This window comes from Archocentrus centrarchus, chromosome 9 (assembly GCF_007364275.1).
Source record: "Archocentrus centrarchus isolate MPI-CPG fArcCen1 chromosome 9, fArcCen1, whole genome shotgun sequence".
In the NCBI taxonomy this organism is placed as follows: domain Eukaryota; kingdom Metazoa; phylum Chordata; class Actinopteri; order Cichliformes; family Cichlidae; genus Archocentrus; species Archocentrus centrarchus.
In genome coordinates this window covers 23,562,817-23,681,420 of record NC_044354.1, presented here as the reverse complement: position 1 = coordinate 23,681,420, position 118,604 = coordinate 23,562,817, and the positions used below count along the sequence as shown (strand labels likewise).

Genomic DNA, 118,604 nt, shown 5'->3' with positions numbered 1-118,604 from the left:
CACTGTAGGCTAAGATTAAGGAAGGACTTTATTGTGGTTCCATTTTTGCTAACCCAATAAAAACATTAAATGCATTAGAACAATCTCTGCTTATTTGGCTGCACGAATAAACTAAAATGCTTAAGAAAAAAAAACTGTTTTGTTCCTGACACAATGCATTAAACTTTTTATCTTGCATTCCTCAGCACTGTAATTACCTTTTCTTTTCCATTTTTTTTTTGTTTTCTGCTCCCTCTATGCTATCCTACTGGTAGCCTGACATTTGATTGCTGTGAGTTGCTTTTATAACTGCTGACAGTTTGACAGGCTCTGTGCTTTGCCAACTGGTCTACACCTTCACAAGTAAAATAGCAATAATAAAAAAGACAATAGTAAGATATAAATAGACTTGCAGGCCTGGTTGGTTCTGCATATCGCAATGCTTTGACTTAATGGCCCTGCACTTAGAGATAAATTATGGCAAAAGCTTTGTGTAATGACTCCTTGGCAGCTTTTAGCAAACAAGGGCCTGTGCCCAAAGCATAAGAATGGGCTGTCAGGAAAGGCACTGAATCCCAGTATGCATATCAAAGCTGCTTTGCATGTCTTCTTTAGCAATAACATTCAAAGGTGCAGTTGATTGCACGTATATGCAGTCATTTAACCAGATGAGTACAACGGCGCTCAGTAAGAAGGGGATTTCTCAAACAACTTTAAGCAGTAAGGTTCACTAATGAATATTCAAGTGGGCACTTGAAAGGGATTTTAGAGGACGGGGCTGTAAAAGCAGCTCCAGTTGTTAATGACACTGGTTGCTGAATATGTATTTCCATCATTTGCGAATGTTTGTAATTATACAGCTACATGTATATATTGAAACATTTTCATGCTTTCAAAGGTCTATAGTGTCTCACTGAATATGTGAGAACACACAGAGTCAGTCTGGCATTTAATTGTTCTTGTAGATTATTACTAATAGGCATAACCTATTATAAGGTAAAGGCTCTCGGCTTATCATATCTGGCACTGTGCTTCATTTGTGTTCCTTCATGATTGTAAGTGAAATATCTTTCGATGCCTTAAGGGTAATAATAGTGATTTATATATATGCTCAACCTCAGCAAGGCTTGTACCATTTGTTTTCTTTTGTTTCCTGCATCTCTGTCAAATCAAAGAATTGGGTGATTAGAATTTTGGTTGGACAACGGCAATAGCTCAAGGAATTCCCAAAAGTCTGTGTTTTGTACAGTGAAGCTGGAACCCTTTTCTTTTTGCTAAATTGTAGCTACAGCAACACTTTCATGGATCATCATGCATAACAAAAATAAAAGACTGTTGCAACTATCTTTACTTCGATTGAAATACATGTGCAAATAATTATACTGCCTCAGCTGGTATAAACAGGGTCTGTATGCATCAATTCCAGTGAGTGAAAAAAAAACCGCAAATAGCATAACTTTGGCATAGTTCAAAGTCACCTGAGCCAGCTCTAACTACAAGCTTATTAAAAGGTTTTAGGCCTAAATAAGCTGGTAACACAGGAGGGAAGCCTGACAGTAAAAACTCTGTGTCCCATTCTGATTTTGAGAAGTCAAGGAACAACAAGTAAAACTGCACTCTGAAAATCAAGTGGTCTATTTAAAAACATGGTGCCAGCTCTGGTGCGCCCAGATGCATAACGCGTACCTCCACTGCTGAGGAAGAACAGTGACTGTAAGGTTGTTAGTGTTTGTTGCACCGTCAAGCAGCAAACCAAATGGGGAATGCCTGAGGTGAAGGGTCACATCAAGCTTAAAAAGGAGTCCTGTTGAGCTTGGTCAGCTTGTTGGACTCTGGAAGCAGCCGACAGGTACGTACTGACAGGCAGAGCAGAGTGCAGCTTTGGCAGTGCTGCTAACCTTAACTGGGGACATGGTGATGTAAGGAATATTTTGAGGATCTCCTAAATCCAGCTGATATACCAGACAGAGAAAACACAACTGAGTCTGGGGACAGCTCACACATCACTGGGTCATGATCACAGAGGTAGTTTTAAAAAATTTAAATAAATGTATTTTGTGGACTTGGGGAAGAAATTTGATAACATTCCTCAGGGGAATTTTTGAGGGCTACTTTGGGAGTATGAGGTACTAGACCTATCATTACAAGCTAATTGATCCCTGTACAAATGCAGTTAGAGCTTGTTTTGCATGACAGGTAATATGCCAGTCTCATTCCCTGTGTTTGTTGGACTACTCCAGGTCTGTCCTCTGTTCATAAGGTTTTTGTGGACAGTAATTGCAGGCATAGGCCAGGGGGTCAAAGGTATCCACTTCAGTGCTCTCAGGATCTGCTTTTCTGTATTTGTTAAGAATGGTGTGGTCCTGTTGGTTTCGTCAAGCAACATTCACCAGCTGCCATGGAACCAGCTTGCAGCTGAGTGTGAGAGTTTGTACCTCCAAGTCGGAGGCCATGGTCCTCAACCAGAACAGTGGACCTTCCAAAGAGAGCGGATAACCCACTAGGTTGGGATTAAGCTGCTGCCTAAAGGAGTTCATGTATCTGAGGGGTTTGTTGTTGTATGGGTGGGAGAAAGAGTGGAGCAGGAGAATCACAGATGGATAGATGAAGTATAAGCAGGGATGCCAACACTGTACTGCTCTGTTGTGCAACAGGAGAGGCCTTGCTGAGGCAAACTTGTCCATTTACTGGTTGATCTGTTTTCCTAACCTCACCTCTGGCCACAAGCTATGGGTATTGACTGAAAGAATAAGAACACTGATACAAGCAGCAGCAAAAAAAACTTCCTCTTAAGGGTGTCTGGACTCACCATTAGAGATAGGGTGAGTTCAGTTCAACTTCAATATTGTTCAGGAGTAAATTAGCTAATGTTAGCATGATACTCTTTTAAACTAACAGTGAAAAATATACCTGCTAAATATTTTTAAGACAACATGAAAACAGCATGTTAGCGGTTACTTTGTGTTAGCATTTGTTAGCATGATAGTTACATCTATTGTGTCTTAAATGTGTAAATATACTGTAAGTACCATTGTTAAAATATGAGACAATTATTCATACAAAAATTTTGCATGTAAATGCCTGTTATTTCTCATATGCCTTGGATATTTTTTCTGATTGGCCTGTCATTGATTTGACCTGATGGAAGCCAGCAGCAGGACCTTACCCCTGCATTCAGACTGCATTAATGTCAACAAATGTGGATTCATGCACCATGTCACTTTCTTTTTCCTTTCTTTTTTTTTTTTTGAGAGTACAGTACAAATACAGGGCTCAATACAAGCTGAGGATGACTGATTAGGCACCCTTGCCATAGATTATTGAGAGACTCTCGGCTGTCACACAAAAATGATCCACTCCAGGTTTCTGGACTCTTTAAGGAGTGACAATATTCACACCACCCACAGTAACATTGCTGCGTGCTGTTGGGTGGCTGATTTGAGCCAGCTGTAGGGCTAGCGCCAGCGGTGGTGCAGCAATGACCAGGATATGCGGTAAAAGCAGATAAATCTTTGCTCTTGCTCGTTGCTCAGTTCAAGTTCAATTTTACAACTTTCCCACAAGGTGAGTAACGCAGGCCAGTAAATGTGTCTGTGCTCATTGAAATGACACTTGACAGTTGGTTCCTCCTGTTGTTTATGGTGTGAAAACACCAAAGCATTATTGCAGCCTCTTGTTCATAGCCTACTGTGCTACATTCGCAGAAACTGCAAGAACTGCATGTATCGAGTGCTGTTTACTCAAGATTTATTTCAACTAAGCACACACGTATCTCCTGGAGGAGGAAATCCTAGCTTGTGACGACTGAGTGTGGGTAGTACTCAGCCTTATCTGCACTCTGTTTGAGTTGTGGCTGACTTTTGGGTCCTGGGAGTCTTAAAGACTCAAACTTCTCCAACGCCCAACATTTTCACTTCTGTGACTCAGCTCAGGCTGCTGCTGCCCTGCTTGACATTCTGATGTGGAACAAACAGCCAGCGGCCCACTGGCTCACCCTCATCAGCAAAAGCTGTTTGTAGCTATCTCCTTTCTTCCCTCCCTCTTACATCCTCCCATTCTTTCTTGTTATTACTTTGATTGGTTTAGTGTGCACTGCCCCGCAGCTCTACAAAGCTGTCAAGGGAAGGCTGTTCAGCTTAGAGCAGATATGATTTAGTGCACAGCAAATACTCTGATATATTCAGTGCCCCATATGTAAACTGTAATATCATCAATGAATTACCTTGCTTTTAGGTCACGTCAGAGATAGCGTGAATTCTTTAACCAAAACCAGTAAATGATATGATATTTCAATATAGCTCACCACGTAACAAATAGAGTGGTCATATCCTGTTTTTTCTCATAGTGGCAAAAAGTCCAAGCTATGATCAAATGGCTAAAGCAGATAAATCCTTCCACTGTCCAGTCAATGAATGCATCCACACATAACTATGGGTACATTTGAAAACAGGCTTTCCCCTCACCTCAGAATCCTTCCTATGTGAACCGTGTTTCTCTATAACATCATCTAACTTATTTCTTCACTTCCATCATATTTCTAACAGCCACTAGAGAGCCTTGTTTATTAAAAACCTGCTGCGTGGTGAATGGGTTGTGGCCTCGACTCGTCAAGAACAAATAACTGAGGTGAGTTTCACAAATAAATTAATTTATGCTCTCTTTGAAAGGTTTGACCTCAAAGTAATAATTGCAGATGTGTACGTGCAAGTGGTCAAAAGGCGGACTTCCAGGGGGTGATCCAAATATACACTATATGGGCAAAAGTACACATTACACCTACAGGAGCTGCTCGGCCGTGGAAACTTATGCCATGAAGCTCCCGGTGCAGTTTTTGTGCTGATGTTAATGCCAAAGGAGGTTTGGAACTCTGCAGTTATCGAGTCAGCAGAGCACTGGTGACTTTTAAGCACTATGCGCCTCAGCACTTGGTGACCCCGCTCTGTAACTTGATGTGGTCTGACACTTTGTGGCTGAATTGCTGTGGCTCCTAAATACTTCCACTTTGCAATAATGCCACTTGCAGGAGACCATGGAAAGGAAGGAATTTCACAAACTGACTTGTTGCAATGATGGCATCCTATTACAGTATCACACTCACATTCAGTGAGATCTGATGGATGCATGAATTAAACAAGAAATGTAAATGAATTGCTGGAGTAAAGGGAATGCTTATGGATCAGCCTTTTTCCTGTGGATGGTGTGGAAGTGGAAGTCTTCTACTCTTCAGGAAAAGCTGCAATCCAAGCAGCTTTTAACATTCAGACTGATTTGATTCCTTTTGGTTGGCTCTTGCTCAGGTGTGTCAAACTCCGTTCAGGGTTGACATGTGTCAGCATTTCATTGAGGTGTGTTTACAGTGCATATTTTTTCTTCACTTGCAAAGACAGTAACTATTTATAACTGCTGGGGACTGTTGTGTAACTATGACAACCAACTGCTGTAAGCTGGCATCCGAGTTTCAGTTTGCTTATTTTTGATTTCCTTAAGTGTAAAATGTAATTTGCCAATTCATAGTTAAAATTCATGCATCATTTTACAGAAAGCTATAATGTATTTTATTGGACACCCGACTTCATAACAAGCAAAAAACAATGGCTGAACTGAACTGGATGACGAACAACTTGTCAAAAATTAGACATACTTTTTTTCTGTACAGTAACTTATGACTGACCTAAATAGTCGGGCTTTTAGTGATTTCTTTTGATTTTTGGTGACTCATACAGTAAGGCACAGACATACAGACAAAGGCAGAGGGCCTTGTTTTCATGCTAGTAGAAGCCAAGTGGCCACCACCTGAAATTTGAAGATGAAAGAAGCTGTGACAGCTACGTCCTCTGTGTGCTGCAGGTGATAACACAAATGTGACACCCACAACCATCTCTCTAAGAAAATAGTTTCGTGGCCTAGTTTTACTAGGAATCACTGCAAGGGAGAGAAAGACATCAGGTCATGCTGTGTGTAATATTGAAGTTTCATGACAGGTGATTAAATGTCACACCTTCATCTTGGTTGTCTTCACAACAAGGGATACAAAATCACGATTAATCACAGGGAACCGGTGAAAAATAAATGAGGGTTTGTTAGTTAATCATTAGTTAATGAGTGTTTCAAAATACAAGTTAGGTCAAAAATTGCTTTGGAATGAATCAGAACTCCTTGATAATTGATGACTTGTTAATAAGTGCCTTTACAATGATCAGTTTGTGAATCTATGAAGCCTCTGAATCAACCACTTCCTTCGTGTAATGTTTTTTGACCATCCCAGTTAATGGTCTATATAACAAGGTGGTGAGTAAGTACAACCTTATTACTTGATCATCATCATCATCACCATCATCATCTTATGATTACTGTGAAGTAGAGTACCTAAGCATTACTTCATCATTACCTGTCCATAACCAGAAGATTGTTTGTCATTTACCTCTCATTTGTTCCCTGGTAACTAATCATAATTTTGTGACCCTTTTGTGATGTGTTACCTATCAGAATTCTGTCTTATGAGAGTTTTTTTCACTGCGCTCATGCATTCAGCAAAGAAACAGAGGTCTGATTGATGCAGCAATTAGTGATATGGTATAATGTGGTTCTTACAAAACAACTGCTCATAATAGCAGAGAAAACATGGAACAAATAAATGGTGACATTAACGTCATAACAGGCTGCTCTGCGATAACAATCCAATCCCCGAACCGATCTCTAATCAGTTAGATTCCTGTTGTTCCTAAAATAGCCAGAATAAAGTGAATCCACATGGACACTGAGCCAGCTGGAAAGACTTTAGAGCAAGTTGGCTGCAGCCCGATTTCTCTGCACTGGCTGCCCTGACAGTAATTACAGCTCCGAGTGAGTGTATGTGTGCTAGCGCTTGTTTGTACAGTAAAGTGTGAAGAGTGGGCCTGGCATCCCAGATAAAACCTGAGGCGAGGCCCCTTGGCGAGAGTTGTGGGTGGAGGATCGTGCCACTGCAGAGACAACCTTTTGGATAAAAGCCACTTCCCTGCGAGAAGTCCAGGTGAGCACACAATTATACTCTGATAAAAAGGAACTCAGAATGCAAATGCATTTCTCGCATTCCAACTACAGAGCTACAGAACTTTCCTTTCCTCACTTTAATGTAGACTGAGTGCATGAATTTTTTTTTTTTTTTTTTTGACATTTTAAAACTTGTTCACGGCTGTTGTAAATGCTTAATCACAGCCAGGAAGCAGAAATAGCATCCAGAACACAACACATAAAATGTCCTCGACAGAGGCTAAACTAGAGAATATGTCATAAGTGACGTCAGAGAACTCTGTGCCAACAAGTGTTATCACTATACTTGCCTGCTAGCTTTAGGCACACCAGAATTTGATATGATGAGTGAGTATGTTTAAGCCTACCTTTTAATCATTATTTTTCCCACAGTTATAAAGACTGGCATTCTGGGCTTAATGATTCTCCAATCATGTTTCTATATGTAAGCTACAATAAGTGCCTGTCAAATTGGTTACTTCAGGGGTGGCACTGTATTGTCTGATTGCACGAATTTATGCAAATCAAGTTCAGCTGAAGTTCAGCCAACCTCTTGGCTCGACAGTGATATTCCCATAAAATCCACAGCCAGTGAATGCAGAGGGGAGACAGAACTGACAGCCCACCATGCACTCAACTTGTTAACAGCTGGATAGAGTGAATGTCCACACACTTTTTTTCTGTGTGTTTTGGTGAAATGGAGCTTTGTTGGTGGTTGTTAGTTAAATCATTTGTCATCTAAATCCTGACACTTTTATTCTATTTATTATTAATCCCCCATTCTGTATTATTACAAAAAAATTAAAAAATACTTTTCTGCTACACCAGCTGAGAAAATCTGCGTGGGAAAGTCGTGCGAGTAAGACATCTCCCCTAAAGCATAAAGTGATTTACTGCTGACCTCTCCACTGCCATTGCTCAGTGGTTGGAAGTAGTACATGGAAGCAGTACAGTGATACAACAGATGGGAAACTGTCAACCTAGACTCAAGCAGCAGCTGTCACTAAATGCACAGTATGATTAAAACAATATCAGGAAAAGTATTTAATCCAAGTAAGAATACCTGTTGCATGCATTACAGAATTTAGGAAACACTCCAGTGGGATCAACTGTTAGAGCATGGCTGTATTCTTCTACTGCTACCACTCTTTCTGCACAACTTGTTTTCAGTCATGGTCAGATATAAGAAGCGATGTGCATGCAGCTTCTCCTTCCTGGGTCTTGACTCTCTTTCCACTCCCCTGTAACACTTGATCCTCCTTAAGCATAGTAAGGCGGTTACAAATGAAACACTCAAAGGCCACCGAGACATTTCTTCACGCTGGATCTCTGGAACGGGACTACGCTTTTAATCCATTCTCAGCTCTGTGGCTCCTCCAAGTCATCTGTGACCATGTTTAAGCGCATTTGACAACTAATGTACTGTGCGGTCTTAATGAATTTAGTTGCTTAGAGTGCATTTAAGCTTTCCCTTTCCCTTTAGGGAATACTCACATGTTAATTGTATAGATCCTTAAATGATCTACAGCATAAACTGTATGCACAAAGATGAAACTGGTGGTGGATTGGTGAATGAAAAATTAACATTTTGTTAAAATATCATTATTTAGTTATCTTCTGTGCATATAGGTACAGTATCACAGCATTACATGAAATGAGAATAGTGAGGATAATCAATGCAGAAAATGTACCGTGAAGTCTGTATTAGACCAAATAAGTTGTGGGTATTAATGGCTGATGTCATCTAGTCACATCCACTCTCTGTTTTCAGGAATTTTACTTTTCATTCGCAAGTTTTGGAAACTTAAATGTGAAAATCCATCAGCAGTTATCCGGATGTGAGTTTGTTAACTAAATATAAATGCCCTGATTTACTAAAGCATACAGAGATGCAGAGCATTGATATTTTTGTTTCACAAATTGAAACTTAATCCATGACTCTGTTGGGTGAACACCATCTGATATTTTCTGTCTGAAGCACTGAAATGCATCATCCAGCAGTGATTACAGAACTGAATTGGTGACAGAGAAGCTATTCTTCCAGACACTTGTGCCACCTCGCCTGGCCACCTCAATCATGTTTTCTTATTAGGCTTCGGGACTCCAGCGGAATATTCATGTGCAAGTTGAATATAATTGTGCCTGGGAAATGAACAGGACAATTGAGGTAAAGATTTGCATATCTTGCCGCTCAGATGTTAACCCTTATTAAGTCAGGAAATAATGTGAATTTTTTGCAACAAAAGCCGCATGGACCCAGAAGGGAGTTATCCGTTTAATGCATGATCCTGCTTTGCATTTTATGACATGTACGCTCTATCAGCTGTTACTGCAAATGGAGTATCATAACCACTAACCATATGGTTATTTTATTATTTTCCTGGACCCATCTTTTAATGACTGCTTTCAGTGATTGTGATTACAGCTGCTCTCCTAGTTGAGTAGCACTGATTATAAGTTGCTTTGCATAAGAGCCTTGCAAAATGACTAAGACGTAAGCGTGAATTAGTGTCAATGCTGAGGATGCAGACAAGAGGCCTAAAGATACTGAGAAAGCTTCTCTCCTGAAATGGAACAGACGTGCTTGTTTCCAATACATTCCAATACACGTGTATTTGGCTGCTTAAGTTCTGTGTTTCTCTACAATGTGGGAAATGGGAAATTTTGTTTTCTGAAACGCAGAAATTTGTTGTGCTCTGGTGCTTTCTGAATTTTGCAGGACTACGTGTCAGTTTTTCATGCAAAGTAACGGATGCCTCGTTTTAGACCCAAACTCTTCTGCTGAGGGCTGTGTATACAGAAATAAATTCATCATGATGTGAAGTATGTGAAGTGGACCAAGTTTACTGCTCGCTCACAGCATCAACCCACAACAAGTGTCTGAATCCCACACTTCTTGTCAACTAAGTGTCAACAATAAAAAAATTTTGCCTTTTGTAAGCTTTACATGCAGAGCTGACCAACTCTTCCCTCTGAGTAAAGGAATAAGGATAGCAGTGCTGGTTGTTAAATCTGCAGTGCAGAACATCTGTCTCCCTTTTACTGAATGAGACACTGTCAGCGCCTGCTGATGATGTTGCAAAATCAGTCCTAGCTTACTTTAGTTTTTATTGCATGAAAGGGCAAGAATCTAACTGTAAAGTGCTACAGTAACTGTGTCCAGGACAGGAATTATTATCCACTGCTGCTAACATGACATCAACTCTTTTAACCACCTGCAAAGATACCATGTAAACACAAAGCTAATTGCATATAACCTCAGACCCAGAGAGACACTAATACAGAGTCTATTCAGACCCCAGCTAAGCAGCCAAAGCTCAGTTTTCAACAGATGACTAAAACAGTGGAGAGCAGTCAGCCATGCATCATTGTAGCCTCCATTTCCACCCATGCCTGTTTCCACAGTAGAATCGCTGTTGCCAAAAACATTTTTTTTTTTACGTGAGGTGTTCTTTGAGCGAGTGTTTTCAGCTGCAGGTTTGAACATAATCACTAAAAGAAAGATCTTGTAGGTGTCCTCACTAGGACAGGGATTTTTGCCAGTTTGGGGGTGTGTATCCTAAGGTTTATATTGCTAACTGGTAATTATGTGACTGTGTATCTCTAGTCATGTTGTCTAGAAATACAAAAAAAATTATATAACAAAAGTGTAACGATTCATTTTCTACACAGAGTAATTATGTAATGAAATGCTTTACTTTTTTGAGTAACAACACACATCTCATAGAGTTGCACCAACCTCATTTGAAATTTGTGCCATGAGGCTACAATTTAAAAAACATTTTCCTGAACATTTAGACTCTCATGGCCGCTCCACTCGACCATGCTCGGAACAAACTTGCATCTTCTCCCCAAAGAGGGCATAGGACTGACAAATGACACCCTAAAGGGTGTAATTTGATCGAAATATTTATGTTCACATTTTTATTCTGTGGGATTTGATAATAAAGGGCTTTATTTATTTTGTATGTTTCAGCATAGGTTTCTGTTTTCTGCTCACACTGGAATTTGGACTGATTTGACATCGATTGAGTCGCATTGTTTTACCAGAACTCTGTCCTGTCAAAAACGAATGATTCAGCAGCTTGTAGAACCAACTTTAACAGCAGTAAATTGATGTAACTCTTTTCTGTGTGACTTTATCAGGCCATTGAAACACCTCGATTCTTTTTTTCAGCCATTCTGTTGTAGATCTGTTGCTGTGTTTGGAATCATTGTCCTTTTTCATGACTCAGTTTGGGCCAGGCTTTAGCTGTCAGACAGATGGCCTCGTATTTCACTCTAGAATACTTTGGTATTTGGTACAGAGAAGTTCATGGTCGACTCAGTGATAGCAAGGCAAACCTAAGCTGTGCTGCTCTGGTAATTGTTTTGCCGTTCATTCAGTGACAGCAACATTCATTATGAAATTTTGCAGTGATCTCTGTGATCTTGAAGTAAAGCTGTGGATGACCCGGCTTATGGGGAAAAGATGCACATTTTGAACTGTGGAAACTACTGTGTAGGTAGATGGAAAAGCTAGCTCATCCTTACTTTACATCCAGCCATACAAAGACACAATCGTATTTTGAAAATGCAGGAAATGTGCTAATATCTGGAAAACTATACATTGTTTTGTGGGGGTTTTTTTCCAAATAGGTAAGAGTTCAGATTCTTTAATAGAAGTCTTTTTTTGGCTTGTTTCTTTTACAAACTTCTTCTCTAACTGCTTCTAAGATGATGACTATTGGAGGAATTTGAGGAATATCATTGCACAGACAACAATTTACAGTAGAGGCTGTAGCTAGAAATAAAAATATTCTGAAATGTCTGCTTTACTAATATAACCACTACATTTAAAACATATATATATATTTATTTTTAAGTTCTTGTTACTCGGGGCTAAAGCAGCCAACTAAAACAATTCCCCATCACTGAATTGCATCTGCTCATTTTAAATCAAATTCACCCAACAAAACATTGTTTGAAATCACAAAGCCTCAGTTTTGGCATCTCCAACTACCAGACAGGATTGTTTTTCCCTGGCATGTAATTAAGGGCCTTTAATTGTTTGTGTTTACCAAGCCCCCCGCTAGTATAATAGACCCTGCCACCCGGGTTTTAATTAACTGTTGTTTTTTATTTGAGGACATGGGGCATATTATTGGACAAATAATAATTAATGATTAGTCTCCATAAATTAAGCTCATTATGACTTATGGCAACAAAATGGTTTAATTCAATGTTAAGGAGTAAGCTGTGTTATGGTATATATGGTGTGTTTATATCTTCAATACATTTCAAGACATTCGTGTACACAGAGTACTTCAAACTGTTTGGCTGTGTTGACCAATGAAAATATGTTATAGAACTAAGTGGGGTCAGAGTCTAGCTCTATTCATAGATTCAAAGGTTGGGTTTTGTGCTTCCTGCAAACATAAATGTTGACTAGAGTCAAACGTTACATTAAATCTGGCTTCACTTTACAGAGATCATCAAACCCATGAAGGCTAAAGCTGAGAAATCTCTGGTGTCCTGGTGGGAAACAGCATGATCTTGCTGGGCTTTAGAATTCCACCAACAGATGTGGAAACAAAATGAACAAGCATCTGTCGGAACAGTAAGGCTCTGGAGAGAACTTCACCCTTAAAGTGTTCAGTCTACGTCACGATCCACTATTTCCAAAGAGTACAGTATAGCTCATATTATAGTTACTGCTAAATAGTGGTGTGGGTGTATCTTTCCCAGATAATGCACTAACTGAAGGAAATACATTTTAAAATGATGTGTGATGTAAAAAATAACACAAATGCTATTATAAATGTTGCAATCATAAAAATATATATATATACTCCAGCTTCCATAAGCTGTCCACAGGAAAGTGTAAGGTATAAAGGTTATAATATGGAGTAGAAAGGGCACCTGCACAAACCTGTTTTTAGGTGGTGGGTCATCTGCATTGGTGGTTAGTTAAGATTGTAACAGCTGTTTGTTTATTTGTTTGTTTGTTTGTTTGTTTGGCCAAGCAGTGCTTGTGCCAAGACTTAAAAAGTGTGTATTATTAGGGCCCGAGCACGAACTGTGCGAAGGCCCTATTGTAATTGCTTCGTTTATTATTTTTATTATTATTCAGGCAAATGAATTGGCTTTTTGGGGGCTTTATCATATTCAAAAACTCATGAAACTTTGCACATGCGTCACACCTGGTGAAAATTTAAGTATTTTAATGGTCTCGGGCAAGGGCGCGCCCAAATGGCTCGCTAGCGCCCCCTAAACTGGAGCCCCACCGCTGTGTTTCACGTACATGAATGAAACTAAACTGGAGCCCCACCGCTGTGTTTCACGTACATGAATGAAACTTCATACACATGTATATCATGTCCAGGCGCACAAAAAATCCTCTTGGAGCCATGCCCTAAACCCAACAGGAAGTCCGCCATTTCGAATTAATTATGCAAATTTGGCGATTTGCAGCCCTCACACTTTTTCTAATAACTCAGAGGTTTTAGACGTTATCAACTTCATATTTGGTTTGTCTAACCTACACCCCCAGGGGAATCTAAATCTCGAAAATGGTGAGTTTTTGCCAAGGGGGAGGGGTCCTTATGCCCCTTTGACCTTTGATCATTCGCCATGAAAATTTGATTGCCTCTCATTCATACCTACATGATCCAATGTGCATCAAACTTCTCCAGTAGGATGAGGGTGCCCCCCTGAACACATACATATGACAATATTTAATATCAGTCGCAGCGCCACCTACTGGGAACAGGAAATGTCATATTTTACACTTGGAGGTCCAGCTCCAAGGTGGTTTAGCAGAACCATCTCAAATTTCACCTGGAAAGCCTTAAGAAGTTGGACTTACTGTGTTTTCAAAACTGTGAGTTTTTGACAAAAGGGCGTGACCCTTATGGGACGGCAAAGTTCGATGATTCGCCATGAACACAAAAATGGCTGTAACTCAAAGCCAACTTGCCCAATCTGGCTCAAACTTCAGTGGTGTGATAAGCATGCTGCCCTGAACACACTCATATGCATAAAGTCCATAAACGTTAGAGCGCCGCCTAGTGGCAGCTCGGAATATCTTAAAATAGCAAGTTTTTTGAGTAGCCCCGGAGCTACGTTTTCTCTACATGTATGAAAATGTACATGCTCGTGTAACATACTAAGACGTACAAAAAAGTCTCTTGGACCCATACCCCAAACCCTACAGGAAGTCGGCCTTCTTCAATTGAAGGTGTCAATTTTTGCGATTTCCACGCCTGCTATTTGAACGAACTTGTCCTAGGGCATTTCACCCAGTGACACCAAATTGGCTCCAGATCATCTACACAAGTAGCCCATCAAAAGTTATTCAGGGTTTTGTAGAATATTGAACGGTGTTGCCATGGCAACCCTCTGAATTTGGACTTTTTTCAATTTCAAATTCACAGAGATTCTAAACATCAGCCCCTGGGCTGTGCTTTCTCTATGTACCTGAAAATGTGCCTGCTGATGTAAAATGCTAACATCTACAAAAAAGTCTCTTGGACCGATAGCCGAAACACAACAGGAAGTCAGCCACGTTCACTTTAAAGTGTCATTTTTGCAGCATTTTTCGCCTTTTCCAGGCCTTTTTGCCTCAACTCCTCCTAGGGCATTTGACCCAGTGAGACCAAAATGGCTCCAGATCATCCACACAAGTAGCCCATCAAAAGATATTCATGGTTTTGTAGAATATTGAACGGTGTTGCCGTAGCAACCCTCTGAATTTGGACTTTTTTTCCATTTCAGGCCCAGATAGGTTCTAAACATCAGCCCCAGGGCAGTGCTTGGTCTGTGTACCTGAAATCGTGCATGCTGAAGTAACATCCTAAGACGTACAAAAAAGTCTCTTGGACCGATAGCCGAAATCCAACAGGAAGCCTGACATGTTCTAATTCAGGTGTCATTTTTGCAGCATTTCTCACATTTTTCAGGCCTGCTATTTGAATCATCTTCTACTACAGCTTTTCATCCAGTCACACCAAAATGGCTCCAGATCATCTACACAAGTAGCCCATCAAAAGATATTCATGGTTTTGTAGAATATTGAACGCTGTTGCCGTAGCAACCCTCTAAATGTGGGATTTTACTCATATACCACAGTGCACCAAATTGTTACATCTCTGACATACATTGTCCGATGTGCCTCAAACTTCACAGGCTTAATGGGAGGGTAAGGGAGACTGGACACACCCCTCTATCAGCTTTGTTTCACACTCATAACGCCACCTAGTGGCAACAGGAAATCAGTAGGACACTGATACTCATCATCCTATGGTCATTACAGTTTCATTGATGGCTGCAGGCATTACATAGAGCATTGTGACATATTAATTAGTGGGCACTCACCGACGCCACCTAGTGGGAGCGGGAGACGATCGACGCGAAGTACGGCTAGCCTGCTGAGCCGTCAGCAGCCGGGTGAGCCAGCTACTCTCTCGTCTGCGAGAACCTCCGAGCGCGGTTCGGCTGGAGCGTGCCACGGGTCGACGCGCGGCTTGGCTGGAGCGCGCCAGGGGTCGACGCGCGCCGGGTGCGAGGGCCCGCTCATCGCCGCTTGCGGCTTTAATATTTCATTGTAATTCTTTTTTTCTTTCATTGTAATTCTAAGGACTAAATGAAAATTATTTATTAACCTTTGAATATTTATTCCCTTTCAGGGTGGAAACGTTTGTTTTCTTAGAAATGAGCAGTGTTAAAAAAAATTATAATATTATCACTTAATTCAGGATTTTGGGACCAGCCTGCGTTTGTGTTGTGATAGTCTGTCAAGCTGAAATGCATTTATACTCAGCAACTTCTTTTCTTTTTATTGATTTAACATTTATTAACATGTGTTGTTCACATAATTGAGTTGTCCACCACACTCTGTCGTAGGTGGATTTCCTTTCTCCATGATGGCTTTTTCATGTGTTTCAAGATTTGTAATATTTCAATGTCCATAACTGTAGAACCTGAAGGCGGAGAAACATTTTCATGCACAAATGAAAAACAAACTGCAGGGATTTTATGCTGCTTTCAAATCTTACAAACAACAAAGTGTGAAAACTGAGGGTGTCAAACGCAGAGGTGTTGTTGTTTGTTTTTTTTTTCATTAAATTGTGTGATAATTGTGTGTTTTCTGTTTGCTCCGAATCAGTAGAAGAAGGATCAGTCAGTTAGTAGTGAAAGGTCAAGGTTTGTAGCACCTCCTTTCAAAGTGTTAATTAAAATTTTTTGATTATTAATAAATCTTAGTTCTGCTACTCTGCTAAGTTTTATTCTAAGCTGCATCCTTTGTAACAGTTTTAACAGCGTAAGGAGCCCTGTTTATCCTAGGAATAAATGCACAAGAAATGACGCATTTTACATTCACAAATTTAGCTGCATAGGCTCGGACACGCCGAGGCTTTTCTAAAAATACAGTCATATGAGAACATAAGGGAAATTGTTGGCTCTCTCTCGTTGTTGTAATTTAAATAAAAAACAAGCATAAGTCACCCTCCCGAGAGTGACAGGTGGAAGCTGTCGTTTTGGTGGAGTGAAGTGGTGCGCTGTTGTCCTGCCAAGATCTTTAAGGCCCCAGGGTAAAGGTTGCAGAGTCTAGTGAGCAATTTTGAAAAATTTTCAAATAATTTGAAATAAATCCTTCCAATATAAAGGAAATCATATGCAGGATTGCCAGTGAGCACGGCTCTACAATCACAGAGAGACTGCCCAAATTTGACCTGCATGGGAAGTTTGTCAGGAAAAAAATCTTTCCTGTTCTAAAATAATAATAAAAGAAAACCAGGAATGAGAAAGCGTGTACAAGCAGAGAGCGTGCACTTTATGCATGGAGAATTAGGCAGGCAGATAACCCATCCAGTCACTGCAATTGGTCCAGATGCATGAAAAAACTAGACAGGTCTGTGGCTGCACAAATAACGGATTTTTTCCTTTTTTATTATGAGATCACTTGACTAACTGATTGCTGTTAGAAAGAAACGTGCATGCGTGCCTTTGCTTGCTAACCATAGCAATGCATATTATATCTCCTGTATGTACTTGACAGTAAAAGCCACCTGTGTTTTGCCATTTGATGTCTTTTAACCTAAAACTACTCTAACAGAGCTGCTGCAGCTTGAAAAATACATTTGATGAGCAATAAAATGCTGCTGCTGAAAGACCATAAAAACTGTCAGGAATAGTTGAAGTGCTTTGTGATTTTTATCTGTAAGCTGTGCAGAGTGTGGCGATAGTCTGCAGATCCAAATGCAGTACGCAGGAGGTGGAGCTTAACAAACTATAAGCATTTAAGGAGTGTTGAGAGGAAAACAAAAGCCAAAAAACAAGAGTTATGAGGAATGATTACTGTACTGGGAAACTTACACTTGTAGGATGACTCGACAAAGGACAAGGGGAGACTGAGACAATGAATACAAGAAGTATTGAGGCAAGTGGAAACAGCTGGGCAACACAGCTGAAACTAACCACCGAAGAGAGTCAAAAGAAGTAGAACTAAACACAAAGTGCAAGTGACAAAAGACTACCAAAGTAAAACAACAAGTAACTAAACAGATGACAGACTCACACAAACAAACTTGAATAAGGAGGGAGACTAAGAAAAACAACAGACCATACAAAAAAAAACCCTCAGGCAGAGTACACATGAACATAACCAGAAACTGAAACAAGGAACTAAAACTTAAGATGCTTAATAATGTGGCGAAACAAAAACATTAGTGATCCAACTGAGAACCAACAGAACATTAAATAATGAGGAGAAATTCAAAACAGAAAACTTTGGGTCCAAAACCAGGATCATCAAATATATAAATAAATTTTACTTACTATGTACTTAGTTGAAGTTTCTGGAAAAAAAAACTGTATAACTAATAAGAATTTGTACATTGCACATATTTTTTTTTATTAATTTTTGGGTTAATTTCATGAAGGGGGAAGAATGGAGATGTGTCTCAAGTCTGTAAAGTTCAGCTGATTTTGAGGCTTAATAGAAGGATGGACTGTTTTCTTTACAGTCCATCCTTATATTATTCAAATGCAACTTTCTTGCAAAACACACTTGAACCTGACTCCAAGCATCTCTTCATGATGTAACTGAAACATGTCCAAACATTTGAGCTCGGCTGTTTCATCGAGAGGTAACGATCCTTTAGCCGAGGAGTTCAGTGTTTTGTTGCTACCCTGCAGTCAAGTGTCTCAGTGAAGAGTTGAAACTTTATGTGAGTCATACCCTGTTTACTATGGGTGTAACTAAATAAACATTACAAACTGTGACAAAGTTAAACATGGGATTCACATTCTTCTGTTACTCTTGATGTAAATCTCTTCCAGTGGGAGCAAACAATGTAAAAAAAAAAGAATTATGATGTAACATGAAGTACCCTCGATGCTTTTTTTTTCAGTGTCTGCTGTGTCTGGCTGACTTCCAAACTAATCAAGAACTCATTCTTTTCTTAATTTTCTTCCAATTTTTTTTGTTGTTTTTGCTGCAGAAACATGCAGTATTTTACATAGTAGTGTTTTTGTTTGTTCTATTTGCTCTCAGTGATAATTTGGAATTTGGAAACTGTGCATAGCTGGTTTATGGCACAAACAACTTCGTACTGTGGACGGGTCAACTAGCAAAAAAAAGAAAGAAAAAAAAAAAAAGAGAAGTCCAGCTGTTGTACAGTCACACAGCTGGATGTGAAGCATCAGCTGCTGAAGTAACTGAAACAATCACAGTTACCAAAACTAGGATTTGTTAGTTCAGGGCCTGAAGTGTCTTCTTGGAAAACACACTGAGTTTACAGAAGCTAGACAGATGTTGCAAAGTCATCTTCAAACCCAGCAAAGGCTTTCAGTATCCCTTGTGGTGCGGGACCCTGAGGCATTTCTTGCTCTGTTTTAGCTTAGCTGGTCACTTAGAACAACTTTATATTGATTTGAAGTGACCCATCCCTCTAACAGGACAGGCAGACATGCCAGCCACGCAGCAGAATCCACCCCCCCGAACCCCCCACCCCCGGCATGGAGTGGCATCATTTGGCTGGCATGACATGACATCATTTGTTACTGCTTGGTCCTTGCTGTTGATTGACTGCAGCAGTGTAAAGTAGTAAGCAAAAGATATTGTCTTTTCTTTAAAGTAAACAAGCATCAAATATACTTTTTTAATTTAAATGATCAAAACAAATGTTAAGGACTATAATTAAATGTGTGCATTTGGCTGATTAGTTGCTTAATCTTAACATTTTCCAAAACTTACCACGAGTCTAAAATGTGATTACATGTCTTTGAAGGACTTTTTGTTTATTACCTTTTTTCAAGAAATTATAGAGTGCCATGCAAAGGTTTGAGCGCTCATGGTCAAAATTTTCTTCACAGGGAGCAGCAGAGAGTAGAGCCGCTACTCCTCTAAATCGAAAGGAGCCAGTTGAGGTGGTTTGGGGATCTGACTAGGATGCCTCCTGGGCACCTCTTGGGTGAGGTGTTCCCTGGCATGTCCTACAGGGAGGCCTCAGGGCAGACCCAGGACACACTGGAGAGGTTATATCATTCGGCTGACCTGGGAACACCTCAGTGTTACCTTGGATGAGCTGGAGGAGTTGGCTGGGGTGTTTTATTTGTTTGTTTGTTTGTTTGTTTGCTTGCTTGCTTAGGCTGCTGCCCCTGCAACCCAGCCCTGGATAAGCAAGTCAGCAGTCTGATCCCTTGCTGCTTGATCTACCACTGCATGGATAGGGGTGTGTAGGATTGGTGTGACAGAGGAGGATGCTAGGGATGGAGGCAGATGATACACTGTGGATCATCTGCTAAAGTGAGAAGCCAAAAGAAGAAGAAGATCGAAATGGGATTAAACAGATGAATATGGCTTGGAGGCTTGTAGGTTTAATTGCTTTAAGTAGTCAGTGAGACTACAAAACCTCTATATAAATTTACATCAATCATTAGGAAAGACCAGGTGATGAAAATTTGAAAGATTTGTAAATACTCTGACTCCTTAAATGTTGGCCCAATATTCAGCAGCCACAGGCAGCTACCTACACTGTAAAAAGTGTATGTGCAGAAAGTTGAAGTTAAAATTTGAATGAAAACAATCTGCATTTCTGCTTTAGGCATGGCAAAAATGAAAAAAAAAAAAGCAGAAATGTAGATTGTTTTCACTGAACAGTTTAAGTGAATTCAACTTTCTGCACATACACTTTTTACAGTGTATAGCACCATCATTTTAATTATGCCAAAGCAGGAGGAGCATAGTAAGAAAAAGGCAAGGTGTCTTCACTCAGTCATTTTATTAGTTTGTTATGTGAGAAATTACAAAGTAAGGTCTCGAAGACCAAGTAAACTTTTGAATAGGACTGCTCATACAATTGCTAGAAAGGCTGATCAAACACTGTCTTACCTTCAAGAATTTAGCAAACTCTGAAACGGTGGTCTTGTGTCTTACAGTTCAGCCACAGACAAATTCATCAGAACAAAATGATGACATTCTTGCAAATGATCATCCAAAGAAACTGAATGCACTTTGGGAACATGTACTGGGGACTGAAGGAGTTGACCTCCACCAGAGGTGTGTACTTCAAATGAGTCAGGCTTTCTGTGTGTTAGCTGGTTTGACAAAACCTAAATCCTCAGCTGGAGATAACGGATATCACAAAGGTGGTTATCATCTTTCTCTGTTAGGCTCTGTATGAGCTCACATAAAAATGGGCATTTTGCAGGTCATGTGACTCTTTTTCAGCACGAAATGATCCTTATGAGTGATGCCTGCTCCAGTCAGAGATGCTAAAAGATAATACTAAAATGGTGATTAAAAGAAATAATCTCTAAAGAGTATAAAAATAATAATGCAAGAGATTAATGTTGCAGAAAATTGTTAAGTTGGTGATTTAGCGCACAGAGCTGTAAAATAAACATTTTAATTCCAGTTGATTATTTTATCGCTGAGTGCGTTCTCGGTGCTGCTGTTTATTTCTAAGGTGACGGCTGCACATTAAAACACTGAAACTTTAAAATGGATCCATTTAAACATTAAAGCCTACTTTCCCACAGCCTAATAAAGGAAAATGTGAAAAATTGCTTTAGTTTGTTGGCAGATCAAAGTGAAATTAATTTGATTGATTGAACTTGGTGTGTTCTGTCTTCTAATAGCTGCAATTCCAGCAGTGTAAAAGAGACTTACAGTAGCAGCAGATTAGAGTCAAGTATGACAAGATTTATACATTTTCTGCAATTTTCACCAGATTAATAAATGCACATTCTTGTGACTGTGCGGCACTTCATTCAGTGGTTTTAGTCAGGTACAGTTTAACAGTTTGCACATATTCCCCCAGCTGAGAATGTATGATGCAATTAAAATATGCTGTAAATAAAAGAATCAATGAAAATGTGGCACTTCCAGCTGATTTAAACAGAAACACTGACCAGAACCTGAAGATTATATTTGTGCATGAGCTGGTATTCACACGTGCAAGCAATCAAAGCCAAACTACCCTTGTGTGGATATGGTCACATCCACAGATACACCACTACTCTTATTTCTCTTGCTCTTCAAAAACTGAAGCCGATCTGGAACTTTTGTCCTCTGCGCTATGCATTCGAGAGCAAGAAAGCGCCCCCAGATGTGCAACTAGAACTGGATGAGATCCACTGTGACGCTGCTCTCAAATTTTCAGTCCATTAATACTCGACAAACTCTACAGCTCTCTGAAGAAACACGCCTTCGAAGCCTTCACAGGGAGAGGAGGCTTGTTGTATTTGGCTCCATTGAGCAAAAACATTTTCCGTGATGAACCACCACAAGTCTTGATGACAGCTTACAGACACTGAAATACATCTTTGCATGTTTCAATAACACACATCATGCCAAACGTTGATCAACCTGCAAAGAGAGATGACCATTTTGATTGCTCTCATTAGGATAAATGACAGTTTCATAACACAGTGACATTCATCTACAGGAGTAAAAATCAGTCTCACACAGTCACAGAAAAGGGTTTGGGTTAAGTTCATTCACAGACAGCCATGTATATGTGTTCATATTTGGTGTCTGTGAATGAACATTTCTTCATTCACTGATTGTAAACATGTGCTTAATGGCAAAATTACATTTTGATAATTGCAAATCTGCTTTTTCTAAAAGAAAGGTCTTGCTTTCTGAAATCAGCACTGTGTCACACCATTAGTCATAGCTACCAAATGCATGCAGTTTAGCATATTGCAGCACTGTGTGTGTGTCATGTTTCAAATAACTTATCCAGGGTGTAACCCTTGGACTACTGTATCAAAGCCAATATGACCCTCGGGGGTGGGGGGTGTCAGAGGAAAACAGGAAAAAAGCCTACCCTTGATTCCTTTAAAGCGCTGGTTCTAGCTGTGGGGTGGACCCCACTGGTCAGGCCTGGAGCAGCTGCAGCTGAGGCACAGATGATCAGAGGAAGCATGAAGTGAAGCCAAGTAGAATAAATAGAACTTCTCTGTGGAAGATAAACAATGGTTTGCTGATGCTATAGCTGACCTTTATTTAACAGAAGCTAAACTTAGATCTGTTTTTTTTTTTTTTATTATTATTCTCAATGAAAGAAAAAAATGGTGGGTGGGGGGCATGAACTTTGTTTGGCTACTGAAGTGGGACATGCCAGAAAAAAGTTTGAGAACTATTGTTTTAGAGATTATATCAAAGCTCCGATTATTTATATTCTTTTAATTACTTAACATTTAAGTATAACCGGTCATTTATAATTAATGTTTTTTTCAGTAATTAATTTCAGTAAATTTCAGTATGGGTTCAGGTAGCCTCTGCAGCAGGAAGGGGAGGTGAAATATTCAAAATTAATTCATGTTTATTTTAAAACTTTAAAGAGTAGAAACTTACGATAACAAGACGACCAAATTATTCAAGGAATACATCAGTAAGTTTCATAGTTTCATCCTGTATCTTGTTTCAGTATATGCATAATATCGCAGATGTTTTCTGTGTTTTTTTGTTTTTTTATAGTCTGTCTGAGTACATGGCTCTCCCCGGGCAAATCTCTGTTCCCTTGCCGCATATTTAGCATATTTCCTTTGTGCAGTATATTTTAGCAAGTATGTTATTTACATATTAAAAAGAAACTAAATGAAGGGGAGAAGGCCAGATTTTCATGCATGCCCTGTCATATTTTAGAAGCTAATGACAATTACACTCAATTTCTAAGAAGATAGACAAATGATTATGTGACATCAAATGATAAATGATGCATAGTGGTATCTATGGCATCTTGTGTTTAATTCCTCCCACATAACAAGCTTCGCATTAGCTGATTTTAGAGCACTGATGTCTATCAAATATGCATCATGCACAAGTCGGTTGACCCAGTCAAGCAGTACTGCTGTCCTCTGGAGGATGAGTAATACAAGCTGAGCGATCAGCAGCGAACAACTAAATCTGCTCAATCTCCCTCGCCGCCTGCATGCAGACAGGGTTACAAATGGAAGCGACTCCAACCTAAATAAATCCTGATTGCAAAATGCAGAATGGGGCACGGCTTGGCCAGATTTTATTTTTTTACTTTTTAACCTGGACAAAAATAGGAGTTGTCACCTGTGCTGACCGACCCTGCGTAGGCCTCACTTCTGACTTTATTCTTCACAATGGACAAGACCAATCCCACCCCACACTTAACAGGTTTGGGGAAAATGAAAGAAAGTGGAATATCTGCAAGTCATCAGCCCAGATGGGGTACATGATTCATTAGTAAAGAGTGTTTGTTTTATGTATTGCATTTAATAGAATGGAATAATGTGTCCTCTTGGGTTTAGAGTGGCAGAGCTGACTCTGTTGTTCAGCGTTTATACAATTAGGTCCATCAGTTTTTGGACAATGGCAGTTTTTCTAATTCTACCCCACCGTGGTGAATTTTAAATCCAACAAATTAGATGTGATTAAACTGTAGACTTTCTCCCAGTTTCTTCTCTCCACTGTCCTGTCACAATAAATGCTAAAAAGCCAAAAAAAAAAGAGAAGAAAATCTACAAACAAACCATTATTACTTATTAGCCACTCTAATGGCTCTACAAATGTTATTTAAGTCTACCAGTGCTACGGCAGTCTGTTTCACACTATAGTAAAAACCCAACACTTCACATGCTTTTCCACTTTTCCGTGTCTTCTGTAATTAGAGTGTTTGTATGCACTCCAAAAATGGCTTGTTTTATAACTTGTTCACCTTGAAAGCTTTACGTCTTCTCAGCAACAAAGTCAAACACAGGCCACTCAGACATCATATACTTCAGTGAAAAAAAAAAAAAAAAAAAACATTTTTTTCTTCAGAGCACAACTTAAGCTATGATTCAGAGAACAGCTTTGTCCCTTTAACAACACAAAGCTACGTATTTAAGGGGATTTATGTAAGAGGTCATAATTTTTTATGAATTATGATGAGTTTAAAGTGCACTTAGAATTTATGTATGTCTGCATTACTGTAAAGGATTAAGCAAAGGAAAAGACACAGTGGCAAAGGCACAGTGAAAGAAAAACTATGCAGCCTGTGTTACAGATAATGGCTTATTGCTCTATTAATTTTGAGAAACACTGAACCACCTTGCATGTTATTTGAGGCACTCAAATAATCGGTTAGTTTCTGTCATGACTGTGGGTCAATAAGAATCTGCTATTTTACAAAAGAAAAAATATTAAACACAACACTCTGCTCAAGGACCTAAAATCATGTTGATTATCCTGAGTGGATCTTGCTGACAAACAAATAAGCATAGAAGAGCCAACTGTGTGAGATGCCACATGATGGCTGAAGCTGAAGCTTGTGTTAGTGAGCACTGAAATCTCTAGATGGAAGCAGCAACCGATGCTGTTCTTTGAAGCTTGTGTCGTGAAGGTCATTTGGGCTGCATCAGTTGCATTCAGCCTCTGCAAAGCACTGCTGCCCACATAAAGGTCATAAATGCTATACAAATATCACAGAGCCAGTGTGTCATCTGTGGTATCTCAGCATGGAATAGGAGCACACAGAGGGGGAAAAAAAATCAATAAAGCAAAATGTGTGCATTAAATGACACATCTGATCAGGGAGAGATGACTTTAAAAGCATCAATCCGCACCTTTCTCTCCATGTCCTTAAAAAAAAGAGAATAACTAATGCATCTTTCACAAAAGAAAGCAAAATAATAGAAAGGTCTCTCACCCTTCCAGCTACCCAACTGCTGTTTTAGAGGACATATATAAGTTATGTCATCATTAACTGTGCGTGATGTGCTTTGGTGCCACTTCAGTTGGTCATGCACCTCTGAACTTTTGCAACCTGCTGTATGCAGCACAGCTTGTGCACATACAAAAAGAAAACATGGACTTGAGAATCCGTAAGCAGGTGCATTGCTACAACCCATCAATGTGAGTACACAAAGCAATGGTGGGAAAAATTAGACTTTCTATCTAGAAAACTGTGGATGCAGATCGTCCTCTACAATATCTCTACTATTGCTACTGTATGACAGTAGGTTTTTTTGTTTGTTTGTTTAGTTTAGTTTAGTTTTTTGTTAGTAGTGACACCTAAGCACAAATGATTCATTCATGCTACCCAGAGGACAGATCACATTACTTTTCCTGCAAGTCCAACCAAAAGTCACTCTCAGTATGCCATACAGACATTCATGGTCCCTCAGTGAGGATGTTGATCTCTTGACTTTGCGGGTACTGGCTCTGTGAGCTGTACTTTGATTTATGAAAACTCCAAGCAGCTCATCTGTGCATTGTGCTTTGTAAATAGCAAATGTTAGATGAAAAATATAGAGAAAATTGTATTATTTTAATTATTATTTTTATTTAACTTTTATTTTATTTTACCTTTGATGTTAAAAATCTCTTTTACAAGGGAGCCCTGGCCAAGTTACCTGCTAAACAGAAGCTCTCGGTGTAGTTCTCAGTGTGGCATGTTGATGTTGACAGACTGCTTGTCCACAGGGAGTATCTGGCTGCTGTCAGAACATGGGGTGACCTAGACTCAGTACATGAATCTTGTACAGACAGAGGATTGAAGCTGCTGCTGCTGCTCTGCTAACATGGTCATTTTATTACACAAACTGTCTCTGTATAAGTATACAGAAAAGTTTGTATATACAACCTCACAGAGGGTGTGTGATTGTACATACAGTATATGTAATTGCCCTGTGACAGACTGGCAATGTGTCCAATGTGACTTGACTTATGACAGCTGGGATAGGCTCCAACCCCTCTGTGACCCTGAAGTGGACAAGTGGTTAAGATGATGGATGGATGGATGGATGGATGGATGGATGGACAATCTTATAACTGCAGCACATGACACCATTAAATGTATTTCAATAAGGAGAGGAACTGAATATAATTTATTGATATACAGAAGTCACTTAAGTTATTTGGCGATTACACTCCAATGGTTCGTCATGGCAGATGATAGGAATTAGGGCAGGACCCCCCCAGAGTCTAGACACTGACGGTGAAGATAGATGGAGGCTTGGATGGAGCACTGAGGGACTTGGGTACAGTGAAGATGGGGTGGAGATGCGGAGGAAGTGGATTGCACACGAGTCTGCAAGAGAGAATGACAGGTAAGTGGTGAGATTTAAAGTACACAGAGTGGACGCTGACTGGCTTGAAGAAGGCGGGCAGAAAGATGACTGGGCTAGAGCAGTGATGTCAGCTTTGAGTTTGACAGCGTGTGAAAATGGAAGTCACGTGAAGAATAAACTTACAGCCGAACACCCAGGAAAACAGATGAGACTACAGATCTTCCTTAATGAACTTGCCTATAAGCTTTATGTGTTTCACCAATAGAACCTTTTCTCTGGAAAAGAGCTGGACTCAGGGCTGCACAGCAGTGCAGTGGTTAGCACTGTCGCCTCACAGCAAGAAGATCCTGGATTCAAATCCACCAGCTAGTTGGGGTATTTCGGTTTGGAGTTTGAATGTTCTCCCTGTGTCTGCGTGGGCTCTCTACAAATTGTTGTCTGTCTCTATCCATTAGTCCTGAGATAGACAGGTGACCTGTTCAGGGTGTACCCTGGGATAGGCTCCAGCCCCTCTGCGACCCCAAATTAGACAAGCAATTAAAAAAATAGATGGATGAATGAATCTGGACTTATATCACAAATTTACAGTATCCTTCATAAATAAACACACGATACTGGAATCATGATCATGGATCTGGATGAGTTCAATCAGAAAACAAAACAGACCAATTACTCAGTCTTGTATATTCCTTCCCAGCAGGACATTTGATAGACTTGATGCAGAAAAAAGTCCTTGAGTCCTTCACCTGGCCCTGTTCCTGCTACTCGTCACTGACAGCAAATCTGAGTGACTGTGGGGCAGTGCACTGTGGGAGCTGACAGGAGAAAACAAAGCTAAGATTTGAGAGCAGTCAAGTAAGGTGTCAGAATGAGAAATTCTTGCATGGGCTCAACCCCACAGATCAACAACAATGTGCAGTGACAAGAGGCAGGTGGAGATTGACTGCTGCTGTAACTGGTTTAGACAGCACAGGAACACCTGACTGTGCTTGAGTCTACACTCACAGACCAACTGCTGTCAGTCTTCACTTTGCACCTTGCTGCACTACCATAGACTTAACAAACTGACATAGGCAAGCTGTGCAATTTAGTTCCCACCTCACCCACACTTCACTCAAGTCTCAGGCTGCCTACACACATAGTCACACAGAGCAACTTTTGTGCACTTAGTAACAGAATGCAGATTAAACTTGTAATGTCAAATTTATGGAACTACTGAGACATCCAATTCTCAGTGAATATCTCAGGTCACACACCTGAACTTGCATTAACCTATATAATGATTAACATTATATGGATTGTTTTTTAAATCATAAGTATACATCACACACACACACACACACACACACACACACACACACACACACACACACACACACACACACACACACATATATATATATATATATATATATATATATATATATATATATAGTAAAAGTCAATTTATGCATAATCATCTCTCCCATCATGACAGAATTGAACTAAATATCAAAGCAACTGATTTGATTGAACACATAATAACCAACTCACAGTGGCTTTAATGCAACTAATGTTTTGTGCATTGTTAGGTTGCATAAAAGCCTGCTACTTAACGTCCCTCAGTACGACAATGGTATTGCATTTTAAATCAGAGTCTGGCAGACAATTACTGACAAAGAATTAATACACAACGGTGGCCTTTACAGGTTGAGGCATTTACTGTCATTTCATAGGCTGCTGGTTGCAAAAGGCAGCCCATTATCCTCAGTCTCACCAAACTGCTGTTTTCTTTCACTGTTCTCAAAAGGCAGCGAGAAAGCAATTAAGGCAGCTGAGCAGATGACAAGAAGCTGACCTGCCCCGGTCACTGCGTGAGATGTACACGAACAAAATGACAGATAACTGATGAATATGTTTAAGTGAAAGTGTAAGTGAAAATCTTACTATTTATTTTAGGTCCATCCATCCATTAAATAATTGATTGCTGACATTTCTTTGCATCCTAAAATATTTTTATTAGGCAGGATATTTCATGAGATTGCAAGCCTAATAATATCTTCACAGAAACATATGGGAGATTTTATTTTAAAGCAGTATTCTGTTATTATTCTGTTATTCTTTCTTTTTAATTATTATTATTTTAAGCCACACGGTTCCATCAATTGGGAGTTTTAATTCTGGAAAATCAAGCAGTGGGAGCTTATTATAGATCGCTCTGAAAAATGCAGCTCACAATCTGCTTTTAACACCACATTTCTTGACTGTAGCCTATTTATAAAAGAAAATCCACTTAAACAAAACCCAAAATTGAAATGGGAAGATGCAAAAATACCAGACCTCCATTTGTAGGAGCTTATATATTAATTACAGTGTTTGCAAAGTCTTTCAGATCCCACAAAACAAGGGATGATTTTAGGAAGTGCTACTATTGTGATATACTTAACATATTAAGGGAATGTGGAGCATTAGACCATATGGGTGCCTTTCCACACACATTTACACGCTTACCAATTGGCTTCATAGATGCAGTGCAGAACAATCAACAGACTCATCCAATACAAGCTGTGTAGGAGGGCTTCTTGGCAGTCAGCACTGTGAACATGTGTGCAAATACAAGGCATTGAGTCAATGCTCTCATACTCCACTGCTCGAGTATAAAAAAAAGAAAGAAAAACCAGCTATGCAGAAGAAGGCATCTATCTACTTTTGTTCACTTTGAAGTGTAGAGGGCGACTGCCCTCATGCACAGGTCCTTTGATGCTTGCAGCCTTAAAAAGCGTGCATTTACCTTCCAGCTCAATGACAAAACCTAATTACAGATTGCTGCCTCCACAAAATAAAATGAGGGTAGAAAACTTTTTCAACTGTCTCGGTGACACTTCATAGATAGCTTGTCTGCATGTGCATTTGCCACGGGCCCATCCCCGCAGGAAGTTCCACAGAGAAAGAACAGACTCTTGTGCTGTGATTGGCCATGGGTGGTGGCCGTGGGAGGAAGTTGATATTTCAGGACACACCACATAAATCGGATTAACACATAATTGACATGTTTACTGGTGTATTTATAGCTTCCTTTTTAATTAGAAAGTGGGGAACAAGGCTACATTCATGGTCCTATTATATTTGAGGATCTAACTGCCGGGTACACATAATATTTGCCTAAAATTAAATCATTTGTGCCCACAGGAAGGAACAATAAAATCAACTCTTCAGTCTGAAACTAAAAAAAAGTTAGCTCTATTAGTTCTGTGCCAACTACCCTGTCCTACTATTTGTTACACACACTATCTTCCATGCAAATTAAAGCACTACACATCCTAGTCAATGATTTCATGCTATCTAACTCATTGTGATCATGCTGGAAGGTAAGCGCAGCCGTAAACTATGTACAATACAATGTACCTTGCAAAAACAGAAATATAATTGAGTTTGCATATTTAATAAGTTTAGAGGAAATGCATGGTGTTTTTTTTATTAAGAAATATTAAATGTAAACCTTCAAGTACATCCAGTGTTTCTTTGCAGTTCTTTTAAAAGAAAACACCACATGGCTCCTTTAATTTTGTATGAGGCGCCGGTGGTTCCAACCTTAATGGGTTGTGACTGTGAAGCGAGATTCACCAGGACAGCTGTGTTACCACTCAGAAGTTCTTTTTAATCATTTTTAGGGGCTTTACAAGGGAAATGGTGGCATTTCACAAAATGAAGCAAAAACAGGAGAAGAAGAAGAAGAAATTATATTACAGTTTTTTTACTTATTTCTTACCTCATCTCAGGACTCTTTCTCATGACAGGTTGGAAACCACAGTTGTACACTTTTTACTGTTAGCGCACTGTAAATGTTAATGCACATATGTTTTTATATGTTTCTGCTGAAGGTCAGACTCATAATTTGCAAAATATTCTCTCTCTTATGGCATAATATCTCAAGTTTAGTATTTTTTTGACTGCACCAACATGTGACATGTCATCGGCTATAACCCATATTGAATGATACATATTGTGTACAAGTAAACTTGACTGAATCTTTGTTGTGAATTGACAGAAACACAAGTAAACTATTATTTACACACAATAAATCTGGACTCATCGTGTATTTTAAATAGATTGTGATTAAACTTTTCTGTGCGATTACTGTATATTACCATTAATATTACTGTACTACAAAATGGATAGTAGCCTGTTGAATGGAAATGTGGGCAATTATTATTATTAAGTTCCTGGCCACCATAATCTAATTGGTGTATGCAGTATCAAACAAAGACTATCTCCTAATCAATAATTATTATTAATTGGAAGTATAAGGGGTACGTGGCAGGATAGCAAAATCACAGTACTTTCAGTTCCTTTCCCTGTGCTTAATCAAAGCTTCCTCACTTAATTGCTGGGACAGATTAAAAATAGCAAAGCGTGAGCAAATATTCCCCCATCAACCCCCGCAGCTTGTCAGAGCTGGCAACTGAGCCTTTGGGCAGCATATGTGAAAGACTCTCTGCTACTATCCTTCTCCCTTTGATGAATATACATCAAATGAAAATAGTTCATCGTGTTCACTGACAGTGATAACACACATCAGGCGCCAGGGTAGGAGGCCAGCCACGGTGACCGAGAGGGCAGGCGGGCCTCGCAGGCACAGAGGTGCTCACTCCACGAGAGTAACGCCCGCTGACACGGCTGCCGGGAGTCTGAACGTCTTAGGGACCATGCAGAAGCACCTCCAGAGCTGCCTTCTATTTCATGTGCTAAAAGAAAATGTCAGCATGTGCGATGAGGCTATGCTGCTTCTCTTTACTTCAGGGAATTTGAAACTTTTCAGACTCCCAAATAGATAGACATTAGTCCACAAAGGGCCAGTTAACTAGATTTTGCCCCTGTGATCATCATATGGGTTTGTGTTATTGTTAGGGCTGAATGGCATAACATCTTTCAACTGATTTGGAGAGCCACTCATGGTGCGATTGAAAAACTATAATTAGGAATGTCCTTATGCTTGATTTGGGAACCATCCCACCAAATCATTTCACAGACGGTGAAATGCAAGAAATGGCCAAGAGTACTGCCAACCCAAACAAGCAGCTTATTTTTGGATTTATATAATAACAGTAAAAAATTATTAAAAGAGGGGCATTTAATGGGTTTGCAGAAAGATTTTAGACAGGAATTAGTCATAAACATGTAGAAACAACACCTTTCTGTTACAGTTGTATGCAGTTAGTCTTCAGAAACCTTTGCTGTATTAGATAATGACAGAAAGTGTCAGAGTTAGTACAGTTTAGCTCTTGCTAACACAGTGTTCAACCAAAGAAAGTAACTCTTTTCAGCGGAAAGCTCTGATAAACCCCCTCCAAGAATCACCACCTTATCATGGTGAAGGGTTTGCAAGCCCAAGTGATCACAGGAGTGATCACAGGCTGATCCTAGGTGAAAAGCCAAACTAAATTAAATTCAGAAGACACCTATGAGGTACACCACTATGGACTCGCTAGGGTAAGGGGTTGGTCAATGAGAGCTTGGAGAGGTCATACGTATGTGGTGGTGGCAGTCAGCCTTTAAAGACCAATCCCTGATTGTTGGAACAGGTTTTTCTGGAGAGGGACTGGACTCTATTACATTCTGCAGGTGCACTCAGCAGTGAGCAAGAGTGGGTATACTTGTACTTTGGGTGTACTTTGAGCCCCCTCAATCCTTTCCGGTTCCATGCCCATACATCGGGGTTTCCATCGGTGGATGAGAGTCGTTGCTTCCCTGTGCCTTCAGGTAAGGGAACAGGTCCTGAGAGCCTTTTTTTCAATTTTTTGACTTTCTTGGAGTCCCTGGGTGGGGTCCTGGAAGATGCCACACCTGGGAATGCCATTGTCCTGCTGGGGGAGCTTAACGCTCATGTGAGCAATGACAGTGAAACCTGCACAGGTGTGAATGGTAGGAACAGCCAACCCGAGTGGTGTTCTGTTGTTTGACTTCTGTGCAAATCTGCAGTTGTATGTTTTGGAGACTTGGGTGAAGCACAGAGCTGAACTATTAACTGATGACAATCGGGTGATCGGAGCTGGATCTAGTGGTGGGGGAGGATGCTGGACAGGCCTGGCATGCACGAACATGTAGTGAGGTACATTGGGAGCATCTGTCAGAGGCCCCAGCGTGGACGATCTTCAACTTTTCCAGCACAACTTGAACAGCATTCAGCAGAGAGAGGGGACATTGTTCCACAGCTCCACTGCTGAGGCAGTTGCATGGAGCTGCAGCTGTGAGGTGCACCTCTGTGCAGCCCCCAGTCCTGCAGAACTTGGTTGGCTTATGGGACTCTGGAAGCAACTGCCAGCAATCAGAGCGCAACTCTAGCGCAACCTGAAACTCGGATGCGGTTGGGGTTTCGTCGCTTATCACATGAGGTTTCAAAACACCAAGATGATAACGGCAAAAAACACTCACCTCAAGCCTTCAAAAAGATTTTTTTTTTTTTTGTCATTCTTTTATAATGTCTGCAGTAATAGTTTTGCTTTCATCTAGTGTCACCAAAATGTAGAGGCGCTCCACTGTGCTGACATATTAATGGGATCACTGCCTCAAATTACTCTAATGGAAAAATTTCCCTCAAATTGTGTATAGGCCATTACTGTAAACTCAAAATTTATTTAAAAAAATGGTCAGAAAAATATTATTATATGTTCATTGTATTATCAGGGTGTTATTTAATTTTTTTTTAAATAAAAGCAATACCCAAACTTGTTCAGAAGCACATTTTTACATAGTAACCATGATTTAGATGAAAGGTCGTTAGTTATATGTGAGTGAAGGAATATGTATACATTATGTTCTCCAGTGTTGTATTTTATAGACTGTGCCTCTCGGGGCCGGCTACACATGGAGACCAGTGCTGTTACTCCAGGTCGGAGTTTCAATAAAAACAAGCTTGTTTGTTGTGAGCCGTGATAATATGATTGGAAAGCAGTGTTGCCGGTCTTCTAATAATGTTTCTTGTGAGTTACTGATGCCATGTTTCCAGTTTTTGAGTTACGCGTTACACTGATTTGAAGTGGTGATTTACACATGAGATAGTGGCATTCCTCTTCAAACAGAACCCAGATATGTCTGTGAGACATACCTTCTGACCATAAGACAAGACACAGCCTACTTTACTCTTCCTCATCACTGTTTTTCCTTTGTAAGTAAGCAGACAGCTGTCACCCAGACTCTGAATAAAAGAATTTGCTCCAAGCAGACATGACACAAAGGCATTTCTGGGGGAGATTTGTTGGGGTGGGGGGGTGGCGGGGCACCATCCTTATGAATCCTAGCAGTAGCCCAACAGCCTTGGTGATACTGCTTTAAGAAAGGTCACAAATGTTTCAAAGGCTTCTAGCGGGCTTTAAGGTTGGTCTTTATTTCTATTTATGACATATTGGGTGCATCAAGCATTTGAGGATGCTCCATGGGGCTAGAAAGCAAGAAGACCCATGGTGATTGTCTCCTAAATCACTACAGTCTCAGTCCAAAGAACCAAAACGTCACTGACTTTGCATGAATGGCTTTTATACTAATCTAGGCCACAGTGACATTTTAAGTGTTTCTTTATTTACAAAGTGATGAAATATTCTCCCGCTTTCCCCAAATTGTTTCTCAAGGTAATAACAAAGTGGTCACTCAAAGCGCTCACACACAGTTGTAGACAGATTGATTTTACACAATAAAAAATAGCATTTCAATACAAAATGATACAGCAGTACATCTTTTTGGGAGGAAATGTATTCTCAAAAAATCGAGGTAGAAATAAAGCACACACTGCTCGACTGATGATATTTGACAAGGGTTCATACAAGTCACTGAAGAGTTCAAAAGGAAATGTTCTGCAGTCAGGAGGGAAGTGGCCACATCCTGATTCAAAAGACAGACAAAAACACCGTCAACAACCAGTGAAGAAAGGAGTCTTAAGAACATGTAAATTCTTAAAGTGGAAAGGTTTAGATTGCTCTATTTACCAAGTATGTCTGGAGACAAATGTGGAATAAACCAATCAAGGCAAAATGACAAGAGTGAAAAGGTCCACAGTACCATGGTTTCTGTGCGATGCAGTGTGTGGGTAACCCATGAAACACTGCTGCCAAATTCAGTTTCGATTTATGTATACAGTGGCATGTAAGAAAAATATGTTTCATGCAGACACTAAACAAACTAACTTCAGTTTCTTTTATAACAGCAAACACTGAGATTTCATTAAAAGAAAAGTTCTCACTATGTGGTGTTTAATCATCATTTTCCACTCCACTTTGTTCTCCTTAGAATCACCAGATGTTTAACAACTGGGACACATCTAAGGTGCTCCAAATAAATTCACTTAGAGGACCAACTTGAAAGCTCTGACTTGAGATAAAGCGATATAAGTTTAAGTCCTGTAATACACCTCAAAATGTTTACCTCCTGTTTGAAAAATATTCATCTGGGATTTGCGTTGATGCGTGGTGAGAGGAAGATGCTCGGAAACACCATTGTGCCACAAAACAAATGTTATTTGTTATCAAACATCAATTTTGTTAATATACAGAAATCTGCTTGCCTTCTGGTCTCTTTGAAAGCCCTAGGATGATTGATTGTGTTTATATGCCATTTCCTTTGTTACGGCATTATCCCATCATAAATCTGGAGCAGGATGGAATTGTGGCATATGCACAAAAGCAGTGTCGACTTGAATAGTCCATCAAGTACGCTCTATGATTTTCTTTCCAAAAATAGAATGACTGACTCACACGCTGAAGTGATCGTGCTGTCTGCAGAGAGCCACTAACACTGACTTCTATCCTGTTAGGCCATGTCTGTCTACAGGCCTGCTGTTTACATGTCGCCCTTTAAGCACCAAGTGGCTTAAGCATTCGGCCCTACACCTTGAGAGCTTCGTGTACACCCACTGCAGAAAGCCGACGGTTGATGTTGCGATAACGGCAGCGGAGAAGGTCACGATAAGTGGAGCGTAGGTCTCGATTGAAGAAGGCGTAGATGAAGGGATTCATTAGGGAGTTGGCGTAACCTAACCACAGGAGCGTGCGCTCCAGCCAGATGGGCACACAGCTACATTCCACTCCACAGATAAAGGGCCTGGCGGTGGACAGGATAAAGAATGGCAGCCAGCACACAGCAAAGACCCCCACGATCACCCCCAGTGTTGTGGCTGCTTTCTGTTCCCGCTTGAAGATGGAGATGTTTCTGCGCTCACGGGTCAGCAGGCGGGACAATGCGGCGCACTCCTCTGCCACACCGGGCGGCTTCAGGCCCTGCATTCGCAGCGCCTCATTGGCCACTGTTTCGAGACGCTCACGTCGTGAAAGGTCAGTGAAGCGGTGCTTAGCACCACTCTTGCGAGCTGCCCTGAAGATCTTGTAGTACATGACCAGCATGACCAGCATAGGGATATAAAAGGCCACAGCTGTGGAATAGATGGTGTAGCCAAAGTCTTGGCTAATGAGGCACACACCGGCTGTGTGGACGTTTTTGGCCCAGCCACAGAAAGGCGGCAGCGTAATGGATGCTGACACCAGCCAGACTCCCAGGATCATCTTGGCCATCAGCTGACCGTTCTGCCGCGCTGGGTAGGTGAGAGGCCGTGTGATCCCCAGATACCTGCAAGAAAAGGGAGACAAATGAAGCATCAGTGCTGAGTTGCAGGGAGCTTTTGATAAAGTAAAAGCAGGTGAAATTACCTTGACATCTTCTCTTAAACACCTCATCTAATATATCCTCTCTATCATCTTATAAAACAAAGTGTTATTAATAATTTATCATTTACAACCCATCCAGACCCTTTCCGACTTGTAGTATAGTAGCATCAAAGAAACGCCATTCATTTCAAAGAGACGTTTCAATGAGAGGTCTTAAGCTCTGCCATTGCCTGGAGGGCTATTTGCTGCTTTTCTTTGGCTCTTTGAGCTTAGGAAGTAGAGAAGGAGCCATCAATCAAACAGGCAGCTCAGTGGTTTCAAATAGCAGCTGGAGGTGTCAGAAAAAAATAAAGACAGAATGAGGTGCGAAAGGCTTGAATTTGTACAAAACTGGGAAAATAGCCACTATTCACACAAAATGATAAATCTGTGTGTACAACTCAGCATGTTTTGGCCGTACGCCCGCAGCACTCATCAGCACCAGATGCGTCATTGATGAAAGCTCTATATTCAACTCTCAAGGCTATTTATCTGGTTTCTGCTTTGCTGTTAATTCTAACATTAAAAAAAAAGAACTTTAAGGAGCACTCTGACTCGCTGTCAAATTACATTCAGTCCTGTTGGGCTCAGGTCATTGTTTAATTGGCAGGTTTTTAAATGTTAGGTCAGGTGTACTTTTAAAATATTACATCATCTTTAAACATTTACTCCAATCTTTTTACAGTTTTATGTTAGCCGCAACTCTTAAGAGCTCTGTGCAATCTGCACCTCTTTTCTGTTACATTCAGATTAAGCATGGAAGTTAGTAAATGTGTGTCAAATAATATCATAACATTCTTCACAAATCATTTTAAGTGCCATTTAAAAAGATGCTGGTTGAAGGCACATTAACAAAAACATTTTTTTCCATTGCACACTGTAGCCTATTAACTACTGCCAACACTAATAATGCAAGTGGTATTGATCTAGATCAGAATAACTTGGAAAGGACAGTAGGGCTAAAACTGCACTGCAGCTAGACACTCTTGATTATACCCCCTCCCTCACCACCAACACACACAGACATCTAACACAGATCAGATTTTATTTTATTTTAATCAGCTTTAAAAAGTGCCGCACGCCTCGTATCAGAACTGCCACGCTCATTTATCTGAGACAGGTGTCATTATGCTGTCGCCCATGGCAGGTCTTGTGGGCTGGTGGTGGCAGAAAATACTGTGGTACAAAAGAAAGAAGAAATACAGGTCCAACTCACAGCTGAGAGCTGCATTGGTGTAGGTTACGTTTGCCATTGCACCACACACCATTACAGAGTCACTCTTGAAGATCCTTTAGCTCAGGTTATCTGTGCTCGGTGGATATTATATAATGACTACTTTGTGTTCATTCTTCTAATCCCTCCGCTAATCTGAGTAGTTTACATCCCTCACTTAAAATGTACTTAAGCTTCACAGGGGAGACTAAACACACCCAGACACCAATGTCAAATAAATACGAGACAGATCCGAGATGGGTATGCACCATGCTTCTAAGGAATTCATAATAGATGCGAAGTAATGCAACACTCCTCTCTGAATCCATTATTCAGTAATGAAGATGGTGTTTGTGGTGGATATTTGGGGGGATATTTGTTTGTCAGTGGGGGGTGGAGGGCAGTTCTGCGCAACTATGACTCATTTCAACCCCTTAGAAGGCAGAGCTGTTTTCAGACACATTCTCATTGCACACAAAATCCTCTCACCCTCCTCATGGAGACAAATGATTGCCAGTTTGGCTACGAGAGCTCACATTTTAACACTTCATTACAGCGCTTCATGCATATATTGCAGCAGGATGAGCTGATGCAAACATCTGTGGGTTTGATCGTTCTCATTTTTGCATTTATAAAGTTGAACTTGACTAACCCTGGAGATGCCGGGTAACGAGAGACAACAAAAAAAAAATTACGTATACATGCAAGTGCATTACACTTTGCCACTTATCAGCATAACAGTGACGCAGTATCCCTTAAAAGTCGATATGGCAAAAACATGCATTCACCTCAGAAATATAAGTCCACTATTCTTTCTCCCTCTCTCCACTAACTCCTGTGTGTTTGTTTGTTTGTTTGTTTGTTTGTTTGTTTGTTTGTTTGTTTGTTTGTTTGTTTGTTTGTTTGTTTGTTTGTTTGTTTGTTTGTTTGTTTGTTTGTTTGTTTGTTACACTGACTTATGAATCATTCAAGCATAAAAAAAAAACATCTATCTCAAAGAATGAGCCAGTGTTGTGTCTACAAGACCAGAACCAGTTCTAAATTGTATCTTTATGTACTTTGTTACTAGCAGCCTGTTGCTAAAAAGTTACCATTTCTTTAATTGAATCTAAAGGAAAATGACAGAGATAACACAGGCTGACAGGCATAAAATAATATTATTGCACCAACAAAGTGATCCCCAAAGAGCTATTACATAGCTGAAACTTGGCATATTTCAGCATGGTGTGCATTTTAAAAAATAGTGAGAAAACTAGACAAGTAGAGGGCAAAAGAAGAAGTGGCAAAAACTATCTACAGCAGATGATCAGTATCTGAAAGACACGTCCTTAAGAAATAGGGAAAAAAAACACCAAAGACTGGACACAGGACCTGTGAGATGCATTTGGCCTTTCAGCTGATCCATCTATTGCTCGCTGAAGCTTCATCAGAAATGGTCTCAGTGGAAGAGTGGATATCAAGAAGCCATTCTTAAGGAAGGGAAACAGGGAGAAAAGGCTGAGGTATGCCACACAGCACAAGAACAGCTTCATTTTTTTCAGCATGACAGTGATTCCAAACACACTGCCAATGCAGTAAAAGCATACTTAGGAAAAAACACACAATGTAACACTATCAGTCCTGGACTGACCTCCCCAGAACCCAGACCTCAACGTTATTGAAGCAGTGTGGGATCATCTTGACAGAAAATGGAACAAAAGGCAGCTAACATCCAAAGAGGAGCTTTAAATGTCCTCGCATCATGATGGAAGTGCATAATCAGGCTAAAAAAAACAGTGGCAGTGGATTATAATCACCTCTCATAACACAGTATGACCTAAAGAGAAGCAGTCAAGTTTAAAGGTTTTTTTTTTTCATATCTCTGGAGAATTTGGGGCCTATCCACAGACACAGCAGCCCTCAGGGATTACCCATCCATAGACAAACAGTGTGCCCAAGCTAATGGAGAATTCCATTACTTCCACTAGGCTACCAGACAGAGCACAGTAAAGTGTGCTATTTTCTGCTCTGAAACACTGTAACTGGCCCTTGTGTGCAACAGTCGTCAGTCATCTCCCGAAGCATCTCACAGGCCTTTTACTTCTGAGAGGGGAAACATGGTGAAATATTTATCCAAGCAGTTGGTTAGGAGACAGGGTGGTAAATTTGGAACTGCGCATCTGTCAGAATACCTTTTTTCCCACAGAAACTTTCCACTGAAGTCCCTTCACTAAGCGCGGGGGGTGGGGGGGTGGGGGGGGGGTGGGGTGTCTAAAATGAGTCTAAAATTGTGTTGCCCATTTTAGGCAGATCTCTGTATTGTATTTAATCTGTGTGATGTAAGTGGACAGAGAGGCGCAGACGTCACCTGAAATCAAACCATTTCTGAGAATTGCAGCTTCACTGCTTTGTGAGTATTGGCCGTTTTCATGCTCGGTTTGATTTATCCAAAGTGATTGAGAGTGCTGAAAATGGGGAAAAACCTCAGAAAACACAGTTCATTGTTCACTCTAGTGTCAGCTGTGTGCAAAATATATTTTTCATATTTTTTAACTACACCATGTTGTAATAAAAGGTTTTATGAGTCGGAGTAACTCTAAACATGTGTAAGGTTGCTCCTCGGGGGTAAAGAAAAAAAACAAAAGAAGAAAACAAAAGTACAGTTTTGCTTCAACACATGCATTTATTTATTCTGAGCTTTCCTCGACCGAAACGCAACAGATCTGTTCAGTGAGCATTCTGGAACATTTCTCCGACATCTGACAACGAGTCAAGTCCTCAAGGAGTGCTTCAGCTCTATTTGAGGAACCACTATAAGACAGAAATTGAGCTGCTTTTCTTTTGACAGAGCACAACACAACTGAATTTTCAGCAAGGAAGCAAAGGAGCAACCTCAACTTTTTTCATGTTTTACGCACAATTCAGCATTTAGTTCTAACACATTTGTACCTGTTTAGTTCAGGTTCTGTTCTCTTGCCTGGTTTCTGCTCATGCTGAGGTGAGAATGGGTGAGTAAAATAACAATAGAGCTGTTTCTTTAATCACATTTAGACACTTACATAAGCCAAACTGAGTCATCCCTGGACAGACATACTTCTTCCCTCAGATTTGTATATTACCTCCAGCCAGTCTGTGAATAACTATTATTTTATTTCAGCCAACATGTCGAGGAGGATGCTTGGGAATCGATACTCAAGAAATGAAATTCTTACAAAAAAAAAAATTTGATAGGCCAAATTCATGCAAACGTTGTGATTACTGAGGACAAACCTAACACCTCACAATTTCCTTTTCTTAATCTAATGAGACAAAAATGTGTTGAGGTGGGAGCTGCCGTTTTGCATTTTTGCATTTCACACACGTATGGGATGGCAATGCTGGACAAAAGCTTTAGTCCAACCTGAAACATTTGAACAACTTTTGCATGTAAATTCTTCCTCGGTAACCACAATATTTAGACGATCGCCTAAAATTTGACCTGGTGCCTTAATATCCTAATTTATTTGTCAAGCTAACAACATACTATTTCACATATCTTCAAGGTGCTGTAATCCTTCCTCAGAGATTCTGGTTCATATTGACCTGATAGCATCACACAGTTGCTGCAGATTTGTCTGCTACACATCTGTGATGTAAGTCTCCCATTCCACCACATCCCAAAGGTGCTCTATTGGATTGAGATCTGGTGACTGCAAAGGCCATTTGACTACAGTGAACTCATCGTCATGTTCAAGAAACCAGTTTAAGATGATTTGAGTTTTGTGACATGGTGCATTATCCTGCTGGAAGCAGGCATCAGAAGATGCACTGTGGTCATAAAGGGATGGACATGGTCAGCAACAACACTCAGGTAGGTTGTAAGATTTAAACCATGCTCAACTGGTTCTAAGGCGCACAAGAACTGTTGACACAAAGTGGGATGGATCCATGTTTTCATGTTGCTTATGCCAAATTCTGATGTGAATGTCACAGCAGAAATTAAGACTCATCAGACCAGGCAACATTGTTCCAATCTTCTATTGTCCAGTTTTGATGAGCTTGTGTGAATTGAAGCCTCCATTTCCTGTTCTTAGCTGACAGGAGTTGCACCCGGTGTGGTCTCCTGCTGCTGTAGCCCATCTGCTTCAAGATTCAACATGTTGTGCATTCAGAGATGCTCTTCTGCATACCTTAGTTGTAACAAGGTGTTAGTTGAGCTGCTGTTGCCTTCTTCCATCCATCCATCCATTCTCTTCCGCTTATCCGGGGCCGGGTCACTGGGGCAGGAGCCTAAGCAGAGAAGCCCAGGCTTCCCTCTCCCCAGCCACCTCCTCCAGCTCATCCGGAGGGACCCCAAGGCGTTCCCAGGCCAGCCGAGAGATATAATCTCTCCAGCGTGTCCTGGGTCTACCTTGGGGCCTCCTTCTGGTGGGACATGCCTGGAACACCTCACCCAAGAGGCAGCCAGGAGGCATCCTAATCAAATGCCCAAGCCACCTCAACTGGCTCCTTTCGATGTGGAGGAGCAGCGGCTCTACTCTGAGCCCCTCCCAGATGGCTGCGCTCCTCACCTTATCTCTAAGGGAGAAGCCAGCTACCCTTCGTTGCCTTCTTATTAGCTTGAAATAGTCGGGTCATTCTCTGACCTCTGACATCAACAAGATGTTTTCTCTCAGAGAACATGCTGATGACTGGATATTTTCTCTTTTTCAGACCATTCGCTGTAAATCCTAGAGATAAATGTTTGGGGAAAATCCCAGCAGATCAGCAGTTTCCGAAATACTCAGAGCAGCCCATCTGGCACCAACAACCATGCCACGTTCAAGGTCACTTAAATCACTTTTCTTCCCCATTCTGATGCTCAGTTTGAACTTCAGCAGGTCATCTTGACCATGTCTACATCCCTAAATGCACAGTATAAGATGACAGCCTCACTGACCCATGTTGTAATATGGCAACAGTTGCAACAAAAATGTGTATACAGTACCATAAAAACTTTTAAATTTATCTATTGCACAAAGCTACATCTTATAGTAAAAAAAAGCCATGTTTTTTCAAACATGGCCCTTGTTGCTGCAAAATATTATTTGGGAACCAGCTTCCCCAGAACATGGAGATTTATTACTACCATAATGTTCTGTAAGAACCTAACTGTCCATGTGTCACCACAGGGAAATCTGGGCACACTGAATACAGCTTAAGGATAGATCTGAGACAACAATGATTTATGATCCTCATCAAGATTCAATACTTCAAGCCTACTTTTGAGGCCAAAAATAAATCTGGTTTTCAGTGCTTGCAGATAACATCCCTGACCCTTTAAAAGCTGTTGTGATTTGTTCTGTTCTGTTAATTATGTTGCAATGAAAACCGTTTTCTATTGGTTACCTATTTACAGTCATGCTGTATACTTAAAAGACACACCTAGCTTCACAAAGCACTTCCCCTCATGTGACTTTAAATCCTGAAACCTTTATGTCTGTTTTACTTCCTCCTAATTGTTGTAAACTCTCTGAGTGGATATTTTATGGCCTTTACTACACAACTCACCACCTGTCACTAGTGGAGGTTTAAGGGCTTTCACAGCAATAGAGATGATGGGCAGCTATTAGTGCCAGAGTGATAAATGAAATCCACTTCCAACAGTCATTGTGTCCATCCCAGTCAGAGCTGGGTGTCCTTGGACGACAAAGGAAAAACAGCGGAGAACAGGACACAACAGAGCTGAGTAGAGTAGATAATAAGGTGAGAGAATAGGGGAGAATTAAAAAGCTGGGCAGAAACTCTAGAACACAAAAGAATTTAGTTAAACCAGGACGGTGACCACACATCCCAACGAAAGTTTTTACAGATGTTCCAGCTGGCCTCATTCAAAGTCAGTTGGAGAATCTTTCCTTCATAATGAGGGCGTGAGACACAATGGCCACACAAAATGACAGTACGCACAGCTGGATAATGTGCAAGGCATCGCACAGTCCCTCAATCCTATATCAGTTTTGCTCTACATGCAGCAACATGTGACAACAAAACATACGTCACTGAAGAACAGAAGTTAAAAGTGTCTCTTCACGTCTTCGAAGGTCTACATAGCAAAATGTTAGAATTTTCTAGGCTAGAAAGAAAGAAAGAAACCTATTAAACCTTTTTCAACAACTTGACCAAAACCCACCACTGATACTATCCTACAAATAAAAATTCTTAACTAGCTCCACTTCTTAGCTTGTACTTTTAGTTTAGTTGTGTTTTTCTTGAGCTGCTATTTTCAAGGTTAAGAATCCCATTCATGTCTTTTCTGATGACTCTCTCACTGCTGCTGCTGCTGCTGCTGTCATGTCATGTTATTTGATTTAAACCACTGCTGCCACCATTTTCTGTTGCTGCTGATGTTGTTGCTGCCTGCTATTTCTGGTTGGCACTGCATCACAGGCGCTAACGCACCACTTACATCTTGCCTTTATCTATACTGTACATTACTCTCCTGTCATAGTGCAGTTTTTGCAGTTTATTTGAAGCACAAGCAATTCCCATCACACACATTATTTAACACTGTTCTCTTTCTGGCCTACTCCTCTGACTCTTTGTCCCATCACGCCCCAACAACAACTCCGACCTCCTGCTGGTGTTTTGATCTCTTCTTCCTGACAATGGAACTTCTTCCTGCTCTTCTGCTCCTCGAGCTACTTCCAGAGCACTGAGGTCACATCTATCTGTGCTTAATGGCTTGTTGGTCAATCTATCACACACTAGGCATTTTATGTATGGCTCTGTGCATTCTGTTGTTGTGTTATTGGTTAAGGAAGCTGATCTGAGATAGATACAAATAGCTATCTTTTTTTTTTATAATACTCAGCACATCATGATAAGAAGTTTTTGTATGCGCATATGCACCATGTGGACAAAAGTGGGCAACACCATTAAATCTTTGAATTCAGGTGTTTTCAGACCCATTGCCACAGGTGTATAAAATCAAGTACCTAGCCATTCATTCTGCTTTTTCAAAGAATCACTTGTGAAAGAAAGAGCTCACTGAATTGAAGCGTGGTACTGTAATAGGATGCTGCTGTTGCCACAAGACAGTTTGTGAAACTCCTAGATATTCCATAATGAACAGTGCGCAGTACTGTCGCACAGTGGAGGAGTTTAGGAACAGCAACTCGGCCATGAAGTTGCAGAACATATTAAGCTACAGTGCGGGGTCCCTAAGTGCTGCGGCGCATAGCGAGTAAAAGTTTACAATGTTCTGTTGACTCAAAAAGTGCAGACTTGCAAACCTCCTCTGGCATTAATATCAGCACAAAAACTGTGCAGCAGGAGCTTCCTGGCATGGTTTCCACAGCCGAGCAGCTCCTGTAGGTGTAAAATGTAGGTGGCCATGTACTTTTGCCCATGTAATGTATCTATGGTAGTTTCTGGAGCTTGAAACTATGACCTGGATACCTAAGAACCTACTGAGAACCTACACAGACATATCTATGGTACTGTGTTTGTTTAAAATCTTCAGTTAAGGTTAGACAGATTTTGGACAGCTTATGGGCTTTTTTCAATTAGTTAGCTAGCAGCATTTACAGGTTACTACTATTTTGTTAAAGACTATACCATGGCAATTGCATTATTACTGTTTAAAAGTAAATCTGTGATTACTTTGTCATTTGCGGGGTGTTACAACTTAACAGTAACAATGTTATGATATGATGTCTTACCGTTGTGCTAGCTCTTCAGGTGGTGCTGTTAAGTCAGCTATGTTGTAGTCTCCTTTCATAAATATGTGAATCAGATTATACATCTTTCTTCTTTTTATAGTTAAAATTTATGTAACAGAAACAAACTGGTCTCAGTTTGTTTCAGCTCCACAGCCTCACCTATAAATAACTATTATGTAAGTGAAAATAATGAGGTTAAGACTGAATTTACATATGCACAGAGAGTTCTGACTTTGACCAGCACTGTTAGGGAGCTCCTCAGTCAACAAAAACTTTTTGTCAATTACCTTGTGTACCTTTTTGTGGGGTTTTTTAGTAAGAAATGAGACTGTTCTCTGTTCTCTGTCACATTAGTAAATCACTCCATCCTGTCACTCCATCTACTTTTCCCTTCCTGAATGGATTTATGCCTGCTTGTTATGCATTTAGCCATTTTCTGCTCCCTGTCAATTATTTAATGGAGTTCCTTTATGGTGGCAGCCGTGCTGACCTGATTTGTAATGCAGCTACAAAGCCTCTAGAGGCCTTTCGCTGTCCAAAGGAAATTATATTTGTACATGTGCATACTTGTCATTGTGCTGCGCTTACTGCCCCCCCCCCCCCCCCCCCCCCCCCCCCAAATGAACACTTTCAACCATAAGTAGCATCTCAGTAATAGCCTCAAATCTGAGCTCCCAAAATGTTAGCTTAAAGATTAAAGAGTGTACTCATTCTCGCTTCATTATTATACAATGAGTAAAGTCTTGTAGTAGGAAGGCGAATAAGTATGTGCCGGCAAGTCTGTCTTCGTTTCTGTTTTTTCCCTGTCATGATGATGAGAGAGAGCCAGGGTGAAGAGCCCCTCCATCTTTGTCACCTTCCCTTTGGTTCTGTCACTCTCCCTCTCAAAGGACACCTTGAAAACTAAATAAGCTTAGAGGAAATTTCAGATGTGGGGGAGGTATCCAAGTCTCCGCTTATTCCCGTTTTTCTTCTGACCTTTGAGAAAAAATGTTGAACAGTTTTAGTTACCAAGGATACCACAGGCAGCTCCTCTTTTGAACTGATTCGCTTTTTTATTTTTTTGTTTTTACTTTTTTTTTTGGCATCTAGCCAGCAGTTGGTATAGCTGAAGTAGCTGCGCGCCCCATTATATGCCATCATTTCATGCCTCTGCAAATGGAAAAGGACAGTGAGGAGGAGCTGTAGCAAACTTGTTCCAGAGTCACAACACATCGGTAACATAAAGGCAACTGATGAGTGCTGTTCTTTTTTCTTTTTTTTTTACAACCTCTTATCCCATTGCTGACCTTTTATTGTGGGGAGATGAAAATATCAGAGATATTAAAAAGCTCGGCTAAGAGCAAGAGGATATATTTAAAGGCTGTAACCCATGTGAGGGCAAAACGAGACGTCATACAGTCATGGTAAAAATAAAGTACAACCTCTTTCAATTTTGTGGTTTTACGCATCATAATAAAAAAATAACCTGGTCCTTAGGAAAATACAGTCTCAGATGAACAACAAGACATGACATGTTACACTGAGTCATTTATTTAACAAACAACAAGTACACCCTTACTGCTTCCATATTAAGAGGGGGAAGTAGCAGCCGGCACCATTAATCAAATGATCATCAGCAAATGTGAGCACCTGAATAAAAGCAGAAGTTTTGGCAGTTTGCTGGTCTGGAGCATTCAGGTGTGTGTTAACACAATGCCAAGGAGGAAAAACATCAGCAGGAATCTTAGAGACGCAATCATTGCTGCACATCAATCTGGGAAAGTTTAATGGGGCAATACCAAACAATCTGAAGTCCATGATTCTACAGTGAGAAAGATTATTCACAAGTGGAAAACATTCAAGACAGTTTCCAATCTTCCCAGGAGTGGGCGTCCCAGCAAATTCACCCCAATGTTAGACAGTACAATGCTCAGAGAAGCTGCAAAAAACATGAGAGCTACATCTTGGATGTTTTAAGGTCATGACAGCACAATTAGAAAGAGACTGAACAAGCATTGCTTGTTTGGAATTGTTCCCAGGAGAAATATTCTTCTCTCTAAATAGAACATGGCAGCACAGCTTAAATTTGCAAAGTTGCCTCTGCACAAACTACAAGACTTCTGGAGCAGTGTCACTCTGACAGACGAGACCAAAGTGGAGATGTTTGACAATAATGCACAGAACCACATTTGGCAAAAACCAAACACAGCAAATAAGCACAAACACCTCATACCACTCTCAAGCACGGTGGTGGAGGGGTGGTGATTTGGGCTTGTTTTGCAGCCACAGGTCCTGGGCACTGAGTGGACCATGAACTCCTCCTCTCCACCAAAGTATTTTAGAGTCTAATGTGAGGCTGTCTGTCTCAGCTAAAGCTGGATTATGCAACCGGACAATGATCCCAAGCACAGCAGCAAATCTACAACAGAATGGCTGAAAAAGAAAAGAATCAAGGTGTTGCAATGACACAGTCAAAGTCCAGACCTCAATCCGATTGAAATACTGTGGCCAGATCTGTGCATAAAAGAATGCTGTCAGACCTCAGTGAACTGAAGCAGTGCTGTAAAGAAAAGGAAACAGTGATGATGAAATAAAGAAATCTGTTACTTCAAGTTATTGCTGCTGAAGGTGGTTCTACGAGTTACTGAATTATGGGGTGTGCTTAGTTTTCGCACACTGCTTCTTCCTTTTAAATAAATGATGATATGCTGTTCATCTGAGGTTGTATTTAGATAATGTTCAAACCTGGTAACGACCAAATGATTTTTATTATTTCCTGATATGTAAAACTTTCAATTTTTTTTACCATGACCGTAAATCCCCAAATCAGGCTTTTAATGTAAGAAATGCCATGAGTAATTATAACTGATGGAAAAATATATTCAATTCACTAATGCAAATGGATACATTGCCATATGGACTTTAGCTTACATGGGATAAAGTCAGCTATATAAGGCGTTCTATATGTATTTTCTGTAGTCCTATCTTCTTATGGTTCTTTTTAATTGTCTCACGTACAGATATTAAAATAGCCTTGCTGTTAAAGGCACTTACTGTGAGAGTTTCCCTTTAGTTTTACTTATATAGAACAATAATATCATCTATGTGCATCCAAACAAGTAGCATAATTGGCAGCGAAGCGATGTCCAGGTGTTCTCTTTTACTACAATATTATGTGCAAACATTGCTCATTTATTCATGTCATCATTTTCTCACCCTAATGAGGACAGCACAGGGGATCTAAGGAGGACTGTAATCTTTTAAATGAGTCATTGGATCTACAGTATATCTTCTATCTTGTCGGATTTGTCACTTTAATGGAAAATGTGGCTTGAAGTTGAAATCAATTAAGCTGCATTCTATAAGGAAACATTTTGATCCAATAAATGAGAAAAGTGCATTCAGCCAGAGGTAATAACCTAAGAAAAGATAGGATATGACTTCAGCAAGATTGACATTAATCATTTTCAGGAGAGGAAAGCAATTAATTAAATTTGATTTTGCAAAGGGTGACATACATCAGAACATCAAACATGGAGGTCAAATCCAGTGAACTAACCAGATGAAGAAATGACTAATGACAAGAATATTCATTATAGCAAGAATTTTGCTAATCTCATCTATGGGAAGCGACGGAAAAAATATTATACATTATATGTAATTCAGCTGCTTTTGATGGCACATATCTGGGGAATTTGGGGTAAAAATTGTTTTTTTAAATAATAATAATAAAATCAATGAATTCATTACACATTTGCCCAGAAATAATTTGACAAAGTCATATATTTATGTAAAAAAAATTGGATACTTTCTGGGAACAAACTGGTACATTGTGGCAAATGTTACTAAAATACTATCTGACATTATAAAGGCACAAATTTACCCCCCCCCCCCCCCCCCCCCCCCCCCCAAAAAAAAAAAAAAAAACTGTAGGGTGTTTTGCCAAGGACTCACTTTGCAGGATTGGATCAACTGTTATCACACCAGAGTGTGCAACCAGCTTCAAACTCACAGCTATGTGGCCCCAGTAAATTTACATTTGTTCTTGGAAAATAACCCCCCTTTCAAGGACTCACTTATTTTTTTTTCCCTTTACCTGCAGTTATGGAACCGGCAGCTGTCTCAACTTTTTGCTGGAAACCCATTTCAATCAGTTCTGCATGTCCAGTTTAATCTCAGTGCAGCTTAATTTGAAAGATAGACCAAATAGCTTTGCAGGTAAGCAAACACAGCTGTGACAACAAGGTAATAACAGTGATAATAGCGATATGGCAAAACAGAGGTTACCATTGTGTTGCAAAAGCGCTGCGCATAATTATAGGTTAAAAAGAAAAACTGTCACTGTAAGAAAAAGTGCTGTGCAGTGAGGGGTGTGTGTAGAGAAGGAAGCTGGCTTATTCAGCTACAGTATGTTCAGCGTAGACTGACTGCATATCACCAGCCTAGTTTTCATTTACATCAAGAAATTATTCATTTAAGAGTTTATTCAATCAGATCTGGGAGATTAAGTAACAGTAAAATCCTTCCTGCATTATGCTGAGCAGTAAGCTTCATCACTTGAGCTAAAGGAAGGAACTTGTGGTTCTTTCTGCAAAGTGTCTCAAACTTCCACAAAGCATATGCTGTTTTGAACTTTGGCATAGAGCAGCAATAAATATAGCACACAATCGCTTGTCTTACTTCTCTTTTGTGCTCTCACAGCACAGACACACCCACTCAGTCCATGAACACTGGAACCACTGTTCTGAGCACCTACAAGCTCATGAGTCATTACAATCACGGATACATTTCTTATTCATTGATGATTATTCATTTTTTTTAAGTTTTCTTCATAAAATGTTGTATTTTACCTCTTCAAAGTAAACCATGTTACCACGAGACACAAGCATAATGTTTCCATCCATCCATCCATTCACTTCTCCTGTTCTCCTGTTCAGGGTCGCAGGGGGGCTGAAGCCTATCCCAGCTGACATAGGGCAAGAGGCAGGGTACACCCTGTACAGGTCGCCAGCCTGTCGCAGGGCCAACACAGAGAGACAGACAACCATTCATACTCACATTCACACCTATTGGCCAGTGGCCAAGAGTGGCCAATTAACCTAACCCTAGTAAGTCCATGTCTTTGGACTGTGGGAGGAAACTGGAGTACCCGGAGAAAACCCACGCAGACACGGGGAGAACATGCAAACTCCACACAGAGACAGAGGGAGGGGCCTGGGCCAAGGTGGAATCCAACCCAGGCCTTCCAGATGGTATTCTAACTGTGAGGCAGCAGTGCTAACCACCACACCACCGTGCTGCCCGTTTGTCATTATGTTCAAAAGTGACTGCCACAGGTCTGTTTTTTTGTTTTCCAGCTGACAGCGCCTAACTGCCATGAATACCATTATAGTCAACATTATCTATTTTTTTTAATTATTTTTGTCTGCATATTCTCTTAAATTTTTTTTCCTTTAACAGTCCTCACCTCTTCAGTAAAAGACCCTGAAACAAATCCACAAGACCAGCATCACATGATGGAGTTTGGCTTGTTGTTCTGTTTGATGTTCTCTTGCTGGACTGATACTCTGCCTCTCACCCAGTGACAGCTGGAACAGGCCATGGGCAGGAGGACAGAGGAGCAGAGAAGGCACAAATTAGAAAAATAAAGCTTAACGAGTACAGAAAATGACTCCTCTATTATTCACTATTCCTCCTGTGTCACAGTCCCTCACTGCTCAGGATGTAATCATGCACTACCACTGATTAGCAGCTTATTCTCTGGAAACACATGACCTGCTCCGGCGTGGGTTATGTTCGAGATAAGAGATCAGCACGTACAAAATAACTGCCTACTGAGCAATCAATTGCCATCGCCAATCCCGGAAGATCTCTCAGAACTCACTGTACCAGCAGAGTTTGTAGTTTTTAGGGAGTCACAGGTTTTTGTTTTTCACTGATTAGCATCAATCAGGAATATAGCGTCTTAGAGGCAACTTTTTTCTCGCTTTTGTCCCCTGTTGTTTGCAAACTATATTAAAACAATATGGAATAATTTTCTGTAACTTTTAACATAGTGATATAATCACAAAACAGTATGAAAGGTCAGCAGTACTTGCTGACCTTTCATACAATTTGCATGGAGGCTAAGCACATTACCAGAGCTGAATTTTTAATTTTTTTTTTTACTTGCTCTCAGACCACGGCAGCTGAAAGAATAAGGTTGAAACTGTCTTAAGCACAACAAACAACATGACCTGTTAATTTAAAGTGGTTGATGCCGTTGCAATTAGTTTATTCGTGTTTATACTTTACAGGCAGCATCAACAGCAATTTCATGTAGCACATTTCCAGTCTCGCTAACCAGAGTGCTCGCAGTGCATACACATCCATACAATGCTTTTCAACACTATACATAATGTAGAGAGCTATGGCTACAGATGTGCTGTGCACCATGTAATGCATTCAATCTCTTGATATTTTTCTAATATAATAGTTTTTTTTAATCTTAGTAAAATATATTGCTCTGCTGTCAGTGCTTGCCTGTGACATCAATTTGTCACATACTGTAAACATAACCTCTTTCAGGTGAACACATTCACAGTGTGCTAGATTGGGAGACCCTGGGTTGACTTATTGAGCTGGTAACTAACATCATGTAACTGATTACCCTGATTTATGATCCTGAGATAAGACTCTGTCCACACATAACCAGGTACTATGGAATGTATTTCGGCCTTTCATCTTTTAAATTTATATTAAGTCATGGGGGCTTCTGAAAAACTTCTTCCAGGGTGAAGATTTTCAGAAGCATTGTTTCTGCATTTTCACATGAACGAGGAAAATGAAAATTTTCTCTGCAACATCAAAGGTGTAGGCCTTTATCTGTGCACCTGCCTGATCTTCTGATTGGCCAACATTTCTATATGGTTAAGGTCTCCACCTGTTGCTTTCGCATGATCTTGACAGCGCAGGATGTTATTTTTTTTTTTTTTTTTACGTTTTCATGTGTTCAAGATTTAAAAAACACGTGTGGATGTACGTGAACCAAACTAAAAATCTAAACTGAGTATATTGAACTTGATTTATAGTGCAGGGCCATGACCAGCTAATAACACCTGACCCAAATAACAGGGACAACAAATCTGCTATAAAGTCACATTGAACTACAGCCAATAAGCACATCCATCATACAACATTCTTGACAAGTATATTATACTGACACCACTGCTACTGTTTGGGAACAAGACACAGTGACAAGTAAGAAGAAGTGACCCTTTTTTTATATATATATGAAAAACGTCACTAAGCTGTTGATTCAACAGTCGGTGCTCAGTATCGTATCAATGTGTGTTTTTCTGAAGATTTGAAACAAAAAATCTAAAGAATATTGATTCAAGAATTTGTATCTGTGTTTTTCAGGCAAACTGACCAACATGTCTGTGTCACTGCATCTTGATATGCCTTCTGACTGTCAGCATATTGGCGCTTTCTATTCTGTTTGCCATGCTGATCTGTTGATGCTGAGAGTTTCATTTTTCTGAGCAGTCCTGAATAATCAAAATCAGCTAATAGCGCTTTGCATTGGTAATGTTTTTGTTAGCTGCTGTTTTTAAACTTTTGATGTTGCTTGTTACAAGAATTTTCCCTTCTCCATACCAGACATTTCAAAGAGTGAAGTTCTGCACACAGTGCATTGACCCAGTTAGCTGTCAGTTCTGAAGTTCGGTGTCTTGCTGAAGGGCAGTTTGGCAGTGATGGGTGTGCCATAACTCAGTTTGCTATTTCACAGCTGGAATACAAACTCTGTCGAGTGCCAGGAGTTAAATCACTAACTTCTCAGCATTTACCTGACCCAAATAGCACGGAAAACAAATCTGCTGTAAAGTCACATTGAACTATAGCCAATGAGCACATCCATCATAGAGCAATCTTGGATAATTAACTGACAAGTATATTATACTGATGCACAGCAACAAACATACGCTATATTGCCAAAAGTAATCACTCACCCATCCAAATCATTGAATTCAGATTTTCCAATCACTTCCATAGCTACAGGTATTTAAACCCAGCACCTATTGTAGGCATGCAGACTGCTTCTACAAACATTTGTCAAAGAATGGGTCGCTCTCAGGGGCTCAGTGAATTCCAGTGTGGTAATAGGATGCCACCTGTGCAACAAGTCCAGTCATGAAATTTCCTCATGGTCAGCTGTTAGTGGTATTACAACAACATGGAAGCTATTGGTAATGACAGCAACTCAGTCATGAAGTGGAAGGTCATGTAAAACCACAGAGTGGGGTCAGTGGTGGATAGTGTGCAGAGGTCACCAACTTTCTGCACAGTCAATCACTACAGCTCTCCAAACTTCATGAGGCCTTCAGATTAGCTTAAGAACAGTGCGTAGAGAGCTTCATGGAATGGGTTTCCATGGCCGAGCAGCTGCATCCAAGCCTTAGATCACCAAGCGCAATGCAAAGCGTCAGATGCAGTGGTGTAAAGCACGCTGCCACTGGACTCTAGAGCAGTGGAAACATGTTCTCTGAAGTGAAAAATCATGCTTCTCCATCTGGCAATCTGATGGATGAGTCTGGGTTTGGCGGTTGCCAGAGGAACTGTACTTTTCTGACTGCATTGTGCCAAGTTTAAAATTTGGTGGAGGGGGGACGATGATGTGGGGTGTTTTTCAGGGGTTGGGCTTGGTCCCTTAGTTCCAATGAAAGGAACTCTTCATGCTTCAGCATACCAAGATATTTTGGATAATTTCATGCTCCCAACTTTGTGGGAACAGTTTGGGAATGGCCCCTTCCTGTTCCAACATGACTGCACACCAGTTCACAAATCAGGTCCATAAAGACATGAATGAGTGAGTTTAGTGTGGAAGAACTTGACTGGCCTGCACAGAGTCCTGACCTCAACCTGACAAAACACCTTTGAGATGAATTAGAGCAGAGACTATGAGCCAGGCCTTCTGTCCAACATCAGTGTCTGATCTCACAAATGCACTTCTGGAACAATGGTCAAAGATTCCCATAAACACACTCCTAAACCTTGTGGAAAGACTTCCCAGAAGAGCTGAAGCTGTTATGGCTGCAATAGGTGGGCCGATGTCATATTAATTAATTAAAGTCAGAATGTCTGAAGCTGCCTCTCGCCCTATGTCAGCTGGGATAGGCTCCAGCCTCCCCACGACCCTGAACAGGATAAGTGGAAGAGAGTGGATGGATGGATGGATGGATGGAAGCTGTTGCCTGTGGGAGCATTACAATATATGTGCCAATGTAGACAGTAAATTTAGACATGCAACATACTATATACACAATAATGCACAAGATTGCTCACTGAATTATAAGAGATAACTTCTCAGTAACTCTTTATAGGAACATTAATACCGCCACATTTAATGGACCATATAAATATTCACTTCATGTGCACAAATGAACTGAATGTCAGTTTGAGTTGCATAGTTATTCTGCAACGGCAACAATATGCTAAATGTCCTGAATATATTATCTGCAATCCACAGCCTGTGTGTGTGTGTGTGTGTGTGTGTGTGTGTGTGTGTGTGTGTGTGTGTGTGTGTGTGTGTGTGTGTGTGTGTGTGTGTGTGTGTGTGTGTGTGTGTGTGTGTGTGCAGTGTCTCAGCTACATCAACAGGAAACCCATTATCTCACTGCTTAGTAAATTCTTGTTGGTGCGTTGTTCAGTCTTGATGAGTAATGGACCCCACCTTTGTTATACCAAACACAAAGCATGATTTATAACACACTAAAGTCACTCAGCACTTTGCCCTTTTCAGCATCCTGTCCCCAGAGTTTGCTGGGTAAATAAGGTGACATGTCAAGAATAGCAAAATAAACTCACATCTCTGTCTGCGGTCCAGTTAGTGATCCATTATCCTCTTTTGCGCCACATTTTAATCAGAAGGGACCTGTGAGCTATTCAAAATATCAGTAGAATATCAGCCCAAAACAGTATACTTCATAATTTCTTTGGTTAGTGAAAGCCCTTTGGTTGCATTTTTTTTTCTTTCGGTTTTGTCTTTGACAGCACAGTGGTGTGGTGGTTAGCACAGTTGTCTCGCCACAAGAAGGTCCTGGGTTCAAATCCACCATCTGGCTGCAGCTTTTCTGTGTGGAGTTTGCATGTTCTCCCTGTGTCTGTGTGGGTAGACTGTCTCTCTGTGTTAGCCCTGCAACAGACTGGTGACCTGTCCAGGATGTACAACACCTCTCATCCTATGGCAGCCCCCCACAACCGTGAATTGGATAAGTGGAATAAGATGGACGAATATTTTAACTGCATTTAAAAAAAATTTAAAAATTTAAAAAAACTCAAGCTTTGGACAAGTTATGCCCTTGTGGAAAGAAACCCCATAATTTTGAGATCCAGAGCATGTATTTAGGTTGATTCAAAACTTTTATTAAGTAGTTTGTTCCAGTTTCTCTCTGATTTGAAGCATTTCTTTAGTCTCCAGATTGACTTCAAACAAGCTATTTAGGGCAGTTTGATATCTTTTTCGGAACATGTCATTCATTTTTAAATGTGGAAAAGTCTGACTCTTGTTTCTGGGACTATTCTAACTGAAGCTGCCTAAAAGTAGATATAAGAAGCACCTGCCTAAAGACACATGCAATTTCGGACGAATCCCAGCTTGCATTATGAAATTACATGAGTTCAGGTGTACCATCTCATGTTTGGTTTGGCTATGATTTCAACATTGCTTTTTTGTTTAGGGTGTATGCCACAATATCTGTCAATTTTTTTTATACAAACATTTTCCACATGGATGAATTTGACAACATGAAAAACATTTCTGTGCTTTGCTTCGCCGCTGGTGTGGGTATCTCAAAGATTCCAGGACTTTCCCTGCTCCATCAAAGCAGCTGTGTAGCCAGCATAAATCAAAATCTGAACATGACTGTCTTCAAGGAATGTTTATCATTTCTATTTAAGCATAGGTTTAGTTTAATCTTACATCTATTGCTTAATTTTCTTGAGCACTTTGCAAATTAGGAGGAACATTCCAAGCTGATTTCAACTTCCATTTGAACAAATTCAGAGTATCTGACAGAGTTGATCACATCATTGTTAGTGCAACTCCTTAGAGACATAATTACACTCAGCCCACACATTTTGTTCACACCAAAGAGAAGAGTGAGTACAGACTGCAAGATAGGGGTAAGAAGACTCTGTATCTATGTGGGCATTCCTCAATTAAAGTGGTTGTTTTGCAGCCAGCATACATGGTTGTCTGGAATAACTTGCATTGCCCCTAACCCAATCCCTCTTACCCACTCAGTTATACCCACCAGTTGTGGAACACCTGTTTGTATTTTTATTATTATTATTATTGTTTTATTTTATATTTATAGGAACAAAACTGTAACATGAACCATGCCACAAAGTTACATAAAAGTTAGTAGAACCCCCCCCCCCCCCAAATTATACAATAAATACATATTTTAAAAACACAGGAGTTTAAAAAAAAAGCCTATACACAAAACAGTACACAGCACAAACTGCAGTACAATAAAGCACCAAAAATGAGAAACAGCAGATCATTTATCTGTGATCCAAGTTCTTTTGCATGCTCAAATTTTTAAGGTATTGTGAAAAAGTTCTTCGGGACCTAAAGCTGCTAATGTGATATAAACTATTATATAGGGCACACCAGTGTTGTTTCCACCATTTCATATTTGATCAGTCATCTTTCCCACAGAGTGAAAAATCAGAAAACAGATAAAACGTCCAGGGTACCAATGCTTGTTTCTGTTCCTCTGCATCGAGAGCATTGGTGGAGTTTTGCTGTTGAAACAATGAGATATCCCATGATACTGATACTCAATTTTTATTATAGAAAAAAATTGTGCTGAACATAAACAAGTTTTTGGCTTTAGATTGTAACAAAGCTTTAATATACTTTGGCTACTTTCTGCACTTATGAAGTTATGAGGGCTGAAAAATGCTGCGGAACAAAAATACCACAAATTCAGAATTTAAAAATTCTATGTACTCCAAGGGCCAGTGACCAGGAAAACACTCATAAAATGAAAGTAAACTTTTGCATAAATGTATTTAATACACTAAACTTAGCCAATTAATAAAGCATTAAATATACCAAATTTATTGTGCAAAAATCAAAGAATCTAAAAAAAAAACTGTAACATATAACATGGAGTAAAAATATAAGCTGCTCAGATCTCCCACTTCACCAGAAATAATCTGCTTTCAGTATCACTTTCCTGTTGTTTTGCTCTCTGTCAGTGAGCTTGTTTTCTTGCAGGTGCATCTGATTGGCAGGCTAATGCACAGTGTGCACGCCACTGTGCGGTTCTGTGAAGGGCCAGATTTTGGCCGCAGGCCTTGAGGTTGGCACGTGGCGTAACGTCAATCAGCACTCATGTTTCACATCTTTTAGTAGGTGTGCCTTTTGGCATGTGTCTTGTAGTGTTTCCCACTATATAAAGTAAAACTTGTACTACCTAATAGTAAAGTTAGACACTATGAACAGTGCATTATTTTTCTGAGTCTCCCTTTTAATATTTTATTGTTACTGTAACACGATTTTGTGATTGAATTTATTTTTATATCAAAACTGAAATCTGTTCAATAATGTAACTTCCTACTGCGGTGAATGTGACATACTATGACTGACACATGTTTGACCTTTTCTAATGAACCAGCAGGAAGGATAATGATAATGGTTCCCTACACCACAGATAGACTCCTCCTCTGAAAAATTCAAGTCTTTAAACAGACAACACAACACTGCTATGATTGTTATCATTTTGCTCTCTTCCCTTTGAATTTTTTTGCTCTCTGTTATCACAAATCGCGCGTCACGCCACTGGATGCATCACAGAGGTCAAGTCATCTGTCCGTGTGGTGCTGCAGGTGGACATTTCCCAGCTGCTCTAAGCAAGGGATGTCTCTCCTGGGTGCACACGCCTCCTTCACAAAAATATAATCAATTGTGGAAAACTAGTTGATATGATTTCCCCCATCACACCCCTTGCAGGAGCTTACAGGTGTGATCACACCTGCATTGCACTTAGTCTGAACCTTGATGGAAAAGTTTACTTTCCTGCATTCAGGTGATATTTTTTCTTGACCTACATCCCCTCCTTCTCACACAAGTTCACTGACAGTTAAGCCATTTGATTTGCAAATTTAACAAGCACCATTCCTCCTTTAGGATCATCTTTTCTTGGACTTCTGGGGAACTACAGAAAAAGGACTTTCCTCGCTTCCCACTGTTGTGAATAAATCATTCATCTTGGACTTTTGAATTATTGAACATACAACATATTACTCTCAGTGAAGGTAAAAACTGAATGTAGCCTAAAGTGATACTAACTTTTAGTTAGGCATTAAGGCTGCTGCTGAAAGTGCATGCTGGAACATTGTATGAAGGAGCAGACCTACATTAGTTCAGGCAGAAGACCTAGGGTATATAACTTCACTTTTCTTCACAACACATCAAGAGACTGAACTCTTCTGATGTGACTGGGTCACGCTTTGGTGTGTTGGCTTCGATCTGCAGTATTGAATCTCCATTTAAAGCGGCTGGGGGTGATGAACAGGCTTTTACAGCCAAACTCTTAGCTTCCATTTGCACAAACAGTACAAACTAAAAGCCACTGAAGGGTTTCATTATATTTTATGTTAGCCAAAATTAGGTAGGTTTGGGGGTAGAACCATATGTATATGAACAAAGCATTATAAGATAAGCTGCTTAATTTGATTATTTTCAAGCATACTGCAGAGGGTAAAGAGGCAGCAGGTTGTTTATTTAGAATATATATTAGAATAAAAATTAACATCTTTTTATAATGTAAGTGAAATGTTCCTAGAAAGTTCAATAATTTATTAATTCCATTATATTCATTTAGTGCAGTGTATGAAATAGTAAGATATTGATTTATTGCCTCATATTGATACATCAATATATTTCATTGCTTACTCCTGCAATACAATTATTGATACACCGAAACCAGATATCAGTATTTTGCTGACTCTATTTTTTTGTACTCATCGGTATACCTATTCGGTACACCTTGGTAGTACCAGGCTGCACTCACTTTTGCCTTCAGAACTGCCTTAATTCTTCATGGCATTGATTCAAAAAGGTGGTGGAAACATTCCTCAGAGATTTTGGTTCATATTGACATAATAGCATCACATAGTTGCTGCAGATTTGTTGTCTGCACATCCATGATGTGAATCTCCGGTTCCTCCATTTCCTGTTCTTCGCTGACAGGAGTGGCACACGGTGTGTTCTTCTGCTGCTGTAACCCATCTGCTTCAGGATTCAATATGTTGTGCATTCAGAGACACTCTGCATAACTTGGTTTGTAACAAGCGGTTATTTGGGCCTTCCTTTCAACTTGAAACAGTCTGGTCATTCTCCTCTGATCGTTTTCATCAACAAGGCATTTTCTCTCACTGGATATTTTCTCTTTTTCAGACCATTCGCTGTAATGGTCTGGTACTGCAGGAGATGGTACTGCAGGAAAATTCCAGTAGATCAGCAATTTCCGAAATACTCAGAACAGCCCATCTGGCACCAACAACCATGCCGCATTCAAAGACACTTAACTCACTTTTCTTTCCCATTCTGATGCTTAGTTTGAACTTCATCAAGTCATCTTTTCCATGTCTACATTCCTAAATGCATCGAGTTGCATGACTGGCTGATTAAATATTTGTGTTAATGAGCAGCTGAACAGCTGTACCTAATGAAATGTAAATAAGTATAATGTAAACAGAAGTTATCACATACAGTATCACATGCGGTGAAGCAGAGATTTAAAGTGGGGAAATGATGGAGAAAAAGAGGAAGCAAATAAGAGTTAATTGAATTGACGCAGCATGAAAATGGATATATTATTTCCAGCTCCATATTTTTGTTCCTGGACTGTGCTAGAGTAACTTTGCTACAGATCAAAATAACCTTTGTCTTAAACTAGGCATCTCCCTTTAAAACCACCTTTCTGATTGCCGGATGGATGCGCCCAACAGAGAAAAAGTTTGAACAGTGCATGGGTGCTTAGGATGACCTTATGAGGGATAGCTCTCTCATTGACATTAAAAAAATCCAGAGTAGAAAAAAATCTGTCAGAAATTGAGCAAAGTCAGAAGATTTTACCTGTCAGGGATTAGATGCACATACAGTGACTTCAGTATATGAAAGTTTGGCCATGTTTGTGAGTTACTCCCCCCGCTAGCTGAGTATAACTGAGATACATACAAGATTTTAAAAATGAAGAGAAATGTTTCCGTTTGATTTTCGATCATATCTGTTTATTTCTGGTTAAATTAGTTTATTACATGAAGTGTCATGATCCAATGAGCTGGACAGGTTAGTGTTTTCTTTTGTTTTGGGTTTTTGTTTTTGTTTCTTTTCCTTCAGCAGTAGTTTGATTTTTCTATTTAACATATTTAAGATTAGATGAAAAAGCACCCACACTAAAAGCCCGTACATGGTCATTTTATTATCTCCATTGTCATCGTTGTGCTGAAACTGCTCGAAGTGAAAGTGAGAAAGTTTTCTCTCACAATGTTTGCTGAAACAGGAAATGCAGCTTTTCTTGCTAGACCATGGTCCCTGCACAGATAAACTGCTCAGGTATTACATCTGTCAAGCCATTTTTTAGAAGCCACAACCTGACCATGAAATGACTGCAAGTACAAATGATGTAGCAGTAAGAGACTAAGACCGCAGAATTAGACCAAGGCTTAATTTGCTGGCTGGTAATTTAGTTAACTGCATATTTCATTATGAATTGCCTTGCCAACTAAAAACACAATTGCATGGGTCTTTGATCAGGTTCAGAATTATTAAAGGGGCACACGTTTGTTTTCACGTGTGACATTAAGTTTGCTACAAGGACTTGGATTCTTCTTCAGCACAAAAAGAAGCTCTTTAAAGGTAAATGCGTGGGTACTCATCAGGCTGTGAGGCTCCAACAAAAGACACTATTAAATTATAAAATGGGACTTGTAGGATTCAGTGTTTTGAACTTAAGATAGCCAGGATAGCTCGTGCTCTGCTGTATCGATTTTAATCATTCTTGTTGTAATTATATTTCTTGTCCTTCAAGATTCATTTATGATACTTCATCACGTGGACTTTGCTTATAACTAAACCCATAAAAGAACTATGTATGAAAAAGATGAAGTCTTCATTATGTAAGTTTATTTGGGGGGGGGGGGCTTTAAACTCATTCTTGAATGGTAAGACCTTACAGAGATACTGTAGTCCACCAGGATGACAGCAATCACACTGAGAGACCACCACCGAATGCTGTCAAATCCAAGATCATAAATGAATCAGCCGCTTGCACTAGAGACCATCCTTCTATGTTGGCATATACATTGCACGCTCTCCCCTTTAAATCTAAATGAGCTCTGAGAGAAAATCAATAGTCCTCTCTATTGTGGAACACCTAGGCTTCAGGGAGCATATAATCGCTACAAACACATCTGGTCAATTTGTAGTACTTTCTGCTTTTGAGCTTCTTTTTTTCTTTTTTCTTTTTTTTTAGAACGCATGTCCTCGGGAATCTGAGATGACTGTTAGAGACCCTTAATTACAGCTAATCATGTGTCTAATTGGTAATTCTCATCCTAGCGAGCGATCTCTACAATTCCTGTTGTGAATCATATGCCAAACACACTGCATTGTTTAATTAAAATGAGTCTGTTTTCATGGAGATCAGCACAAACTGTTTGGAGAACTGCCTGTAGAGCTTGTGTGGGGATGAAAATAATCATAAAGTGAAAGCAGCCTCTAGAATACCGTGGATTGGTTTTGATTTCATGGCTACGGAGTCAATCAGCTACTCTGCTTTTGCAAGCATGCTCACTCAAAAGTGGCTCCATCTGTCCTTTTTGACTGTATGCTATGAACATGCCACATTTATAATCACAGAAAGTGGTTGAGATTCAGCAAAGCTGGTTTGCCACACTCCCTCTGATCCTTTTCAGACTGGTTCTGAACAATTTAGCTTATGTGGTGTATAAGTTTGGGGTCACCCAGAACATTTCACAAGCATACTTTTAGTCATTAAATGATTTTCAAGATACAGTTATGATTTTTAAAAGCATTTATTTTTGTCCTTCAAATTTAGCTCTTTTTTTCTTCAAAGCATTCCTATTCCACTTGCAGCAATCACAGTCGTGCAGAATTGTGGCATTCTGTCAATTTACTGACATATTAACTCCATGCTTTCCGTAAAAGCTCCCACTTAGTGAATTGGTTTGATGAGCAATTCATCTGTACCATGTAGTTAAGCTGATCACAGGACAGCTCAATAGGGTTAGGGTGACTGCTTCTACTAAAGAGTTCTTCATATTTAGAGCTGTGCTTTGGACGAGTGTCCTATTGTCCTATTGGCAGACATGGGCTCCTATTGGGCAGTGTTCATATGGAAGGGCAAAGTGTTGGAGCAAACGCACCCCAAAGTTATTCCATTTTCTCTTGACTTGACAAATGACATCAAGCATTTTTCATCTGCTGTCCATCTCACAGATGCTCTTCTTCCTGGTCCAAAACCCTGAAACCTCCATTCATTGGCTGCCCCATACCGGTGTTCTTTTGTCTGCTTTAAATTTTTCCCTCCAGTCTCAGATGTGTTTTTGTTTTTCACTGCAACTCTGCAATGAAGCCTAGCACCCCAGAGTGGCCTCTTCACTATTGATACGCTGAGACTGGTGTTTTGGAGGTATCATTTAATGAAGTTCCCAACTGAGAAACTGTAAAGGGGTGTTCTGGTTTGTTTGTTTGTTTGTTTGTTTGCAAAATAAGGACATTTTTAAGTGGCTTCAAAGTTTCGAGCAGTAGTATATATTACTGGTTCTTCACGGTTCCATATGGGGCCTGTTCAAGCCCTGAATGGGGTTTGAGTGGCCAAACACAGCCCTGAGCCTCTGTCCAACTCATCAACCAACACAAAACACATTCATATTTCTGTCAGCTTTATTGCAGCTGACTGATGCAATCACAGTATCACAGCGTGATATCTGTGATCCAGTTCCTCCCATAAATATCATTAGCTCCTCAAGCATACTTAAGCCCCACGTGCTTTGCTCATTCACGAGCAGGAAACATGCATAATAGTACCTGATTGGCAAGCCAGGGGAAATAATCTGTTAATCAATACTACAATGAGCCTTTTCCTTCATTATGGTTACTGAGACAGATGAGTTACAACAATCACCTGATGTTTATTACATTGTGGATTGTACTGAAAGCAGTGGAAATGTCTCGTTTCTCTAGGCTATCAGGGTCACTCCAATATCTGAGATCCACCATTGGATTTTGATGTGTGGGGATGAGAGCTCAGGTCCTACATTCCCTATTTTGAAAGTGGAATGTAAAGCAAGGAACTGGATTTCGTGAATACGAACTATATATGCAAAATATCAGTATGAAAGATCATAATTATGTATTTTGTGTGACAAAAAAAAGGAAAAAATCAGTTCAGATTTCTTATGTGAAATTTATACTCGCGGTATCGCGACGTGTGCTTACATTCTGACAGCTGCTTTGTTCTTGCTGGACTAATATTGAGAAGGTGCAACCTACATGAACTTGGCAAGACGTGTAGGATATGGGTAAGTCATTTATAAAGGAAATAGCTACTGTAAGGTCAATGGCGCTGATCCTGGAAGCATGCAGGAAATACTCCCCATGGTCCGGTCAAGAAAATTAATATGACCTGCTACATGTTATTCACCGTCTATGAATTGATTTTCTGGTCCAGTGGCTTCAACCGCACAAATTTCTCACAGAAATTCTCCGTTATTTCATTCGCTTAACTTGCGGTTCATTACTTCATTTGCAACTCGATCTGTTCCTGACCTCAATTAACGCTTGGCGCGCTGCGTGCGTAATTTTGGTACCCCCTTGCAAAACCGACAGGCATCAAAGCTGTAACAAAGCAGCGCCAATATGATGCTTTGGAAACTTTTGGAAACTTACCTATCCACGCTGATCACACACAGGGTCATGATGGAGGCAGTGCAGCACATTACATCCATGCCGATGAAGATGTTGCAGAACACCTCCCCAAAAAGCCACTTTCCCCCGGTGAGATCTGTCACGATTACAAACGGCATAACGACTATGGCCACTGACAGGTCAGCCACTGCTAAGGATACCAGGAGATAGTTTGAAGGCTGTCTTAGTTTCTTCACCACGCACACCGCGATCACCACCAGCGTGTTTCCCATCACTGTGACCGCCGTGATGATCGCCAACATCACCCCGATAACGATCTTCTCTGGGCGAGTGAAATCCAGCAGCTGCTCCCCGCACGACTCGTTCCACATGGTTGTGGGGCTGATGGTGACGAGGAGAAGCTGCAGAGAGCCATTGATAACTTCGGAATTGTCCTCCTTCTTGTTAAAAGTGGGCTCAAATCCCGAGATATTGAACATCACGACAATGTTATCCGGATAGGGGTGCAAGGGTAGCCTCGCCAGAGCACTCCAGTTACGCGCATATTTGGATATGTGTAACCTGCTGTCGGCTCCTATCCAGCTGTTTTAGATCGAGTGTGTTGCAGCTGCACCACATCAGAGCTCCCAGCAACTCAACAGGGTTCTTAACTGGCTTCTGTTTATCAATGATTCGTCTGAAGAAGTGTTACACAGACACGTGGTGCATCCCTGTAGGGAAATATAACTTCTTCTCTAAAAATTATAAATGAGAGGGGGGTACAAAAGTTGCAGAATCTAAATATAGCTACTCAAGAAATGCTTGCTGCTCAGTGCATCACCTCGACAAATATGGACTTGTCTGTTTGGGGAGTTGCGCTGCGCAAACCGCACCTATCAATGTGACGCATGTATAAGACGCAGAGACAGCCAAAGAACTGGACGTATGCAGATATAAACATACAGCAGTGGTTTCACAATGGATTGAGAGAGGTGAACGCGTGCAAATCCAATATTAGGAAGGTGCATATTTGTGCATGTGGGCGCAGGGCTCCCCCTCAAAAGATAAGATGAGCAAATTTTATTAACAGAATATGTTTGAGTTCATATTTGGAAAACAATATAATCTTACTTCCTCCCCAGCAGAATTGCATTCAGAAGGAGCTGACGTGAAGCCCAGCTGCAGATACTTATTTTAAACTTCCTAAACACTGTCCAACCTTTTATGGGGAAAAGAAAAACAACATGTAGTAAAGTTTGCATTAAAAGCTCCCACATGCCTCCTAAATCTGAAGAAGAAGCAGGAAATGAACTCGAGGGCATTTTGCCAATACCTCCAACAAGCCAAAAAAAAAAAAAAGTAATAGTAGAACACATTAGACACTCAAAAGGAAAACCACTTAACAAAGGGTACATTTTTCCCATGTGGACAGCGTGCTTTTGTGCTGATGCTTTTCTTGGAGCCATGACAACCAAGAAAAGCATCAGCACAGCTAAAGACAAATCAAAATAGAAAATCCAGCAATGCTGATGATGCTGGCAGACACTGGGGGTACATGGGAAAGCTTCCCAAGACTTTTTGCTGCTTGCATCATCGTCCAGGCAGCAGAAGCAGCTGTGGTGTGTTTGTCCCCTCTGGCTCTGCAGGGGCCTGTGCTGTCATAGCCACCCCCTCCCCGCAACCACTTTCATGCCTGATGCAGACCACCACAGCCTTGGCTTTTTACTCACCATTACCTGACTGACAGGTCAGTAATGATTGTCGCACCAGATTATTGCCAGTGACAACTGGCAGCTTCTGCTAGACCTCTTGCTGTCAGGGAAATTTGGCCCATTTGTGTTTTAGACATTAGTGCAGATGTCGGGGTTTCCAGCTTTCAGGCGCTTATGCAAGGCAACCTGTCAACATGTCACTGTCTCTCTCAGCCCCTCTGAAGGTCTTGCACTGGGAGGGGTTAAAAAGATACGGATCACACCTGATTCTGAAGTGTGTGTGTGTGTGTGTGTGTGTGTGTGTGTGTGTGTGTGTGTGTGTGTGTGTGTGTGTGTGTGCGTGTGTGTGTGTGTGTGTGTGTGTGTGTGTGTGTGTGTGTTTGTGTAATGTTGCACAGTAAAGGATCTGTGCATTCATCGATGTGGGTGGATAAGTCTGTGTTGCTTCCAGGAATCAAGTGTATTTTGAGGCTGTTTTAAAACTGGGACGTCGCTCATTTATTTTGTCAAGAGTAAACCCAGTGCAACAGATTACAAACACTAAAACAGCTCAAACTGCAAAAAAAGAAGTGAAGGTATAATTTGCAGCAGTTCTGGAAAATGACTTCAAAATGCAAAACTTGTTTTGATCTGCTGTCCAGACAAAATCCCCCTGTGGCCTGTTTGGATGTCAGATTACTGAGACTCTGTCCAATAAATAAGCCCCCTGTGAGCTCATGTGACTTTTGCTGGATTCCTTCTAGCCAAGCTGTAAGAGCCTTAATGAAACGAAACATTAAGAAAGCAGGTCTTTTCACAGCATTGACCCAGGCAGCCATTAGGTTTTACACTTTAACCTGTAATTTCACCAGCTTGTCAGTTATTTTCTAATATTAAAACTGTGCCACCAAATGCAACCCCACTGGTCTCATCCAAGCATGCTGCATTACACATGGCAGGTAATGCTATAGACTGTGTCAGCTTGGCATCCATCTGCGCCTCTGACATGGACTAGCATAATGTTATCAGCCAGTCAGTCATATGTCTGTTCCTCAGATGCAGATTATGGCTGAAGGCAGACAGGTGGAGACTGTCCCTCTTCATTGGCAGGACATTGTTTATCTTGGTTTTCCTGGCAGCAAATTGAGGATTTGCAACCATAACCTTAATAAACTGAGACAATTGGGCAGAAACTGGGCAACAAGCGGGTCATTTCATCATGACAAGAAAATGTAAATGAGGAGCAGAGCAGGAAAACACGTTTATTTTAAATACTAGGCCAAAGAAATTACAATAAACAACAGAGTGTCTTTATTGTTGAGCATGCTCCCCACATAGAAGAATGCTGCACAAGATGCATGAGTGTCATTAACACAGTAGCTTCATACATACACAATTCAGAATAATTTAAGCACTAAAGACCAAAAACTGATCGGTGACAAGGATCACACAAAATCAAGATCTCCATCACTGCAGCCCTAAGTGTTGCATGTCAGCGTTTTCATGGTTAGAAAAACTCTAAAGTCAGAGTATGTGTTGTGATATGGATCTAATCTAGGTCACATCTTGAAAGCAAGAATAAGCATTTGAAAACATATTGCAGTCAAACAAAGAAAAAGGTCATGGCAGCATCCAAAAAAGCCCATTAGCAAAAACACTGCTTGATGCATATTCATCTGAACAAACAAAAGTCAGTGCTGCTTTTTTTTGTTGTTTTTTTTTCTCCCTTTTCAAACAAAGATTTTACTATGAAGCTGCTATTAGCAGCTTACTCTGCAAGTCATTGTTAAAAATAACTGAAGGAGCGTTACAAAAAGGTTCATGACCTGATGTTCATTCTTAGTCTGTTACTCCTCGTTCTAGCATAACTGTGCAGCCAACGCCGTTACGAGTCTCTGGGATGGAGTTGTCTGCTGGCAAATTAGCATGTAACTCCCTGCCAGGCTCTGTTTTGACATGAAAAGTCCACAGTATGTCATGCAATCGCAACATATTCTTCTCCCTCGTGGACTTAGTGGCTCTAACCACTTCCATGCCTATTTTTAAACTGCTCCTCCAACTGGGGTCATGGAGGTGACCTTGTGTGAGAGAGAGGGTACAACCTGGACAGGTCGCCAGTTCGTAGCAGGGCTAACACAGAGGCACGGGACACCATTCACTCTAACATCCACACCTACAGCCAGCATAATCACCAGTTAAATTTACATGTATGTCTTTGGACTGTGGGAGGAAGCTTGGGCCCAACATGATCAACCAGAGTAAAACCTTCCAGCTGTGGATCAACAGTGTAGTCTTTTTGAAAGTATACCACTCTGCCCTCCACGGTTATTTCACACAGCGGTTGTGTAGAAATTATTTGGGCCGCTTACTGTATTACAAAATAAAGACAAGAAAGAAGAAAAAAGGGGTCGGTGGTCGACTCCTGGGATGTGGCAAAAGCTTCCCAAGGTTTAATCCATACTATTCATTTTCTGGGCACAGCACAAGCCACCGCATGCTTCTGCTAATGACTTCTTAAACAGTTAAAGTGAAAGTGGCTTGCTTAGTAAAGCCAGAAAAAAGAAAAAGAAAAAGAATAAGTAGAGTAAATAATAATGACTCCTTAGTCTCAATACAAAACCAAAAATATCTGAGACTCCTCTTGGTTGGAGAGTTTCCTCTCAAAAGGTCAGCAATTATGGATTAGCCCACATTAGCCCAAAGTGCTCTAATTAGAAGATAACAAAGCCCTCTTACTGTTATAAGCGCCACTCTTTCACCCTGACATTTTGCTGAGCCTCTTATTCAGAGCCATGCAGAGAAAAGCGAGTAAATATCCAGCACGTGCTGTGAATGTTTTATTTATTTATTTGCTTTGCAGTATTTGCAACATCACATCTACTCTGAGCATTCCTACTGGCAGATTTGACACAGTCAGCTGTCAGTTTGGCCTTCAGGAGGAGGCGCTGGGAGCTGGTTTGTACATTCATGGGGGAAGGTCAGTGTCTTCTCGGTTGTAGTTACCTATATTTGTCGATAGATGGCATCACATCCCTTAAAATTTAACAGACTTCAGGTTTTGCAGGGTTTTTTGTTTCTTTGCTGTTTATGAGATTATGTACTTCTACATTATAGTTACTTTCTGTAACTTTAATTTATTCCTGAATGGGGGTGTGGACACAAAGTCATCACCTCACAAGCTTTGGGAGCATTTTTGTGATAATTTCAAATTAATTTAAGACTAATTGCCAATATGTCTGACCAGTGACCTGAAAAGCAAGCCTCTGTGGGCTTTTATATGTTTAAGACTGCTTGACTGCCTTGGTTTTCCACTTTTTTTAAATGTGCCTTTTTATAATTTGCCTTTTAAAATCTAATATTATATGTCTATGGTTGTGAAGCTTATCAATAACTGTAAAGTTTATGAATAATTTGGGGTCTGTTTCTAAAAGGCAGTTATGTTAAATCACAAGCAAAGTATTTTTGTTATGGATATTTTTCTTTATATTTAGGTCTGAGTGCCAACCTTCAATTAATAAGGGGTTGCACATAAATATCAAGCTGTTTGTAGTGACCGTAGAAATGTGTTTTATCCCACATTCTGTAACTCTGAGGTAAACTTGTATTACTGCCTGACACTAAATGTTTACTATGTTGCGCACCGTGGCCAAAAGAATATCAAGATCTCTGGAGATGGACTTGTAGTGTGGATAGGTAAGTTTCCAAAACCTCTTCTCCTCTTTTTGTTCTCCACAGACACACAATGCAAAGACTGAGTCAACTTCTCTCCTTTTTATCTGGTCTCAGATGTGCTTTTTATATTGCCCGCACCTGTTATTTGCCATGGGTGAGTTTAAACTAGCATCACATGCTTGAAACAAAGTTATTTACCCACAATTTTAAAAAGGTGCCAACAATTCTGTCTGGCCCATTTTTGGAGTTTAGCATGAAACTATATAAATTTTGTCTTTTTTTTTTTTTTCTCTTTTTTTTGTGTTGTTCCAATACACACAAAGGAAATGAACATGCGCATAACAAAACACGTGTGATTGTAATAATTTTCTGGGAGAAATATTTTATTTTCTGGAAAAATTTCAGGGGTGCCAACATTTTTGGCCATGACTGTAAGAGCTTATGTTATGAATAGGGTGAACAGTTATTATAGTAAGCTAAACCTAAACTAAAACCAGAACTATGTGAAAAAAAATTTTTAGTTAACTAAAATAAAATAACTAGACTTCTGAAAAAATAGAACTAAAATTATCTCATGAACTTGGAAAACTAACATTTCTAAACTAACTCAAAACTAACATTTCCAAATAATAAAAACTCTGGGATATTTTAATGTCTGATCAAAAAGCAAAACAAAACAAGAAAACAAAACAAAAGTAGACATAGATTTGGCACAAATATACAATATTATTCCCAGGAAACTTCCCAAACTCCTTCTCTCACTAAATAGAATATGTCTGAAAAACAGCTGAGGAAAAACTAAGAGAACTGCCTTTTATTGGTCTCACACACTGCTCATTTTCCAGTTTTCACTGTACTTGCATTTCCTTTTCTTTGGTGTAGTTGACATAATATTTGGTCAAATATGCCCCCCCCTTTGTGGTGACAGACCTTTTTCCTGTTGTGAAATGGTGCAGTAGAGGGTGGCATTTTAAACGGCACTTTACGCTTGATGAGAGCCTTCCCTACTTTCACAGCTAATGAGTCTCTGCCCTGCAGTGTTGACTTTTGAATACTACAGCCAGCTAAAATGTGGTACAGGGGGACGATGCATGAATAAAGTATGACACCTTAGTCACAGTAGCTACCAAAAGTAGATCCGTTAGGGAATAGTGTAATATTTTCACTAGTTTAATTTTTCCATCACATCAGATTGAATGCATTGTTTCTCTAATCCAGTATTTCTCAAACTGTGGGGCGCGCCCTTCTGGTGGGGTGCAGGGTAATGACACGTGGGGCGCGAACGAGCTGGGAGAAAAGTCATGCGGAGCAAATGTTGAACATCGGAACAAAGAAACGTTAGCAGGAAAGTTAGCACAGCGACTAGCGAAACTCTCCACTGTGACCGTCACTGTCTGTTGTGTACACAGAGCCGTCGTGCCGCCGCTTCGCTACCGAGGGGAACATCTCGACCGGGTTTCGTGTGGGGCGTGAAAAGATTTCAAACGGCGAAGTGGGGAATGACGGAAAAAGTCTTAGAACCACTAGTCTAACCTGACCTCAGATGAGGTGTGCAGATGGTAACCACTAGAAGGCGCAAAACAATTTCAGTAGGCATGCTGTCGAGCGTTAATAGAAAGATTGACAGGTCCAATAAACCAATCCCCTGCTCCGGCTTGCACTGACTATCCAATCCGGATACCGGAGGCCAGACACCACCGAGCACTCCGCTAACTCGGTCCCGCGGACTAATTAGATTAGTAATCAGTCGGGACAATAGGAGCCTTGTCTTCGAACTGTAAGTTCACCTGCTGTAAATTTAAGAGCTAACATTGTAATTTCGTTTATTCCAAAATGGAAATACAGCGGGTATTTATGTGGGAGCAATTTTATCCTGTTTCATTTGTATTTGTTAATGGCTGTGTATTTTTAAAACATGTGCTTCAGATAGCTAGCTAGCACTTGCTAATTTGGGTTATGCTATGGTATCATAGGAGCGGGTTGGAAAAATATTTTTCCTAATTTATGAAATAGAGTAACATTAAAAAATAATTATACATTCGAAGCAACTGACAGCTAAAGCAAATGAGTAGACTGATAATATGATATAAGCTTCTGTGCAGCTTTTAAAGTTAGCAGTGCATGAAATGAAGCGCCATTTCCAGCTCATTAAAGTCAGGGCACACCCGAAACAAACGATATTACAGGTGTTGTTAAACTTCTCCAGAGGCCATGCTGACAATGTTCAAGGCCACCGGGAGAACAGGTACACGTGCACGAAGCACATATTGCGCGCTTACAGTGTCTGTGGATATGTCTAAAAGCTATGGGGCACGTTCGAGCAAAAAACGTGGTGCATGTTGAATGTCTGAACAAAGCTTTACAGTAGTGCGTAAAAGCTTTAGCTAAAAGTAAAGCTTTCTGAAGTAATGCTATTAAGCATTATAAAGTATGACGACGCATGAATAAAGTATGACACCTTAGTCACAGTAGCTACCAAAAGTAGATCCGTTAGGGAATAGTGTAATATTTTCACTAGTTTAATTTTTCCATCACATCAGATTGAATGCATTGTTTCTCTAATCCAGTATTTCTCAAACTGTGGGGCGCGCCCTTCTGGTGGGGTGCAGGGTAATGACACGTGGGGCGCGAACGAGCTGGGAGAAAAGTCATGCGGAGCAAATGTTGAACATCGGAACAAAGAAACGTTAGCAGGAAAGTTAGCACAGCGACTAGCGAAACTCTCCACTGTGACCGTCACTGTCTGTTGTGTACACAGAGCCGTCGTGCCGCCGCTTCGCTACCGAGGGGAACATCTCGACCGGGTTTCGTGTGGGGCGTGAAAAGATTTCAAACGGCGAAGTGGGGAATGACGGAAAAAGTTTTAGAACCACTAGTCTAACCTGACCTCAGATGAGGTGTGTAGATGGTAACCACTAGAAGGCGCAAAACAATTTCAGTAGGTATGCTGTCGAGCGTTAATAGAAAGATTGACAGGTCCAATAAACCAATCCCCTGCTCCGGCTTGCACTGACTATCCAATCCGGATACCGGAGGCCAGACACCACCGAGCACTCCGCTAATTCGGTCCCGCGGACTAATTAGATTAGTAATCAGTCGGGACAATAGGAGCCTTGTCTTCGAAATGTAAGTTCACCTGCTGTAAATTTAAGAGCTAACATTGTAATTTCGTTTATTCCAAAATGGAAATACAGCGGGTATTTATGTGGGAGCAATTTTATCCTGTTTCATTTGTATTTGTTAATGGCTGTGTATTTTTAAAACATGTGCTTCAGATAGCTAGCTAGCACTTGCTAATTTGGGTTATGCTATGGTATCATAGGAGCGGGTTGGAAAAATATTTTTCCTAATTTATGAAATAGAGTAACATTAAAAAATAATTATACATTCGAAGCAACTGACAGCTAAAGCAAATGAGTAGACTGATAATATGATATAAGCTTCTGTGCAGCTTTTAAAGTTAGCAGTGCATGAAATGAAGCGCCATTTCCAGCTCATTAAAGTCAGGGCACACCCGAAACAAACGATATTACAGGTGTTGTTAAACTTCTCCAGAGGCCATGCTGACAATGTTCAAGGCCACCGGGAGAACAGGTACACGTGCACGAGGCACATATTGCGCGCTTACAGTGTCTGTGGATATGTCTAAAAGCTATGGGGCACATTCGAGCAAAAAACGTGGTGCATGTTGAATGTCTGAACAAAGCTTTACAGTAGTGCGTAAAAGCTTTAGCTAAAAGTAAAGCTTTCTGAAGTAATGCTATTAAGCATTATTCACCACTGCAGCCCCCTGCAGCAGGGTTTCTTTGTAGCAGTCACCACAGCCCATTTGATGGGTCACAGCTTCTTAGGTTGTAGCCTTTCATGTCACAGGTTGCTATTTTTTTAATAACCACTTTTGTTGTAAGATCCATGTTAATAGGGCTGCACTGATACAGAGATGAGGATGTGGTGTTATTGTGGGGAAATAAATTCTTATGTATTTTGACCTAGACTTGCATCATTTCCTTTATTAGTGTGTGATTAAGATGTGCTGCAAAATTTGACTCTTTCTCGCTCCCCCTCTCCCAGGTGTTAACAGCTGATAGTGACAAAAGTTGATCAGATGGATCCAAGGAAACCTTCTCATCTCCCTGAGAGGATGGGTGTTCATTGCCTAGGACGGGGGAGAGGATCACAGCTTGGGGAGTTGGCCGTAGGGCGTAGTGGAGGGCTGCTGGTCTCTATAGAACAACCTGCTGTAGGACGAGCCAGGGGTTTCCCAACTTCTGCTGATAACTCGATGGGACAAAGTGTAGCTCTCCCCATTACTGAACCTGTGGTAGGACGAGCTAGAGGGCTGTTGGTGCAACCCGATGTAGGAGTTGGCCGAGCTAGGGGGCTGCTCGTCCCAGCAGCTGAACCAAAGTTAGGGGTGGCGAGAGGCGCAGGCATACCTAGACTGGCGCCACAGCAAGGACCCACACCTTCAAGTGAGACGCCAGCTCTTACAGGAGAAATCCCCACTTTCACAAAAGAAGAGGTGTGAACCAGAAATGTCGTATAGTATGTTTTAATTGTGTTGATATAATTGCCATATAATTAGAGTTGCTCATGTTTGTTTTCTTCTCACAGATTGGCAAGCCACCCCTAGTCTCATTGTTTAGAGGAATGAGCATTGAGCGATCAGTGACTTCATGGGGAAGAGGAGCAGCACTAGTGGGTCTGTATTAAAATGTATCCTAAAAGATCGGGAAAACAGTCTGTGTGCTTTTAAGTGCAACACATTAATGTTTTTATCTGCTCAAAGTTTTGTCAGTATCAAAGAGGTGTGAATGTTTTATTGCACAGCTCATACAGGTGGTGTTTATTATGTGCATAAATGTCAGGTCTAAGTGGATTTTGCAAATCTGACACATTGACTCATTCCAAATATGCTTGGTGCTTATGTATATGCTGAAGAACCATAGGAATTCATGTTAAATTTTATTACAGGGATAGGACCAGCTGGGGATGTGGGAGAGGCGAAACTGCAAGGTGCCCCAGCAGGTGTCACAAGCACACCACAGAGTATCGGCTCATTTGGAGACATGATGGGCCGAGGCAGCAGGTAGGCAGCACAGGAGTGATGCTGTTAGTGTTCAGACCAGCAGGGTTTCTTAGATATTTTTGATTCATTCTTACATATTTTCTAAAGCCCTAAAGCTTGTAAATGTTTGAAAAACAGTAATAACAGCTAGCAGCGCCCATAATGGCCATTAAGTTAAATCAGTCACTCGCTGCACAAAGTTGTACACAGGTTGAACAAAAATTAAATGTTCTAACTTTTGTTATAACTTGCAGGTACAGATTAGTTTCATCAAGCCACGCGGTACCAGTGATGAGGTACCTGAGCCGTACTCTCATAGGTTTTAATGTGAAAAAAGATTTTAAATTTCTTTTCTTTCCTACTCAGTGTAAATACATTTACATTCTTGAGTATTTTATATTGGTTTACTATACAGGGACACATGCATTAACAAACAATAGTACACACTAAGAAACAGAGGGACGAGAATGGACCTAAAAAGGTACGAAGGCTTTGTCGCTCCAGCTGTACCCTAGTGGAGTACAACATTGTACCTCTAAATCTAGGAACAATTTTGCACCTTATTGTCTGTACCTTTAGAAGAACATTTCTGTACCTCTGGTGACAAATAAGTGCCTTTATGTACAGGTACAAAACTGTACCCATTACAAAGGTACAAATTATGTACCCAATGAGGTACAGCTGGAGTAACATGGCTAATGGTACCTTTGAGAGACAAAAACAAACCCTTAGATTCACAAAAATATTCTTTATTTATCAAAATGTATAATTTAACATCAGTTCATTCAGTTTAAAACAAGAACTGAACAGAAGACAGAAGAATGTAATGTTGAAAACAAAATATATACTGAAGGCTGTTATAAAGGCTTCACTTAGGCTCGTGCAGTGACATAACATCTACTCTACTTTCACCAGACTGGGCCCGGCACTGGTCATCACCGTCTTCCACTTATTATCCACCAGTTGAATGGTTGGATAGGGTGTAGCAGCATCTTTCTATATAAATTAAGAAAAAAATAAATAAATAACTAAGCAGCAAAAGACATTGTTCCAATTAATTTATGTAAAATAATTTAAAAACCTTAGTGTTAAGTTAAAAGTTTAAAATATTAAGTAATACAACTTTAAATATGTTAAATGGTGATCAAAATATCAATATAGTAAAAATAATTCCTTACTCGAGTCATTTTTCTTTCCTCTTCACTTATTTGAACAAGATCTTACTACAGTTCAGATGCCTATCTTTCCCAAAGTGATGTAGTGTTCAATCTTTTCTCTGAAGATGGATGGCAGGAGGATGAGTCCAGCCCTTCAGTCGATTCCTCAAATGCAAAAAAAGAAAAAAAAATCATACAGAGCGTAACTACAGCAGATCTACTTTCACATTTATTAGCAAGATGATTGTGACTACCTGGTAGATCTTCAGCCAGGGCATCTTTTCTTGCGTCATAGTGGTGTTTTGCCAGCACAGACTTTCCCTATGCAAGCTTAAGTACATTTGGCAAGACACCAGCAAAGCCGTCTTGACAGATGGCAGATGTTGAAGGGTGAATTCTGTCAACCTCATCAATACACTGTAGAATACACAAACACATTGTCAATTATTATTTTTAAAGGCAGCTAGTAATTCAAATCTAACCAAAATAACAAAAGCTAGAAATGCAGCTTCTAGTTCAAGTAAATTTTGCTGAGTTTTTTTTTTTTTTTTTTAGGATAGATGGTGTAGCTGAGCTGAAGGGAGCTTTAAAGGAGACCGCACAGCTAATACAAGCCCCAAACAAAGTAGTTAAACAAAAAAAGATGGAATTACTTAGCTCTTGTGATGGTACTTCACTAAAATACGAATATTCTGAAATTGCAGAGAAGTTGGGTAACGCCCTGTGCACACAACATGCTAGGTACTGTTAGCATGTTAGTCTGAAATTTTAAATGAATGGAGACTGAGTTAGACCATGAACATGAATAGGTCAGATTACTTACCACTGAATCTTCTTGCCTCGTCTTCATTCATTTTTATTCCAGCTTTAGATATTTTTTGAATAAGTTCTTCGGTGGACAGGCTGCATAAAACCGGAGAGTCCGCCATTTTACATTTCTGGCGCCTTTTTTGTCGTCTGGGAGGAAACACCCCACCCAAGACTGACTTCTACTGGTACACTTTTGTACCATTTGCTCTGACCAGTGATTTTGTACCTCTGATGGTCCACAGTAAATCACCCCAAGGGTCCATCTCTGTACTTAGAGGGAACTTTCCTGATAAAAGTACCTTTTGGGTACAAAAATTTACCTTTATTTTTTTGTGTGTATAAATGCAGTAGAGTTTGCCAAGAGACTATTTTTGATCCATGTCCGCTGGAGAGATGTTACAAACTCCCTAGAATAATGAGCCGTGTCACAGTGAAAACCAGATACATCATATTAGCACACACACTACATCCTAACTGTCAACCATGGTGGTGAAGGGGTGATGAGTTGGGTTGGTTTTGCAGCCACAGGATCTGGGCACCTTGCAGTACTTGACTTGACCATGTACAGCGCTTAATATTTTATGTTTCTTTAAGAGTTATGTCACCAGTATGCCCAAGCTCTCTAATTGAAGTAATATTTTTAATGCCAAAATATAATTATTGTTGTTATCCACAGATTTCCACTTAGTGTTTACTGATTTAGCTTCCAGACAGTAGAACCTCTAGGCCTTGCCATTTGTGTGTGGTTCTACGACAATAAAATAAGGACATAAACAGTTACACACATGTGCAGTATTATCTGCCATTCGGTGGTCTTAATGGAAGTTTCTAGCATTTACCTGGAATTTACATGCTGTTATATTATCAACATATAGAATCTAATGTTGTTCTTAAAGGGGCTATATCATGCTTTTAAATCCTTCCTTTTCATATGTAAATCATTCACTTGTGGTCTATATGAAGTAGAACTGCAATGCTTTGGTCTGAATTCCTCGTTATTGTAGCTCCACAGACCCCTCTTTTACCCCTGTTATGAGGGTCTTAGAGCAACTCATTTTGGTGCGTTCTCTTTAAATGTGAATCAGACATTTCACGCCCCGCCCCCCCCTCCAGATTGCAGAATGTTCCACTCCACCCCGTTCGGCCATTTTTGTAGTTTGAAAGCAGCGATACGATTATCTACCGGCAGAGAAACAGGCACTTCGAAGAGGCTCTGATGCTGGGGGGGCGATGTAAAGATCATGTGGGTTAATTTACCCAACAACTGAACATTTTGACTTGTCTACATGCAACTTCAGCATAACTGAACTGGACTACAAAATTGCTGCGAGAAAAAAATGGCGGGTTCACGAAATTGGTTAGCCGGAAGTCCGAGACCTTGTTTAGCAGTTCCACGGCAAATACTGTGACGTAATAGACAAGAAAACGTACTAGAGAATAGAGAAAACTGAACAGACTGAAAAATATGACCCAAAAAGAATATAAAGATATCTACGCAGCACAGGGAGAGAATAAATTTAAATTTTCTGCACTACTAGACACTCAAAGTACACAAAAAAAAATATTTAAGGGCTAAAAAAGTGGATTTTGCCTGATATGTCCCCTTTAATAACAGAATGCAGTGCTGGCAATAATGCCATGAACAAATTGTAACATCACCATCTCCAAATCACATGAACACAAGGGTTTATTGGGGGCCGTGATCTTAGTTTTGCTGCACACACTGAATAGCATCCCCACTCACGTTACAACCATCAGTCCAAAATATGAGATAAGCATAGACATTCATAAATTAGAATAATTTCTACAAAGGGAAAGGAAACATGCTTCTCAATCAGCTCACACAGATTCCTACCATCGGTTCTAAGCAGTACCAGCTGATGTTGCAACTATCGATTTTTTTTTTTTTTTTTTTTTTTTTTTTTTTTTAGGTAATCAAGTATTCTGTCGATTATTCCATCGATTACTTGAGTAATCGGATAAGAAATACTTTTTTCTTATTAACAGTTCATCTGCATATTTTAACTTCCGTACTGCAGTTTTTTGCCGTGTGAAACAAACAGCGGTAGATGGAGCAGCTACAAAGTTCTCTTTTCTTCACTTGCTGATCAGGTGGTTGAAGGACCTCCAGCCGTGTCCCAGTAAAGGTTTACTGGTGGTTACAGGAAAAAAAGCTTCTGTTTTGGATGCTAGAAAAACTTTCCTTTCACTCCACCTGAGCTCGCCGTCTCTATAACAGCTCAACCCCTTTACACTTGTGCAGACCGACTGCATGGAAAACAGCTGCCTGCTGCTGTTGTATTATCAGTGTTTTTGGTTGGAAAACTGGGTTCTGCACGAGCGTAATGTAATGCTTTAAGCAAGCATTCTCCTATATACGTTTCTAGTGCAGGTCTAATTTTAATCACTAATCAGTAATTAAAGTATAAAAAATATTATGACGGGTGAAGGCTTCCAGTACAGAACAATCACTTTTCCTAATGCTCGCTAGCAAACTGTGGTTATAGCTCCCAGAATGGATTGCTAACAGCTGGAGTTAAGAAAAGAATAAAAAGCTGAAATTCTCTGCCCAGTGAGCAGAACACAAAAACACGGTAGAGAGCGTTGGAGGCATAAAAAAAAAAAACATGTTAGCAATGATCCACTCAATGTTAAAGGGAATCCATCGCAGCAACTGAGAACTTTTTAGAACCTGAGGGGCTTTTTTTTCCCTCTAACACCTGATCCACACTCCAGTCCAGTAGGTAGCGGTAATGCAGCTCTAAGCTGGTTTGCCAACCGCCATGAAATCCACAAGAAGAAGACGATGCCGACGACAGAAAACTTTAATGGTGTTAATGCGGGTGAAACGCTCCACTTACACGGGGACACCCGAGCGCTGCAGAGTTTAAATGAAGCATCGAAGCAACATATTTGCTTCAAGGATTTTTTGTAGTTAAATTATTTGAGTTACTCGAGGAATTGTTGCAGCCCTAGTACCAGCCATCTACTTTGACTGCTCTTTCCCAGCCCTGGCAGGGCAGAATCCTCACTTGCTCCAATGAACAATGATTAGCAGTGGGGCTAACCAATAGGAATAGATGATGGCCAGGATTTAACCAATATTAGCTCAAGCAACCTGAGATGTCCTTTAGTCCAAACCATGAGAAGGATAATAAATCTTCAGTACATGACAATATAAAAATATTCTAATGATCACAGACAGTAGCTGATTGCCACCATTATCTGCATTGTTAAATCGATATACAACCCTTCAAACTGGGACATTTTCTCTTTTTCAGTTTCCTTGGCCAAGGTTTGTCCCCTCAGACGATGGTGGGCGTTGGAAGAGCACCTATGACGCAGCTTGGAGTTGGAAGAGGTCATGCTTTGCTTCCTTCATTTCCTAAAGGTCAGGATGTGTCTGTTTCTCCAATGCCTGAGCCACAAACAGCAGCATACTCTCAGCCCTTCATGACAGGTAATGAAATTTAAAAATGATTTATAGTTGTTGCAAAATGCGAAACAAAACATAAAACTGTACCCTGAGATGGATTTAAGTGGAGATGGGGTTCATGAATAGTACTTAACCTTCTTAAACACCTTATTGTTTTTTTAAATCCTCTTTAAAAATGACCAAGATTAAAGAGTGACCAGGATTCCTGAACAGGAATTCCAGTTTTTAGATTTGAAAACAGTCTGGGAAAGTATGTGATTTTGAAAGGGAAATGTAGGAACCCTGAGTTAAACCTGTGTTATGTACATCTTCTTCTGCACTTGCCAAATACAGTACATCCTATTTTTTGTGAAAGTCGGTATGTAATGACATGCATGTATTATAAAGGAACTGTGCCCCCTGTGCACACCACTCAAGAAGCCACAGATCTTTCCACTACTGCAGCTGCAAAGAGGGAGCTGACAATGGAGGCAGTTCAGTGAGTATGCTTTTCTTCATGGCGTTTACCTCAGTGAGCTGTAACAAACCAAGATGAGATGTGTTGTGGGTTTTGAGGTACAGCTGGCTCTTGTTCACCCTTTTTACAGACTGATGGGCTTTTTAAGTATGAAAACAGTCAATGAATGAGAAAGTTCTAGTATTAGCTGTTCATTGTAGAAAATCATTAGGGCTCACTGACCCGTGTATTTTGATTCAGTACCATGAATTTCCAGTGCTGTTTTAAAATACATTCTCATTATATCTTGTGAGCATTTGATGGGTTCAGTATTAGTCGGCCTTTGATCAGAGCCTTCAAAGTGTCACATTTGCCACAAGTTTGTCACAAGAGAAACATTTTGCAAGACAGCTTTTTTTTCAGGGAGGTAAACCACCCCCCCCCCCCCCACCCCCCCACCCCCCAACCTTCATGAAATGTTTACTGGGAAACAGCTGGAGGTCCTTCATCAACCACCTGATCAGCAAGTGAAGAAAAGAACTTTGTAGCTGCTCCATCTACTGCTGTTTGTTAAAGACAGCAAAAACTGCAATACGGAAGTTAAAATATGCAGATGAACTGTTAATACGAAAAAGTATTTCTTATCCGATTAATTGAGTAATCGATGGAGTAATTGATAGAATACTCATTTACTAAAATAATCATTAGTTGCACCCCTACTTGTGATGAACTGATCTTTTTGTCCATGTATGTTTTCCACTTGTCAGTGAGCCACTGAATAAGGCTGGTACAAAAGGAGCTCCTATAACAATTGGATCAAACCACATCCCAATTAAATGCAAGAATGAAGCAGTGTATCAGTACCATGTTACTTTTACGTAAGTATCATTTAACATTCTGTTTCCTTTTATGCAACAAGTGGTCTACAAAGTATATTTTTAAAAAGTGGAGGAGATTGTGGAGAGCTTGAACCATAGTTTAATGTGGGTAAGGCTTGTTGTTGGTAAATATAGGGATTGGCTCTAATGCAGTTTAGACACTAGTAGACTGGTAAGCTGACTAAGCCTCAAGGGGCAACAAACTTTTTTTGGGTGCGGGGCTTTCAGTGTAGCCAACAGACATGTGGGTAAGGCTTTCGGTCTCAATCCACTGCTCATTGTGTAGGAAAATAGATCAATTAAACAGACAAGCTAAATGGTTTAAAAATACAAAACAAAAATCTTCATCGTAGAATAGCCTGATGAAGATTGCAAATGTCTTTTTTGGTCATCAGAAGATGGTTTACCTGCATGCAATGTCTGTTCATTGGTGACCTCAGAGTTTAAAGGGGCATTGACTGTTGTTGTACCACTGTTCTACGAGTATTTTATTCAAAAGAATGCAAGTCAAAAAATAGACATTTACAAATGAAATCGCTGATGGTTAATGCTTTTAAAAACTGATTTTTAACACATCTGCGGCTGCATGACATTACCAATTTCTTCTCTTGTTCCACTCTTTCAACATCTCCTAACTGTATGGGGTTTCTTAGCCATAATTTTACCCAGGCCATCAGCCAGAAGGAACAGTTTCACTTGTTTTGCGGGGTGCCTTATTTAGTACAAACAATGCATCTTGCTGGCTCATTGGAAGCTGATGGCAGGGGAGGGCCAGTGTGGTGGTGTTCTTCACACACATCAAGTTTTTGTTTTTTTTGGTTTTTTCCCAGTTTAACATCTAGCAAGAGGTTTCCTTTCTGAAGAAACTGAAACTGCTCTTGTCAGGTTTCTCAACAGATTTTAGTCTAGCTTGTTGATATATCTGTTTAACAAATTAGATTACAAGTGGACAGCAAATGAAAACCAGAAAGCTTCTGCTACCAAAAATATTTCCCATGTCTACAAATTTATGCAGTTGATAAGCAGATATGTGTCTTAATGTAAATTGGATTTTACATTTTTGTGGGACAACAATGGAAATGTAGAACCAGCTGAAATTACACTGAAGCACTACTTGTTAAAAATCACAGAGAAACTGTTAATTCAGTATAGTTACTGGTATTAATGGCAGAATATGTCTGTCTTGTAATGTGCATTTGTAATATTTTTTTTCAGTCCAAATGTTGAGTCATTGGGGATGCGTTTTGGCATGATGAAAGACCACCGTTCAACCACAGGTGAAGTTGTGGCTTTTGACGGCTCAATACTGTACCTTCCTGTTAAGATGAAAGATGTAAGTATCACAGTTGTTACAGTCACCATGCTAAACTGAACCCATAATGCCCTCTTTTTTTTAATATAAAATTTTTGTACTGTGCAGGTGGTTTTTCTCAAGAGTTTGAGACGGACTGATAGTGAGGAAATAGAAATCAAAATTCAGATGACGAAGATTTTACCTCCAAATTCAGATCTGTGCATTCCATTCTACAACATGGTGCTAAAGAGGTATTTCTTACATCAGCGATGTTATATATTCCTATTTCTCACAGTTAGCCTGAAACCTTTTAACAGTTCTGCAGAGTGCTGTGCTCATTTAATCCCTAACCAGCCATAATTGTTTTCCACCTTGTGCTATCATTTGTTATGCAGGATGTTTTAATGACAGTATATGACACAGTGTTGCTCTTGTTTTTCAAGGGTAATGAAAATGGTTGGACTGAAACTGGTGGGCAGAAACCACTATGATCCAGAAAGCGCAGTCATTCTTGGAAAGCACCGGTAAATCTTGAGCTTTCTTTTAGCCTCAAAGAATAGTCACCTGCTAAAATCATAGCAGCTCTGTTCCATTCATTAGCCTATCTGTTTTTATAGACTCCAAGTTTGGCCAGGCTATTCAACTGCTATCAAGCGCACAGATGGAGGTCTGTACCTGTGCATTGATGTGTCTCACAAAGTCTTGCGGAATGACTCTGTGCTGGATGTCATGTGAGTTTACCCAACAAAATCAGCATAGAAGCTTGCACAAGCAGACATGGTAGCAACATGTTTAATGGCCTTCTGTGATTATCGAGTATTAATCATTTTGACCAAGATTTCCCTGGTAGAATTAAACAGAACAGTCCAGTAAAGGTGTGGTTCTATTCTGTAAAAAAAGAAAAATGATTTTGTATGGGGCTATCTGCCAGGAACATGCTGTACCAACAGAGCAAGGAAAACTTCCAAGACGAATGCACCAAACTCGTCGGCAGCATTGTCATTACCCGCTACAACAATCGCACCTATCGTATTGATGCCATTGAGTGGAACAAATCCCCAAAAGACATCTTCACTTTGATGGACGGCACAGAAACCACTTTTGTGGACTATTACAGGTTAGATTGCTTCGTCCTACACACCAAAGTCGTACAGGGAACTGTAATGTGTTTTTGCGCATTTATTTGTTTAGTGAAATATTGGCAGTTCAGGTAAACATTGGAAGTCACAGTTGTTTCTGAGTGGGTTTTTTGGAGGGGGGGGGGGTGCTTATAGTGATTGCATTTAATGGTTTTTATCATTTTAACAGCAAAAACTATGGGATTACGATCAAAGAGATGGACCAACCTTTACTCATGCATCGGCCAAAGGAGAGGTCCAGACAAGGCGGGAAGGTAAAAACTCTTCAGCATCAGTTAGCTCATACATTTTATTTAAATTTATATATAATAATAATAATAAATGCTAAAGATACACAGTTGGCTTTTTATTCAAGCTCATTAAAATAGACCACTCAATTCGCATTCTCAATATTTTTTTCTCAGAATACCCCTTTGTCCCTATGACAAGTCTTGGAATCAGGATAATTTTTAAAATATGTGACAACTTCAAGTATACTGAAAATAAAGGAACGAGAAAAATTAAAGGCATTCAGTTATGTTTTTCCAATACTAAGCTCAAATGAAAACGCACTGGCTCTCATGTAAGAAAACATGAGAGCCAGTGCGTTTTCATTTGAGCTTTCCACACTGGCATTAGTGTTTCATTAGTCCATGACAAGTAAAATGCTACAAAGACAGCAAAGGTGCAACCAGTGTATTCAGGTCAGTGAATTAAAATCAGACTGACTAGAGGAAAAACAAAAAAGAGGGAAGTTTTCAGGAAAATAGATGAATCCATTATTTTTTCTCAAATGATTAATCATAAATTTTGTTAGACATGTGATGAAGCAACTAACCAATAACCAAGAAAAAATAAAAACAATTCAATGCATGCATCTGTAGCAGTCCTGTGCTTAGCAATGTACACGCTTGTGCTGTGTGATACCAAAAATGTATACACTTAACTGAGCAAGATGATTTTATAACAATAAATTATTAATTTGTTGCAGCAAATCATCACTGGTGAGATCCTTCTAGTCCCAGAGCTTTCCTTCATGACAGGCATTCCTGAGAAAATGAGGAAGGACTTCAGAGCTATGAAAGTGAGTTCGGTGCTGCAGTATACTTTTCTTGCTCTTAGCGGCTGGCCATCTAACTTAACTAAATTTGTACGGGTGCTGGAAATCCTTGAAAATGCTTGGATTTTAATGTTGTATTTTCAAGGTTTGAGAAGTGCTTGAATTGTGGATATAGTGCAATTCGGAAAGTCAAAAATGAAAATTTTTCCGCCTCAGCCTGGCCTGCATGTGACCTGCCAGTCTGTTCATTATTTCGGAAGTGAACAAACTTACCAATTCAGCAGGGGATCAAATAATAATTTCTCCCACTCTAAACAATATGTATTGTTGAACAAGACCAGTACATTGAAAATCTGTTTTCTTAAGAGTATCCAAGAAATATTTGCAGTGTTCAGCATGCTGATTTAAACATTCAGTGTAAATAGCTGCACACCAGTTAGAGCGCCATGAATCAGCAGTACAGTGGTTTGCTAATTCGAGATCAAAGATGTTTCATGATGATTGTTAGTAATGGAATTTTTCCAAGACCAAATTATTTTTTGAAAACTTTTGCATGAAAATAATTGATAAAAGAATAAAATAACTAAATATTTTTTTAACATATAACAGGATTTGGCCATGCACATTAATGTGAGTGGTGAGCAGCACACCCACTCAATCAAACAACTTCTGAAGAACATCAACTCCAGTCCTGAAAGTCTGAATGAGCTTGGTCGATGGGGCCTGGAGATGGGCACAGACATCTTGATGGTAAGAATATGTGTAACTTTAGAAAACAAGACAGCGACGCAGTTTCCCATGGGCACTTTTCTCCCCAAATTGTCTGAGAAATGCAGTTAAACCGATGACATACTGCCCCCTTTCAATATGACAGTACTCTGTTGTGACTGACTTGAGGACATGTTCCAATTCTTTGGTTAGCATACATAATGCAAAAAAACATGTTGCAATTCTGTTTGAAGTGGATGCAAGAGCTTGCTCAGATTTTGTTTTCCTTTTTTGTGTGCCCTTTTTCCTTGTTAGCTTACTTCCTTTTTGAATTTTAACAATAAGTTCAGTGTTTTTCTCTTTTGCAGATCAAAGGTAGAACTCTTCCCCTTGAAACAATCTGTCTGCAGTCCTCATCCTTTGCCACTGGTGCTGATGTGTCTTGGTCCAGAGAGGTTGTGAGGGATGCGTCAATCAGCTCTGTAAGTGTTTTGAATGTGTTGCTGATATAGTTTAGCTGTAAAGCACTAGTTTACAGTTAAAGCAAGCACACTGCTGGGTTTTTTTTGTTTGTTTTTTTTTTTCCCCCTTTTTTTTGTTTATTTGGTTGGGTTTTTTTGTTTTTAAGAACTCAGGAACACCAATTGCATTGCTTTTAGACATGAACTGTTAAGATTATATTGAAAAGTGGCCCTCAATGCACAGAGACCAAAGTACCAAACAAAAGGCAAGCTTTATTACAAAATTGCTAATAAAAGTCCAGAAGGCAACAAAAAGCATGGAGCACAACAGACAATTCAATAAAGAGGTAGATGGGACAGAGGGCTGATTGGGGAAATGGATACAGTTGAGGAATGAGGAACAGATGAAAAAATCAAGAGAGGAAGTAAAATTCAAAACAATTCAGTTTTATTTATATAGCACCAAATCACAACAAACAGTCACCTCAAGGCGCTTTGTATTGTGGGTAAAGACCCTACAATAATACAGAGAAAACCCAACAGTCAAAGCGACCCCCTATGAGCAGCACTTGGCGACAGTGGAAAAGAAAAACTCCGTTTTAACAGGAAGAAACCTCCAGCAGAACCAGGCTCAGGGAGGGGCAGTCATCTGCTGTGACAGGTTGGGCTGAGGGGAGAGAAAGACATGCTGTGGAAGAGAGCCAGAGATTAATATCAATTAATGATTAAATGCAGAGTGGAGTATAAACAAAGTAAATAAGGTGAATGAAAAGAAACAGTGCATTATATGAACCCCCCAGCAGACTAGGCCTATAGCAGCATAACTAAGGGATGGTTCAGGGTCACCTAATCCAGCCCTAACTATAGGCATGATCAAAAAGGAAAGTTTTAAGCCTAATCTTAAAAATAGAGAGGGTGTCTGTCTCCTGAATCCAAGCTGGAAGCTGGTTCCACAGAAGAGGCGCCTGAAAGCTGAAGGCTCTGCCTCCCATTCTACTTTTAAGTATCCTAGGAACCACAAGTAAGCCAGCAGTCTGAGAGCGAAGTGCTCTGTTGGGGTGATATGGTACTATGAGGTCTTTGAGATAAGATGGGGTCTGATTATTCAAGACCTTGTATGTGAGGAGAAGAATTTTAAATTCTATTCTAGATTTAACAGGGAGCCAATGAAGAGAAGCCAATATGGGAGAAATATGCTCTCTCTTTCTAGTCCCTCTCAGTACTGTAGCTGCAGCATTTTGGATCAGCTGAAGGCTTTTCAGGGAGCTTTTAGGACAGCCTGATAATAACGAATTACAATAGTCCACCCTAGAAGTAATAAATGCATGAATTAGCTTTTCAGCATCACTCTGAGAAAGGATGTTTCTAATTTTAGAAATATTGCGCAAATGCAAAAAAGCGGTCCTACATATTTGTTTAATGTGTGCATTGAAGGACATATCCTGGTCAAAAATGACTCCAAGATTTCTCAGTGTTACTGGAGGCCAAAGTAATGCCATCCAGAGTAAGTATCTGGTTTGACACCATGTTTCTAAGATTTGTGGGGCCGAGTACCAGAAACAAGACACTAGAGGAACAGAATAAAATGGACTGGTTCTTATATAGTGCTTTTCTACTCTATTTTGAGCACTCAAAACACTTTATACAACACGCCTCATTCACCCATTCACACACACTCATACTCCAATGGATACATCGGAGGGCAACTTGGGGCTCAGTACCGTGAACAAGGATACTTTGGCATGCGGATTAGAGCAGCCAGGGGATCGCACAGAAGACCTTCAGATTTGTAGATGACCAGCTCTACCTCCTGAGCTACAGAACCCCAACATACATAACTGCATATGTAAAACAGTCAAGTGTTTAACACTTAACTGAGTGTAAGTACGTGTTACTTTGCCATGGTGCAAACGTCTGATGTATAACATTAGTGTCTTAAGTAATTCATGTTACTCTTAGATTCCCTTGAACACATGGGCTATCTTCTACCCTCGACGCTGCGCAGAACAGGCTGATGAGCTTGTTTCCGCATTTAACAAGGTGGCCACACCTATTGGGGTGCGACTGGATCGACCCATTCGTGTGGAGCTGAGGGATGATCGGACTGAGACTTACGTCAAGACCATCCACTCTCACCTCACAAGTCAGGTATGATGAAGGAAAAAAATTAGATTAGCGTAAAAAAAATGTCCATAAATCTCATCTCACTAGATATCACACACTATTTAAAAATCTGTCATTTATCTGACTGTTCTTTAGTTCACTACAGTGTATTTTACTGTACAAGAGCAGTACTCATAAGAAATGGGTACTGCTCCAAAAAATTAAAGGAACACTTTGGAAACACATCAGATCTCAATGGGGAAAAACATGCTGGATATGTACACTGATATGGACTGGGTAATGTATTAGGAATGAAGGGATATCATTTGGTGGAAATAAAAATTATTAACATGCAGAGGGCTGAATTCAAAGACATCCCATTGTACAAAGTGAAAAAATTATGCTGCAGGCTAGCCCATTGTGCCAAAATTTCACTGTAGCAAATTAAAATGGTACTCATTAGTTGTATGGCCCCGACATGCTTGTATGTATGTCGGACCACATCTGGGCATGCTCCTAATGAGACAATGGATGGTGTCCTAAGGTATATCCTCACAGATCTGGACCAGGACATCACTGAGCTCCTGGATAGTCTGATGTGCAACCTGGTGGCATCAGATGGACCGAAAGAAAATGTTCAAGAGGTGTTTAGGTCAGGCAAGAATGGGGAGCAGTCAATGGTGTTACTCCTTTGCTTTGTTTGTATTACATGTCCGTCCACTAGGGGCACTGTTATGCGAGGAGTGTTTATGTTTAGGGGGGGTTCTGCCTGGTGTACTGGGGAATGTTGTTTGTTCGGGTGTGTGACTTCGCGGAATAAAGATGGAGTAAAGAAGCAAGTTATCTTTGACTAACAAATGGTATCAATTCCTGAAAATGGCTTATAGATGCCAGAGGGAGGAGAATACTCTGACTGCTTTGAGCTGATAAGAAGGCAGCAGTAAGTCAAATAACCACTTGTTACAACCAATGTCTACAGAAGAGCATCTCTGAATGCTCAACATGTCAAACCCAGAAGCAGATGGGCTGCAGCAGCAGAAGACCATGCCGGGTGCCATTCTTGCCAACTAAGAACAGGGAACTGAGACTACCGTTCACATTGATTCACCAAAATTGAACAATAGAAGATTGGGAAAATGTTGCATAGAGTCATGATGGCTGGGCAGGTTGGACCCAAGGAGCAGATAAGATAGTTCTCGTTTAACAAGATTTATTCACAAAAGCTCAAAGTAACAAGCGGGAGAGAAGGCAGGTGGGAGTGCAGAATGTCTGTCTGGCAAGCACGGAGGATTTGTGGAGAGGAAGAGAGACAGCGTTAAGCAGGGGCCAAAGGTGGTGTTGTGGTAGTGTGTTAAAGGAGAGTGAATGACCTTGCTTGCTTGCTTGGGGGGGCTGGCAGGGAATTTCCAGGGTCTGGTGGCAGGGTGTACCAGTGATTCCTCATATCAGCTACTCCTAAATACTCCAGGTTCGATTGATAAACCAGCCACAGGTGTGCACCTTGTCAACAGCCGTGAAGATGGAGACACAACCACCTGCCCGTTGGACCACCTGGAAACAGACACACACACACACCACACAGCCCTCCCCGACAGCATGCTCTGATGAGTCTTGATATCTGCTGCAACATTCGCATGGTAGTGTCAGAATTTGGCATAAATAAAGCATGAATCCATCCTGCCTTGTATGAACACTTTAGACTGGCAATGGTGTAATGGTATAGGAGATATTTTTTTTCTGGCACACTTTCAGTCCCCTAGTACCAACTGAAGATCGTTTAAACATCACAGCCTGCTTGAATATTGTTGCTATGCCCATCCCTTTAGGACCACAGTGTACCCATCTTCCAGCAGGAGATACCACACCATGTCACAAAGCTCAAATCATCTCAAACTAGTTTCATGATTTCAAATTGAATTTAAGTGATAAATTAGAACTGCCATTACTAGGGAACGCTGTCCGATGTTTGGTAGATGAGAAAACCCTTGGATGTATTGGTGTTAGTTCAGTGTACTCTTGATCTTAACCCTTTAACTCCGAATGCATCAGCCATGGCACAACATACTTCAAAAGTGCTGCCGTTTGTGGACTTCCGGCAACAAATACCATAATACCCCTATGTGGCTGTTAAATGCAATTTCTGGGCTTTCAGGAACTGTTTGAATTTTTCCGATAGGACACATGGTTTCGGAGTTACAGTAAAAAAAAAAAAAAGCCAGCTGGTCAAAGGAACTTTGATCAGCTGACTGGGTCGTGATACCCTACGTCTTAACCAGCTGTTCGCAGCTAGTAAGGGCAGGAAACTGGCGCTTCAGCAGCAATATGAAGTTAAAGGGTTAAGAAGAGCCTGTTTAAGTTTCCTTTTCACTTCTGTGTGCAGCCCAGTTTGCAGCTTGTAGTGTGCATCATTGTTGGCAACAGAGACGATCTCTACGCTGCCATTAAGAAGCTGTGCTGCGTGAAAAATCCCATCCCGTCCCAGGTTTGTGATGTTTGTGTTTATCTGTCAGCATTAAAGAAAAGGAGTATAAAGTTTAGACATTATTTATTTTGACAATATTTTGAATGAAAATGAATGTTTGTGTCACTGTCACTTGGTTGTCATTAGGCTATCAATGTCCGGACAATTTCCCAGCAACAGAAGTTGAAGAGTGTGGCCCAGAAGATACTCCTGCAGATAAACAGCAAGTTGGGAGGAGAGCTGTGGACTGTGAATGTTCCTCTGGTGAGTACCATGGCAAACAAGATACCACTTATTGACAGTAGCTTAACATTTTGGGGGGAAAAGACCATAAATTCTGACCAACAGTGTCATGTTGGTCAGAATTTCAGTACCCCTCTGTAGTAGGTACTCTGTGTACTTGTATACATTCAAGCAACATGTTATAAAATCACAAATTCCAAAAATTGTCACTCGTGTGTGACACCACACGTCACATATTTCAGCAACATTTTAAACACAATTATTGAAGAATGTGATTAACAACTTCAGATGGCTCTTAAATACACGTAAATATACAGATAATAGTGTCTTAGATTTATATTGCACCTTTTGAGGAACCCAAGATCGCTTTACACAAAAACAAATCGAAAGGCTTCAGTGAAAAGACGTAATGGGTACCTCACGTCATCTGCTTTTCTTCTTATTCGGATGCGCCGAACACTGTGGAAAAGGGTAAAATGTCAGGGTTGCCGCGGGGTAGTAAAAGGTAGTAAATTAAATGAGGTCAAATTAAGGCTAGTAAAAGGTAGTAAACAGAATTTGACTTGGTAGTAAATTTTTCATCACCCCTTCAATATATTTTGACTTTTCCATTGATGCAGACTTTTTGTTTTAAGTTCGTTTAACTATAAGATCTGTATAGAAATATAACTACTCAGCAGGACCTGAGCTGACGTTGTTGACGAGCGGTTCCACTGTCCGATCTGTGTTGCGCATGCGCGGAGTCATTTTGTGCCTCGTGATGGGAAAATGTAGTTTTCACAACTTTGGCTCGATGACCCGGCAAAGAGGAGGAGCAGGTGAAAAAGTGGTAAAAGAGACATTACTGTAAAGTTTTGCCTGTGATGGGCCCCTCAGTCTTGTGGAGGACAGAAACTGTTTTTTGAGGAGGCATAAATATTGTGTAGCATCTTAATGTGAGTCCTGATTGCTCTGCAAATAGTTGTACACAAAAACACCTGAGGCATTGCATTGCATTGTAATTGTAAAAATAATTCTTTTTTCTACTCTGATTTTATGTTTTTATGTGATTGTAAGTCCAATGTCTTAATACAGTACGTCAAAATGAAAGAGTAACTATACAGTCACACACATGAGGTCGTGCTGAAAAAAAAATGATACCAAACAAGGCAAGGTAAACCGTTTCTAAGGTCAACTATGAAGCTAAACCAAAAATAGTCAAAAATGGCCAAATATACCCCGGACCCCAGAGGGTTAAGCCAGTCATGGGGAATGATCAAGAGGCGTTTTGTAAAGTGTGCAGAAAAAAATATAAACGGTGTGTCAAATCACACTGAGCATCCACCGTTCACCAGCACCATATGTGCGCGTGGGGAGCACATCCCTATTTTGTTTTGTGGTGCTACACAAAGCACTGCAACTGCAACCTCAAAGTTAGCTACGCGCACAAGTATTGCCATCGCACCTCAGCAGCAAACCAGTATTCCAATATTCTATTGGGAAATAAATAATCGGCTTGTGAAACTTGAATTTCATTGCATTTTGTTTATATTCTTAAAAAAAAAAAAATTTAGATAGGTTCAACTCATTGTCATTGTGCGCACAAGGCACACAAAGAAATGATCCAGAGACGAGCATCTGTGGTCATCCAGCCAGAGACCAGCACTACCATTAGGCAATGTGGTTTAAGTGTCTTGCCCAAGGACACATCGCAACACAGGGACAGGGGCTCAAACCGGCAACCCACCGGCTGCAAGATGGGCGCCTACCCACTGCACCACTGTTTGAAATGTGTTTGGAATATTAATGTGTATGAGGTCTTAGTCAAGTCACAGTTACACCTTCAAGTAAGTGGAATAAAGTTTTGTCTTTGATGAGAGATGGGCGATCATCTTACATGGCTTAGTACTGTGAATCCACTGCTACCCCAAAAAAGGCTGCTGCTCGATTTCGTCCTGCTAGTAAAAATATTTTAGAGGTAGTAAAAGGTAGTAAATTTAACTCTAGGATTCCTGTATAAACCCTGAATGTGTACTCATCAGACCACGTCCTTTTTCTATTTTATTTTTCTATTTTTAATAATCCAATCTTTATGATCCTCTTTAGATGATTTCTTTGCTTGATTCATACACACACTCGGGAGACCATAACCATAAAACCATAATAATTTTAATATTTAATAATTTGATGATCTCAAACAAATATGTTACAAATATGCACTAAGAAATTAGGACAGGGAAAATTACTTTCTCATGACACTGTAATTGAACTGCCAAATTGATTTAATTGAGAAGTTGAAACCACAGTGCTTTTGGAATATCATTAGAGACATTTTGGTTTATGAAAATCAAAAGAACTTTTAACATGGGAACATAATAAACCTGTCTCCCTTGAATAGAAAAACTTGATGGTAGTTGGAGTTGATGTCCACCATGACCCCAGCAAGGCTCACCAGTCGGTCATGGGGTTTGTCGCAAGTGTGAACAGGTAAACTTTCCACCTATTTTTCTGTTTTTCTCTAGTCCCTATTTTAGGTTTTCATATTTTCTTCATAATTGAATCATTACATAGATTTGGGGGGGGGGGTCCTGTGGAGAGAAACATTCATTGGGGGTCAGAGAGGAAATGTTAAGCGTGTTCTGATTGAATAATAACACATTTTACAGTCCAAACAAAACTACTGCAGCATCTGTTTGCAGCACAGAGGGAAACACAGACAGCGATTACAAACATGACAACAAATACGCACTTTGCGTCCTTTTATCTGTGATATGAACTGATCCAAAGCAGCAAGTTCAGCCTTAGGGCCCAACCTAATTCACAGCTGTGAAAATCGTGTCACTTTTCTCATATAATACACACATGCAGTGAAATAGCGGTAGAAAACTTTACGTTGAGACGGCAGAGTCACGCCCTTCTGCCGCTTTCATCACGCTTTCTTGGTTTGAGACCAGCTAGCTTGCGGGGCCCGAGTTGAACCCGTTTTTCGAGTATTTGAACAGTTCGGTGGAAAAACCACCGAACTGTTCAAATACTGGCACTGGAACCCCATGGGTGGAAAAGCAGCCTGTGTGATATCTTTTTCTCATGAGTGTTAATATATTCTGTAAAAATTGATTCACTGAATTTGATTCTCTATAGGGCCCCCATGACCCCCAAAATGGGGGTAAATTCTAATATATTATTCTCAGTTGCTGAAAAAGCTCAGTGATCTTTTTGTGCCCTAGTGATTATTGCTAATAATAATACCGCTGACATTTACAAAAAAGTTCTCTTCACTATCGTCTTAGCAACTGTGCTGCCTGCTGTTCTTGTCACGCACCAGGGTTTTCTATCATCGTATTGGAACTATGGATGTCCACAGGACTTCAGGGTCTCTGTGACCCTATTTTTTGAGTTACTGCCTACTGACTTTGATTACTTTGATTCACTTAGATTGTGGAATTTCATTGTGTAATAACTTTCAGAGGTGCTCTGCATCATCCTGACAATAAACCTTTTGTTTCTGCATGCTAGTTTACAAAAGTTTTGAATGAGAAACTATTTGACCTTTTCTTGAATTGGTCCAATGCTGTGTGCGTGTGTCTTAACAGCATTGCATTTGCTGTTATCCTCTCCAGCTCAATTACCCGTTGGTACTCCAGAGTAACTTTCCAGACACCCAGTGAGGAGCTGATCCATGGCTTCAGAGTTTGCTTACTGGCTGCCCTGCAGAAGTACTATGAGGTGTAAATGCATTTCAAAAATGTGTTCTGATTTAGTACTCCTCTTTGTAAACCACATCTAATTCTCACCTATCTCACCTGTAATGCATGGTTTTAATGCAGTTTTGTTGTACTGAATTAAATTTGCATAACTTTAGTTTGATTGCCCGTATCTAACAGGTGAACCACAACCTGCCAGAAAAGATTGTGGTGTACAGAGATGGCGTATCAGACAGCCAGCTGAAGATGGTGGAGCAGTACGAGATCCCACAGCTGATTAAATGCTTTGAGACTTTCCCCGGCTACGAGCCCAAGCTGGTCTTCATAGTGGTACAAAAACGTATTAGCACCACTCTGTACTCCTGGGCTGCGAACAGCTTTGGCACCCCTCCTCCTGGAACTGTTGTGGATCACACCCTCACTCATAAAGACTGGTCAGTATTGGGGGGTGGCCTCCCAAAGCAAGTAGTTCTTAAAAGTGTTTATAGTTGTTCTGAATTGTCACATTAGGAGGGAAATGGGGCAATACTGTTTTAAAAATTCATTGATAACTGCAAGTGGTCTAATTCCAGTTTGAAGGATTGTGAGACGTCAGTTTGTTTCTGAGGCAGGATTTTATAAATGTGAGAAATTATTGCAAAATGTGTTAATGCAAATACAGTCCTCACTGTTAAAGATGAGAAGCCTGCAATTTTTTTGCCAGTGTTGATTTTAGTCTGAGTCCAGCCTTAGGGCATAGATGACCTGCTTTCTGCTGTAATAGTCTACACTGGCAGTTCAGTTAAAAGGAGATAATGCTAATGTGAAGGCTGCTTTTGAATCTCAGTCCTGTTCCAGAAACTGCACTAGTAAAAAACATTTCATGAAAATAGCTTGGGAAAAAACACAAGTGAAATGTGAATATAAACCTGTGTACAGCAAAAGACCTGCAACAAAATGTACTGGCAACTGTAGCTAATGTGCACTTTGATGAGGAGACATTCAAAGGCTGTCTAAAGTTTCACCGACTGATTGTTTTCCCCACGCTCAGGGTGGACTTCTATCTGATGGCGCACCACATTCGCCAGGGCTGCGGATTTCCAACACGCTACATCTCTTTGTACAACACGGCAAACCTCACACCAGACCATTTGCAAAGGTATGATGCAGTTTCCTCATAATTATCAGTCATTACTGTAACTGTAAGCCTTTCTCAAAACCACAGTACAGAGTATAGAAAATGGCTCTTAAATGCAATGTAACTTTTAAGCTGTTGACATCTGTGTGACATAATGTATATTTAATTTGAGCAGTTTATGAATAAAAGTAAAGATATTCACACAAAACATACATGTGTAGAGAGCGCCTGTCATGAAAAAAACAGTGTTATACCTCACTAAGAGTAAAAGTCACAGAATAGGTCATGATTCAGTACATCATTATAATCATTGTTTCCCACAATGACTCTCTTTATTGCTATACTGTGATTCTTGATACACTTGACAGGGCACAATATGAGTGTGACTGAAGGCAAAAAACATGGCCCTAAATACATTTTTAAGAAAAAATGAAAAAGCTGGATTTATGTGTTAATTCACTGTATTGTGCTGTATGTTTGTATCATTCAAATAATATATAATGCGTCAGTACAGATTATTAGCGATCCAAATAGTATTCCCCTGCCATGTGCCATTTTTCCCCCATTATGTCATTTAATTAGCTTCACTGTGAGGTGTTTTAAGTAGTGACTCTGGTTTGTCAGATGGTTCAAAGCTGTTGCATATTTTAAGAAAAGCATTATTTGGTGACAGCCATGTTGCAAGAGGAAGCAAAATCACATTTTGAAATCAAAATTTTTGACCAACCCCCAGTTGTCAGTAAGATCATCAAACATCGAATCCTATTGTTTGGTTTGGACTTTAATTTGGTAGACCCTAAATGCAAACACAAATGGAGTAGGAGTGAGTATAGAGAGGGTGTCAGGTGTGTTTTGAGTGCTTCTGAGCTAGTGCATGTACACATTTGTCTTGTTAATATGATCAGACCAGTTAACCCTTTTTTAACACCACTGATATTTACTGGAGGCATTTTTTTTTTTTTTTTGAGTATTGCTGTTTTTTTATTTTTGTGTGTCTTCAGGACAGTTAAATTAGGATTTAAATGTTTGGTCATAACATAATGTTTTGGTCTCTTGCCAGGTTGACATTCAAGATGTGCCATTTGTACTGGAACTGGCCAGGTACCATTCGTGTTCCAGCACCCTGCAAGTATGCCCACAAACTGGCTTTCCTTTCTGGCCAGTACCTGCACTCAGAGCCGGCCATCCAGCTCTCAGACAAACTCTTTTTCCTTTGAGTTGCATAGGTTTGTACCACAAACCAACTGCTGAGTTCACAGCAAGACAAACAGAATAACTACTGTATGCATATCTGACTTAAGTTTTATTTTGAGAAGTTTTACTGATTTTTGAATTTTTCATTGCCATTATGTTCTATATTGTGGCAGTTTTTTTTCTTAATGTTCACACCAAAACTGTTCATCTGTTATTATTTAAGCCTTGAATGCTGATATCCTGCTAAAGTCAAAGCTGAGATGTTGATCTGTTCTGTTTACAGCAAAAATAAAGGGATTTGCCTCACTGTTCCAATACTTTTGTAGGGGGTTGTATTGGCAGTACATTTCTGCTTCTGCTTCTTTTTCATTGCCATTATGTTCTATATTGTGGCAGTTTTTTTTCTTAATGTTCACACCAAAACTGTTCATCTGTTATTATTTAAGCCTTGAATGCTGATATCCTGCTAAAGTCAAAGCTGAGATGTTGATCTGTTCTGTTTACAGCAAAAATAAAGGGATTTGCCTCACTGTTCCAATACTTTTGTAGGGGGTTGTATTGGCAGTACATTTCTGCTTCTTGGGGTAGTCTATCAAAGGAACTGTCAACTGGAAATTTTCCTATTTCAACTGGCCTCTCATTATGATTGGATCTGCACATGATCTCTAGATAAACATAATGAGCAGTGTACCTGCAGCCTTACCGGCTGAAAAGAACTGGAAAAAGCTACCAGTAGAAGCATATTACAAAATTTAACCAGAAAATAAAACTTCATGAGTTAGTAATTCTAGTTCAAGAACTGATGGGTAATACTGCAAAGTCCCATTTTTTTGTAAGAGATGGTTCGCGTCCAGTTTGATCTGTCTCCCAGCCTTCTACTGCAAGACACTGGTGCTATGAGGGGTTTTTGTTTTTCTTGAAAGCAGAGTAATTAGAAAAAGGTGAATATAATTATACAATGAAAAATATGTATGAGATATATATGTCCATAGAGAAAAAAAACTGGTGGTTAAAAAGGTCTGAGTAACAATCACATTGAGAAGGGACTGGTAGAGATGGACTAATTAAGGTTTGGGCACTGCTGCTTCTGTAATTCTGACAACTCAGAATTATTAAAGCTTAAAATAAACTTGTGGAAATGTAGCATTGTACTACTGGCCCATATATGTAGCCTGGGAAATGAGTTGCCACATGGCTAGTTAGACTGTCTCAGAAGTCTGGACTTCTGAGTGAACTAGCAATTGAGTTAATGTTGAAAAGGACACAGTTTTGCAAGGAACGTCTTCAATTGTGGCTTTGGATTAAGAGGAGAGACCCTATGCTTGTTGCTGCTCGGAAGCAAGCTAGGACTTGATCACCACCAGCTGGGTAACCTGGAAGAGAGGGGGTGTGATGTTGAAAGACCCAGGAACATCACTGAAGATGCGTCCCAGAGCAACGTAGCGACGTATCTTAAAACCGAGGGCTTAGCACAGGGGTATTCAACTACATTTTTCATTGTCATGAGGCTATTTGCCAGTGGGCCACACATTCCTCGGGACTCTTACTCTTGTGTATACTTATCGGTCTAGTTGTTAAATTTTCTACTTTCGCTTTCCACCTTGCATCTCTTCTCTTTTGAATGCGACATGTTTGCATCAAAAACTGCGGTCTGGCCTCCTGCCAACGGTGTAAATGGCAGTGCTGCATGTCATAAAATGTTGTAAAGTGCCGTTGTTCTTCTTGAGTTTAATGGCGGTTGGTAATCTATGGTGCGTTTCCGCGTGAACTGCATGCCGTGCTTACAGTTTAGTCACAGCTTCTGTTAAAATTTTTATTTAATAATAGAGGTAAATGGGCAGTGGGCCGGTCCAAAATGACTGATGGGCCGGTTCTGGCCCTTGGGCCGCCAGTTGAATACCCCTGGCTTAGCATATTCCTCAGTTGCCATGATTCACTTGTTTTGGCAAACCCCAAAACATTTGACAACAAAAACAGATGACAGAAAGAATACACAAAAGTTAAGTGGCTGTGGTTGTACACAGAAGCAAAACACAAAAAAATTAATGCTGAACCAAAACCCCACCAAATGACAGTGAAATGGTGAAAGTACAGTATTTACAGAAACATTTTACAGCAGTTCCTCTAACTGCACTTTAGCACACCCTGGACAAATTCAGGAGAAAAGGCCAATAATCTTTACTTAAACTCATAGCTTCATCAAGAGGTGAATGCTGTTTTTTTTGGGGGGGGGGTACAAAATAAAACATAGTGCTCACAGTGCTACACTGAAAGCCACCAAGCTCCTGAAAAATGATCTAAAAATACAACTCATGCAGAAACCTGCAAGAGACCAAGGTCAGGGTAAGACTGCAGAGAAACGCTTTTAAAAGGTTTGGGTTTCTATTATTCCTCTCTGCGGCTTCATTTCCTCATTTTTACAGTTGATGTCAAAGTGTAATTTGAAGCGCGTAAATTCACACAACCTTACATCTTTAAAAACATCAAATTCAGCATTCGTTACTCAAGGACTGTATTTCATAATACAGCATTCATAAGCACTCAGTCATTAATACAGAGTTCACGAGCATGTAATGTAGGGAGTACCAAAATGAAAATTATTAATAATGATATAATTAAATAATTACATTGGACATAATTTATTAAAAGCAAAGCCCATTAATGTGAAATTATTTTGAAAGGTCATAAACATTGGACTGATTTGGAAGAAGGTTGTAAAGAAGCAAAGTAGTCTTTTGTATACTTAATTTGTCATTCATTGAAATTTGTTATGTTTTTTTGTTTTCTGTCTGCAAAGAGAGGTGAATATTTACAGGAACAAACAGACATCGGTTTCTTATTTTACTATCTACAATGAACAGTACAAAAATGTCTATTCCACCTAGTACAACGAGGGAAAAGTAAAGAAGGAGAAAAGGAAGAACAGAAAAACTCTTGTGTTGATTAGCTATGCAGAGAGATCAAGGTGGAAAAGATGTGCAGCAGGTATAGTTGGTTAAGGATACAGATGGAAATGTACAAATGAGTGAAGACAGTCTGAGAAGATGAAGGAGAACTTTGAGGAGCTGATGAATGAGGAAAATTATGGAGCAAAGTGAATCAGGAAGAGAGGTGACAATCAGTGAGCAGCAGTATGGCTTCAGACCAAGAAAGAGTAGTGCAGATGTGATATTTGTTTTATTACCTAATTATTTAAAATTATCTAATTATTTAAAAAAAAAAAAACTTTGTGGAGCTTACTAGAGGGAGTCCACGTACCACAGATCGAGAAGGACTGATCTAAAAAAAAAAAAGCATAACCGGGTGACAAAAGCAAATCCAAAGCAATGGACAGTGTATGAGAGGTGAAGAAGAGAGTGTAGGCAGGGGGAGTGGATAGAGACAAGTGTCGGGGTGATTTGTGACAAAACGATAGTAAGAGTGAAAGGGAAGATGGTAGTGAGATGTGCTATGATGTGATGTGTGGATTGGAGATGGTGGGACTGACACAAAGACAGGAGGCCGAGGTGAAGATGCTAAGTGACCAGGATGGACAAGAATAGAAATTAGTATATCGGGGGAAATGTTTGTGTGGGTTCTCAGTCGTCCAGGTCATGGTAAGTCTCAAGAGCTTGAAAAAAAAGTGACTGGACTTCTTTAACTTTAAGAGTTAAAGAAAAAAAAAATCTCCTAAGGAGACAACCACCTGGGAATCTCCACCTTTTGGTGTTAGCACCGAAGAAGTGTCTTGGATGTGAGGTGAAGCGTCTTCAAAACTAAAAGTCCAGTTTTTTTTCAAACTCTTAAGATGATATCAAGGGGACAGCTCTGGTTGGACAGTTTGGAGACAATGTTAGAGAGGCAAGGCTGAGATGTCCATGGACATGTGCAGAGGGGGGATACTGGATATACTGGACAAAGGCTGTTGAAGATGGAGCTGCCAGGCAGGAGGACAAGAGAAAGACCACAGAGGAGGTTCATGGAGGTAGAAAAGGAGGAAATGCAGAGGGTTGGTGTGACAGAGGAAGATGCTAGTGATGGAGGCCGTTGTGGCGACCCCTAAAGGGAGCAACCGAAAGTAGAAGACAAAGGGGCACGTCTAACCCAAAATGGATTGATTATACTGCCACCATCTGCCTGATCGTCGCTATTTTTTTCGCAGTGCTGAACTACTTTTGCACATAGTACCACGAAAAAAAAAGGGATTTTTTTTTTTTTAAGACAGTGGTGATTTGGTTGAAAGGAAAGATGAAGTGATAACGGGGTGAACTGGACGTAAGAATAAATTAAAGGAAATACACATTTCCAATAGGTGGAACATATGATACAAAATCTACTGGACTTTTTAAAGTCATTTGGACCAGCTCATTTATCACCAACATCAAATCCAAAGAGCATTTGTTGTGCATTTCTCACCCACCATTTCACAAAGCTTATGCGAGACTTAAGTGTGCTGAATCTTTATGGATTTTGCTTATGTTGGGTGGAACATAAAGCAATGCGCATGGAGACACCCGACGACTGTGTTTTTAATGTGTTTTATAATGCAGACTAATTTAAAGTCGGGGTTTTTTCCATTGCTAGCCTCCGCTGAGAAAACAGCTGACAGGAAACACGACCACTTTGACCGGAAAGGAGGAGGAACTGCTTTTATTATCGCCTGAGAGCTGCTGTAATGGCGGTGTCTCGTCGCTCGTCGCAGCAGCAACAACAGCAAAATACCTTACAGTCTCCGCCGAGAAACAGCTCTCTTTCTGGCGCTCCTCCGGCCTCTCCGCCGATGGCTTTGCTGACCTCGGCCGTCGGACCTTCGGAGAATGAGAGGGAGTGCAGCGGAGGGATCGAGATGGCTCTGGCCTCCCCGGACCTACCAGCCCCGGCCCTAGCGAGCAGTGCGAGCTCCACCACGACAACCTCCGGCGGCGGTAGCAGCAGCAGCGTTTCGAGCCCTGGCTCCGGAGCCACCAGCCCCACCGACGGTAGCAGCGGCATCGGCGGGGCGTTCAGGGAGTTGTTCGAGGCTTGTCGTAACGGAGACGTATCCAGAGTAAAGAGACTTGTCGATTCAGTGAATGTAAACGCGAAGGACATGGCTGGTCGAAAATCAACCCCCCTTCATTTCGCTGCGGGTAACAAGCTAATGAAGTAGCAACATCGCCTTGTTATTAGCTAACACACTGTGGGCGGCTAGCTAGATAACATGTTTTGGTCGACTTGTTTACGGCTAGTGCTAACCTTTTTTTTTTTTTTGGTCATTTTTTTCTTTACACCTTAAAAGACAACTGTAATTTGTAGCCCAGATAATTTGACGCTGTGCAACCAGTTTATGAAGATGTGCCGTAAACGTTTCTTAGCCGCTAATATTTAGCCAGAGACCACAAAACATTGTCTCGTTAGTTATAGCATGAACTGCAACAAAAACTAACGTTATATTACTTGTATTTTGTTAGCACAAGCTCCCCAGGCCAAAATTAATGCAGCAACTCTGCAATTACTGCTAAGAAGCATGTGTATACGGATGCTTAAGTGTATAAATCAGGAGTCTGTATATCATAGTAGTAATAACAGACATTTGTTTTGTTGGGATCTTGCATATGAATAGCTGAAGCTGTTTGTTGTTTATAGGAAATATTTGCAAAACGCTTAACTTAATATAGAAGGAAAACCGAATTCAAATGCATTTTAACCTTCTTTTAGGCTTTGGTAGAAAAGATGTTGTGGAGCACCTTCTGCAGACTGGAGCCAATGTTCACGCTCGGGATGATGGAGGTCTCATCCCCCTGCATAACGCCTGCTCTTTTGGACACGCAGAAGTCGTCAGCCTCCTTTTGTGTCAAGGCGCAGATCCAAATGCCAGAGATAACTGGAACTACACTCCGTTACATGAAGCTGCAATCAAGGGAAAGATAGATGTGTGCATTGGTAAGAATTCTTGCAGCTTGTATCAAAGGACCGGCAAATACGGAAATATGTGATTATTTTTCCTAACTGTTTTTTTTTTTTTCTTTTCTTTTTTTAGTATAGGTTATTGAAAAGCATGATAAATAGATATACGTGTGAGAGACAGAGCAGTGGCAAAGTCAGACCAGGTTAAATCCATTACTTACACAGAAACACATGTCTCTATATTCTTTTATTGGGCTATCACATTGCTGTAGGCTAAACGGGCCTTTTGTTAGTTAATTTACATAAGCATTTGCTTATACAGGCATGGCTCCCGTGTAGAAAGACATGCCGAGGACTCATTTGTAACAAGTTTTTTTTTGTTTTTGTTTTTTTAATGAAACCCTTTATTAATAACAACTGGATTGGTTGTTTAAGGGGACCTGTTTTGCTCATTTCCAGCCAACTATTTTTTATTATTTTATCAGCTTTGCAGAACTCACAGTTCAAATGAATACTTATTTTTCTTACACTGGACCATGGCACAGCTCCTCAGTTCATCCATTGTCCAAAACGAGTTGTTTTAGCTCCTCTCGTTTTAAGACAAGGTTCTTCTGATTGTCTGCCCCTTTCAAATTTCAGATTTGAACAGCAGCTGGGTGTGTGACTGAGATGCACATATTAAGGATATTCAAGAGTGGGGAAAAAAAAAAAAAAAGCAGCTTGAAAATAGAATTTGGAGCCGTCTGAACTCTGAGCTTTTGGCTCATAGGGATTACTTGTAGGTACACTGACCTCATTGTTTAAAACTAAGGCCATGTTTAGTATGAGCACCCAACATCTTAACAATATATGTCTGTACACAGAAAATAAACATAAAAAGCTCACTTTTACTATTTTTTCCAAACTTTTTGGTAAATCTAATATGATGTAGACCGGTGGTTCCGTTGTTAAAACATGTCTGTATGGAAATAACTAAAGTTTCCTGGATAAATCAGCTGAGTTTGTTCTCACCAGTCAGTAACAGTTAACTTGCTAAATAAACATGGACAGCAATTGCTCATGGAAAGTTATATCCACTGCAAACATTTGTGGGAAGTGTTTTGCACGCCAGGCTCTAATCTAAGTGCTTATTTTCATCCAGATGAATACAAGAGTGATGTAATTTTAGTTCTATGAGTATGTGCATGATCCCCTAACAAGCTTCAGCATTGATCGTGTGGGGTGAAGTTTTCCACTGAAGCTCTTTAAAATATAGAAGTGGTGCCAGTTTCAAAAAACACTGTTGTCGACTTTGTGCTGTCTATTAATATCTTTGCTGTGTAATCAGTCTAATATGCTAAGCATTCTGGGTAACACAAAAGGAAGAACATGTAAGGGTTTTATTTATCTGAACTTCTCTCCTGCAGTGTTACTGCAACACGGAGCTGATCCTAACATTCGTAACACTGATGGCAAGTCTGCTCTGGATCTAGCTGACCCTTCAGCCAAGGCAGTTCTCACTGGTCAGTCTCTCACAGTTAACTTTGTGTAGCAATTATTGCAAATTATGTCACATGCCTGTGTTTATGGGAAGTGTTTAAGATCCCTGTTTCTAATCTGAGAGCTTGTATTGTTCCAGGTGAATACAAGAAGGATGAGCTTTTGGAAGCAGCAAGGTGAGTGCATCAGTGTTGAAGACATGAAGTTGTTGGGTGTGTTTTGATTCTGTAAGCAGGTGTAAGAATTAAAACATATGAAACGCAGGATAAATGATCACACCTGCAGTTCACACGTGATGTCCGACTTTTAATCTCTTAGTTGATAGTTTTCTTTCAGTGCCAAAAAAAAAAAATCCTAGATAATGGTGACTTAATGACGTCAGTCTTATCAACCATGTAATTACAGGAGTGGAAATGAAGAAAAACTGATGGCATTGCTGACTCCATTAAATGTCAACTGTCATGCCAGCGATGGGCGCAAGGTAAATGAGCCACAAGTAGCACATTATGCCAAATACATTCACATTTAATAGTGTGTTTTGCACTGTTTCGAAAACTTCAGTTTTGAGGAAAAAGCCAACAAGATTCTTTTTTTTTTTTTTTCTTGAGTCAGTCATTGTGTATGAAAAGGAGTCTGGATTTTTTTGAGTAGCGTGTCACTAAAGAGGATTTATGTCCCTGAATTTGTGGGAGGGTGTTAATAGGGGGCCACCTTTAATTTGGAAATACCTGTTGTAGATGTTTTTTCTTTCTCTAATCATGCATGCATGACTCTCATCAGACCATCTATTTGCTTCTGTGAATTCATTATTTTAACAGTTTCAATTTTCCTCAACTCTGCTTTTAATTTTTCAGTTTTCAAGTCAACCATAAAAGACATTATACTTCAACACCGTTAATCAGGGTAGTTGATTCTGTATAGATGGCATATTGTATCTGTTCTCATAGGCACGCGTCACAGTTTTGATGTCTGTTTATGTACAGTTGCATTTGGTCAGATCAAAGAAACAGACCGAAGTTCATGTATTCTGTACAGTTTGTTTCCAGCTCTTATTGTTAGTGGGACTCGATTACAGTGTAAGCAGTGTTTAGATCACCATCCTTGTGTTAATTTTGTTTTCTTTTTTCCTCTTTGTGGTTGAGTGGTCTAGATGTATAATGGTACAAGCACAGCTGGCACTCCTCTTCTCTGACTTTACACACTATTTAACATTGCTGATTTAGGTGAGGGATCATGTTGCATTGCATCCCTCTTATGTAACAAAATAGACTGTGCTTTTTTTTTTTTTTTTTTTGTTAGGGTTCTTTTTTTTGGTCCCTCTTGCATTGTTTAGAAATTATTGAAGGGTTGCTTCTCTTAGCCTGAATAAATGCTTTTGTTTTTGAAAGCAACTCAAAAAGAAACATAACCAACAGCCTGCACTTTTCCATGAAAACTCATTGTGGCTAACAGTTTTTCAGCACTAGCCAGTTTCATTCATTTCTAACCATATTTTCTTCATCGTAAGTTAAAGTGTTAGCTCTTTGCAGTATAATTGATGTTTGCATGCTCTATGCCTGTAAACCAGTTTGGATGTGGTCTGGTATTTAACCAGACCTTAAAAGAGGAGGAGAAGTCTCCACTCTCCACACTACAGCTACTCACCCTCACTGGCTCTCTGTCACATTTAATTTCAAACCGTCTTTGACGGCTCACACAATGATTATTGTCTTACTGCGGTTTATGTTTCACTGACTTAAGGGAGAGAGAAAATGCTGTGAAAAGACACTGTCATTTGTAATTTTTGTTTCGTTTTGTTTTCCGTGTGACTCTGGCAACATTTGTCGATCAGTCAACATCACAAAAATGCTGGTAAGTTGACCTTGATAACGGCCACTTAATTGATGCACTGTTGTGATCTTTTTTGTTTTTATTCTTTTTTAATCCATTGATTTATTTGACCAATAAGCTGGCTGTCACTTGTTAATTGCACATCATGGACCTGGGTGTACGGGTCACTCATTTATCCTACCCTGATGCTCCTCTGTTGTGTGTGTGTGTGTGTGTGTGTGTGTGTGTGCGTGTATGTGTGTGTCTGTGTGCGTGTGCGTGTGTGTGTGTATATGTATGCGGCATGTGAGTGAGTGAGTGAATTGGGTTGGTGTCATGGTGACGACTCATCTTTTTGGATTGGAGAGGAGCACAAAATGCCCACTGCCTGCCTATTTCAGCGTCTGTCCTCTCTCCTCTGCACACTCACCCACACTTCTCCAACTTTCAATCACTTGCTCATAAATCAGTGTCTGATTTGGCTTTAATTTTTTGTTGTTGTTGTTTTTGATGATGGTGATAATTCATGCATGCCTGAAGGCCTGCCCCTCTGCATTTTGTCAACCGAATCTTGAATTTGTACTGTTTGTAACTTGTATACTTCACATTCCCTCTTGGATTAGTTGGTATGCAGCAATGAATGGATAACCTGCCATTCTAGTGCTATGCTATGCCCTCCATGCTAGTCACTTTGAATTGTTTCTGATTGCTTGTGTCATCCCAAACTGAATGAAGCCTCCATAATTCAATTCTCATCAGTCTGATTTTTTTTTTTTTAAACCACTGTGCCTTGAGAATCTTACATTTCTGCATTTTATATTAATATCACTGCATGGGAATTGACATGAACAGTGTCCCTTCTTTTCATTTTAAGCTTGACCCAAGCTAGACTTTTGAACAGTGAACAAATGCAGTTGAAATGGGATTTGCAGCTTTGCTTATACTAACACTCATTATTCTTGGCTGAAATTAAGCTGCTACATTTTTTTCCCCCCTTCCCCTCAACCTGCTTATTGTAGCTTCACTGCATCCTGTTATGGTTGGGATTCAATAGCATTTCATTTACTCAGAATTCAGAATATTCACTTATGAAACCTTCATTCTGATTCTGATCTAATTAAAAAAAAAAATGGGTAGAATTTCTTAAGGAATCTAAGAAATTGGAAGCAGATTGAAATTCAAAACAGTGAAGATTTACCAAAATATGTTTTGATTTGTTTTTGTCTTTAAAAACTGGAAAGTAAGCCAGGTATTGTATCCCAACCATAATTCACAAGCAGCTTTTTGAAATTTAATACTCATAGCACCAGTGGTTTCCTCCTTGCCAGCTTATCTCAGACTTATTTTTTAAAGTCCCGAGACATATATAGATATATATATATATATATATATATATAGATATATAGATATATATATATATAGTATATATATATATATATATATATATATATATATATATATATATATACATATTCATATTCATATTTATATCTTTTGGTGATCATATCAGTTGAAATCGAGGTAGATGACTAGTGAGGTTAAGTTGCTTTTTATCACTCAGGTCAGATGTAATGAGGACAGTAACTGAATTTTGTCATTGGATCTGCCCACAAACTCACTGACTTTGCATCATGATGTCTGCCATTCATCCGCAACTCACAGAGCATAGCCTGCTGTAGCACATTGCTTCTGGCCTTAATCAGCCGCTTGCTCATGTGGCCATCAAGGCAGTATACATCAAACCAGCTAGCAGTCAGCACTAACATGTTGTGTTTCTCTTACAGTCCCACACCCCTCCACCTGGCTGCCGGCTACAACCGGTCCGCATCGTTCAGCTCCTTCTCCAGCATGGCGCTGATGTTCACGCCAAGGACAAAGGGTGAGGCTTTTTTTTTTTTTCTTCTTTTTGGTAACTCCATCAAGTTCCTCTTTGGTCCTTTAAGTATAATTCATGACTCTGATCGGAGTGTCTTGTCCTGCAGTGGCCTGGTTCCTCTTCACAACGCCTGCTCGTACGGTCACTATGAGGTCACCGAGCTTCTGCTTAAAGTAAAGTCCACAGAAGATTTATTTGATGAGCTTGTACTTTAAGGTTTCACTAGTACAGGAAAATTAAATTTGACTGTGTGGATTGGTTGGAACATTATTGAGCACTGAATAAGTGTAAATCTTGTACCTTTGTAAGATAATAGATTACAAGTGCAGATACCCTGCTAGTTTGTTCAGGTGTTCATATTTTATCTATGAATTATAATTAGGAAATAATGTAGAGCTAGGAATTATGATCAGTCACACTAATGACATTTTCTTATCTTTTATGATGTCAGATACTGAGATGATGGAAGCAAACAATGTTTATTCCTTCTCCTGTACACATTTTGAGCTCTGATTCTCTCTGCAGCATGGGGCTTGTGTCAACGCCATGGACTTGTGGCAGTTCACTCCCATTCACGAAGCAGCGTCTAAGAACCGGTAGAAGTTTGTTCCCTTCTGCTGAGCCATGGGGCTGATCCCACCCTGTTAAACTGCCACAGCAAGAGCGCCGTAGACATGGCCCCGACTCCAGAACTCAAAGAGAGACTCACCTGTGAGTTCTCACTAAGCCACATAAGAGACTTAGCTAGACGACAGCTGTTTTTCCACAAAGATTAGCTTTGATGTTGAATAATTCAAAGATATGACAACTTCAGAAACCCAAATCATTAGATCACACCTGTAATTTATCATTTACACCCATTTCTTTTCTTTTTAGATGAGTTCAAAGGTCACTCGCTGCTGCAGGCAGCCAGGGAGGCTGACGTGGCCAAAGTGAAGAAGACACTGGCTCTGGAAATTATCAGCTTCAAACATCCTCAAACCAACGAAACAGCTCTGGTCAGAACCAAGACTTTGGATCGTCCAAAGTGTTGCCAACAGTTCTTCACACAGTTCTGCGTAATGAAGGTGAAGCTTGAGACTAATCTAATGTTAATGTGTATTTCAGCACTGCGCTGTGGCTTCACCCCACCCTAAGAGAAAGAGGTGACTGAGTTGTTGCTGCGTAAAGGTGCCAACATCAATGAGAAGAACAAAGAGTAAGTCAATGACAGTTTGTAGATTTTATATTTAAATGTAAGGTGCAAGGAACCTTGCTTTTTAGGAGTTCTATCTTAAAGGATGAATGAATGTGTTGACTTAATAGGCATTTTATTTGAAACTAAGCACATAATGTGGTCTAAGTTGTGACAAGGTATGTCTTAAAAAAAAAAAAACTGGAAAAGTTTGCTGTTTGTAAAAGCACATTAAGTGCTACAAAGAAATAAGTGTTAAAATTTTTGAAAAAGAGAAGCTGCTATTCAGCACTTGGTTTGGATCATTAAAAAGTGATAAGTAACAACTTCTCATCTGTGACGTCTTTTAGCTTTATGACTCCCTTGCATGTCGCTGCTGAGAGAGCTCACAATGACATCCTCGAGGTGCTGCAGAAACATGGAGCGAAGGTTTGCTTTTCCATTTCCTTTCTGTGAAAAATATGATTTGGGAGAGTTAGTGGTATGAAACTTAACTCCTTTTTTTTTTCTGACTCCAGGTCAATGCTGTGGACACTCTAGGTCAGACAGCTCTTCATAGGGCGGCACTGGCTGGTCACATCCAGACCTGCAAGCTGCTGCTGAGTTATGGGGGCAGACCCCTCTATCGTGTCTCTGCAGGGCTTCACTGCTGCTCAGATGGGTAACGAGCCGTACAAACAGATTCTCAATGGTAATCACCACATTTGTAATTTTGTAAGATGTTTTTTTTTGCATTTTTATAGTCTGAAAATGACAAAACCTGTTTCCTTGTCATCATATGGTATATTTGGGTCCTTCTTGACTCTTTTTGTTTCTTTTTTTTTTTCTTTTCCAGAAAATGTTCCCACGCGTAACTCTGATGTAGACTACAGATTTCTGGAGGCGGCTAAAGCAGGGGATCTGGATACAGTGCAAGTAAGTTCACTGACTCTTCTGCGCGATCACTCAGATAAGTTTCACAGACACGTTATACTGTAATAAAATCATTATTGTACACTTTCCTATAAAATTTGCAGCCCAGCAACTCCACATGCTCACTAATAGCAGTGACATAAAATGTAGTGTCCTGTAAACTTGTTGTCATACCGTTAATTATAAATCTACGTTTGGCAGCAACTTTGCACCCCCCAGAATGTAAACTGTCGGGACTTGGAGGGCCGCCACTTCTACTCCTCTCCACTTCGCAGCTGGCTACAACCGAGTGGCTGTTGTTGAGTACCTGCTACATCATGGGCTGATGTTCACGCCAAAGACAAGGGGTGAGTTCATAAACTACATCTGTTGGATATCTAAAATATCATGAAAAAAAATTAAACACCATGATGTTTAAAGTTAATCCATTTGTCCTATAAAACATGAATGTCAGTACTTGGAACGCTCTCGTGTGATGATTTTCACTTCTGGTTTTCCTCCTCCAGTGGCCTTGTTCCCCTCCACAATGCCTGCTCCTATGGTCACTATGAGGTGGCTGAGCTGTTGGTCAGAACTGGGCTTCAGTGAATGTCGCCGACCTTTGGAAGTTCACCCCACTCATGAGGCTGCAGCCAAAGGAAAATATGAAATCTGCAAACTGCTGCTCAAAGTAAGGATCCACCACTATCATCCAAGTTTGTTATTGTTACGATGATCCTGAAGGGAAACTATTTAGTTTGGCCTGCAAAGTCACACAGGTCCGTGTGAAACAAATATTTTTTTATAAAATAATACACCTTTAAAACTTTTCTCTTCAGCATGGAGCCGACCCAACCAAGAAGAACCGTGATGGCAACATGCCACTGGACATGGTGAAAGATGGAGACACGGACATCCAGGACCTGCTGAGGGGTGATGCCGCCCTGCTGGATGCTGCCAAAAAGGGCTGCCTGGCCCGGGTTCAGAAACTGTGCTCTCCAGAAAACATCAACTGCAGAGACACACAGGGGCGCAACTCCACACCGCTCCACCTCGCAGGTATAAGTTCTTCTCATGTGTTTATACTCAGTACAAAAGAAGACAAACACCAACACACACCATTTGGCATTAATAGAAAAAGGGAAAAGCTTGGAACATAATTTGTGCTGTTTATTGGACGGTTGGTCTATGCTTTGTGTATTTGTTGTATGCATTTACACAATATTTATTTGCATTTAATTCATGTTAGTCCTAAAAAAGAGTGGAGTTCAATGAGACTTCTCATTTAATTGGATACATTAATTTTTTTAAAGACCATTTTAAGCGGTGTTCATATGAAGGATGTTGCTCTGACTCCTGATTTTTCTCCTCAGCTGGCTACAACAACCTTGAGGTGGCAGAGTATCTGTTAGAGCATGGGGCCGATGTCAACGCGCAAGACAAAGGAGGCCTTATCCCTCTTCATAATGCTGCTTCTTATGGGGTCAGTCTCAACAACATAAACACAAACACATTACTTTTCATATCCAGTTTCTGTGGGTTTTGTAGCTTGAAGCTACATGAAGAGCTTTAACATTTTGGACTAAATAATATTTGAGTTGATGATTTTTGCCTTCAGCCCCTGCTGTCAGTAACTTTTAGTTTGATCTGTTTTATTTAACTTAAAGGTCACGGTTTGACTTGTGCTCTGTTCCCTCTCTCTTCCTTGCAGCACGTGGACATTGCAGCCCTTCTGATCAAATACAACACGTGTGTGAATGCTACAGACAAATGGGCTTTCACACCCCTCCATGAAGCAGCCCAGAAGGGTCGTACGCAGCTCTGTGCATTGCTGCTGGCTCATGGAGCCGACCCCACCATGAAGAACCAGGAGGGACAGACTGCTCTGGATTTGGCGACGGTAAAGGCTTCTTTCTAAAACATGTCTGCAATATTAAAATGGAACTCTGACCTTTTATACGTTTGCTCATTGAAAGACTCAAACTGTTCCCTCTACTTGAAAGATTTTTAACTTATCGTATATTCCTGTAGGCTGATGATATCCGAGCCCTGCTGATGGATGCCATGCCACCGGATGCTCTGCCCAGCTGCTTCAAGCCTCAGGCAACAGTGGTCAGCGCCTCTGTCATCTCCCCTGCCTCCACGCCATCCTGTCTATCAGCTGCCAGCAGCATAGACAACCTCGCCGGGCCCCTCACTGAGCTGGCTGCTGCCGCTGCCACCGGGACCTCCGGGGTAGCAGATGGAGCCACAGGCACTGATCGCAAGGAAGGGGAAAGTAAGTGTGTTGCAGTCGTCATATTGAATGCTGATCAGTTTATAAAATGTGGTCAATCACGGAAATATGGACATGGAAAAGCTTGAGGAGCTTTTGTTAAGAATTCTTTGTTTCATTAAATCTACTGTGGTTTCCCCCCCACCCCCCATAGTGGCAATGCTGGACATGAACATAAGTCAATTCCTGAAGAGCCTGGGTCTGGAGCACCTAAGGGATATCTTTGAGAGAGAGCAGGTCAATAACAGCATGTCCTATCAAACACACACTGCTTTTTTTTTTTTATTTTAAAGAAAGAAAATCATTCATACTAAACTAGACTTATGTAACCCACTGGTTATATGTTCAACAGCAGATTGACCAAAATGAGATTATTACTGCTCAGTATATATGTCTCAATTTGTTGTGGGATTCGTCTTTTCTCAGATCACCCTGGACGTGCTGGCTGACATGGGCCACGAGGAGCTGAAGGAGATTGGGATTAACGCATATGGCCATCGACACAAGCTTATTAAAGGAGTTGAGAGGCTGCTGGGCGGCCAGCAAGGTGAAGTGCAATCCAGTGGATTTTGTGGGTGGAAGAGGGGAATGTACCATTACTTGGGTAGACATTATGTGTCTTTACACTTTGACTCTTAATCACTTCTCAGGTGCCAACCCGTACCTCACATTCCACTGTGCCAGCCAGGGAACCATTCTTATAGACCTCGCCCCGGACGACAAGGAATACCAGTCAGTGGAGGAGGAGGTGAGCTAAAAAGCTGCATTTAACAAAAAAAAAAAAAATGCACAGCCATTTTATGCAACTGTTTTACAAACTATGTAAATTAGCAATAAAGCAATAGCTGGGTAAAATTCTTGTTGTTCCGTGCCACACAGATGCAGAGCCCATCAGAGAGCACAGAGATGGAGGCAATGCTGGTGGTGTCTTCAGTAGATACAACATCATCAAGGTCTGTACCATGGACTCTTGTCTGTTTTGATTATCCACAAAAGACCAAACAACTTTTTATTTTATATTACGTTTTTGTTGTTGTTGTTGTTGTTGTTTTTGGGTTAGAAACCTCAATAGGACAGCAGCTTGGAATCATCATTAGTTTTTGGTGTGAAACAAACATGACTCCCACATCCTGTTTGAAATGTACCATACCGTGTCCCACAGATTCAAAGGTGGTAAACAAGAAGCTGAGGGAACGTTACACCCACCGACAGAAGGAGATCGCAGATGAGAACCACAAACCATCACAACGAGCGGATGTTGTTCACGGTAACCACAGCCACTGTCACACCATCTGTTGCTCTGTGTCTGCAGCAGGCATCCACAGAAAACCTTTTAACCCATAAGAGCCACACTTGCTTCTCCTTGAAGGAAAATTTATTCAGAATTTCAAAATCTTTTTAATTAAAATCTATTTGAGAAAATTTCCAGAACATGTCACCCATGTCACAGTGGGTTCTTATTGTATAAAGTTAGCTTGTTGATTACTACTTAACTTAATTCTGTCACAATTTCCTACAGGTTCCCCGTTCATCAATGCCATCATCCACAAAGGCTTTGATGAGCGCCACGCTTATATAGGAGGAGGTTTGGAGCAGGCATCTACTTTGCAGAGAACTCCTCAAAAAGCAATCAGTACGTCTACGGCATCGGTGGAGGGCACCGGCTGCCCAACACACAAGACCGATCCTGCTACCTGTGCCACAGGTAACTTTTGACTGTCAAGGGTTAACTGCAGACTCAAACCACAGCAGTGAAAGGTGTTATGGAAGCAAAAGTTTTGTTCCTGTAAATGTTTTTTTTAATGTGTTGTGACTTTGCTTCTCTTCTCTCAGGCAAAATGCTTTTCTGCCGAGTGACTTTGGGGAGTCCTTCCTACAGTTCAGTGCTATGAAGATGGCCACGCTCCCCCAGGACATCATTCAGTAATCTGGCGGCCAGCGTTAACGGCCTAGCTTATGCCGAGTACGTCATCTACAGAGGAGAGCAGGGTAAACAAAGGCATCAGGTCATAATATTAGCAAAATAACACCTGTGGTGTATATTGACTGTAATATTGTAATATGACTGATATCTTTTTCTTTAGGCCTACCGGAGTACCTCATCACCTATCAGATCCTTAAGCCTGAGAGTGCAGCGCAGTCTGCAAGCAGAGCCGAGCAGAAGTCGTAGTTACTTCACGTTACACAAACTCATACAAGGACTCAATGCTTTTTTTTTTTGTTGTTGTTTTTTTTTTTTCATTTGTATTGCCAATGCCTAAACACCTTTTTATTTACCAAACACATTTCCAGTCTTCTGTCCAGTAGAGCCCATGGTGACCAGTGCTTCGTGAGCAGATATGCTGTAGTACACAACTACTCATGGTTAATTTTTTATTTTATTTTTGGGATTGGCTGCATGTTATTACAGAAGCATGTAAAGCCCAATAGTGTGTGTGGGTTAGTTCTTCCAGTATGTCTCGCTCCTCGTCCATGAGGAGGATGCCTGTAGAGACTTTGAAGTTTCAGCATTAACAGTTTGCCACTCTCTGTCGCCTCATGCCTTGTGACTGTGGGAGAATCAGCAACCGCCTTTGCATCCCCCTCACCTGTACTCACACTTGCTGTTGAAACCTGAAACCTGTGGACTACTACAACCCCTTTGTGTTTGGGTTCAGACTGTATAGAATGGTCTGTGGTTAACTGTGACTTTAATGCTAACCTATAACACTACCATACATGTAACAGGTTGTCATTGCTATGCTGTAATGCTGATGTTCCAAACTTTTAGTCTGAGAACACTACAACACCAACTGCATGTTTTTAGTGGCTTTATTCAGGGTTGGATGTGCGTCATTGAGAAAGGGCTCACAGATTTTGGGACTATTTTATTGACAGTACAGTACTGATTTTGCTCGGCAGTGCAGCGTAAGGCATCATAAATACGCAGTTTGAGTGCGTTTGTGATGCCGTATGAGTGGACATCTACAGCCACAGTGCTCAGCGCACCCTTTCTGTCGCCATGGTCTTACTCACAGACATCACACTCTTATGGATTTGCACATTTACGTAGAAAACTATTTAGTTATTTTGAAATTTAACTTGGAAGTTTGCGGGGGAAAAAATATTTGTACAGGTTGTGTAAATGTTTGTGTATAACTGTTGTTGTTTACAGGATCTTTGAGTTAAACTGTAAATGACATCTGTATTTTCCTTTAATGCCTTCTGATTCTCCCATTTTTTTTTTTTATTAAATAAATATCCCATTAACAGCTCCTTGTATTTTGAGTGTTTGTGACTATTATCTATCCATTTCTTTATATCACATGAAAATATAATTTAGATGTTCTACTGAACCACTATGATTCCATTATTTGCAGTTTAGTGAACCATACCTTATCAGTAAATCTAATAAATGATAATAAGCTGCATCTTTAGATGGTTATGTGCTACCGTTTGTAGGGATGGTCAAAAAGGTGTGTTAATCAATATGCAGGATGGTTTTATCTAATTTGTATTTCAAGGTCGGATATGCAGTGTTTTTTGTATCCATGAAACTGATACGGCTCACTTCCTTAAAAGACTACAACAGTGTCGCATGTAATATGCGTTTCCGTGTTCACGTGACTGCAGCCGCAGGTCGCTACTTGATTAGAAATGCCGTTGTTTTGTTGGTGTTTTAAGGTGTATCTGAGTGAGTTATGTCAGAATTTTCTCTCGTATTTACTCAGGATGAGGTTAAGGCTCCTGCGAAGGCGGGTCTTTATTCCACAACGAGTTTTTTTTATTGTATTCGTTTAAACTAGTGCGCGGCAGACATGGTGTGGAAAACTTTTTCATTCTAGCTTTGCTCCTTAACATTTCCGAAACTTCAGGCACTTCCTATGTCGTCACAGTTGATGTGCAAAGGCCGACAGGAGATCTTAAACACTTCTGGAGAAGCACTGGTTTCTGGTAGGTTCAGTATTAACTTGCCGTTTTCCCACTTATTCACAGTGACTGTGAGCCAGAAAGCAGAGGTTTCACTGAAATGGAGAATGAATGTGGGTTTATTATATTCAATGCAGGAGAATATACTGGTACTGTTTATTTGAGAAAGAGAGAGATGGTCACTAATGTTTAGTAGTTAGGTACACCTGTTCCACTGCTGGTTCACAGAGATCAGAGGAGAATGGGCAGACTGCTTTAGGTGATAGGAAGACGACCAGAACTTACTAACCCACTTGTCCCAACGAATGTGTGCAGAAGAGCGTTTCTGAATGCACAATACATTGAACCTTGAAGTAGATGGGCTACAGCAGCAGAGGACCACACTGGGTACCACTCCTGTTCGCTAGGAACAGGAAACTGGGTCTACAGTGCAAACAGGCTCTCCAAATTTGTACAATAGTAGATTGGAAAAATATCTGGTCTGATGAGTCTGGAATTCTGCTGCAACATCAGAACTTGGTGTACAACATGAATGCATGGATCCATCCTGCTTTGTATCAACACTTCATGCTGGTGGTGGGTAATGGTGTGGCACACTTTAGGCCCCTTAGTACACAACTGAAGATCATTTAAAGCACCTCAGTCTACCTGAGTATTCTGACCATGGAGTGGTGGCCTAGGGAGAAGAAGAGGGTTCATCACTGAGAGGACCCTGGTTCAAATCCTCGGGCTGGCATCACTGTGGGTCCCTGAGCAAGCCCACCCCCCAGGTTGCTCCCCGGGCCGCCCTTTTGGCTGCCCCTGCTCCATGCTGTGCTGTGTGTACTACATACTCCATGTGTGTGATGGGTTAAATGCAGAGAATGAATTTCACTGCATGTAAATGTATGTGACAAATAAAGCGCTTTCTTTCTTCTTTCTATCTTTATGACCACAGGTACCCACCTTCAGATGGCTGCTTCCAGCATGTCACAAAGCACAATCATCTCAAAATGGTTTCTTGAACATGACAATGAGTTCACTGTACTCAGATGGCATCTTTGGGATGTGGGATGTGGTGAAAAGGAGAAATTTGCAGCAAACTGTGATGTTGTCATGTAAATATGGACCAAAAATGAGGAGATGTCCAGTCTGTGGTGTGTGTGTGTGTGTGTGTGTGTGTGTGTGTGTGTGTGTGTGTGGTGTGTGTGTGTGGTGTGTGTGTAAGTGTATATACAGGACAACTTTAAGTGTTTGTGCTTGTGGCTCAGCCCCCCGCTCCCTCACACACAGGCCATAAGTATGACCTGAGCATTGACCAGCAGCTGAATTTGGCCTATGTGGGTTCTGTCCCTCATGGAGGGATCCAGCAGGTCAGGATACACTGGATGCTGGAGCTGTGACTGCACAGTAAGTGAACTAGCAGGTGGAGACCTCAGTAGCATCAATGTGACTGACATGTTTGCTAATGATATGCTCATGTGAAAAAGTCAGCTCTTTTAAGGTTTTCTTGTATTTTGAAACTTGCATACAGTATTATTGGGAGTGAATGTTTTGTTACCATTCTGGCTTGCTGTTTTAGAGATATTGGAGGAAACCTCAGTATAAACTTCACTAAACTGGACCAGCTGATAGAACTGTTGTGGTGAATGGACTCCAACCAGGTACTGTACTACAGTCCTGTTATATAGTTATTAATGTATATTTGTCATCCGTTTTCATCATAGTTTTTTTGTATCTTAATTTTTTTGTTCTTCATTATGAGGTCACAGAGGAGTGTAAATTATTTCTGAGGTCACCACTACCACAACTCTGACCCGACAGTTGAGGCGATACATCTGCCAGATGTGACAGATATACAATCTTGATTGTATATAACCATGTGGTTCAGTGAATCTTACTGAAGCCATGTTGTCCCAATATCTTTCATTAACACTTTAAAGCCTAGTTAATTTATTAGCTAAACATCACAATTTGTAGGCCAAAAAAAGTTTATGGCTTCCTGTTGCAGGATTCGAACTGATGGGAAGTGTCTCAAACTACTTCACTGACTTGAGGACAAATCACAAGTGGTTGAGTGGAGAATCTGATTTATCTCATAGCCAAGAGGTACATCGGTGAGTGAGTGGAAGCTGTCATTGTTAGTGACTTTGTTTGTTTGTTTGTCCTTTCTGCCATTTAACCACAATCATGAGAATTTTGAAAGAAAAAATAGAAGTAGTAAATGAGTGTGAATAATAATTATCTAATTATAGTTCTTGCCATTTGTTTAAACCTTTATATGGGTCTTGATATTTATTGATGCAAGTTTTTATCTCTCATGTTTCCTTTACACAAAGTGATCTTAGCGTTACTTTGGTGGACCGTGAAGTGATGCTGATCTCAGTATAAGAAAGCTGATGGCTTAGCTGATATCTTTCTGCTCATCCTATTAGCGAATCTTACCGGTGGATGTATTATGTTGTTTGAGGCTGCTTAAAGTTAAAGCTGCTCCTGTCAGCCACTTTGCAACCCACCTCCACCTGAACTGCCAACAGATCATGCGTTTACAGCATAATCAATCTCCAGACAGTTACAGTACCTAATCTGCACTGTGACCCTGCTCATGTTGATATCTCTCGTTGCTTATTGTAAATTTCAGACAAATATGGCTGGGAAGGTTTCTCTGTGAACTTTGAACATGGAATGAGCCCAACACCAGGACTTTGATAATGTTACTGTTTCAATTCAAGGTAACCTGTGACGCAGTGTTCTTGGCTCTGTGTGTGTGTGTGTGTGTGTGTGTGTGTGTGTGTGTGTGTGT

At 40.3% G+C, this 118,604-nt stretch overlaps 4 protein-coding genes across 7 annotated transcripts in view; 3 read left to right on the top strand and 1 right to left on the bottom strand.

The window, feature by feature from the left end:
- Window positions 1-33,960: 33,960 nt before the first annotated feature.
- htr7c (5-hydroxytryptamine (serotonin) receptor 7c) lies at window positions 33,961-64,728 on the bottom strand. Its single transcript, XM_030737843.1, has 2 exons — window positions 63,997-64,728; window positions 33,961-36,096 (listed from the first exon to the last, which is right to left on the bottom strand). The coding sequence occupies exons 1-2, from the start codon at window positions 64,452-64,454 to the stop codon at window positions 35,358-35,360; spliced, it is 1,197 nt and encodes a 398-aa protein (XP_030593703.1). The 5' UTR covers window positions 64,455-64,728; the 3' UTR covers window positions 33,961-35,357.
- Window positions 64,729-71,012: 6,284 nt separating this feature from the next.
- On the top strand, window positions 71,013-97,082 carry piwil2 (piwi-like RNA-mediated gene silencing 2). 4 transcript variants are annotated; one of them, XM_030738366.1, is made up of 24 exons: window positions 71,013-71,094; window positions 73,389-73,839; window positions 73,932-74,019; window positions 74,292-74,406; window positions 79,634-79,812; window positions 80,176-80,266; window positions 80,992-81,102; window positions 82,318-82,435; window positions 82,523-82,647; window positions 82,840-82,920; window positions 83,014-83,127; window positions 83,328-83,513; window positions 83,705-83,789; window positions 84,506-84,598; window positions 85,184-85,324; window positions 85,651-85,764; window positions 87,784-87,891; window positions 90,227-90,328; window positions 90,455-90,571; window positions 92,928-93,016; window positions 94,150-94,255; window positions 94,414-94,667; window positions 95,264-95,371; window positions 96,411-97,082. In XM_030738366.1, exons 2-24 carry the CDS (start codon window positions 73,423-73,425, stop codon window positions 96,565-96,567), a joined length of 3,099 nt encoding a protein of 1,032 aa, XP_030594226.1. In that variant the 5' UTR covers window positions 71,013-71,094; window positions 73,389-73,422; the 3' UTR covers window positions 96,568-97,082. The 4 variants fall into 4 exon arrangements, with proteins under 4 accessions (XP_030594226.1, XP_030594224.1, XP_030594227.1 ...); XM_030738364.1 differs by having other exon boundaries at window positions 87,703-87,891; XM_030738365.1 differs by lacking the exon at window positions 71,013-71,094 and adding an exon at window positions 71,974-72,443 and having other exon boundaries at window positions 87,703-87,891.
- A 4,102-nt stretch (window positions 97,083-101,184) lies between these two features.
- Window positions 101,185-113,955, top strand: LOC115785613 (poly [ADP-ribose] polymerase tankyrase-1-like). The gene is given in 37 exon segments (XM_030737374.1): window positions 101,185-101,652; window positions 102,221-102,445; window positions 103,816-103,911; window positions 104,028-104,064; window positions 104,294-104,370; window positions 107,484-107,516; window positions 107,519-107,576; window positions 107,680-107,746; window positions 108,099-108,168; window positions 108,171-108,284; window positions 108,450-108,571; window positions 108,681-108,714; window positions 108,717-108,771; window positions 109,098-109,176; window positions 109,266-109,355; window positions 109,357-109,438; window positions 109,583-109,662; window positions 109,861-109,911; window positions 109,913-109,979; window positions 109,982-110,006; window positions 110,166-110,239; window positions 110,242-110,274; window positions 110,277-110,329; window positions 110,478-110,697; window positions 111,012-111,121; window positions 111,350-111,538; window positions 111,670-111,916; window positions 112,068-112,150; window positions 112,340-112,460; window positions 112,564-112,661; window positions 112,801-112,870; window positions 113,076-113,180; window positions 113,433-113,495; window positions 113,498-113,618; window positions 113,747-113,808; window positions 113,811-113,849; window positions 113,852-113,955. Coding segments are annotated over 37 exon segments (3,693 nt in total). The 5' UTR covers window positions 101,185-101,198; the 3' UTR covers window positions 113,941-113,955.
- A 1,561-nt stretch (window positions 113,956-115,516) lies between these two features.
- idua (alpha-L-iduronidase) overlaps window positions 115,517-118,604 on the top strand; it is an 8,942-nt gene continuing 5,854 nt past the window's right edge. The window contains 12 exon segments of the mRNA XM_030737238.1: window positions 115,517-115,726; window positions 115,729-115,846; window positions 117,073-117,092; window positions 117,095-117,239; window positions 117,384-117,445; window positions 117,448-117,465; window positions 117,813-117,851; window positions 117,854-117,880; window positions 117,883-117,918; window positions 118,443-118,475; window positions 118,478-118,495; window positions 118,498-118,533. Coding sequence (XP_030593098.1) covers window positions 115,711-115,726; window positions 115,729-115,846; window positions 117,073-117,092; window positions 117,095-117,239; window positions 117,384-117,445; window positions 117,448-117,465; window positions 117,813-117,851; window positions 117,854-117,880; window positions 117,883-117,918; window positions 118,443-118,475; window positions 118,478-118,495; window positions 118,498-118,533 — 568 coding nt within the window. The 5' untranslated portion in view covers window positions 115,517-115,710.

Bases quoted from the DNA above. Each gene is read 5' to 3' on its own strand.
- htr7c (XM_030737843.1), bottom strand. From the start codon at position 64,454: ATGTTCAATATCTCGGGATTTGAGCCCACTTTTAACAAGAAGGAGGAC. The intron at 36,097-63,996 runs GTAAGTTTCCAA...CTTTTCTTGCAG, and splicing joins TGTGTGATCAGCGTGGATAG to GTATCTGGGGATCACACGGC.
- piwil2 (XM_030738364.1), top strand. From the start codon at position 73,423: ATGGATCCAAGGAAACCTTCTCATCTCCCTGAGAGGATGGGTGTTCAT. The intron at 74,407-79,633 runs GTAGGCAGCACA...TCTCTTTTTCAG, and splicing joins ATGATGGGCCGAGGCAGCAG to TTTCCTTGGCCAAGGTTTGT. The intron at 82,921-83,013 runs GTAAATCTTGAG...CTGTTTTTATAG, and splicing joins GTCATTCTTGGAAAGCACCG to ACTCCAAGTTTGGCCAGGCT.